The 138,962-nt window shown below is 30.7% G+C and overlaps 10 protein-coding genes across 15 annotated transcripts; 4 read left to right on the forward strand and 6 right to left on the reverse strand.

Annotated features, from left to right (window-relative positions):
* Positions 1–4,518: 4,518 nt before the first annotated feature.
* LOC126842795 (F-box/LRR-repeat protein 16) lies at positions 4,519–26,092 on the reverse strand. The gene is made up of 5 exons (XM_050579957.1): positions 25,393–26,092; positions 15,523–15,814; positions 8,854–9,049; positions 7,867–8,015; positions 4,519–7,072 (listed from the first exon to the last, which is right to left on the reverse strand). The coding sequence occupies exons 1-5, from the start codon at positions 26,062–26,064 to the stop codon at positions 6,924–6,926; spliced, it is 1,458 nt and encodes a 485-aa protein (XP_050435914.1). The 5' UTR covers positions 26,065–26,092; the 3' UTR covers positions 4,519–6,923.
* A 128-nt stretch (positions 26,093–26,220) lies between these two features.
* Positions 26,221–33,321, forward strand: LOC126843248 (uncharacterized). 2 transcript variants are annotated; one of them, XM_050580635.1, is made up of 5 exons: positions 26,221–26,284; positions 29,983–30,162; positions 31,781–32,293; positions 32,365–32,439; positions 32,916–33,321. In XM_050580635.1, the coding sequence occupies exons 1-5, from the start codon at positions 26,224–26,226 to the stop codon at positions 32,984–32,986; spliced, it is 900 nt and encodes a 299-aa protein (XP_050436592.1). In that variant the 5' UTR covers positions 26,221–26,223; the 3' UTR covers positions 32,987–33,321. The 2 variants fall into 2 exon arrangements, with proteins under 2 accessions (XP_050436592.1, XP_050436593.1); XM_050580636.1 differs by lacking the exon at positions 26,221–26,284 and adding an exon at positions 29,304–29,440.
* A 450-nt stretch (positions 33,322–33,771) lies between these two features.
* Positions 33,772–39,799, reverse strand: LOC126842764 (TATA element modulatory factor). 2 transcript variants are annotated; one of them, XM_050579902.1, is made up of 19 exons: positions 39,257–39,799; positions 37,997–38,336; positions 37,710–37,920; positions 37,439–37,646; positions 37,266–37,356; positions 37,065–37,183; positions 36,837–36,877; positions 36,667–36,770; positions 36,443–36,563; positions 36,204–36,376; positions 35,895–36,086; positions 35,609–35,797; positions 35,344–35,543; positions 35,071–35,263; positions 34,849–34,990; positions 34,668–34,775; positions 34,474–34,600; positions 34,173–34,408; positions 33,772–34,095 (listed from the first exon to the last, which is right to left on the reverse strand). In XM_050579902.1, exons 1-19 carry the CDS (start codon positions 39,516–39,518, stop codon positions 34,060–34,062), a joined length of 3,093 nt encoding a protein of 1,030 aa, XP_050435859.1. In that variant the 5' UTR covers positions 39,519–39,799; the 3' UTR covers positions 33,772–34,059. The 2 variants fall into 2 exon arrangements, with proteins under 2 accessions (XP_050435859.1, XP_050435858.1); XM_050579901.1 differs by having other exon boundaries at positions 33,773–34,095; positions 36,999–37,183.
* An 856-nt stretch (positions 39,800–40,655) lies between these two features.
* On the forward strand, positions 40,656–46,617 carry LOC126842867 (uncharacterized). Its single transcript, XM_050580068.1, has 13 exons — positions 40,656–41,114; positions 42,625–42,768; positions 43,042–43,266; positions 43,348–43,598; positions 43,695–43,949; positions 44,029–44,192; positions 44,277–44,512; positions 44,575–44,778; positions 44,868–45,095; positions 45,174–45,419; positions 45,496–45,767; positions 45,833–45,947; positions 46,147–46,617. The coding sequence occupies exons 1-13, from the start codon at positions 41,019–41,021 to the stop codon at positions 46,300–46,302; spliced, it is 2,592 nt and encodes an 863-aa protein (XP_050436025.1). The 5' UTR covers positions 40,656–41,018; the 3' UTR covers positions 46,303–46,617.
* Positions 46,618–48,175: 1,558 nt separating this feature from the next.
* LOC126842970 (uncharacterized) lies at positions 48,176–54,108 on the reverse strand. 2 transcript variants are annotated; one of them, XM_050580233.1, is made up of 13 exons: positions 53,757–54,108; positions 52,884–53,021; positions 52,279–52,503; positions 51,937–52,187; positions 51,620–51,865; positions 51,395–51,558; positions 50,671–50,906; positions 50,337–50,540; positions 49,403–49,630; positions 49,077–49,325; positions 48,723–49,000; positions 48,544–48,655; positions 48,176–48,464 (listed from the first exon to the last, which is right to left on the reverse strand). In XM_050580233.1, the coding sequence occupies exons 1-13, from the start codon at positions 53,850–53,852 to the stop codon at positions 48,312–48,314; spliced, it is 2,580 nt and encodes an 859-aa protein (XP_050436190.1). In that variant the 5' UTR covers positions 53,853–54,108; the 3' UTR covers positions 48,176–48,311. The 2 variants fall into 2 exon arrangements, with proteins under 2 accessions (XP_050436190.1, XP_050436191.1); XM_050580234.1 differs by lacking the exon at positions 50,337–50,540.
* A 261-nt stretch (positions 54,109–54,369) lies between these two features.
* LOC126843225 (leukocyte receptor cluster member 8 homolog) lies at positions 54,370–62,202 on the forward strand. The gene is made up of 16 exons (XM_050580602.1): positions 54,370–54,659; positions 55,697–55,796; positions 56,010–56,070; positions 56,148–56,211; positions 56,323–56,508; positions 56,608–56,971; positions 57,048–57,191; positions 57,279–57,446; positions 57,661–57,792; positions 57,873–58,134; positions 58,942–59,076; positions 59,188–59,401; positions 59,485–59,692; positions 60,289–61,376; positions 61,449–61,585; positions 61,898–62,202. Exons 2-14 carry the CDS (start codon positions 55,699–55,701, stop codon positions 60,443–60,445), a joined length of 2,193 nt encoding a protein of 730 aa, XP_050436559.1. The 5' UTR covers positions 54,370–54,659; positions 55,697–55,698; the 3' UTR covers positions 60,446–61,376; positions 61,449–61,585; positions 61,898–62,202.
* Positions 62,203–64,105: 1,903 nt separating this feature from the next.
* Positions 64,106–72,965, forward strand: LOC126843320 (E3 ubiquitin-protein ligase ZNRF2). The gene is made up of 4 exons (XM_050580757.1): positions 64,106–64,798; positions 69,171–69,266; positions 69,362–69,467; positions 71,299–72,965. Exons 1-4 carry the CDS (start codon positions 64,429–64,431, stop codon positions 71,354–71,356), a joined length of 630 nt encoding a protein of 209 aa, XP_050436714.1. The 5' UTR covers positions 64,106–64,428; the 3' UTR covers positions 71,357–72,965.
* Positions 72,966–80,588: 7,623 nt separating this feature from the next.
* On the reverse strand, positions 80,589–88,696 carry LOC126843343 (uncharacterized). The gene is made up of 2 exons (XM_050580786.1): positions 88,606–88,696; positions 80,589–81,657 (listed from the first exon to the last, which is right to left on the reverse strand). Exons 1-2 carry the CDS (start codon positions 88,627–88,629, stop codon positions 81,298–81,300), a joined length of 384 nt encoding a protein of 127 aa, XP_050436743.1. The 5' UTR covers positions 88,630–88,696; the 3' UTR covers positions 80,589–81,297.
* Positions 88,697–97,885: 9,189 nt separating this feature from the next.
* On the reverse strand, positions 97,886–115,147 carry LOC126843294 (allatotropins-like). 2 transcript variants are annotated; one of them, XM_050580714.1, is made up of 3 exons: positions 115,040–115,147; positions 100,941–101,236; positions 97,886–98,167 (listed from the first exon to the last, which is right to left on the reverse strand). In XM_050580714.1, exons 2-3 carry the CDS (start codon positions 101,183–101,185, stop codon positions 98,023–98,025), a joined length of 390 nt encoding a protein of 129 aa, XP_050436671.1. In that variant the 5' UTR covers positions 101,186–101,236; positions 115,040–115,147; the 3' UTR covers positions 97,886–98,022. The 2 variants fall into 2 exon arrangements, with proteins under 2 accessions (XP_050436671.1, XP_050436672.1); XM_050580715.1 differs by lacking the exon at positions 115,040–115,147 and adding an exon at positions 101,414–101,517.
* Positions 115,148–134,078: 18,931 nt separating this feature from the next.
* Positions 134,079–138,566, reverse strand: LOC126842851 (WW domain-binding protein 2). 2 transcript variants are annotated; one of them, XM_050580043.1, is made up of 7 exons: positions 138,240–138,566; positions 136,932–137,106; positions 136,700–136,859; positions 136,372–136,521; positions 136,162–136,290; positions 135,955–136,028; positions 134,079–135,113 (listed from the first exon to the last, which is right to left on the reverse strand). In XM_050580043.1, exons 1-7 carry the CDS (start codon positions 138,296–138,298, stop codon positions 135,066–135,068), a joined length of 795 nt encoding a protein of 264 aa, XP_050436000.1. In that variant the 5' UTR covers positions 138,299–138,566; the 3' UTR covers positions 134,079–135,065. The 2 variants fall into 2 exon arrangements, with proteins under 2 accessions (XP_050436000.1, XP_050435999.1); XM_050580042.1 differs by having other exon boundaries at positions 135,955–136,040; positions 138,240–138,565.
* Positions 138,567–138,962: the final 396 nt, after the last annotated feature.

Raw genomic sequence — 138,962 nt, forward strand, 5'->3', positions numbered from 1 at the left:
ACTCCGGGTTAAAATTGGATATAAGTAAAATGCTAATGCGAAATGATTTAAATTCGCGATAAGTTAATGCGCATTAATGTCGCTTGTAAACGTGTTAAATATCTATTAATTATAATTATGAATATTGTTATTAGCCATTAAAAATAACAATTGCCTCACATTGATCACGACCAACGATTAAAATACGACTTAGGGGTGCTTTTTGGTTTGTTGTGTGATTAATTAACATTTTTAATTGCATGGAAATTCATAACATAATATCGTTTTATTGTGGCAAAATCTGTTTAATCGATAAAGCTAAAGGCGGCACCGTAACAAACTATTCCGCTCTGGGGCACAGGCTGTTCGTTGTAGAACTCTTTGGGCACCTGAGTCGTGCCATCGGGCTGTTCGTACTGCACCGGTTCGAATACCCGCCTCTTGCGGCATTCGGTTTGCACTTTTTTGTACAGCCGCCTGTCGATGACGTCCCGGAGCGGCTTCAGCGGTTGCCTGGGCGGTGTCCGCGTGAACGGCGGCACCAGCTGGCCGTTCTGCATTAACATGTTGAGGCACGTCAGGTACATGGACCTCTCAGACAACTCGTCCTCGTCCAGTGTCATCTTCTCCAACGTGGCCAGCCACATCGTTATCTTTTTGCGTTCTTCCGGCGTGAAATACTGCATCAGCACCTTTGCCAGCTGACGGTCGCACGCGTAATGCTGTTCCGGTTTTATGCACCCGTTAGGTATACAGCTGGGCGGGTTGCACTGCATCGTGTCCCTCGCCTGTCTGTCGTCCGTCACGCTGCTGAAGTTGAACATCTTTTTTGGATCTTTGTTCGAGCCCATGTTAAAATTTTAAATACGTTAGGTGCGTGAAAATTTAAAAAAAATATTTGGTGTGCGCTAGTGAGAACAGTATTGTTAGTGTGTCGATTCGAAAAATAGAACCATGACGACGCACAGAGCGTACAATAAAGCCAATCAAATGTTTTATAACAGATTATATTGATTAACTTTTAAGTATGTATTTTGGTATGTAAAAATCTAGAAGTGCGGTATACAAATTATATTTATTGTATTATAACTGTTTGGTTAAAATTTCTATCATAAACCGTGTGTTAAATACGTATAAATTATGTTCTTCTTCACATTATCCCACACAGATGATATTGTCCAGCTAAATCTTATTACTTTACTCACTCCTTACACGAACTTTTCATTCGCTCCACATTTTTCTCCATTCTTTCAACGTGATCAAACCATCTCAAGCTATTTTTCTTAGGCACATTGGTACAACTACCAAACTACATTTTATGCACTCATTCCTAGTTTTATATACTCCAGTCACTTCGCATTTCAACTTCATCCAAATTTTTTCCATCACATTCCTTAAACGCCTAAAACTTCATTTTCTTCATCATAGACTGTTGGCCTCATTACGCAACATCTTTGTTAATACTTTTATTAACTTAATTGTCCACCGTACTCATTCCAAATACTTACTTAAATTATTCAACTCTATTTACCACTTGCCCTTTAAGCCTATCATATTGTTTTTATCTTTATTTCTCACTACTAATTGTAAGCTCATAATCTGAGTACAGGCTTACTTATTATCAATCAATTTACATCATTCGCATTGATCTAACACGTCCGACGTCTCGAAATAAATTATAAATACATAGGCAATTGTCAATAACGTTTCATTTTATATTATTGGCTAGTTATAAAACGGTTTTTATTTTTTTAATTTGTTTTATTGACAAGTGAATTTAAGTAGAATAAAGTGCTCGAGTACTGAAAAATCAAAATTCTAAGTGAATACCAACTCGAAAATGGAGGACAACCTTCGTCAACCACAGGAATTAGAAGGATCGTCTAGAGCCCGAGAAGAATCGATTGAGGTGCCACCTCAGGTGATGGCAGACGACGACGATGTACAGAGTGTACCGCCGGACGACCAACGCGACAACTCACCTCCGCCCGACCAACAAGACAAGTCACCGGCGGACGACGGTGACGACAACGGCGACGCTAAGGAGACGCTGGAAGAGGAAGGCGCGGAGGACGAGGAAGAACAAGCGGCGACTCATGAGTACGTGTGCGAGCGGCACACGGTGGAAACACTGAGCCACATGATCTCGGTCAGCGAAAGAGTCAAAACGAACGCGTGGCTAAGGAAAATCGATGAATGCCAAGACCGGTCCACGCGGTTGGCGTACATTAAGTTCTTGTCGCAGGTGGTGGCCGGCGGATACCTGGTGGAACCGTTCCGCCGGTTGCCGCCCGATGAGCCGCTCAAGCCGCTAGAAAGAATCGTCGACGTCAACCTACTGGTCGGGTTGACCCGGAACAGGGAAGCGGCCACCGCCGCCGAACTGTTCGAACCGCGAAAACCACATACGAAAATCAACGAAAAAACCTTTTACGACTATCAGCTTAAACCCAAAGACGGCACGTTGTGTTACGCGGCCGTGTTCAGTTTGCCTTAATAGCACAATAGTACTATTTTAATAAAAATTAATACATTTTTTAAAAACTTTTTTCATTTTCCAAAATCTAGTATTTGCATTGGTGTGGTTTTACAATTTCTGCTAGATTACGACCGGATCTTATGGTAAATTAATGCATATCAAATACATGTACGTCGAATTACATAGATGTTCATTTAGTGGCGCCACAAACACGTCCTATTTACCAACGAATATGTTTTGGCTATTCTTTTTCTATATTTGTTTCTAAATCTCACATCGCTGTTGTTTGGCGCTGAGAAAACGTAATTACGACAGTAACTGCCGAGAAATAAAGTAAAACCAAAAGTGGGTCAAAGTACTTAAGGGTTTTGCGAAGGCGTGTGTGTGATGTGAATGGACAGGTGGTAATGGACGGAGAAGAGTGGATGTTGGCAAATGAAAAAAAGTAGACGGGTGGTAGAATATTGTATTATGCGAAATCGTGAAGTATTTTGTAAAAGCTGAAATCGCGGCTCTTTTGTGCTTTTGAATTTTACTTATTACGTTTTCAAAGCGGCGAGCCGAGATAATTGAAATGTAATAAGCTTTGCAGGGTCGAACCGAATACGCTTTCAGATATTGCATAGATTAAATATAGGTAGGTATTTTTATGTCTGTATAGGTATTTCATTAATTTTAATCTATGGCTGTGTAGCGTCATTGATCTGTTCTGGTTTTTAAAATACATTTCGCCATTGGAATTATTATTACTATCAAACGTTACCTTTTCAATCCGCTTGTACACTTTTACATGACCGTCGACCGATATGAGCTGTGTTACGATGTCACATGCAAAGGCCTCTAGGAAAACTGTATCTGCGTCAATGTGTTCGGGTTTTTTTCCTTATTGACCTGTGCTATTTTGTTATCGTCCAATCTATATTATGATAATATAATATATTATATGTACAGTGAAGGTTACAAATATTTTAGCGCCAGTATGACGTATACCTACACTATACACCACTTCAAGAGTTTAAAAATAAAAAAAACCTAGGTCACCACTCACCATAATTTACACAGATATGGTTACCGGTATGGTATGGTTGTCGGTGTATAATTTAAAATGAGAATAAATCTGTTTAAAGCACCTGGTCACAACTCTCAAGTCAAATAGTAATGATAGGTTGGGAACACGGAAAAACAATTGATACACATGGCCACGTTTGCCTATGGTTTTCCTAACATAATATCAAAACTTTCATTAAGCCTTTCTTGAAGTTGTTACAGTTGGAAATTCTACTGTATTGTAATCCCTTTAGTGGATAGGTATAACAGATGCGTCACATACAAATAATAAATCAACCTTCTGATTGTCCTTTACTCGATATTTTTTAGCTGAACATTTAAAAAGGCAATAACTTCTTTTTAAATAGAAATAAGCAACTTCAAAATATGAAAATGTATCCATATTGTTAATATATTATTATATTTCATGCAGTTTCATTTTTATATTGCTATATTGAATGACTTGTACTAAAAATGTACTTGTAAAAACAATAAATGTGTATTTAACATTAGAAATTAAAATGCACACAATGATTGCTGTCAAGGGCGGTGTGACATTGTGCCAGTTGCCCAGTGGCATGGCCTGCTTGGTCTGTTAAAAATAAAAAAAACATTAGATATATTATGTGAATTTCAGTAAAAAACGATGTACTATGTATTTTCTACAATTATAATACCAGTTAAATAATATTTAAAGGCAACACTGGACTTGAATTTTCGAAAGCGGTTATGATTTTGGGTTTTTTAAATACACCAATAAGTTGTCCTAAATTCATTCAAATCGTCCCAACTTAATTTTAATTTTTCATAGTTTTATTATTTACTAATAGAAGAACACAAATAAATGCACAACATTATAAGTTTTCAATTCTTTATTTTTGTTTACAACCAACAGTTCCACTAAATCAATCAAACACAATATATTATTATATTATAATTATCTTCTTTTTTTTAATATAATAATACGTAATATATTTTCACATTTTACTCTTTCTATATACGTACTAATCACAAGTAATATTATATACCTCTAAAATCTAAATTTTTGAAAATATTTTTTATAAAATATAACATTTATTCGATACACGCAGATTATATTTTATGGTAATGAAACACATATTATTATTTAATATGTATTTTTTTTTACAATAATGGTTACCTAGCGTTAAAAAAGGCGCGTCAGTCTTAATTTATATGTTTATAGATATAACTGATCTGAAAGTTGGTATTATAGATGTAGCACAGTGTAAGAGTAAGTCTAAAAATATACTTCACAGAAAAAAATATAGTATTCATATTTTTGGTTTCAAAAAATAATACATGTCTCTAATGTAAGTAATTAAATATTTAGATTTCAACAATGAAAATTTACCTCGATACATTAAGTATCGGTGGTAATTTGTGGTAACACAAATTATTCGATTTTTTTTTTAACAGTCAGAAATATAGTATTATAATACGTTTTTAATAATAATTATTTGATTGTATTTAAATTGCGTATAAATATATTTTTGACATATGTGCGGCTTAGAGAAATAAGTAGAGACATACAAATCGTTTTCACAAATTATTTTTTTTTTCTGAGAAAAATTCTTTTAGTTCACATTTATATAATGTTATTTCTAAACCATTTTTGCTATGGAAACACACAGTTTATCGATAAATAAATATTTTTCACAAGCTATTAAATTGTTGAAGCATATCAGGTAGATATAGAATTTTGTCGATTTTCCTGTCTCTACTGTTTTCTTCTATACCGGACTAAGATGAAATAATATATTAAATTATTTTTATAACTATTATTATTATTACATGAAAAGATAACATTGTAGCGAACCGTGTATAGTAAGTAAAGTATAAAACATGTAGGTACTAGATGAGTAAACGCATTATTACATTTTTTTAATTGCATAAATTAAACGTTCATTGAAATATTGGTCTCATGTAATAACATTAAAACAATATAATACTTGGATGTTTAGTTTTAAGTAAATTATGATCAAACCCGGGGAAGTCAAGCATTTTGGTTTTATTTTTAAACTACTACTCAAAATAATGGTTGTACATTTTTTACCTTAATATATGACAAAGTATATTTTTTAAATATCGAAACACTAGTTACCGAAAAGTAATTAAATCATGATATTATCATTTAATTATCAACTAAATTAAAATCATTGCAACCCAAGACTATTTGTAATGAATACATAATAGTTATTATTTTTATTTAATTAATTATCTCTGCTTTTTTATCAATATATGTTTATTGAGTGCCTTACGAGCATTGTTTTTTTCTGAGTTAGTAAACACCCGGTCTTAGAGCGCGGTTTATTGAGTATACATAAACCTAAGAAAACCCATTTGTTTTTTTCAATTCTGATTTTACTATTTAACCTAATGTTAGCACTACAATTACTACCGAGAAAATTATTTTTTTGGTAATGCCTACAAGTGACGCCTTAACCTTATAATACACACAACTCCTCTACATTTTATATAATATTAGGACATATTATAACTGGTCGTAAAATATTTTTATAATTTAGACTTAAGACGATAACTATAATAATAATATCTAAATAGTACAAGGCTGATTACACTCATACATTTCATAAAATAATATATTTGATGACCGTTTAATTAAAAAAAAAAAACTTTTTACATTACCTAATATTGCACATCTTTTATATGTGTATAGAGACACAAATACATAAATAGGTAACACAATTAATAGTAACAAATAAATATATAATATATTATTATGTATAACACAATACAGTGTTTGCGGATTAAATGTGTAAAACTGAAAAACGAATTCGAGTTGTAAACATTTAAACATTTTTTTTATGCTTGCAAACGTTTTTTTATGAGTTATGTTTTTTTTAGAATTATATTACTACAGTAGGATGTAACTCGGATATAAATGTTAACTTTTTACCCGCGAACACCGTTTACACAATATTATATAAATATTCTCAATGCACAAATACCTAAACTTCCGAAGAAGTTATGTACATTTAAAATTAAAAAATATATTTGCAAACCACCGCCGAAATAAATAAAAAAAAGGTTGATGCAGTTGTATTGGGTATGCGCGGTAATACAAAATATTATTATAATTATAATACTGTTTGAATGACACACAACTTTGAAAGGAAAAACAAAGTATTTATAAGTAAAAACATGATATGTGTGCGGACATATAATAACAATTGTATTGCATTACACGAACACGAAACGTCTATAAAAAATCGAAAATGTCATCGCTTTATCAAATATTAAGTCTAAAAAGAAAAACAAAAGGGCAATATATAAATCATTGAAAAGTGATTCACAATTTAATAGTAATATTATCAACAACTCTTCGTTATTGTCGGGTTTACAAAACAAAACAAAAAAACATTAACGGCCAAAACGTTTATCTGACTATTAGACAAGACCGCAAGTGCTCCCGCAAGTATTCCAACAGTTCTGGTGATGCTCCAGCGCAGTTGGTCAGCTCTAGTTCTTCGAGATGTCGCATTTGTATCAGGCTGGACAGGCCGCTGGATGTCAACAAATGGCAACCTAAAAAAAAGACAAGCGATTTAGGATATTAAGTTGTAACTCGTAAGTATAAAAGGTGACAGATTGTATTTTTTCCTTAGATTAAACTTTTAATCAGAAAGAATATATTGCTAAAGCCAAAACGAGCTTAACAATTACAACAAAGGCAACTATGAAATAGATGGGTAATAGCCAATAGGTATGCTTAGAACTAATAACTCAATTTTTTTAAACAAATTTTATCGCGATAATCTATTAATCACCATTTTCGCGTTACACTTACACTTTCAGTTAGAAATAACATTATTTTTTATCTATTACATATTCGCGTTTTCTTATTGAGAGAGAACGATCATTAGTTTTTGGCCAACTCCGAAAATCATATTAATGATGATATTTCACGACCAAAAGAGGCATGATTCGATAGTTAATATCAAGTTAGGTGAGTAAGTAAGTAAAAGGTTTTTTAAAAGCGGTGTAGGCAATCGAACGACCGAGGCCACTTTCCTACTTCTCACTTATCTGTACTTAAACCGACGAGTGAAGAGCCCTAAAAAGCTTTTAAGTACTCCCGTTGGGTTATTTCAAAAAAACTCTGATGGATTTAACAACGCTCTGCCTTAATGATTTATACTTGACACAGTAGAGGAATCTTCCTAGATGATCTCTATGACGCTCGAATGCACTAACCTATATAATACATATAAAATGTATACCGTAGCAGCGAGTTTCATTAAAAAAAACATGCATGTATAATCTTCATCATGTATTTAATATGTAGTAATATAAGGTTTATTCTACCAATAAGCACTTACCGGCCAAAGAGAGTATCCTTAAATGTCGCATGCCGCACAAATGTTGTATGCTGAAATTTCTTAGCTGTGAACACCATCGCAGGAACAAGGCTTGCAAGCATATCATGGTCGATATGTACCCTATACCAATATCCGTTATGTGTATACATCTGCGAAAAAAACGTCCAATTTAGTGTCAAACAAATACATAAAAAATATTAATATGATTATATTAATTATACTACAATGACAATCGTCCCGTAACACCACTATAGAGGGTAATGAGTTGGGGTACGTAGGTTATAATATTAAGTTTAGGTCTAACCAACAGACAACCAACAGTGAACAGGCTGTTCAAGAACAGCTATTGAACCATTAGGTGTTTGAAGAGCGGAAAAATAAAATTTTTTTTGTTTTTTCAAAAATCGTTTATACTTTCATCTAAGTTTAATCGATAATTATTCTTGATTGATCTCGTATATTTATACGTAACATCCACCGGTATAATATTAGATACATCAAAATTACATTTTATACTATATCTATATTCGAAAATGATTTTACTATTAAGGAAAGCCTCAGTTAATTTTATTTTCGCACTGCTGACCATAGGCATAGCACGTGGAGCTCATTACTCAAAATATGTCATAACAAATAAAAAAAATAGGTAGGTAACTTGACAGTTTTTCTTTTTATAAAACATAATAACCGCTATCGCATACTGACTAGTCCAGGTTGGGTAGCTACCTATGTACGTTCTATACATTTCATACAGTGTGTATTATATAAAGGAATACCAAGAGGTTAGGAATGACGGTGAAGGTACTACAAAAGAAAAACGTTTTCCTTTTTTATAAAACTGTATTGATTAGAGTGTATCTATAGATACTACACAAACGTCGTGGACAGGACAAATATAATATGATTTTACCTGTTCTATTTTTTCTTCTAGAAAACAGGTAGGGTAAAATTAACGATCGAAGCATAGTGTAGTATATATGTGTTTACCTGTCTAAAACCAACTGTTCCAAGCCGACCAGATCACAAGCTATGTATTCCAGAGCCGCATCGGTAACGCGGGGACACCAAGATAAATCCAGGATTTGTAACTTGGGAAGATTTTCTGCGATCAGCTCGATCCCGTCGTCGGTGATTTTACTACAACCGGACAGACTCAGCACGGTCAGGTTGGGAAGCGAATGAACTGTAACAAGCAAAATATATCATATTGTAAAACATTGTAATATTAACTAAGACAACCACAGCCACTGTGTGGCTCAACGTCATGAAAAAGAAAACTGGCAAGTCAGTTCAAGAAATAGTAAGCAACGTTCTAACCAAAAAAAAAAAAAAATGAAAAGACAAATATTATATAACATATTTTAAATACCAAATCTATCCGATGCACATAACGAGTATACAACAAAATGAACCTTTGTCTACCTTTTGTTCATAAAATGGCATTTTGGCTTTGGCATTTGTTCAAATGTTCGGACAAGAGAAATTCGTTTGAAATGTACAATGTAAGACTTCGATCTTTTGTTAATGGCGAATACGGATTAACCACAAATTACAATTTATTAATGATTTGTTGACTAAAAGCCAACAAGTTATTTGAAATGAATCATTATGCTTTACAGCTAATGACGGTTTTACTTTTAAAAAGCATTTTGTTAAAGGTAGACCATGTGGTCAATAAGCAGTAAGCATCCTACCTTCAAGTTACTTTTAAAACATTGTAATAATATTTCATTGCAAAATGGTAATATATGAGTAAAATACAAGCGGTTAAGAGTTAAAGCGGAAATAAAACGAGACTATCGGCAATAGAACAATACAAACACACATGAACCTTAGATTTATCATAACTAAAGAAATAATCCAATATTATTTGATTAAGATTATAAAATATGAGTTATAAAATATATCTATGACTTGAATAATTAATTAGCGGCGGACAACGAATTTTTAAAAATAAAACTAACCTTGATTGGATATAAATAATTCATCTATATTAAGTTATTTATATCTATACTGTATCGGTTAAATAATTTATTTATTTTAGTCAAGGACAGCGACTTATACAAATTCATTTTAACTTATTATTTCCCATTATTATACTATGTCAAACTATTTGGTCAGATGAACTCATTTTTTAATTAGAAAATAACAGAAATGGTAATTTTTAATTTTTTTAAATTATTGTTGGTCTTAAATTAATGAGAAAATAAATGAAGGACACAAGTCTGCATAGGATTTCTTATGTCTTGCAATTTGATTCCAGTTGAATTGATGAATAATTAATAATTAATACTATATTTTTTAATTAATTTTATAAAACTTATTGACTCAATGAAATATTCGAATTATATTTAATTTGAAATCCAATAAATAATTTTTATTTTTACTAAATTTTAATCCACAGCTTATTTCATAATTATATTTTCTTTTCGAGTGTTTTTAAAATTTTACAAATTTTCTATAACTATATTATAATATTGCCATTTGATAGACTTTTCCAAAATAAGAACTACTTGATCATTAATAACGAGATCGAAGTATTAGGTACGGTTATTGTGAACCTATTTCAGATTTTTCATAACAACCCTCTCAAAAGCTTGAATTTAATATCATTTTTTTTTTGTTATTTATAATATTATATAATCCAAACATTGCGCAATCGTATTCTTTAAACGGAGTGATCTGCGCCGTTTTTTTTTTTTTTTTACAATGATTAAAAATGTGGACATAGTAATTTACTACGTTTTCGGTTGATTGAATAGCCTATAATAAGATAATAAATTACCACGTTTGGTGCTCATTGCGGAGAGCTGATAATACAAGTGCAGTTATAAAAATAAATCCGTAAGAGATAAAACAAAGTCTATTCCTATTCTGGATAGAATTTAAAAAAATATATTAAATTAAGCTTATAGTTAAGAGTTCTCTGCGTTATTGGACATAGACAAAGGAATCCGATTCGAGCGCTTGAAGTAAAATCTATAAAATAAATATATACTTCTAATGCACTTGCAATCTCCAAAGGCTTTTTGAGTGCCTTTGGAGATTGCACTGAACTGGCATACACACTCGTTTTCATATTCGGCATTATGTGCATGTATAGTGTATACAGAAAGTATTGTGCCAAATGTACTTGATTTAATGTCTTCCGCAGATCGATAAGGAACATTTTAATGCAAGCCAGAACCCCCCTCCCCCTTCGGAGACAGTAATAATTGTTGGGGTGGCGATTGCTTGCAGGCGCTGTACATATTATAATATAAAATACTGAACCACGTGCCTCCGTCAACGTACATGCATATACACAAACGGTCGATGAAAAGCGAGGGGATGAATTTGTGTATACAGTAAAACCACCACCCTTCTATTTCGGAAAAAAAGGGGGCCAGGTGGTTACTGTTGTATGATGTGTGCAGGATTCTACTGCAGCGTTCACAACACAAGTGGTCACGAAATGCGGATAAAAAAAATGCCAACACTGTGTATAGAGCACCGGCACGCGCCTGTCTGGGTAGGTAAATGATAAAATTACACATTAGATATGGCCAAATGGTGCTATACACAAAAAACTACATGTAATAATACAAAAAATTAAGAAAAAAATAACTGAGAATAATGCGCTGTGCAAAACGATTTTGCCATAGACATCAATAGCAATTTTTTTATCGAGGAAACCAAAAAACGTATTAACACGATTAAACCTTTAATACTTTTTACAATTTACGGATTTGGTATCGAAGCGTTTCATCGAGAGTGAATCACTTTTTGTAATAGGTAATAATTCTTAAGGGCCTGTGATCAACCTGACTCCATTATACTCTGTACCCACTATATCTCGACTCCACTACTGGACTTTTTTTTAAATTTCTTATAATAATATAGCTTAGTTGGCTAATAAAATGAGTTGAAACGTTAAAAAAGACATAGAACGAGCAGAAAAATAAAAAAATAATTGCAATAATTTATAGTTTATAGTTATAATATAGCCGACACCGTTTGAGTTCTGGCGTGTCGAATAGAGCCGAATGCGGCAAGAGAAAATTACATAAAGTGTTAAGTATTTTTTTCTCCTTAAATCTTAATGTAGGTACTACCTATCTTGTTCTTATAAATTGAATTGTACGTAGATGTTCATTTATGGAAATTGTCAGAAGGCAACGGTTTCTTCCTGAAAATCATAATCGACTTCCTTTAGGTATCCGTCGTTTTGTAAACGCAGTTGTTATGAATTCTCTCATTGATCAAATAGTAATAAATTGGTCTACAGCAAATTAATTTCCGTCCTCATTAACTAAAAAAACACATTTGCTACCGGTGCGGATTGTCGTGAGTTAGGTTAAAAACTCCAATTGAAATAATTAAATTGGTTGTGTTCCGCTCCCACTTTATTAACATTAATAAATTACATGTTTACAAAAAAGAAGATTTATTGCATAGCAATAAGATGAAAACAAAGGGTACTTATTATAAGTACCGCAGAGCCTTGTTTTAACAATTTAATCGGTCGATATTCTTGAAGCTATTATTTTCCATCGTGCGCTTGAAACATTAATATTTCGTAACGGTGGTTTTTTTATAAATGTAATTTTTTATTAAACTGTAAGTGCTTTTAAAATTGAACGCCATGTATGGTAATCTGAACCTGGAAAAAATATCCACCGAAATTCGATACCCGGAAAATTTATTTTCTCGAAAAAAATACATAAAAAAATGATCCAATATTATATTTTAATATAAAAGTTCTCATAAAAATTCAACTTTAACGTTCTGAATTATAAAAATTATTTTATTTTTAAATAAGTACTTAAAAACATATATATTTTATAATCCAAATTTAATCTCTGATTAATGTATTACAGTCTACTACCATCTTAACTCCTTTGAATAATTAATCGATTATAATACTATGGAACTGACTATATTGCATCTTAGGATTAATTTAAATTACCGTTAAATGGGGTCAAATGTGTACTAAATCCACTCGTATTTTATAAGTTATGGCTAAACGTACAAAGAAAATTCTGGGTGAGACATCTCAGAGTTTGTTGTTTATGAGTCTGTGAAGTGCTTGTTGACGAAAGCAAATACACATTAGTGTAAAACTAGAACACTGGATGGGAACATACTAGAGATAAAATATCTTGGAAGTAAGATAAATAGATTTAAAAAAGATAACTTTGAATTAAGTTCAGTAAAGAGAGGATGAGAGATGGAAGTAGACGATATGTTAGGTTTGAACGGCCATGAATAAAGATAGTTGGGTAATTTAGGTATTTTTGGATTAATTATCAAGGTAAAGTAGAACATCACAAGAATACAGTTTTGCAATCAAAGAGTTTGTAATGTGACAGTAAGTGAAGTTTATTTAGTAATAAAAGGTTTATTTTTGTGAAAATGTCGGGTAATAGAAGGGTGTAATAAACGTGACAGGTTAACAAAACGTATATTATCGGTTTACCAGGTTACTTTGAATTGGCAATTATTTTTAAAGAGTTTCCATTACGATTCCACAGCATTTGAATTTCAATGTGATTGTTCAAATTTGGTTATTTATCGAGAATCAAACATAAACGGAGAACCCATCAATAATAACTATGTATTACAACAACAATACAATATTGTATAGTTAGAACCACGAAATCCATAATACTAAACCGTTCAAATAACATACGAGTACATACCCCATTTGAACGCGAACGAAATACTGTTTATTTTGCTTGTAGACTTTTGTTAGAAGTTAAACACCGACGGAAAATCTTAAAGTAACCTTTCGGGACACTAGTGTACTCAAAATTTGTTCTATATTTGATTAATAACATATTATATAATCTTGGTGCTAAAACCTGCTTATCGATGTTTAGGGATAAGAATCATATATAACAAACATTTTATCTCTTTTTGTGTAGTAAGATCGATATTTTGTCATCTAAACAATATTTAAAGTAATTTCTCGAGTGGTCGGAAATCATTCTAAAAATATGCTGTCTAATTTGATAACGCCGAAGAACAAGTCAGATCAGAAAAGGACATATTATGCATTCTGTGTATAAAAAATCATACATAAATAATATAAATATATTATGTATGAATATAATATGTACGTTATTAAACATAAAAGATTTAACAAAAGTACATTGAGATGTTCTATAGGCTGATAGGCAGTCTACTTAGCTGTTCAAGCATGTATTATGTGATTTAACATCAGCTTATTTAAATCCAATCATTCGCTGGGAGATCTACTCAATAACGTAGGTTGCGTTTTTTTGTGTACAGGTAGTAGTTTAATTTTTTCACTAACTGCCTTTTCGAGTATTATGACGGTCAACATCCAAAATCCAGAATTTTATTGACCGTCAATCAAGAAAACGACGTTGATCGGCGGCTGTGTCAAGTTTAGGTAGTAGACGAATGTAGGTACGTATGTTATGTAATACACAATGCGAGTCTAAAGGTCTCATCCCGTTCAGTGTAAAGTGTCCGACCGTCGTCACTCGTCCGGTAATGTATTGGATTTATATTATGTATTTGGGTACTTCAACTCGTTTCGCCATCATTTCTTTTCTTACACCTGGTTACCGTGTGCAACAGGCGCGATTCAGCGGCACAGGTTATTTTGCCATTTGTTTTTCTTTAAATTAGACGAATTTGTCGACACCAGGACAGCACACACAAATATTCTCTAAGTCGGGAACGGATTTGTTTTCTGTTTTCATGATAATATATTAGGTGATTATATTGTAATACGTTGACGCATTGCCATGTAATCGGTTACAGTCACAGCAATGCAGTTAGACAGTGACCTGTCTTCCTAGATTCAGCCAACACGGATTTTCGGCCGCTAGCTAATATCCAACGGTGTAAGTTATTGTTACTTATTTAATTAAACATTTCATCTGTGATACCGTAGCATTTTGTGATTTGCCAAGCAGACATTAAATTTTTAATTTGAGTTGGAATCCACGGAACCGCTGTAATTGGCCATGATACATGAAAATTCGGTAATGAAATTGTTTGCTAATAACTTTTTTTTTTTTATAAGATTTACTATATATTAATCCATTTGACTATATATTTACCATATATTAATTTAAATATAGCCTAAATATTTAGAAACACTTGAATCCTGCGTTTTTTTAAACAAAGGTGCTGCGCAAATGCCATGTCTATTATATAACTCGTTATTGAATTTAACATGTAATATAAACTAAAGGGACATTTTTACATTATACATGCACACTAAGGATCAGATCGATGTGATCGCGGTGTACAAACTATGGTAATTTTCGAAGGGTAACCATCGTTTCGGTTGTTAATGGACACGAACTGAAATATCGATGGGTTTATTAAAAAAAATATGTACAAATTCACGATTTTACAGGAAATTAGTTTGAAGCTTGTCTTAACATTTTTTTTTTACATTGCTTAACGCATTCGTTTACGTTTTCTAGCGGTTGAAATAAAAGTTATTTTATTCATCCCGTTAAAAAAAAAACCAAATCTTTCTAATCTTTATCAGATTGTACAAATATTGGTTAATAATGTACTTGCAACATTTTATATATTAAGCCATCGATATGTTTGTGTTTTTTGCGATTATGGATGTACATTTTTTATAACGTTAAGTTAATTGTAGTAAACGTAACGCAAACGACTTACCTATATTTACAATACCGTGATTGGTCAGCTCCCAGCAGGACTGCAGCCTGAGCATGGACAGGCTGTTGGACTGCCTCGAAGAGAAGAACCCCAAGGCGGCGTCCGTGACGTGGTACGCTTGAAGTGTAAACTCGTTTAGGGCGGGCAACATTTGGGCCACTGCCCCGACGGCATCGTCGGCCACGTTTATGCAATCGCTTAGGGTCAGCGACACGATGCGGGGCGTCAGACAAGCCCACAGGCCGGCCTCAGTGATCTCGTTGCACCCGATCAGCTCCAGTTGCCAAACACCCTGTGGCCAAATGGTAAATCGGTTATAATAATAATATTGAGTTATTATAGATTCGACTTTCGAATCGATAAAATTCGAGTCGCTTTCGTTTGTAAGCTACAATGATCTACGGTTTGAAATATCATTTATTTTTTATACTATACCAATAGACCCACAGTTGATGGGCTTTGATACAGTTACAAGATGCGTGATATCGAGTATCAATATTGACTAAAATGACTTAATACGCTATTAAAGAATTCTAAATTTTAATTGTAATTTTATCAAAATAATATTAGTAAATAAAATTATTGAGTAACTAAATTAAATTTATTACTAACGTATACACCTGTGACCTGTTTAATTAATACACGATACTCAATGAAATTTGTTTTATCAAAGTATATTTGATATGTCAAATCTTTGTTAGAAGCCCACCTTTGCATACAACAAAATATAATAAATCGTTTTTTTGCAACATAAGAGCAAAATGTATAGGATTTTTTTGGTTGAATTCGTATATGACCTCAAAAAAACTCAGTAATGTAATATTTTTAAGATTTCATCGTCAGGGTCAAGTTGGATATTTGTAAGCAAAATTGGGAAAATAGAAATGCAAAAGACAAAGCTCGTAAAGTGTAAACATTTACACTTTGATGTCATACCAACTGTAAAAAGGTTGACAAGTCTTTTCCGCATAATGAAATTATTTTTTTTTTAAGTAAAAAAAAAATTTACTTTCCGTCAACTTCACATTGACAATAAATATCATCGTCAACTGACGAGTGACATTCATTTAAACGAAAATTTCTCAAGAAATAGCGTAGAACAATTTACCTATTTTTGATAACATCATTCATTTTTAAGTTATTTTGGTAAAAACCCACATTTTTGAGATGGAAAAAAATTCCAAGAATCTATTTTTATTTTCGATGCGAAGCCTGAGAAGATATGCTATATTGGTTTTAAATCTTATTCCGCCCTGATAACAATTATTTTCACATAATTTTTAAACACCTAATAATTCGACAGCAGTGCTTAAGTATAATTAAAAACAACCAAAGTAGTCACTAGAATCTGCTATAAAAAAAAAAATACATTTAATTAGAACAAAGAAGATGATTAGTCGGATGCTACAGTTACGCGCATGCTATATATTATTACTATTCTATAGAATACAACGTAGTATAATATAATTGTATTTACAGCTAATAGCATCTAATAACGTCAGGAGCCGAAAACGGTGGGATTTAAAACGGATCCAACGTTTGCCCGACGAACGTAGATTTACGGTAGCGGCTTTCAGTGGACAATCTAATTACCGTGTTTACAGTGAAAGGATGTAGACAAACGATTGGGCGTAGCGCAGCCCCTAGGCAGAAACGATACTTGCCTTAATATCGTCTTACGTTTTCTTATGTCCGGTGATGAAAACCGGCGCAACGTCTCGCGCGCGTTGCCTAGTAATTTTTCACAAAGGGATTTGCATATGTTTACATAAATTTAACGCTACCGACTGGGCTATTATTCGTCGCTGGCGCCCTTTTTGAGTGCCATTCGAACACGCCAAGACGCAGAATCGTGTTGTCTTCGAAATTAATAATTAAACCATCGATCGTGTCGGCGCGATACCGTCAAAATGCCGTATCGAAATATGTGCCAAAAATCGTGCACTAAACACTTAGATAGTGTCTAATTTAATTTGGCAGCGCCCAATCTATCGTTGTTACACGATATAATATTATATATATATATATATATACTGTAGTCTGTACAGAGTACCCGTGTTGTTCGTGCCAGCAGTTTACATATGTATGTGTATATATATATTGCATAATATAGAACAATGCTGCGTATTGTGTGCTATAACCAGCAGCCGTATAACGATGTGTAGTGTACTGCGTTTTGTAACTAATCACCAAACACTGCGGTGTATAAATTTTATATAGTATACGTATATACAGCTTGTCGTTCACACAACACCGTACGCTGTGTGTGTGGTGGCGGAAGCACCGGAAATACGAACGCCGACAAAGAGCAACCGCTACGGCAATGGTCGAGCTTAGGCCTAAAGCTGCCACGCGCAATTATGAGTATTTCGGGATTTTGTTTGCTGTCGAAAAGCGCCATCGGCTCGAACGTGGTCATTATAAGCGACTATGCGATCCCTTCTCGAACGACGACCTCGGGGCCATTCGACCCACGGTACAACACATATAGTAGGTACACGATTAATTATTTCTGAAGGGGAAACGGTTTTTTCCAATTCACTATGTTTCAGTTCACATGATCAATTATTACACGTTTAGACCACTGAAAACACTATAATTGGACTTGCGCAAGGACAACGAGAAATAGACTCACTACATTAGCGGTGCTTGTTGGGCAATTTATTTTACCGAGAAGAAGATTAGCAAGGGAGGTATTGCGATTTTGACTAGGCTTTAGGCATGGAGTAGACAAGGAATGTGGAGTGTGCAGGCGCTAAGCAGCTTAGCGAATGAATCTTTTGTTGTGTTTGTTCTAACATAGCATTAGCAAACATTGCGGCACTTCCATTGTTTGCACAGAGGACATTCTGCCCATAATCAAGTTAAGAGGCCCTCTGAAAGGGCGGACACATTTTCTTCAAACTTGATTATCAACTCAAACTAGATAACGACTTATATACCATGTATTTTTTAAATATATTGAGTTCACAAATGAATCATTTTCGTCTTCTGTTTTGTTTCATATTTGTATTTACTTTTAGTTGATAACCGAAATTTTAATATTTTTTTATATTATACCACTGTACTTTGGGCACTGTTCGTGATGTAATAATAAATAAACAAAATCAAGAAGAAAATCTTCCGACACTAAAATTCATGAAATCTTGATAATATTATTTAAAGCCTTTTGAACAAAATTAATTATCAAATTAACATATTGCCGTAGGTAAGTTCTTTTTCTATCTCATCTAGTGAATACAATTCGACTTTGAATTTTTTTTCTTAAGCATAATTTAACTTTAACCACTGAATAAAAGTCTCAAAATTTGATTTAAGAGGTATATAATGCTAACTATGTTTTGCCGTAAATTCCTCACAATTGATGCACTTTTAATAAATGATCTTATCAGTACGCAATAAAGCGAACCTCGAGACAATATAAATTATTGAAATGCCAATAATGGCTTTTCCAAAACCACCGTTGTTTTCTTTTAGTAACAATATTTTAGGTATAAGTAGGTATTATATCAGTACGTTTATTGAAAAAGACAATTAGTGGATATCGGAGCCAACATATAGGTGAGGTCCAAATTCTGTTTTAAAAACTGTGCCTCTGAAATAGACAAACGAAAGTACAAAAATATTTATAGGACAGCCTTAAACCCGAATTCCCCCAAACCGGCAAGGCAAGTTGTTTCTAACTTGTATTTTCTAGGCGCAGTCTTAGGACTTGAGAGCTGAGAATTGAATAGAAGGCAGGTCTAGTAGATAACTAGCGAACTTCTATTACTGTGCTGGATTCTTTCACTGTGCCGAAATTCTCATCGAAGCGTTTGACAGCGGTTGACCCCGATTCGGTAAATTCTTACTATGCTTTGTATTTAGCACTACCGTGCCGCTTTGACGCTCTATTGGATTTATAAGGCGATAGAGGGTGCGTACATCGGCCAGAGGTTTGGCTTCAACGGGCTTCGATGAAACTAATATGGCCTTTATGTAATCGAATCAATGCGGACCAAGTCGCAGACTGAACCGTTCAAGTGCATTTCGGAAGTTAACCGACACGGTGTAGTCAGTCATATATTGGTGCGGATCCATTGGTGCGCAAAGACACCGCACATAACAATCAACGTATCGCGTTATGTCCGTATGACGTGCCACGGTGCGTGCAGGATACGATGATAACGCTAACCTTGGACAATAATAATATAATATAGCAATTTACTGTCATTTACAATAATTTGTTGTGATATTATAAAGGCCTGTTGTGTACCCGAGTTGCTATCTATGCGGTACCTGTGCGCATGGTGGTTTCGTCGTCAACTCCTATGCATAACAATAGTATAATATTGATTCATGAAAATAGAAATAAAACATAATATTAATTCCAAGGCATTTTTTCCTCAGACAGGCACGCCACGCCACGGTGATAATATTAAAAGTGAGAAATGCCAGCAATCGATAAGACGGAAATACTTCCATATCGTGCTGTCTGTCAACTGCAGTTGAGTTTTTATGTTTTTTTACAAATGTAAATTCACAACAACCAAGCGTATTGTACTAGAAGTCATTACGATCTCTCTGTGTGCGCCATTGGCTTTTGCCTTTTAATCAAATCGCCTTGTTATTAAATACAATAATTAATGGGCTCGGTGAAATAACCATACATATCTTATAACAATATATCGTTCCGTCGAAAATTTACCGAGTATTACAAGTGGCATTTCTCGTTAATTAAATTCTTAAGAAATCCTGAATTTCACCGTAATATTATCTTTACTTCATAATTACAAGGCGAAAGTGATCATGTAATGTAAAACACTAATTTTCTATGAAAATAATTGCAATAGTGCAGTTTTTCTTGATTGAAAACTTTATAGTTAATAGTGTTTTATATATTATACACAAGATAGCTGCGCTAGTATTATATTATACTAGAATTTAACAACTCTGGAAAAATATATTTTGGTTATTCAAAATTGAGGTGTTACACAATTTTTTTCCCCTAACAATTATGGTATAAAGGATAAATAATTGTTCGTCCTGTGTAAAGTTTCTTTTAGTGTAATTTGTCCATGTTTTTCACTATTTTTTATCCGTTGTAGTTTTGAACTAATTTTGTCAGAAGTAAAATGAAAACATTCAAGTGCCAGTTTAGGCACCCGATTTTATGCGCGACATTAAGAATCTAGCTGCACTATAAATAGTTTAGACAAACAGCTGAAGTTGTGTTTAACTTCAATTAAAAAAATAACTAGGTACATCATTGTAAACTTAAAGTAGATAAATCCCTTCTACATAAAGTTATAATGGGCCAGCATTGCGTTTAAAGAAGTGACATTAAACATTTATTGTTCCTTTGTCGTATAATCGACTAGTATTAATATAATAGAATTATCTTTCACCTGAAACACCACCGACGAAATTTAATATAGAAATCCTTTTCAATTGGTTTAATTAGTGTAATTACATAGTTATCGTTTTCAGTTATTCGATTATTAGAGGTAATCGAAAGTTTTGTTCAAAGGACAAAACTAGCATATTATTAGGTATTAATGAATTTGATATAATTATTTTGAAAGCCACATCGACATAAACTTTTCATTTGTTATAATCATCGCTGTGTTCTAATCAATTAATATAAATTCGATTTTAATAATTATTTTACAACGCAGCGCGTAAAAACGTTTTCATTATGTCTGAATTAATATGTCTCAAAGGACAAAGGCTATGTATAGTGAGTATACATTTACATTTAATACACTGATCGAAATTAACCTGTATGTATACATTTTGAGTACACACGCCTAAAGAGTTTTATATAAATTGATGAAAAACAAACAGAGTGGTAGTTAAATTAAAATCGACGAGTGTTTAAAAAGTCTGGTAATAACGACTACTAATGAACTATAACGGATCAGTAATAAATGGTATCGTGTTGTTCAACAGCTTTAAATTTCATTTTAGGGACACATTCAATGTTTTAACTAGTATTCGAAACGAACGTTTTCGGAGCATATAACAAATTAGGTACGCAGTAAATAAAAAACAAAATGAATTGTCAATCAAGTTTAAATTTTAAAATCGCACATTTTGTAACGATTTGGTTAGGTTGACTGCAGAATGGTAAAAATTGTATTTTAAATGTTAATTATAATTACTATTTTCATTCAGGCTATATATTAAAGCGGTGCACAGCGGTCATATTATACAGTAATTTCAAACATTTCATAGTTGTTTATAGTTGATGCGTATTAAAACAAAGTAATAATAAAAGCCACCAGTTTTTTACGGGTTCGAAAATGTTTTAATTAAAAATCGCTTGGTGAAATTTACATCAAACTATTTTTAATTTCGCGAATTCCTGATTCGTATTTAAATTAAACAATATATATAATAGAATATAAATCGTCGATTATTGAATAAATAAAATCAATTTCCATTTTATTATTTAAATCAGCATTCCGCGCGCAATGCGTTTAATCGGTTCATTTGACTTTTTTTTCTTTATATATAATAATAATAATAATAATGATATACAACGTGGCAAAATAAACGAAGGCTTTTAAAATTCTAACAGCGTTTTGTACCGCGATCAGTGCCAAAATCAGTAAAGCGTGAAAGGTGTAATTGCGATTGAAAACGTTTCATCGAACGTTGACGTAAGTCGAAAATATTATGAATTCATCTTGCAGCTTACATCAAGATATACTACTACTCAATGTATGTAATATATAGTATATTATCCGGCTTAGACTAAAACCGACCTACTGAAAGGGTCGTTTTACAGCTGAAAATACCGCTTCTTCTTTAGATAAGCTCTTGCCTAGAGATTTTCTATCCGTTTCCTGACATTCTGGCCTTTTCATTTTATCCAATATAATTCCGACCAGTGACTAAAATTTGCCAAAAAAAGAAAAACGTGGCTTAAGCAGATACTAGGTCAAGTTGAATTATATCAGAGCGGCTCTTCGACAAAGTATGCAATTTTCTGAAGTAAGTTTTACCTATTATAAGGATCCCGAGCTCCAAAAGTTTTACAATTAAAATTTGCTGAAAGAATTTAGACTAGACATCTTGTTTATTCCAGTTGTATTTATTTTTAATGAACTAAACAACGACTGTAAGAAATTTGAAAAATAAAAGTTTGTGGCATTCGGACGACCAACGGCAATGATGCCGTTCAACGTTAAACTTTTCCCATAAAGCTCATTGTTCTTTTTTATTACACCAAAGATACCGTTGTTGTTTTATTAGACGATGATTTATTCGCAGCAGCATTTCGGAATGAATTTATGTTTTAACGTTAAGCATAACTTTGAACGAGGCTTCTGTACTGTCTGGCGAAATCGTGCGATTATTTGGTGTCTAATCTGGTGTGCATCGCTAGGGTTATTGCCTGACTAGTGGAATTTTCACTCAATCCGTCACTGGCAATCAGGTGCAGGTATATAACACACTGACTTAGAAAGACGGCCAAATTAACCTTGCCGTCGTGAAATCTACCGACCGGCAAACTGACGGGCGGCACCTAATTGATGTTTAACGTGTCCCGAAATCGATCGTTTAAGGGGCTACTATATATTTATTATATTGCCTAAGTTGGTTTATCCGTTACAAAGCCGAACCGTGACACGGGTCACAAATGTGTCTTTTCGTTGACAAAAAGAAAAACCGCATAGAATTAGGCGGTACCTACCTGAAAAAACGATTTTACCGGCAAAAATACCATTGAATTTATACGGTTTGAGCTCAGAATATGGTTTTCATAGGGGGCTTGTGTGTATGGAACTATACCGGATCAAGTTTTTTAAAAAACACGGGTTTCTGCAAACTGTACGATTCCAAAGCGGAGAGAAACCGCAAATTTTCTTCGATTTATGTACACTTTTTGAACGTGTTCACCTCCGTTGTGATAGCATTATGTGTGACATAAAATCATAATTTATAAATCGTATCTTATATTATGTTCTCCATATATTTTATTGTATCAAATTAATCAAATGCATTGTTATTTTAACCTATTCTTGGAACATTAGTTTTTGTTAGACTTACGACGTACACAAGAGGGATTTTTTCGGATCAAATATATTTGGTTTTTGCCGACCTGTCGGACTCGACCGTGAAAACTAACCTAGTTGTGCGAAGCAATGTACTTAAGAGGGTTGGTGTGGTCAAATAGCGTTACACGTTCCGACATTTCAAATCCCTAGGCGTTAGCGTTTCACAAGTTTATACATTTTTCGAAAGAGACACCTTGCTCTGTGACAATAACAATAAAGCGAGAGCGACACTATGTGTGTGTCTTGTGTGTGTATTTGCGATAAAGCTTATACCATCCTACCTACCTACAGACCCGTATTACTGTAAACAGTAACGTCTGACTGGACGTTATAATATGAGAATTGGTCACGCGCATCCTTCCCACAAATACTGTCTCGCTTTACTTTTACTATCCGATTTCCTACGCCACGTGTCCCCCGGGTAGTCCTGACTCCTGTTGGGTATAAAATAATAATAAGCAAGCGTCGCCAACTTGTTTTGAAATGCTCAATGCCATAAACAAAAATATAACACGCAATTATATACTATTATGATATCATACACAGATAATATGTAATCATAATTTTACGTTATTTTTAAGACTCAAATCTAATCGATGACATTGATTGAATTATTTTTCCTATGATTAAAATATACGACATAATTGAATGCCTTTCTGCATAACGCCATTCAATTGTCATTTATTATAACAATCATAATTAATCGTTAATCCGATCACAAATTCGTCTAACGATGAGTGTGTCTGACTCTATATAGTTTATGGTCACCGAATTTTGTTTTTTTTTACAGTATTGCATATATCAAAACCTAACGGCTAACCTAACGTTAGGTGAACCGTCATCAATAGTTTATTCATAATTTTAAACTATGGTTATAATTACTTTTACACTTCTCTTTATGGTAATTTTGGAAAATCACGACAACCGTTCCAAGTTGAATTTCTTTAGGTGACTCTTTAGACACTTTAGGTGCTAACATATTAAAATAGTGATTGATATAATAGAGCACCAACCGCCTTTAAACAGACGCACAGTTTCGCTTTATCTTCTTTTACGCTATATTCCACACAAGTGGAGAAGGCCACTATAATCCATACTATACTTTTCTAGCTTGTAACTGTATCGAATCGCTTAATGGACACACGTTGTAAATAATATACATTTAAATTCTGGGACAGCATCTAGTTTTGATAAAAACAACATAAGTTTATCGTTTGGCATTATAATTTTGTGAATAAAATACCCGCATTTGAAGAATTTCGCCATAGTGATAAAACTATCATGAAATTACAAAAAAAGGAAAGTTAAAACATTGTGAATTGTATATTTATTGATAATATAATCAAGCCTGGGGGAGGTCAACCTGTATAAACTAAGGAATATAATGGCGGATTAATTCGTAAACCTGAAAAAATGAAGTCACTATCAGTTTTTAAGTATTATTCTGTACTAGTGGAATTCATCCTTAAACCTTGATTACAATTTCGTAAATATTAGATCATCCAAGTGGGATGAATCGGTGGTCAATTTTTGGAAGTATGTTTTGCTAGGAATCTATAGCCACTCCTAATTTGAAAGACACTGTATTATAGGCATTATTTCCTAATTGGGTGTCATGCTTACAGTTAACCACGAAGGAGTACACATTCATAGCCGTGACAAGCGAAGGGCATCCGAATTCAATACCGACCTCAACATCCTTTCTGTCTATCACTCCTAGGCCCTTCTAGGATTAAAATAAGCGTTTTTCTTAGAGTACCAGAGATTTTTTATGTTTGTTAGACCTTAAGTAGTATTCGAATATTAATCGATGTGCATTTCTCACCTGCAGGTGGTCCAAGAAAGATTCCAACCCACGGTCCGTGACGCTGGAAGACTGCAAGCACAGCGACAGGATATTTTTGTTGGGAAATGGGTAGGTGTTGACGAACTCGACTGTGTCCTGGTCTTGTGCGCCATATACGGTGACGGCCGTCATTTCTCTGGCCACGAATGACTTGAATACGGCCGCCTTGTCCGCATAGTTGTACGCCCGGAGCTGCTTGCACCTGATCACCGGACGCACATTGTACCAGAACTTGGGTGACCGGTACAGCACGTCGCGCCACCGGGAACACACTCGAGCCATGGGTATGCGATCGGCTGGGGAGAAGTAGGCGAAAAAGCCGTTCAAGAACTGTTCGTCACGCATCATCTCGGACCACGTGACCGGCCGCTTGATGCGGTACGCAGCGGCGCGGTTCCGGACCGGCGTGCGGCCCCGGAACCGCGGGTACTGGACACCGGCACTGGTGCCGCACAGCACGTTGGTGACGCGCTCCATGACGCTGGTGCCGGTCCGGGCGGCTCGGGACGGCGAACAGGTCGCGGCCGCCGAGACTGCGGCGGCCGACGATGACGACGAGGAAGACGGTTTATTGGCCGCCCGCAACGTGAGCCCGTTGATACGCTTCGACAGTTCGGCGCTGGCACGTTCCACGACGCCCTGGCTGCTCATGGTCGGCACCCGTAGTGCTGCGCCGGACGTTCCGTCGACACTGAACACAGCTTTTGCCCGCGCCGCGCCGCGTTTGCCGCGGCTAAGCGTGCGGCCCCTCCGCGCCCCTCCCCACGACAGCCGCACGCGCCGCTTCCCTTGGCCCTGGACCGATCAATAATGTACACGCTAGGTGATTGTGCCCGCGTATTTACTGTGAACAACAATGATGGAAATAGAGGTAAATATAGAAATATATATATGTATATGATGATACTTATGTATATAATCTGTACTTACATCCTATATCACTATAGTACAGGTGCGCTGTGCGCGTATGTACGGTGCGGAACCGAAGTAATTGATTTACAGAATTACCAAATTATACTGTGATGAAAACGACAGCGTAAAAAAAAATAATAACTTACAAAAAAAAAAAACTAATTTGACAGCAAGTATCCATTAAAAAATAAAAATTTGAAACTTTCAAGTACATTTTTTTTTAACTGAAGGTGTACTTGGCGTCTGTTTTTAGAGGGGAGGACCTGAACTTAAAGAATTTGATTTATAAGCATTATATTTATAATTTAACGAAAAACTGTTTAACAGTCATGTTCTTTTAATATCCTATTTTATTGAAATTAAGTAAATCATATAAATTATCATTTAGATTCATAAGAAATTGTCACTGTATTTTTTCCCTCATTAATTTTTTTTGGTCATATATTTATTAATGATATATCAAATGACTTGAATCTATGAAAAATTAAAAAAAATGATTTTGTTAATTAAATACAAATGTATTATGAAACTTTTACAGTACTCAGTTAACACTCAGTACTCAGTACACAGTTAAGTATTCGTGAATTTTTGCCCATCACTAATTATGTTGTTATCTTAAAATTTTTTAAAATACTAAGCTTTTCTTTTAAATATTCGTTTTGTCGATGTTGTAGGAATATTTAGGTTATATTTCTCCGACAAAGTGAAACATGTCTTAATTGTTAAAATTTTTAATATAAAGTAAAATTAAAATATGTGTTAAAATTTAATAATAATGAATTTAAAACCGCATCGAAGCTAAAAAAATTGTTTAGTCTTTCCTATTTTATTTGTTTATTAGGTTTGTCACCAAGTTTCCACCTCCAAGGTACCGTTTGTTTTTAATAAACTTGCGTGCAGACTAGAGTAAATTCTCCGGGGGGGGGGGGGACGGATTGGGAACATCCTTTCAGATGAAAAAAAAATGTAGGGGATAAGCCCCGGTCCCTCGAGGATATTGTTCAACAAATATAATATAAAACGAATTGCAACAGTTAATGTTGAATCCAAATAGAATTGCAAACTGTACGGGGGAAAACCACATGAGTGTGAGTTTGTGTGTGTTTTATACAATTTCAAAAGCTAATAATATGCATAAATAACTATAATATTGTATATTTCGGCTACTTCGTTAAAAAAAAAAATACAAAATTAAAATGAATCCGTTCACTGAATCTGAGTAAGACAAATAACTAAACTTGATGTGTCCTCTGTGTCATAAGAAGGCAAATTATTTATTATCGATAGTAGTTGCATGAATCATGATTACCTATGTCAAAAGAACTTGTCAACTTAAAGACATAAAGCTCACGGTTTTCACAGTTAAATAGTGTCTTTTTTTAAAGAATAAAAAGAACTAGAAAACTCATTAACATTATTCGAACGGGCAATAACTCTTGTGGTGCAACGACGCGACGTTGTCAAATAATAAAAGCCGTTTAGTTTACTTTAGAGTTTTTTTAAAAAAAGTTCTCAGCATTCTTTTACTCAATTTTACTGTCTATTATTTTTATTTACATGTTAACGATAGAATAAGAATACTTTGCAGTACTACTTGCTTACTTTGTCTGATTCCTACGGTGTTTATTCAATTGTACCCATAGAAATACCTACAATAATTAGGTCCTAAAAAAAATGGTTTAAGACACTAATAAAGTTTTATGCGATCCAGCTTAAATGTAAAGACACGAAAAGTAAAACGTTGATTAATAATATATAAAGTTTTGGGTTTTGCCCAGGGCCCAGGGCGTCAATAACATGAGCTACTAAAACAACGAAACGACAGTTTAAAGACTCATGAAAATGTTTATTTTAACGATTTTAATAAATAAACAGTTCGTGTAATGGTTTTGTGTAGGCGACTAATGTAAAGAGAAGAAAATTGTATATTTTTAAAATAAAACAATTATTTTCAAAGAACCGCCACGTCGCTAAGGTATAGTTAATTTTACATTTAAAGAATTTTGGTATTTCGTTGTAAACATCTTTTTCCAAGGAGGGAATTGAACCTTTAATGTTTAATAAAAAACGAGGGGTTTGTTGAAAGCAGATAACTTGTTATTCGTGTATGTATAAGTGTTATACATACATATATAGTAGAGCATTGTATTGACTCCACTATAGTGTATGGGATAAGGCCAAGAAGAAAAATAATTAGATGTGGAGTCATAAAGAAAAAAGGATGAAGTTTTTTTAGCAAAATCCGTGGGTCCTGGTACAAAAACATAATAAAGTGTTAGTCGGGTCTCTTAAACTGATTTCGTTCTAAATTGTCAACTGTGCAAAATTTCTAGTATCTACTTATACGACGTGACAACAGTAGGCCAGAAGAACGCATCATGCATAATAATAAGCTTTTCTGTACATTAGGCAGTTAATATGTTATTATTATTACCATCTCCAAGTGAAATTTCAACAATTCGGCGTTTATTATCGCGTTCGTTGTATAGGGATAGGTAGCATTTAATTTAATGTTCATATTTATTTGTGTCATTCGTCCAATCTGGTTGCTAATGTCAAAGTAATAGCAATTCCTGTCATGTACAAACATTTAAATTATTTACTTGCTTGTCTTGGTAGACAATAATAAATCTGTACTTCGAGCTTTATAGTGTTAATTTGATGCAAGCACGGTCGCTTGTATAAGCGCTTTAATTCACAATATTTACTGATATACTACGAATAAACATAGCAATAACAAAATCGTTTAAAAAGAACAGAGTGGTTCCATCAACTTGCGACTAGCTTGATCCCTTTGATAGTCTTTTTAAGTTTTAAATTAGCAGACTGTTAACAAATCAATGTATACGTACGTAAAATAAGAAAAAAAAATTGCAACGAGATAACACATCAATGAAAATAGTCACTTTATTCAAACAACAAACAGTAAAATTGCTTTTTCAAGATGTACTGATAAAAATTCCAAAATGTATGATAAATATACATTTAGAGAAGAGAACACAACCGGTAAACACTAGACACACATTCTTAAAATAAATCATAACAATATCAGTTGAGGAACGCGCCAAATAGAATAAGATAGACCTTGACCCAGACTCCACCTCAATGCTAAGTAGTAAGTATATTTATGTATATCAATCATCTTCATTATTCAGAATTTACTATGCTTACTATGCTTTATTATTACTTTAATATCAACAACCACCTTTGATGGATAATACGCTTGTTAATTGGCTTGTAAGTTATAATTGATAACGCATGGTATAGGTATCCAAAAAATATGTTATAAATTATAAATACCAAACAGTGTAGTTATATACGTTGATCTCTTATTTTTTTTTTAACTGTAAAAGTAGTTTTGGATTCATGAATGGCACAAGTTCAGTTTATACTTGTTTTATGTTGTGTTTGTATGTATAAAAAAAAATCTAGCATTAGCTGACTAAAAACCTAGATGAAAATTTATAAAACAGAGTAGGTATAAAAAATCGTTTTCAAAAAATGATCATAACTTCGTAACTCATAAAATAATTATGATAAATGACTTCTGATTTGACCAATTACTTTCGAATTAAAAAAAAAATTGCTACTAAAAATTTTTTTCCAGGAGATTAAACTCATCGATGGATGTTGATGTTGCTTGTTTTTTTTTTCCAGTTGACATTATTTTACGTCTACTATTGTTCTGCCTAGCAAGTAGCAGCGCCGTTAATTTGTCATTTCTTTCGACGCCATCGGCCATTCTCGCACGCATTTTTCTTACAACAATGAACAAATTAAGGAAAAATGCTCGTATTTCTTTTTGTGCAGTTTTGTCACTTTTGTTAGTCAGTCTCGGTAAGTATAGAAATTTGTTTTGTCCCTGCTAACTTTCTTTTTGTAAAATTATACGTTAAAGTTGTTTTTTTTTTAACATGGCTAATCGAACTGCGACTAGTGACGTTTGTCATGACGTATCATTTCAAAACACAACGAAATCGTTTCTTAAGTAAAATTTGTTAGGTATAGTTTTGCTTTAGATAACATTTCAGTTTTCTTTTCATACACATTATCCCTTGTAAATGGGCCCGGGTAACCAAACTTATAGCTTGGCATCTTATAGTGTGTATTCATAATATCCTACTATTTTTTCTCTGTGTATACATATTAATAATTGTAGTAAAATTAAATATCCAAGTATATATTTTATAACCAGATACCTTATTAAAATATGTGTATGTTAACTCTATTTATTGAAATTTCTAAAATACTTAAAATAAATAATCGTTTCATATTCTCATAATTTCTGTATTTTTTAGAATTAAACATTTTAATAATATATAACTTACAGCTATAAAATGTATAAGTATAGAGAGTATTAGGGTATGTCTAGCTGTAGATTAATTGTCTATTGATAATTTGCCAAATAAAAAACTTAGACTTGCGTTTTTAGTTTAGGGTTTGTTTATTTATTTTTGTTCATTTATAGCCCCTACAGAAAAAAAATATTTATAAAAACTTTAATCCCAATAAAGAAAGAACATAGGTACTTAAGCTACAGGAGTATACAACCCCAAGCTTTGCTGAGTATTTTTTAGTATCCTTAATTAGTACACTATTTAATGTAAATAATAGTATTTATTAGTTTAATTAATTTTTTAAAGTGTTTTTTGAAATGGGATTTGGTTAAAAATTTAAATCCTTGGCCATATCAACCCACCTGGTGTTACAATAAGACAAATTGCTCTTAATATAAAAAAAAACTCATTAATTTTCCATTTGATGGACAATATATATTAGTAAAAAATAATATATTTTTTTATAAACAAAACTAAATTAGTTTTTGATTTGTTTTTTCATATCTTGCAGTCTCAGTTCATTAAAAAAAAAATCTCTTTAATTAGGTGCTCAGTTTCTTGCTTCCAAATGTTCTTTGCAAAAATAGGGAACATGACTTCTAGAGTAGTCGGGATCAGATTTTGTAAGATGGTGGATTCTAAAAATTTTAATTTTCGACACTAATATCCTTTTAAAAATAATAAAATAAGTGGTTTTAAGTTATCTTTTCTGAAAATAGCTATTATATTATAGAAAATCTGTAATCGTTATGGGCTGTAATATATAATCTATTTTAAAACAAAAAAATCATAAAAATCTAACCATTTTACAAGAAAGGTAAGTTATTTAATCAAACTTTTGCTGTATCTCGTAAAAAAATTAAAATTTAAAAGTAGATAATACAAAAAAAAATTAGTCGTACACCATTTAATTACGATAGTTGAAATACCTTCTAGAATAATATAAGTTAAATTTTACTTATATTTGCCCCTTGAAAATATATATAATCAGCGTCTTATTATTATTGAAGTAATGACAATTTGAAGAAATTTAAATGTGTATTAATAAATATTAATTAATTTAATAATACCAAAAGTTTTGTATAAATTATTATGTAAAGAACAATTTATGATTGCAGTGTTTTTGTTGTGGTATATCAATGGTGTATTTAATGACTTATCAAAGCAGTTAGATACTTCTAACTGCTTATCTAAACAGTTAGATACTTCTAACAAAAGCATTAAATTAGTAAGCAGAACTTATAAAATGGGGCCAGATTTTTTTCCACGTTTTTTCCCCTCGTCTCAATCGGAGGAATTTCCACATCATACATTGATCCTCTTAAACATTAAAAAAGAAAACAACTTGTCAAACCGGATTAGGAGAAACTCTCAAAATGCAACAACAATCAAGACAGATTCATTAAACTACACCATTCATAACAATTTTTCTTCATCAACCACTCCTTTGAGTCTTCTTGTGAATCAAACATCAAAGACAACAAAAAAAAATCATACATCAGAAAAATATGATAATAATATTATGAGCGTGACAACACCATCTATTATTGGAAAGAATATTGAAAATTTGGCCAACTTTACTACCTTGACCAATAATTCCTTATCAGGGATTGTCGAATTTAACAGTCTAGGTGAGTTTCTACTTTCCACTTTCTAAATATGCAACGCAATGAAAATTTTTATTTATTATTTTTTTATTTAGCTGAAAAAGAAGAAGAAAGGAAAGAAAATAGCAGAGGCATTGATGTTTGGACTATAGGTTCACTTTTGTTCTTTGGTAAGTTATTTATAATAAATAATGACATTTGTAAGTGGTAAGTGATAACTTAACACTTTATTTTAAAACTGAAATAACATGTAAACCAAATATTTCTTCAGCTTCAACGTGAAGCTATAAAGGTTTTTCAAATAATTATTATTAATTAAATATGATAATTCAACTGATAAAAAATTATATAACATTATAACTCTAGTATGATTTCTATTTTTAATCTAAAATTGGTGATGATAATATGAGAAATGTCATGTTTTATTTCTTTTCTATATAATATGTCTCATTGTAAAAAGTTGTAAGCCTCACTTTGAGTTAAAAATGTATACTTAATCGTTCTTAGTCGTAATTATAATAAGATTTTTTTTTATTAGAATACTTTTATCTACTATTTGTAAACTTATTTGTACAGGTTTTATCTATTGTGAATATAATATATTAACTATCACAAAATAACAGTTCTATCTTGTTTTTTTTTTCAGTTTTCTTTATGGTGGCTACTGCTTACTATTACATGAGTAACATTAGTTCACGACTCTGGTTGTTACGTTGATGTGGTGGTGATGGAGTTCGTTCAATGTTTCCCAACATCAATACAGAGTCTGCTGTCTGATTTTTCCAGTTAAAAAATGTTTGGAGTTAAGAGCTGGAAAAGATTTTCCAGTTAAAAAGAACTGTACTTTTCTAGCCTTAAACTCCAAAAACTTTTTATTATTAATTATATACTTAATTATTTTTTTAATCATAAGAATAATGTTCGAAACATAATGTTACCCCACAAAACAATTCTAAGACTTATGGAAAAGAAATTCTATAAATTAATTACTCTAAAGCACATAATTTTTAGAGATACTAAAAGTTTACGTTTATTCTAAATTTAACACTTGTCAAATATCAATGAACTCATTTAAAAAAAAAATTCTTTATAAATGCAATACATGTAACAATTTTTCATTACTCTTTAATATTATTGATGTGAAAATACAGTAAGAAATGTATTACCTATACTGTTTTCAAATGTAATAATAAAAATAGATTTATTTTATTTTGAGTATTATTTATTTTTATTTTTTCCTATTCTTCCATAAATTCTAGTACAATTGTAAAACAAATACAGACTTAATAAAACAAAATAATCCCTTATGTACCTTTTCTGTTAAGTTTCTGCTAGCTTTATTTAACAGAAATACTAAATTTAAACTATTGTGATTCGTCATACTTTACAATTTTAACAACAAAGCCCAATTTCACAAACAAAATAACTAGTGAAATAAAATTACATATTTTATTATCACAGATATATATTATAATACAATATAATACTATAAATAAGTTTTGTAACATACAGAATATTAATAGGAGTAAATTGCACTAAAAAAATGTGTACGCTTAAACAAACAAATAAATCTTAAAATATTTTTACAATAAAATAATAACCAACAGATAACAAAATAAACAATGACAAGGTGGTAAATATAATTTGGAATAATAATAATAGTAGTATTTTGAGTAAATTTGTCTTTTTTTTTTATAACTTGCAAATAAAGCCGAAATATAAATACTATAGTAGCCTTTTATAATATTAGCTCATAACGATGAACCATTTTATTGGTAATATGTAAAAGATTACCCGGTTTTATCTCTTTTGAGCAGTTCATCAATCTATAAAAACATTAAGAATTTTTTGATTAATTAAAAAATGCAATGAAACAGCAACTGAATCACTTAAATTTGTTCACCTGTGCTTTATACATGTCTTTCACATCTTGGAGATCTAATTTCAACTCGTCACATTCCTCAAGTTTTTCACCATATAACTGTAACAGTGCATCGTACCTCTTTTGCAAGTCTAACAATTCCGTCAGTGAAGCTGACTGTTCTTCTACTTTGACAGTTAAAGCAGCTAATTCCGTCGTCAACTGATCCCTTTCATGATCTCTTCTGGACAACTCCCATTGCAGCTGTTGTGCTTCTCCTGTTAAAAAAGTTTTATTAATATAACATGTTAATAAAATAAAATAATTAAACTACTGTTCTTACCTTCTTTTAGCTTTATCTGAGACTGTAAATTTTCTAAAATTGTCGTTGTATTGCTAAACGATGGTCTCATAGAATCGTAAACACTGCCTGCTCTTTCAGTTATTGAGCTCCTGTCGTCATCGGCAAACTAAATAAATTTAAATTATTATTTGCACGTAAATACTATACAGAACAAAATTAAATGTATTAGTTACAGATGGCCAAAAGGAAGATTCTTCCATAGATGGAACGCCGACACTAGTACTGGGAGACGACTGATGAGAAACATGAGATGTGACTAGTTGCTGAGCTTGAATTTCATTCTAAAAAATATATTTGTTTAAATACGTTATTGTCTGCTGTCGCTGTAATATATTTTACACAAAACATTGTTACTTGTAATTTTTTTCTTTTTTCAACTTCTAAGCTACTTTTTTCTTTTTCTAGTTTTAATTCATTTTCAAGAGTATGAATTCGTAATGCAGCATCAGCCAATTGTTTTCTGTTACTTGCAGCTTCACTTTCTAATTTGGAAAATCTAAAAAAAAAATATTATAAATATTATATAATAATATTATAAAATAATTTTTTTATAAAAGTATATTCTTTTTTACTAACCCGTCCAATTTAAAATTTAAAACTCTACTTTCTTCCTTGAGTTTATCAATTTCAGCCTTCAAAAAGTTTTCACTTCCTATTAGGTTTTCGATTCGTTCCTTGTACTTTTTAATAGAAACATTGGCTTCATTAATTTTAGCGTCCATCATTTTGAATTTATGTTCGGAGATTTCCAATGTCGCTTGCAAATCACCTAAAATAACAGTTAGAAATTATTTTTCATAATACTGAATAACCATACTTGGTAAGCTATCCAAGTAAAATAATGCATACCTATAGTTTTCAGCTGCAACTGTTCTCGTTTTTCGAAATCACTCTCTAATGCTTTTAAGACGTTTGACTTTTCCTCTAGTTCTTTTACAAGCGGTTGAGTAGTTCTAAAAGTCTCTTGTAATGAATTTTGTAACTTTCTTTCAGATTCTTCCAGTCTTCTTATTAACGAGAGATTTTCCTGTTTTAACTCTTTCATAACCCTAAAAATAATAATTGTTTATTAAATATAGCCAAACAAATTTCAAAGATTCCATTATCGTCTTACATGTGTTTATTTTCTTCAATCTTATACAAGTTTGATTTTAAATTACTTATTACAGTATCCATTTGTTCACATTGTATATTTTTTTCGGCTAACTTATCTTCTACATTTTGTTTATTGTCTTCCAAAAGTTTTAATTCTTTAGCACTTTTTTTTAATTCTATTATTATATTTTCTTTATCCTGAATATTTCTATAAAAAAGTTTTTAAAATAATGTAATTTATTATTTTAGACAATTAAAAAAAATATATAATGAATGTATGTAAATAAATTATGAATGTCACTTACTTTTGTAGTGATACAAGTGTTGAAGTCAAATTATCTACTTGACTTTGTAAACTTATATTTTCTTTTTCAACATTTTGGTTAGTCTTTGTCAATTGATGAATCGCTTCAATTTGACTTCTCTCCATTTCTTCTTTGGCTACCAATGATTTTTTTATCCTTTCTAATTCCTGAAATGATTTTTCTTGTTGTTCTCTAAAAACCAAAGTAATTTCAAAATTTTAATCATCGATTAAAACTGACAAAATAGAAAAAATATATATCATGTTATACTATTGATTATGCATAGTAGTAATTAATGGTATTACTAACTTGTACTTGTTTATAGATTTTTGCGATTCTTTTTCGGCTGCTCTAAGTTTTTTTATTATGTTGTTCAAATTTAGGTGTTGTATACTTAGTTTTTCACCTTCATCTCGTAGTTCTTTAATTAAAGTATCTTTGTCTTCGATCAAGTTTTTAAATTGAGCGGAATTTTTGTTTTGCTGTAAAATATTTTAATTGCATGTTAATCAGTATTCTGTATTGAATAAACTATATGGATTGCTTACATCTAGTTGTTTTTGTAACTGATCTTTCTCCCTAATCGCTTGTTGAAATTTCTTTTCCATTGTTGCTAATCTTTGTGTGTATTCTTCGTTTAAATGACTCGAATTTAAATAATCTATTTGGCTAAGAGAACAATAATAGATACAATTCTTTATTTTAAATTAAAATCCATTTTAACAAAAAAATATTAAAAACAAATTTATTTTGTTTTAAAAAAAGTACACACCTTTTCATATCAGAGTTGCTAGCAGCTAATTCAGCATTTTTTTTACTTAAATCAATTAATTTCGATTCTCTAGCTTTGACTATGGAATTGAGTTCAACGACTTTCTGTAAAGTAACAAAATATAATATATTAATATTGTATTATTCTTATACCTTTTTTTTTTTTTATACTTTTTGAAGATCTTCAAAATCTTTGGCCCCTTGTTGGTGTCCTGTAATTGGGAAATAAATATTTTGTTAATAATAATTTAAAAAAAGTTACAGTCTACTTAAAGACTAACGGCTAAAATGATAAAACATGTTCCATGCTAAAAAACAGGTAGTAATTTTAACCTGATACATAAGACGATAAATTATACGGTTGGTATTTAACAGGACTATGACGATGCGAGGCGTTACTTTCACTATCTTCGTTAGTCGCAGGACTTGATATGACTTCAATATCTGATGACGTCCATGTTTCGAGTTCATCACAAGAATTAGTTCCACTCGAACCAATTTTTACAAAATCCGAGTGGCTGCAAAAATAAAATATAATAATTTACACATTATTGGTGGTCTATTTACAATATTTGTATTATGGCTACAAAAGGATTTTACTTGTCAACAGAAACATGAGGAGATTGTTCACGTACATCATCCCCAGAGCCTGCTGTTTCCACTTCATCTAATGCACTACCAACCATAGTTTCTAATAAAATCAAACAAATCAATTAATGAGTTCCAATACTTGTATATTTATGCAATTATATTTGATCAAGCGATAATATTACCATCGTCGCAACTGCTACTTTCTAAAGTCGTATCCGATAATTTCAACAAATCAGTCGTTGAACTACTAAGATTCAAAGTATTTGAAGGGCTTTGAGTATTTGTTTTATCGTCTGTTGTTTTAACAGACGTGTCTTGAGGTTGTAGAGTGTTTTGATTGCTCATCGATTCTGTAGTTTCTTCTTCTAATACATTTAATGCGCCAGAATTCTAAAAACAGAAAAGATAATTAACAAAAATAGTCAAAATTTATAAAAAAAATTGTTATTTTACTTCATGAGGCGATGATAAATCAGTTAAGGAAATGTCTAATGACGATGTTGTTGATTTAAGCATTAGCATTTCTGCATGATGTGGTAAAATAGTCTCTTCGTTAGGCATACACGTTACGTTATCTGATATTGAACAAGTAAGGCTGTCTTCATCTTCAACTAGCTCTGGTATTGGTTCAATAGCATCGGGGGAATATTGTTTTTCATTTGTCCTAAATATATATATTTTTTATAGATTGATATATTATAAATTATTTAAAAAACATTTTTTTGAACCTAAATCATTACCTGTTTGGCTCGGATACAACAGCTAATACTTCTACTGAACTGGACGTAATGACTTCTACGGATGATTCTGGTGTGGTAGTGGAAGTAGATCCAAGTACTTCAACACTATCAGTAGAAATTGTAGACTTTCGATCACTATCACAACTTACTGCAGAGAGGCGATTAGCATTGCTACAACTTTCACGGCGAGTTCTGTGAACAACATCAACATTTGGCTCAGAATCGAGTTCGATGACATTAAATTGATCATCTCGTGTGGTCGATGTTGGTCCAGAAGAGGAGCGAGCTGGTTGGTTGGCGACGACTGAAGATAAATCCAATGACATGCTTGATCTCATTTCTAAAACATAAAAAATTACTATATAAATAATTCTGTATTAAGTACAGCAAGAGGAGGCTGTGTGGGTAAGATGTCAGTGTGTTTGGCGTTCACTGTCGCCGGTTCAACACTCAGTCACGGATGCTTCGTTGGTTGGCCAGGAGATTGTCTGATAAAAAAGAGCCGTCATCTCCCTCTCCGGTGACGGACTGACGACTCGTTCTAGACAGTAATTTCATTTAGAAAACCATCATCTCATGATGGCAGCGTTGGGCCTTTAAGGGGCATTAAGCTTCTATGATGATGATTAAGTACAGGAATAAAATATATTGAAGTTAAAATAAAAATATCTATAAGGTAATCTTATGCAGAGATAATACTGTAGATTTTGTACAACTACTTATGGCCTTACAAGCTGAATGTAAGTCTCCACACAGAAACATTTCTTTCCTAACTTTAGGCGTTCAAAAAAATGAGTATTATGTTTTATGTACTCGTTTTTAAATCTTAAAATCACAATATTTTTCAAAACAGAATTAACAACAATACAATTGATTTTATATATTCACTAGCTGTGTTATCTGGCTTCGCCCAGTCTTTATAGTAAACAATATTACTATCACAATTCTTATTATAGTAAATGCACAGAATTAAAAAAAATTAGACTACAAAATAACGTTTTCCATTGTTACCCCCTTAACAGTCGAATTTTGGAAAATCCTTTCATAATGGGTATCTACATCATAAAACGTAACTACTGACCAAATTTCATACACATAGCTTCAGTGGTTCCGGCTAGGCAAAGATATATTTTATACAATATATATCGATGTATAGATTGATCATTAGGTTGCTAATTTAGAAAGATAATACAAATTATCTACTCTAATTACAACATATTAATTATAAATTATAATATATATGACCATTAATTATCGTACCATTTTGTTTCTCTGCAGGATCATCTTCACTTTCGAATACCGAGTTTGTAAATGAACTCCACAGACTAGAACCTAGTTTGGATATTTTTTGTGAAGAATCATTATCGCCCACTTCTGATGGTGGATTGGTCGCAGACGCTTCATCACCATCATCTTCGTCTTTGATATCCAACGCTTTGTCGATGGTTTTTTGGGCTTCTTTCAACGCTGTTTTCGCTAAACTAGCGAATCCAGAGGTGTCGAACTGATTAAACCAGCTCATTGCGATTACAAAACTCGCCTCTTTATAAAATAGTTATAATTGAGGGCCACGAACTTTGATTAAATAATTTAACACGGTAAAAAAATACACTCGTCATGACAGAATGACTAGAAAAACACGAACATAAATAACTTGCACCAAAAACTTGCAAACGTTAAACTAATAACTATCAATATTTAGTATTTACATCACTACTTAACTTCGAGTATACGACTTCTTTAGCCGACATACTCGTCCAAGTATTTTGTAGTGATGTGTACATCGAATATCGTTATCACTGTAATTTTGTTATCAATTGATTGATAAATGATAATGATAATTTCAAGTAAATCTCTAAATGTATATATATATACAAATTACAAACAATCACTTTATATATATGGAGGATATATAAAATATATGACTTTATACCACTTATATATATATACCATTTTTGATTATACTATTAAGTTTATTTTACAGACATTATACATATTTTAACTCTATGGGCACCACTAACAAAATTCTTGATTTACTGCTACTGCAATTTACTCACTCAATAAGAATACGACATCAGTACATGACGTATATACCTTGCGAGATCCCCCCCCAAAAAAACATCACGGGCGAAAAATAATAAATTTCTGAGTAAGTATAGCTCGGCGAACAACATGCACATTAATATTTAAACGAATTGTCCCTTATTCGCTCCAATGAAATCCTGCCATGCTCCATATTCTCCCCGGCCTAGTACACATAACCACTGTCGACCTTCTATGCCATAATATACCTAAACTAAGCTCTGGTTTATATGCTCTTGTGTTATTCGATAACCCATAGACCCATACAAATAAATATATCTCTGTAGTCTATTACATATTCAAATATTGTAAATGATCTTAGGCGATAGATCTATAATCATTTATCTACATACTGCATACACATGTACATATAAAAAACCTAAACATAGATAAAGTAATAAAGACCTATTAATACTGCTCTCCTAAGTAAAAGTGCCGTAAAAAGGTTTTTACTTGGTTTAATAAGTTTTTAAGAATTTTTTTTCTTCAAATTACGATACTTCAGAGTTCTGCTTAGCACTTAGCAGGGTACTGGCCACTGGGTAGTATAAGTGCATAAGAAGTCAGCAGCAGCTGTTGTTGCTACAGCTGGCCTTATACCGGATACCGACTTAGCGGTATTGGTTACCTATACCTTGATGACTGATAAGGGAGTTTTGTCAATACAGAATACAAATCAAAGATTAGACAACAATAATTATTATTAAAGAAGGTATATTATACACGATTATTATTAGCGGGCACCGTTTAGTGTTTACGCTACCATGTGCATGTGGAAAATGCGTTTTTGAATATTGAATTTTGAAACTTGTTAATGTGATAATGTCCATATATCACTGGCGCTATTTATTATAATATATACATAATATATTAAACTATCTTTTTTCTTGAATATTAAATAACTTTTTCCGCCGTAATCATTATTCTGCCAACAATAAACATGACATCAAGCATCGAGTTGATGAAAATGCTCGAAAATTTCATTGAAAAACAAAATGCTAAACCAGCGCAGTGCAATGATGATAAATTTCTAAAAGTGAGTACACTATTTTTATTACATTTCATGTAGTAGACGAAGTGATACCTATTGACAATAGTATTATAATAAATATTACGTTGATCTGTACATGTTTATTTTCAATTTATGAACCCCCTAAATTAAATTTATTCGCAAAATTAAATCGTAGAACTGTTCAATATAAGTCCTGTAAACGTAGATAAAAACTATTAAAACTATGTAATATTTTGTTAATGAAACAGAATATTTATCATTGATAAAAAACAAATGGTATATCTCGCCTTTTCAAATTTGAGTATAAATGTACTTTACTGGACACCTTTTTTTATTACCACATGAGGTTTATTTACGCTGATTACGAATATAAAGTCAGAATTAGGCGGACTCCTCTAGTTCTAAAGTTACAGCTACTTGAACTTTGGAAGTTTCCTCATTTAACAGTAGGCGTCAGGCTCGGGAACAAATCGACTTACCACACTAGACCCGAAGTTCGATTTTTTTTTCAACCGATTGGTTTTTCAAAGCTGAAAACGATGGTGCAAAAAAAAAATTGCGGAACGCTTAGTTTTGAAGTTACAGGTATTTGAACTTGGAGAATTATCATTGCGCAAGGCGACCACGACGCGACGCCCGCGGTCCGCCGTGGATGCAGGCTCTGGAAACCATGTTACGTGCTTGGTAAAAAAAAAGGACCACAAAGGGCGGGGTCCTAGTTGCGTCGGCAGCTATTGAATTATTGGAGTCCGCCTAATTCTGACTTTGGATTCGTAATTAGCTTAAAAAACACTTTTATTTGGGAAATAAAAAATCTCAACAAAATCCCACTAACTATTGTGTTCTTCAATTGTGATTTATGTCGTCAAATGCTGCATGATGGTGGTGACGGCGCGGGTGCTTCGGGCGTCTCGCGCAACAATAATTTCCCCAAGTTCAAGTAGATGTAACTTCAAAACTAAGCGTTTCTGCAATTTTTTTTTGCACCATTGTGTTTTCAGCATTGAAAAACAAATCGATTAAAAAAAAATAATCGAAATTCGGGTCTGGGGGGAGTAAAATCGATTAAGCTCAGGTGCGGCGGCAACAGCTAGCGGCCGACGCAGCCCCTGCCCTTCTTGGTCCTTTTTTTCCTGGACATGTGACACGGCTTCCTGGGGGGGGGGGGGAAGGCCGCGTTAATTTCACGCAATAATATTTTTAAAGTTCCAAGTTGTAGTAACTTATCAACTAGAGGAGTCTGCCTAATTTTGACTTCAGATTCATAATCAGAATTAAAAACACTTATTATATGGCAAACAAAAAATCGTTAGGTGCTTATAACAACTATAAAAATTACTTTTTTTACAGTTTATATTGTTTTCAAAGGTAACTTTTAAGTGTTTTATCTGGAGTATCTTTAATAATAACACTACTGTAGAAATATATTATCCTAGGTTGCAAAATTAATAGCATTAAATAATTTATCTAATATGATTAACCATAAAATAATCCTATGATGATAATTTAGTAATAATCATTGAATTTTTTTCAGGCTTTAAGATCAATTAATGATGGTTTGATGAATTTTGAAATAAGCTTTTCTAATTATTTTAATACTGTTTCATCTACAGTCAAAATTTTGAAATATGCAATAGATATAATGATGTATTTTAAAAAATCAGATTTAATAGAACCCGTAAGTAAAACATTATTAAATAAGGTTTTTTAATTTTATAGTGATATATTAAAAAATATGTTTTTTCTGTAATTGTATTGTTGGGTTAGTTATCTTGTAGTTTTTGAAAACAAATTGCCTATTAACATTTCTGATTATATCATACATAAAATTAAGACGTTATCATCAAATTAAACCTTATTAATGGTTTAAGTTTAATTATTTATTAAAAAAAATTATTTTCTATTAATACTCGTATTATTGTGCATTATATAATTTTAAACTTTTTTCTAGTTAAATCATAAAGCCTTTCTTGCTTATATGGAATTGAGTTGTACAATATCGCATTTAAAATGTGTTATTTATTCGGAAGATATCAACGAAACTGGTGATGGTGATAAATCGATTCAGGATTATACAAACGAACAGTATATATGTGATACAATTAAATCAAAACTTGATTTTTTTAAAACTGGTGTAGATAACTATTCTGTCATTTGTAAAATTACACAAACTTTTGTAAGTATACCTTTCTTTTTCTAATTTCTGAAAACAAAAATATAAAATTAAACATAATACTATATTTTTACTTTGTTTCAGTGCGAGTTCTTATTGGACTATATAATATTTTTGTCAAATATAAATGAGAAAAAACTTCTTAAAAAAAATTTGAAGTTATTATTGGATGTTGGCGATTCTAAACTAATTTTGGATAACCTGCATGACTTCAACCATTTAATACCCGCTAAACTAAAAGTAGCTTATATGCAAAAATTGGCGAAGTATTGTAATGAATTTGGTTATAACTTGAATGAATGTAAATTCTTTATGACGATAACCGGAGATACCAAGTGAGAAAATAATCATTCCAAATTATGTGACTTGGATAGAGATGTAATTTATAACTCAAAGCTATTTTTCCTAATCATTGTTTTTTATGTTAATAGATTTGAAACATGTATCATGACATATTATACGTTAGAAAATGTCTTTAGTAATTTTCCACACAAAAATATGAAACATACGTTGGAAATTTTCGAAAAGTTTCCATTGGAATGCATAATTTCTCTATTTGAATCTGAAATTCCAGATTCGAGGACAATTCATTTTGACAATCTATGCAAGGAAGCTGTTGAATTATTCAGTTTTAAAAAGCACAAAAAAGTTATGACTCTGAACGATAGTTATTGTAAAATAACCACGTACGTAATTCAAATTTTCATAAATCAAATTTTTTTTTACGTACCTAATTGGGCTTTTTTTTTTTTTAATTATGTTTAGTTTTGTCGGTGTTCTGCAATCATTACATGATACGTACGGTGATCATGCTATAAGGAACTACAGATGTCCGTTTGCGTTAGTTTTGCTTTCTATGTTATATGATTTTGCCATTAATTCTGACTTGGAGTATTCGGTTCTAATTCGATTAACACTGCTTGTAATTGGTAAATTTATATCAATGTTTCTCTTATGTTACAAATATTGTTCTGGAGTTATAACTAAAACTGTGTGCGTGAATTTGTTTTTAGATTATTTAAAAACCTGTAAACTTCCGTCGAATTTCAAAGCAGCTTGTTATACGTTTGATATTTACCATAAAGTTAAGTCTGACAACGAGATGAACCAATTGGTAAAATCATTATGCAGAGTACTCTCACAATGTATAGAACCAAATACCGTTAAGGATCTTTTAAATGGCATTGGCGATGATGAAGAGTTGTCAGATAAGTTATTTATCGCTTCAAATTTCTTCTGTGACAGAACTGTAAGTTCATTGTGTCAACTATTAAATATATTTGACAAAAATACAATTAATTTTTATTTTAGGACGTGAGTTTGAAACATGACCCGATAATAAACACCTTACTTTACACTCTGAATGAAAAAACAATACACGTCACACAACAGTCAACTGCAAATAATCAATTGATATTACCATACAGTTTATCACTTCACTTCTCGATTTTAACCAATAACGAAGAATGTCTATACAATAATTTAGGTGTCCTAGACAATTATCTCTCTATTTTGGTAAACAACTTTATAATATTATAATATATTATTTGTTTTATTCTAATTTTAATAGTAATTTTTTTTATTTGGTTTTTATATATTTTTAGTTTGACAGCAATCAAGTCATCAGTATCGACGATAAAAAGTATTTTTTGACCAAATTGTTGTTGCATTATGACAAAATTTCTCATTTTTTGCCTAAAACGTTTTTATTAAATTGTTTGAAAAGTGTACTGACTCCTCAAAATTTAGGTATTAAAGTAGCCAAAGTACTTTTAAATTTGTTCTCCTATAAAATGTTGATGAAGTTCATAGAATCGTTAAAGGACGAAACCGTAGGTTTTTTTTTTATAATACTGTTAATGACATATTTTTTTTTTATCAGATGTAATGACAGTTAATATTTTATTTAGATAAGGATTATGGAAAAACAGGATTCTTCAATAGATGACAGTTATCTTCTGTTTATACTTGAACTCTGGTCCTGTTTGTTAAACATGCAATATTTTAATAAAAAAAGGAAAGTTCGCCGAGACTCCGTAAACCATTTTTGTTTAATCTTAAACAAAAAATATCTATTTAGTTTGAATAATGTACCGACACAAAAGCGGTTGATTTTTTTAATAAAACTACTTTCTTTAATGCTTAAAGTGTTTTGGGTAAGATTTATCACATAGTTTTATAAACATTCTTTCCAAATTAATTTTGTAAAGCATTATAATTTAATATTTATAGGTAAACAAAACTACAGTAATAAATTGCTCGTTGCGTGTAATTACTTTTGTCGAGAGAAGTTCGACAATTACAGAAAATATTTTGACAGAAACTGCTGAACTGTTAATCGTTTTGTACAAATGTCCCAACAATAGTATAAAACCCTCGTTGGGTCTTTATTTAGTCACTTTTGCTAACGTAGTAAAAAAATGCTGGTTTTTCATAACAGAAAAAGATATTACAGAAATCGCAAATGATAAAAAGTTACTCAGACCTTTTCACAAACTTGACAAGTATATTAAACTCTATTAATTAGTTGGCGTAATTAATAAAATTGTAATGTATTGACTGGATTTAGGTGTTCAAGTTTATTCAAAGCAAACAAACAAGATTTCGAAAATATTAGTCAGCACATAATCAGCAGTTTAATAGAACTCCTTACCATGCATGAGCATTTATCTCCAAGATTTTTGGTATTCAAATTTCAAATTAAATAGTATTAACCTTCCGTTAGTCGTGTGACTTTTGGTCACACTTAAATAAAGTATGACCTACGTACATTTCTTACCGAGTGACAGTGTGACTAAATGTCACTGTTTTGACCATAGTGTGGCTAACGGCAGGTTAAAAAATATATATATTACATATTTTCTATTCATTTTTATTTTACAGAGATATTACTTCAACATTATTTATAATATAATGGATGTATGTAGTCAACTTGAGATGGCACAACTATTAGCCACCGTCAAAGGGCCTTGTCTAATGGTTTTATCGAGAACTTATGAGGATTACAGATCAAACGTTAGATTCGCCGGAAGACTATAGGATGTACATATTTGAATGTTGAGAGATACAATTATTATTATTGTCGTTTGTTATTATAAATATATGTTCCTACAGTTACCCCCTTCTCCTTTTTTTGTGTGCGCATACAAACTTTGACTTATTGCAATAATTCGATGATGCAGATGTTCGTTAAAAAAACAAACTAAGTATTTTTATGATTTTATTTAAATTAAAAAATAATTATTATAACTTATACATATAGTGCATAATGCGTATTTATAAAAAAATGTATCTTTAATAACCTTACATTTATTAATGTCACGTAATATATGTAAAACTCGACTTAAAAATATGTTGTAAATAAACTATTTCCAAACCAATTTTATCTATATGTTCTTATTTTAAAAATTAAGAAATTAGTGTTGCATTCCTCAACGTCTGCCGTTATGCTTGTTGACGTGCTAAAATAATCCTCGACTTTCTAATTTCAGTGCTTGACCGCTAGTCAAGACGATTGATTTCATTTTAGCTTCAATACATAGCTGAGAAGCTATTGGTTGTACAATGATGTGAGCTTGTTTTTACCCACTGTAACTTTTTTTTTATAGTGGACAGATTTCTTTGAGTAACAACTCTATAAATCATAAATTTTATCTATTTGGTACCTTGAGGAGTTCACTCTTACCTTAACATTGGGGGAAAAAAACTATCGAGAAAAATAATGGGATTGAGATGAAATGTAGTATAATAATATTTGGTCGTCGTACAAGACTATATAAAATTCAGTGATTTCTTCAGAAATTTGTTTTTAATTAATTTTTGCTACGACTTTCCAAACAGATAACAGTGAACACATAATTTATAACGAACACATAACAGGTAAATTTATTTAAAACAACAAAAAAAGTTATAGCGTACCATGTTAGAAGTTGAATAATGCGTAGATATTTTGGGAGTTTTTCTGTATTTTATAGTGGAAAAGGTAAACTTATAAAAATTGCCTACAAACTTTACATTTGTTTATTTTTATAAAAAACTGAAAAAAATAATTTAAAAATCAATAGAAATGTAAGTTGGAAAACAATTCATAAAAATAAAATGTCATTCATTTTTTCGACCAACTGACAAAATTATATTAAAATCGATCGGATAATAGATTAGTTATGAATTAGTTTTTTAAAAAATTGTATAAGTTATTAATAATCTAACGAAATAGTTTAAAAATTATTCAGAAAGTAAATTTGAAAAATTGAGTGTAGTAAATTATTTAAAAAATATTTTTCGTTTGTGTTGTTTGATGTTTTTGTCCATCATTCTATTATAACCCTATGATCTTAATCTAATACTGATACTTACACCTAACCTAATCTGTCTGTTGACTGTCAACAGACTGAGTCTGTTGTATGCACTTATGATGGTAACATTGCTGCCGAAATACATATACTCTATTCAAGGTTATTAAAAATCTAATAGCCTTGTACTCTATAGAGAATTATTTTTGTGGTAAAGGGTTTATTTAAATATTTATTTATAATATTATATAAGCACATGTATTGCTTAAGTAATTTCTAGAATAATATTATTACTTGTTTGTAAATTTTATAATAAAATAAAACAATTATTTTTCGTGAATAAACACTGCTTATCCTAAATATGACGACTAGATAAAAAGAGAATAGAATAACAAGAATTTATTTTAGTAATTTATAATAAATAGGTACATTATAAGTAGTAATAGTATATAGTTATATATATTAAAGGACAATAGTTATAGATAACAGTTTAATAATAATAATAGTTGTTAATTCACTAAGTATTAATTATATTTCTTAAATTAATTTTATACATCAAACATCATTTATTAGTTTTCAAAATTGATTAGTTTAAATTGAATTAGTTCAAAAATGACACGCAGCGTTTAAAAATACAAACTATCTTACCAAACGCAAGAACTATATGACTGTATAATTAATATATATTAATACTGTTAAGAAATAGTTATGGAAATACAAAATGATTAATAGTAATTAAGGACGTGTTTCTAAATCTTACACTCCAATAAATCTGTTATTTTTGTAATTGTTGTAGACAGCTGTAAACCATACATGATGTTCAAGTTCATCTACACAGACTAACATTTCTTTAATTTTAGCATCAGAACATAGATCCATTAAATTATAAATAATGTTGTAGTAACATTCCTGTAAGAGAAATTAGTTAGAATTAAAAAACAAATAAGGAAAAAAACACAATTATGTAAAGTGTTTAAATATACATTACCTTAAATTTTTGAGGTAAATTAAAGTTTAACATGAAGTGCATCAAATGACAATCTAAATACTGACTTGCGTTTTCAAAATATTGTGCGTTATCTTTAAACAAACTCGAACATCTAATAAGAATTTAGCCAAATTTTTTTCATGAAAATTTATTTAATGAACAATTATTAAAAAGTTTACTTTTCAAGTTTATAGAACGGTTTTAGTAAATTATTGTCATCGTCATGAAGAATACCGAGCCTTTCTTTTTCCATTGCAAAAGCCCAACATTTTTTCAACATTTTAGAAAATGAGATCATAAAAATACCCAAATACATTTTTATTGCATTTACTGGACATTTGTACACGTTGATTAGTAGTTTAGTTGTTTCTGTTAAAACATTTTCTGTTATGTGTGAACCGTGTTCAACGTAAGTAATTACTTGCAACGAACAATTTATGACATCATCACTGTTCATCTACCACAAAAATATAATCTCAGCACATATTGATGCTTTAATAATTATGACGAAAAAAACATATACTAAATCTTACCCAAAGTATTTTCAGCATTAAACTAAGCAGTTTCATCAAAAATATCAACTCTACTGTTGGTAAATTTTTCTTCTTGAATTTATATTTACTGCGCAAGGCAAAAACAAAATTGTACGCAGAAGTTCTGAGAACACTTCTTTTGACATGGTTATGTGAACATGGCTTGTTCAACAAACAGTACCACAATTTAATTAAAATTAAATAATAATTGTTATCTGTCGAGCCGTCTTGTAGATCAATAACTCTCATCTAAAAAAGTAAAAACAGTTTTTAGATCAGATACAAAAATATAAATGATAGAATTCACGTAATATAGAAAAACTTACAGTTTCATGCTTTAACAACCGTAAGATCACTTTAAATTTTTTAGTAGGACACAACGATATAATCATTTTGGCCGCTTTGATGCCCAAATTTTTAGGTGTCAGAACATTTTTCCAGCAAATCAATAAAAAGTCATTAGGTATTAATCCAGTGATTTTGGTGTAATGCATAATCAATTTAATCAAAAAATAATTTTTATCATCTAGGTCAATGACTTGATTGCTATCGAGCTATAAAACAAAAAGAGTTGTTTTCGAAAAACACAAACACAAAACTACCATCAGATTTCAACATTATTTGAAAATTTGTTTACTCGTATGAAGCATTAAATAAAATAATTATCTTTTATTAAATCACATTTTGTCATTCGACATAACAAACTTATGACATAGTTATTTAATGTTCAATCAAAAAATTTAGATATTCAAACATTTTTCTATTTTGTTGTTAATTCTTTATTTGCCTGCATTAAAAAAATTGCTTGACCTTGAAACAGCAGCCTCAAGTCTTGGATTAAAGAAGTTGTTTTTTATTATTTAAGACAATATATCTTCTATAAATAATATATAATCAGATTATCTATTACTTATCAAGTTACGGTTAATAGCAGTGCTCAAATTTTAAAAATAAAAGTAGGAGCATTTTTGTTTAAAAAAAAAATGTATCTAGCTTTTTTTTTACCCTTAAAAAACCACCACTTAAAAAATACGCCAAAGTTTCTATGAAAATAGTTGGGGTACTTACTCCGTCTTCAATTTGAGCACTGATTAATAGTGTTAATCGTAAATAAGATTTGTCAAAATAAAAAATGTTTTGAAAAATTGTTTATTATTAAATTTTAATATTGCCCAACATCAATTACCATATAACGTAGGGTGCAAATGTTATAACAAATTAGTTGGGTTTTAAAAAATAAATAGTTTTAAAGCAATTTACTATAATAAAGAGATAACTGCCGAGGACCGCCAAATTATTATTCACACGATCTTCATCGCCCGTCAACAGTGAAATGTGAAGAGATATACTATATGGCAGAATCCACAGTTTATTTGCAAACCACTGATGGGTGAGGTATATTACTTTTTCGTTGAGCGTATAAAGAAAAGGCTGCAAATCTGCGTTTTTTATCATACTATTGCCCTAAAATGAAAAATGAACACAAAAAACATCCAAAGTGACTAATTGGTTATTAACATTCGCAAATCGGACTTAGTGATTTAAATCATTGGAGACAAATCTATAATATACTAGTTTTTAAAGAGTGACTTACCGATCGATCGTATAAGAAATTTGCTGTAATAATCAATCTGTCTGACATTCTGTTATCCACGTCAAGTACTTCTAAAAGATCCGGGACAGTGTGGGGCTCAAAACTTTTTGAAATGGCTCTGCACAACGGTTTCACCAACACCAGGAACTCATCCCTACATTTTGCTCTTTGGTAAACTTCAAATACAATAGTTGCTGCTTTTAAGTTAGGCGGGAGTTTGCAAGTTTTCAAATAGTCTAAAATCAAGTAAACAAGAGGTACAAAATATATTATAATACAGTAGACAGTTAGAAAATGTATTGTTAAAGGGATATCTTCATGTATAAAATAAAAGAATAGTAGAATCTAATTTACGGTCAATATTTCTGTACCTTTGATATGCTAGACCATCAAACTCTATAGGGGTTCTAGTTTAATTATGATTATAGAATTATTATTTTAGCTTTTATGTGCAAAGGAGAAGGTATTATTGTTACATTTTAACATTTTCTCCTATTTTTTTGTGTCTGGACTTGTAGCAAGGACTGGTACAAAAGAGCAAGTGTACTCTAAAGCATCACTTACTATTGTTATAACACGAAAATATATGATATTATTTAGGAATGTAGTCCTGAATAACATTATAATTAGTGAATCTGTGATTGATCTGGGTTTGATCCTTTCCTGACTAGCTAACTTGAATACAAATATTCACAACGCAACTAAGCAATTGATAAATATTTACCGATTATAAGCTGTATTAATGGAACAAAAGAGGAAAATGGTAAATCCGAATTAACTACAAAATCATACAACACCGACAGCAAAATCAATGCAAATGGACATCTGTAGTTGTGAAATTCATGATCGCCACTTGTACTTGCTAAAGATTTGAGAACATCAATATACCTATAATTAAAAATAATCTCGTAAATGGGAATTCTTTTAGAAGTTATTTCTAATAACACACTTGTTTATTTTTTGGTCAAACGTTTCCAAAGGCATAATATCTAAAGGCTTGTAATATTTTGGAAAAATAAATAATTCGACTGCTTCTCCGCATAAATTATCAATGGTCGATTCTGATTCAAGTACAGAAAGGATACTTTTAATGGGAAAATGATCAAAAATATTTGATGTTTGTCTCCAATTTTCGTGTGGGAATGACTTCAACATATGTTTTAAAGTGTAGTAGGTCAAACTACAAGCTTCTGATCTGTGTATAAAAAAAAATATTGATATTACAAAACATGCTAATTAAATAATAATTAAATTTTATATATTTACCTGGTATCTTTGTCGGGGGTCATGAAGAATTTACAAATATTAAAATCATAGCCGACTTCGTTCAAATTATATGCCAATTTTTGCATAAAATCTAATTGTAATTCCGGCGGAATTATAATGACATACTCATCTAGATTTTCAAAGAGTAGTTTAGAATCACCAACTTCCAATAACAGTTTAAAATTTTGTTTAAGAAGTTCATTCTCTTTTATTATTTCCAAATATAAAATATAGTTAATCAAGAACATACTCTAAAATAAAAGCACAATAACATGTTATATTATGGTTACTTAGTTACATGACAATATCATTAGGAATTCAAAAATAGATTATTATACTTACAAAAGCTTGTACGATGTCAGATATTTCTTTGTCATAGTTTATTGTTAAAATATATGCATTAAATTTTGATTGATAATTCCTTGCTATGTTTTGCTCAATAGAATAATTTTTAAGTGATATCCCAATAATCTCTACTCCTTGAGGATATTCTTTGAGAATCACAAATTTCAAGCGTGTTACGAGACAACTCAATTGCATATAATCGATGTATACTGTACGGTGTAACTAGAAGAATAGTTGAAAATAATATTAAATCAATTTGTTAACACGTTAAAAAAATTCTGAACAGTAAAACACCACTGGTGTTAAAGAGTCAATAAGCTATTTTAATGTGGAATTCATTGATAAATACTCTATATAATTGGGGTTTTTGCAACTATTTTATTTGCCAGACAAATAATTATAGGAGTACGTAATTTCTACATCATGACAACAAAAATCCAGTCGTGGGAACCTGGCTTAAGTTGTTAAATATTATTCCAAAAATTCCCAAAAATTGGATAATTCTATAATTAACCTATTAACTTATTGTTCATAAATAAAAACTATATTCCTTAAAAAATACCATAGTATAAGTTAATATATATGAGTTTAAATTGACTTACAGGATCCATAGAATCCGATATTTCTATATATTTTATTATATTCAATATAAGTTTTAACATCTTGAGCATTTTATAGTTCACATTATTCAAACAAGAAGAATGCAATTTTAAAAAGTTATTGTTAAGTGCTTTAAGCCCCTAAAAACAAAAATGGTTCAATTAATGGTTTTTGTACAATAAAATACAAATATTCATTCTTAATTCACTTAAACATATTTTATAATTATTTACAAGCAGCTTAATTAATAGTACTTAATACATAGTAAAAAAATAACTAAATTTCTACACATATCTTAGTCTTTAAATACTTATTAATTTCTTAGGTCTACTACTACCTCTAATTCGTTCTACAAATTAATGAGCAAAATTCAGTGGGTCAAGCACAATATTTTTGTTTGTGGTTAGCCATCGGCGCTTTGAATACCGTTAACATGAAGAAGAGATCCTACGGCGCGTTGAACAGCTCGTAGTGCATGGCATGGTATAAACTTGGGACAACTAAGGCATCGTGAAATCGGTAAGGGGCCGCGGCTCGTCTTGTACGTTTCTGGTAATTGTCAATGTTTTTTTCATGCGCCACGAACCATGGGATCCCGCTTTAACGCTCATCTTTGCCTATGATTAATTATCAAATACTTTGAAAACCAATTGAGTACAACTTTTTAAAATTTGGGCCATGAACTAGAATTGTTCCAAGTAAATGAAAATTATCGTACACATCCTATGTAAATATTTCTCTAATAATAATGTTTCTATCGTTACTTATAATTGTGACACGTTCACAAATTACGAATTATACAATATAATAATAATATACAAACATTAATATGAAGTAAAAACTTGTATAATTTTTTTTTTTTTAAATCGTCTTACGTTTCTGAATTGTACGGTGTTACACAGCTTTGGTTCTCTCATATTCTCTTCAATAAATTTATCCAGCTTCTCGATCATCTGTCCGCTCGAGACCATTTTGGAGGTTTGCCGGTTAAACAGGTGGTAAAAAAGTTGTGATCGCTTTTGACTGGGAATGAATTACTCTTGAACTCGAGTATGTCTACCGCCGTGTCCAACGAACACCTTCTTCCCAAGCATAGTAAGTCCAAAGCGACGGTGGTCTGTGTTAATGTAGAGTGTGGACGCATGGTCAGAGACTTTACCTCCAGATTACCCGGCGTCGGAAACAGCATCGAGGACTTTCAAAGTTGTACTTTCGAGTCCCGAAATTTCCGGCAGTAACGTACGTGATAGCATGCGTGATACCGACCGTGTTGTCATGGTAACGACGTTGTATCTAGAGTATCCCGGTAACCGGTTACCGCGATTATGTTGGGTACCCGTAGTCGAAAACCGCGGCAACGCTGTCGATCAATATATTGGTGATGTTTTTTTACTTTTGCCTACAACGTTGCCGTTTTCGTCCGACCTCGTCCCACGGCTGTGTTTTTACAGGCTGTAACGGGCTAACGGCCCCCCCACCATGTGCGCATTTACTGGAAAGTCATCATTGCTCGTTGTCACTTGACTATTTTTATTTCAATTTTATAATTTCTATTGTTGTTTTTCTGTGCGAATTAGGAATTTCTTCTCAAGTTTTCTCTCGACTCTGTCGGAATTCTTATATTTTGTTACTATTACACAATACACAACTGTGGAATGTTTTTATTTTGAACTGTACTCGCTCGATTTTTGATCCGTATAACGCGTTATAATAATATTATGTTTTAGTTCCAAGTGGTAATCATCGTGTGTTGTTTTTCATCGCCAAAAACACGTCAGGTTCGTATGTCGATCAAATAAGTCTTCATAAATTATGGCCACTGAATGTTATTTGTATTAGACCATCTCCTGGTCGGCTTAATATTCAATTTACTGTGGATAATGGTCCCTCTGCTACTTGACCCAGAATATGATATAGGTTGTACAATTATACAAAATAATTGTTTGTTAACCTTGTGTTTGATTTCAAGATTTTCCTATTAATTTATTTTTATTCTATTTTCATAATTCTTTTAATTCTGTAATGTCGTACTCCAAGAATAATGACAAATTGTTTGTTTTTTTCATATCAGCCAAGTTGATATTATAATTAGTATAAAAGAAATGTTCATCGCAGTCTGTTCAGTCTGACCTTATATAGTTTGGTCTGCGAAAAGTTGCAAAATATTTATTAATTAAATATATAATAAAAAATAACAGCTAAGTACATAAACTAGCGATGTAATAATTATTACAAACTAAAGCAAATTGTTTAATTTGTGTATTTATCCAAATTTGATGATTATTTTAACATTATACAATGTTGACAAAATGTCAATTGTTATTATTTAAATATTTTATTGTACCTATAAAATTGTTTGAAATGAATTAAACATATATTTGTTTATTAGTCATTAAAAGGCAATAATAATAATAATAATAGCGTAAACTGTAATAAAAATATAATCATATTTAACGAGAAGTATTTGACTTACACTTCATAATTTCATTATTTTAAAAATATTGCTTTACTATTTGAACAATATGAATAAATAATGTAAAAAAACAAATTATACTCCATACGCTTAAGAAGGTACCTGCGCGGTGAACCAAAACTCGTCAGTCGCCGCCTAGGTCGTATCTGTATGCACAATACGCAGTGCCGAACTATGACAATGTTGCGGGTTGGAAACAGGTCACCACCATTTGACAAAGAACTTTCTTAAAATGTCTAGGATATACAAAGGGCTTTTTTTGTGCATACATTTGGTTCCAAATAGGGAAATTATCTTTATATTAAACAATTATTATAATGCATTAATTTTTTTTTTTTTTAGAAATGAGTGAACAAGACAAAAATCAGACAAGTGGTATTTCCAGTAGCACTGAAACCACTTATCCAAATTGGCAGCAAATGAATTGGACAAATTATGGAAGGTAATAAAAATCTTGATCCGTAAAGTTAATTTATAATATTACAAATAATACAAAATATAATCTCGTTGTATAAATTGATTTTAATTTACACTTTACTAAAGAAGACTGAATATTACAATTGAGAAGAATTAATTTCAATGTATCTCTTCTTTTATTACATTATTTTTAATGTTTTAATGTCATGGTTTTAATCACATTTTTAATTTTTTTTAGCTTTAACTCTTCACAACAAATGTATAACATGAACGCATATTATTCACAATTATATAACCAGGTAAATTGTACACTTATTTAATATGTTGTTTTATTCTTATGAATAATAATGGTATGGTTTTTGTATTAACTTTTTAGCAAGGATATCAAAATTTTCCAAGTCAATCGTTAGGTTACAATTTCAAAGGTTTTGTCAGTGGAGGTAATAACACTATTATGGTTTCTTAATTTCTTATTTGCAAAGTATTAAATGTACATTAAAAAAAAAAAAAATGAATATTTTATTTTTAATAATATTCAATATATTTTTAAGGTACTTTGGAGGCTTCGAGTGTTGGAAAACAAAATAATACTACCGATAACCCACCACCGTTACCTAGCGAACCAGCGCCATCTCAGTCATCTGTATCTCAGTTTGATATGAATGACATCGATAAACTACCACCATTACCTCCGGGTTCTCCTCCTCCAGCTCCAAGAATTAGTGATGTGCCACTACGTACGTATAGTTTTTTCTTAATATATTGGCTTACACAAAAATAATACTATGTAAATAACACTTTGTAATGCTTTAATAATTGTATTGTGTCTGTTATAGCATCGCAACCAAATGTTGTACCAGCGTCAAATTTTAATATGACGCCGATGCCTCAATCTAAAAGTGGTCGAAAGAAGTGGAGAAAAAAACAACGCAGTATAATGGAACTTATGGCCGCCAACAATCAGTCTACGATTAATAATACTCCCATTTTTCACCCTATCTCTTATATTCCTCCTATTCCTAATAATCCACCTCCAGCTCCGAAACCTCCAGTAATAAAAAATTGTTCGTACCCATTCACTCCTATAGTACCTGTTAATCCACCACTTCCATCGTCTAAACCTCCTCCAGTTCCTGTAGCAATGCCCATTAAGAAACCAAACGGTTTCGATTTGCCTGACAATTGTCCTGACAGTCTGAAGTAATTTACACAAATGAAACGTTTATTTAAGTTTATTATATTGTATTAACTTAATCAAAACATTTATTGTTTTTAGAGAATTTATCCAAAAATGCCAAGACAAATGTGTCAACAAATTGGATCGAGATCGAATGGATATTATTTTAAAAGGAAAAATTACTAACTCCAATCATGATGGTTCATTATGGATCAAAGATTGGTCACAAGAACCAATGCCCATGTAAATATATATTTATTATTTGATTAATATTTTATATTATAAAATGCAAATAATATTATTGAATGTTAATAAATACATTGGATTTAGGTTGTTAAGTGAAAATATTATTGTAAATCAGAATCAGGAAAATGGTAAGAATAAAAGTTCTATAATTAAAATGCAGTTCAAAAAATCAGCAAACAATTTTGTAAACTGCTATTTTACATCAAAGTACAAATCGAGTTTAACAAATAACACGAATAATGTTAATAATGAGTAAGTAACTATTTTAATTTATCTATACAATCATACTTGTTAGATATATGTCGTTGGACATTAGTTTTATAATAAGTTTTGATACTGGTACATTAATATTGTTATTAAATTATTGGTCTGATTAATAATAATATTTAGAGACTTCTGCCAACGCACTTGACATTTTCATCTATTAAGTGATTAAAAATATTCAAATAAATTATTTTCATTTTAGGTCTAGTATCGAAACTATCAAAAATAGTAGTCCTTTACGAGAAAATAAGAGACAAAACAGTGATGATTTTATACCGTTAAGTATGAATAACAACGAAAACAATAATAAAAAGAAAAATAATAAAAAAAAAAAGTGAGTAATAGGTCAAATATATTGTATTGCGACACAAGTCAATGAGTTCTAAAAATGTAATTGTTTATCTTATGTTTAAGACTTTATAATGAAGACGCTCATATATATCAACAATACGGTTCTATTGATAACAAAATCAGTTGTGATAAAAATTTGCTTAACAAACGTGCAGCCAGATTTCAATCGCAAAACAGTCCGAAAAAGAAGCAACGTCATTTAGCCAAATCGGAATATAACACTCAAAAGACGTGGCCCATAGATGATGACGAATTTCGAATTGATTCTTGTCATATTGTTGGAACTTGCACAGATTTAGAAAAAATATACTTACGATTGACTGCGGTAATTTGTCTTTGATATTACATATTTACATTAATTTTATTCTTCTAAGTAATGAAAAAAATAAGCATCTATTTCTACGGTTTTTCTAAGCATCTACATTGAGATTCTATTGATAATTTACATTAACAAGTACATGAAAATACAGTAAATATTAGACATTACTTGATTAATGAATATTAATTTTAAATTAAAAAAAAAAAAATGAATGTTTAATTTTTGTCGTAATATAATGCTTTATTTTTTTAAGCTGGTTATATTGTAGAAAAAGATAAATTAATGTCGTTTTATGCAAAACAAACTTTTTGTCTAAATAAATATGTTTGTAGTAAAACACTTGCTATTTATAAAATATACATTTATTTAGGGATTTATTTAGTTCCACTTAAATAAATTCATTCAACCTTAATTATTATAATTAGAATTTTGTGCGTGTTATGAGAAACCTGGACAATATTTGAATTCAAATTTTAATTTTTTTTTTTAAATAATAATGTATTTTAAATAAGAATTCAAATAATAAATAAAATTGTATTTATATACTTTTATCTGAACAAACATTGAAGTTTAATTATTTTAATTAAAGTTTAGATAATTAAAAAACAAAATTGGTTATTTAAAATTACAGGTTATTTGACATAATAAGCACAAAGTTATTTTAAATATAAAATTATTTGATCTGCTAAATAAAGTGTATTGCAGTTAATTGTTTGTTATAAAAAAAAAATCCTAGGTTTGATGTAATGTAAAACGTAATATTTATATTTTGACATATACCTAAATTTCTGTAAATAACAATTTATTTTACAGGCACCAGATGCTGATGCTGTGAGACCTTTAAAAGTGTTAGTTAAATCATTACACCTTGTCAAATCAAAATGGTTGAATAATGCCGATTACCATTACACTTGTGATCAACTGAAATCTATACGACAAGATTTAACCGTAAGTTTGAAATTTTGGTTTCCAATTTAAATTATCAATTATTGTGTTGGAGCATTTGAGTTTCCAAATCTGTATTATCCAAGTCGATGTTTTAATCTTTTTTGTTTATAGGTTCAAGGTATAAGAGATCCTTTTACCGTTGACGTGTACGAGACTCATGCAAGGATAGCTCTAGAAAAAAGTGATATGGGAGAATTTAACCAATGTCAAACCCAATTGTGTGATTTGTACGAAGAGCTAAAAGACATTCAAGCAGCACAGAAGAATCGTAATGAATTTCTATGCTACAGTGTACTGTATTGCATTTATACACGTGCAATAAGTGGTAAAGCTTGATTAATTAGATTTATATAAAAATTTTCTTTTGGAATTTTCTTGATGGCCTAATTATTTTTGGGGTTCTTCCAGAATTGAATGATGTACTTTTAACAATTAAAGAATCTAAAATCAGCGATGAGTGCATAGATTTTGCGATAAAAACCAAAAAAGCATGGTGGCTGGGTAACCACGTTGAGCTGTTTTCTTTGTACAAAACAGCACCGAAAATGGCGTCTTACTTGATGGACATGTTCCTAACTCGGGAACGCAATAACTTCTATTTGGCTATTGCCAAATCGTATGTATATAAAACAATTTATCAATTAATTAACTAATCATTTTTCAGGACACACATTATTATAATTACACTATAACAGGTATTTAACTTAAGTAATATTTAAATGTGCAATCACAATTTTTTTTTTTATAAATTTTAAATTAACATTTTATTTCTCATTTAATTATAATTATAAAAATAAATTAATATTTAAAACCCTTAACCATTAAAAATTATATACTCTCCACATATACGACGTATTTCGGCAACAATGTTGTCATGTATAAGGGTTTTAAATGTTATTTTATTATATCTAAACATAAGTTGCTTAAGTTTTTTCTAAATTATAATTATATTTACGTCTTATAGGTTTTTTCTTTATCTAAATTTATAAAATGGTTATCAATAGTTAAAATTTTTTAATTTGAAGTAATAATATTTCAGTGGAAGTAAGCTGTTAATTTTTTTCATTATTTAATTTATAACTTATGAATCAACTTTATTGTATTTGATAGGCCAGATGAAAAATTTGATGTCATTAGTTAAATTTTGACTACTATTTTATATACCTATGTATTTATTGTTTTATAAACCACACATTTTGTTGTGATAAACAGTTACCGTCCAACTATACCAATTTCGACAGTTCAAGATCAAATGGCTTTCAATAAGCGCGAGGATTGCGTAGATTTTCTTAAGGCCGCAGGGGCTGTTTTCTGCACTGATAACGAGAACATCGACTGCAAAGCAAGCTGCGGTACGACCGAAGCTTGACTTTCAGAATAGTTTCGTTCATACCTACATAAGCACACATTATTTGTAAATAACAAGTCTTCGTTGATTTGTCTTCATAGAAAATAACCACAACGGGCCAAAATATTTGAAATTCTACTTCTATATACATATTCTGACTACATCTCTACAATAATTAGTTATATGGGCCAAAAATATTTAAGTATATCTGTTGAAAAGATATTGGCACTTGTGTATTTTTGAAACAATCCTTCACAATAACAGCTACATTGTCTGATGAGGTTTGCCGCCTTATTTTTGGACAACAATGTTTCGCTCCCCATAAAAACGTTTTATGCTGTATTTGGGTCAAATGCGGTTGAATATAAGTTCATCGTTTTTATTGGCCATACATTTCTTTTATCTCAAACATAATTGGCCGACTTGTATTGCCATTTTGGGTTCTATTGTAACACGGGTTAGTAGTGCTAACTGGCATCATCGCTCGGAAAACAAATGGATATCAAAAGTTGAATATAAAAAACTTGCGTCCAAGAAACAAACGTATTGTCCAAACCTAATGACATTTGGTTGTTCATACTGAAATTAACCAAGTGTTAGGTAAGTAAAGTTTTGCTGGGTTTGGTCTGCGGAGAATTACGAAAACTGTTGCTTGCGACGTGGAAGAAAAAAAATGACATCACTACAAAAATATTGGATCCTATCGACTATTGGGGGCGTGCTTGCGGCAATTGTTTTGTGTGTGATCTACACACGACTAATTGTTATTTTACTAAATTGTTTTCCTTAAAAAAATCCAATCTAAATAATCCATTGTAGTATGATCTTTTGCACTGGCATATGTGATATAATATAGAATACTCACATTTCTTCATTCAAGAAATCGAAATCGACCAAGGACAAACAAAACAACTCTGTGCTATTTTATCTGTGGAATTTCAGGTTAAGTCATGTAAGTTCATAATTGGTAACTTCTAAAGTTGTTTGCGTAATAATAATTAATTCATTAATTGTTTTATTTCAGTATTGGAGAATGGGTATTAACAACAATGAGAAATGGTTGGATCTTTTTAACACGTCTGTCAAAATCTAAGGAATGTCGCTAATTTTTTAATGTCAAAAACAGCAAATCATAAATGTGGTTAAGATTTTTTTTATTAGGTAAGATTATTTTTATTTTTTACATTATTTTTTCATACTATTTTTAAACATGAATAAAATAATTTTATCTAAAATGTGTGTGTGTAAGCAGTGGCTTAGCCTGTAATACTTTCAAGTACCAAAAAAAAAAACCAAGAAAATACATTTTTTATTTTTTTTGGTTTTTTTTATTTATAAAAAGAGTGATATTTTTAATACCTTAATTTTGGAAGAGGCTCTAACCCATAAATTATGCCTTCTGGATTTGCCACTGTTTGCAACAAATACTTCGTTATACTCATTACTTACTTTTTAAAACTTATTTGTTCACAGGAGCTTTACAAAAGAGGTAATTGTGTGATACTACAAACATATTTACAAAATATTCATTAGGACTATAATACTTAAAAATATAGATCTTGAACAAAACATATTTTAACGTTTACTGAAATTATTTTAGACTTGTGGTTTTTTTTTAGTCGCTTTAATTTTTATTTATTCATTTCTTCGAAGACTACATATTTTATTTAATAGTTAATTATATACCTACTTATTTTGGTATTTTGTAAATATAGTTTACAATATTGAAATAAACCTTAAACAAGTATAATAATGTCCATTATTATATATTATCATTATATTATTGTTTTTCAGTTATTTCATTGTTCTTTATCCTACAACCTTCCTAGTTCCTTGTTCCTTGTTATTTAATGATAACAAAAAAAGTACATTCGAGTTACAAGGTTTTAATATAGAGTACATATTTCAAGTTTCTTAAATATTTTGAATTATACGACTGCATTAATACTTAATTTGTTAATGAGTGCCCACCATAATTTTACGAATTATGATACGTATAATTATTCTGTAATGAACATTGTCTGAATTATTGTTATAACATAAACTGATATGAGCAATCATCAATAAATATGTACTTCTGAATAATAAATACTTATGTACATTTTCATGTGTATGAATTCCATACTAATGGAGTTGGATCGAATGACTGAAAAATAGTATAAAAAATATACAAAATCAGTTTTGCATTAATGCTACTAAAATATAGAGTGAAAAAACGGCTTGTAAGGTACAGAACAAAGATCAAACTTTTATCCTTGTAAATGACTAAAATTATTATATTTTATAAATTGTAATACTATTTTACACTTTGTAATAATTATTCTAAAATCAATGGTTTTGGTATTTGCCTACCTAAACCATTAAATTGGACAAAATTACATTTTTTAAATTTTAAATTTCTTAACCAAAAGGTGCTCTTAAAATAAGATATCTATTATAAATAATTTTATATTTTCAATATCTTAATTTAAAAAAAAGAAAAGTTATTACTTCTCAAGTGGTATGTAGGTTTTTGATAAATGCCATTGATTAATTGATTTTTGATGTAGCTTGTTTTTGTCGGTTGTAACAAACTATATTATGTATCTATTTAATTAGAGATAACTAATTATCTCTTGATGTCTCGTGTACCTTGTCCAGACACAGCGTTAGAATACTAAATAATATGGATTTAATGAACAAATTTAAATTAACTCTTCTAGTCGTGTAAAAAATTAAAATTGGAACAGTTAAGAAGAATTTTTTTAAAACAATTCCATATCGAGCCCCTTACGGGATATAAAAACTTTAAAGCGAAATAATTACGTACATTTACAAAAAGTTAGATATTAAGCTTTTTTAGGCCTAAAAATACATGTATAATAACATCTTTTTATTCGTTGCGTTTTTCACCAATTGTTTTTATTTTATTTCTATTTAATATACCTCTAAGTAATACCTAGTACCTACTCATAAAGTAAAAATAATATACCTAATACATAATCTTTTACTTTTTCCTGTTTAACGGCAGTATAATAATATAACATTGTCTACATTGTAACTAATGTATAAAATCTAGTATTTTGTATCCTAATTAGTTTTGAGTATCTTTTTTTGGTATGATAACAATATAATGGTTGGAATCAGTCCAACATCCAAAGCGTTTAGATGCACGTGTAGCGTGCCGATATATATTATTACAAGTCCATAATATATTGTAGTTTAGTAGGCGCTATAGAAATCTAATACAGTTTCGCAGAAGCATATTGATATGTTTTTGAATAGTGCAATTAGCAATATCAAATGTTTCGATTTCCACGAAACATACAATAACAATAAGTTATCACATGAGACAGAGCTTATCGATTACTGTGAAGGTAAAGAATGGTAAAATTTGGCACAATAAATGTGTAAAATTAAAACGTATCGACCGCCTCAACACGTCACGATGCATTTTTTTCCATAATATGTGCTTTTAAATAAATACACGAATTACATCAAAGGGTATCATCTCTACAAGACGTATCAAATTGTACATTTTTGTACATTATACATTTTTATTATTACATACAATATAATATTATTATTTTAAATGTGATAATATCATTACGTCAGGGAACAGCTGATCGGGAAATCCCTTCCCTCGCCGCCATTATATCTGCATTATTTTTCCTATACCAGTTGACCATGTTACGTTATCATTATTATCAGAACTACCAATTCGTAACTGCGACAATAACTAAAAAACCAGAACAAAAAGAGTCGTCGTATCGTCTGTCGTTAATAATTTATTTTTTTCTCATTAGAATTTCTTAGTACGAGACGACCGTGTGTCTTTTTTGAGTGTTATTTTAAGCGAACCGCAAGCGTTCTCCGCCGTTAGTTTTTCCATCGTCGAGTTTCGTTAATCAATGTCAAGACGTGTGATGGATGTCCGCGCTGAACATTCGGTTCTTTTATAGTACACAAATTGTTCTCTGCTTTTTAGTTTTAGACCAGTGCTAAATAAGTTTGTTGCATGCGAGATGGGAGCAAAGGCCAGCACGGCCAACGGCGATGACAGCGGTGGTAGTCATGCGGACCGGTCGTTCTCAACGGGCAGCGGTCCGGACTCCATGCAGACCGCCGGCAACGCTGGGTTTAGTATATTACGTTCATTGCCTAGTGTCGTGGCTAACGACAGGCAACGCGCCAGGTCGTTGTCCAGCGTGCCCGATGGCCACGATGACAATAGTAACTCGACAGGCTCGCGATTCGACATCACCGACGTGCTCGAAGCCGACAGTAGCTCAAACGACGATCAAAACATGGACAGTCCCACAGTTATGGCTAATATAAGTCTTGGACGAGTTTACTCAGCACATTCGTTACCTGCACATATTTGGTCTTTCAATGGTGAGACATTTTTGTGTTTATTATATTGGTCTTTCCCAACGGTTTAACTCAACTTTTAAGTACAGTTAAACCTAATTTTAGTGTCGTTAAACTTCATTTAATTATTAAGCTAAACTGCGAAGAAAGAGTGACAAAGATTTTAAACATATTTTGGTTTGTATTTTATGCACTGTTATTTGATAATCAAGTATAACCATGTGATTTATGAACCGCTATAGTAAATGTTTTGCCTCTCACTTAAACACATAGAAATTGCTCATTAAGACTCGGGAGAGAACATTTACAATAGTGGTCTCTTAAGTATGATTTGCTTAGATTAACAGCCATAAATGTCTTACCCTTAAGGTGTTCTGATAAATTGGGTAGATATTTGATTACGAGTTTATGTGAAACCCATATTAATAAAATATGGCAATTCGCATATTGAGTGGAACCAAATGTAAAATAATAGTTCTTTCAAACTATTTATTTATAAATCGTTAAATTGTAATTTTTTGTTTAACAATCATTGTTACCATTGAATAGTACAGTCTAAGTGTGTGTCATGCAGTGGTGTAAGGTGTGTGTCATGCAATGGTGTAGGGTGTATTATGGTACTAGAGGAGGGGGGGGGTGGAAAGAGAGGCGTTAGAAATTCAAACTATAAATCAAAATTAATGTATGAATTCATTAAAATAAGTAAAAAGTACCAATGGTCTAAGTTGTCCTAACTTGTGAGTTTAAAAAAAAAATTGTATTTTAAATACCCATTTTGAACTAGTAAACTTTCTTTAAAAGTTGGTATCACTAGTATATTATTCCTCTTCATTTTAGCATCTCAAATCTCTTTTGTCAGGAATGAAAGTTGTAAGATGTTCTTCTTCAGAAAAATGTAATTAATTTAGCGCTGTTAACTTCTGTAATAATAAAAAAAAAGAAGAATTTGAAGATTTGGTTTCAATTTCAAGAGCTATAATCTTCTACTGAAATGTCTGTATTTTTCATTCAAATAAATAATTAGGAAATGAACTTGCTCAGTAAACTTTTTAGTAAATTGGAATTTTGTTAGTTCTATCCCCACTGAAGATGTACAGCCATAAACTAAAAACATAATATAATCAACCCTTTCTTCGAAAATAGTGGAAAATCTCTTAACTCTTTATTTCACTTTTCTAACTGTGTTAAAAATGTAATTTGCCAGTAGATTTAATACGTGCCTATAAATGGAAAGAAAATTAAAAAAATTGTATTCATTTTTTTTTTAGGGGGGTGTAAAAAAAACCCGAAAGAACCTAATAACATTACATTACATAAACACATTTATTACTTATGAAGTGTTTATCTAATTAAAATAGATCACTATGTATCTTGAATAATCTGTATTCATCACCCCCCTAAAACTCCACTATTTTCTCGAAATAGAATTATTTCTAGTTTAACAACAAAAAAACCCGGAAAACCCGTTTTATTTTTGAAAACCGTAATAGTTTGCAGCGGTGGCCTATTTGGACATTTTAAAAAAAATTTGTTACGGCTTTCGCCCGTCTACGTGTAGGACATGATTTTTGGTCTATGTTGTCCTGTACTTACTGAAGAAACGCCAGCAACAGAATATGCTAATTGCTAAATAACGTGCTACAAATTACAATAACAGCTGTATTGTAATTATTATGATAATGTATCAGGGACGTTTGCAATGGAGCCGTGGGCGCCATCGACGACGTCACAAGTAGGTGGCAGTGCGCAAATGGTATTAACTTTTATTTATTTATCTCTTCACCGTCAACCGATGGCGAACTGAGGACAAAACTTATGGACGGCGATCTTTGCATAATAATAATGCAACAAAGAAAATAATAATAATAATTATTATTCGGTCTGGGCCACACAGACGCCGTCTAAACTAGACGTCCTTGCTTGCTCCAAAATGTGTTCCACAACGAACGCTGTACCTGTAGGTAATCATTCTTGAACACTTAATGGCATATTGATTGCTTTTTCAAGGACAAATGTACCGGAGAAATTAAACGAATATATATATATATATATATTTTTTTTTTAATACATTAAACAACGGATATTGGATATCATATTCGAGATAATATGCCATCGATTTAGGAATTGATCTAATCTTCGAACAGAGCGGATAGGCTGTCATCCAAAAGCTCATTGTTGGCAAAGTGGTGTGGGGGCGTTTTAAAATCTTCACTCGCGAAAATTTAATAATAAATACACCAAACGGCAAACCGAGATGTTTTTTTAATAATAATTAGCCATAACTATTCAATTGTGGTAATTCATGCACACCGCAAATCGATAATAACCGACAAGCATTGGATAAAGACGTTTTACACAAATGCAAATAATCAACACCTCGCTTGTACCTGTTTAAAAGAATTGTGATCGAAAATAAAATGGGAGAATAAGTTGGCAACGGGTATAGGCACGTTAGGTTAGGTCAATCCCCCTGTCCTTTCTCTAAATTCAATCATTGACCTTTACCTCTATTATGATTAACCTTATATTGTTTCCTTGCATTTGTTTTTTTTTATCATTTTTAAACAATTAATGCATTAAATAAAAAAACGAATATTTTTATTTTGTAAAGTTGCTTTTACCAAAAAAATCGTCCTAGCCCTAATGGTTCTCATCACTGCTTTTATAGTGCATACTTATAATATAATTTATATACTGTATACATATTGTAAAATATACTATTTAGCACAACGTTTGCTATACCTACTGTGTAAATGGCGTCTTGTATAGTATACATATTATGGCGATGACCTGAATATCAATTGTCGTACATATATATATGCGATTATATTTTAAATCGTGGTCATGATCTAGTGTACCCACATACTACTATCCATCACAGTATAAACTACGAGGTCGTTAACGTCGTTTAAGAATAATAATGCAGAGCAAACTTTTGAAATCATCTTTTAACGTCCCTTACTAGATTATCCATGAGTCCTAAATAGGTAATAATAATTTAATACAATAAAATCAAAACGGCAGTGAACAAAAAACTGACATGACTGCTAATTGTGTGTTTATTATGGCCGTTTATGCCTTAGTTTTAAAAGATAAACGCCAACTAAAGGTAGTGTTATTTAATTTTTTGCTCGAGATTATATTATAATCGTCTATTGTCTCAAATCATATGAGTAGTTTAAAAACATTTCGTTCATTTAATCTCACGGTACCATGTTCCATTGTTTAACGCATTTGCGTATATGGAAATTGCCGTTTTTTTCTTTTGTATGACCTTGAATTTTTTTAAAAAAAGTTTCTTTGACGTTGACATTAAATTATATTTTAACGTTCAACGACTTCGTGCAGATAATTAATTTACAATCGTGAAAAGTTTATCTTTTCATATTGTTTGGCGATAAAACTTCATGGCTAACTCGACTCCTCATTTCATATTATATCGCATGGTATTCTGATAGATAATAATAAAATACAGCATTTACTGCCCAAACAATGCTATCGTCGTTTGTATTTAATAGTAATAATATTTATCTATTAAAACGTGACCGTGCCACCGATGTGCTTTTGTTTTAAACTCGAGAGGATTAACGCTGTCGCCAAACATAATAATATTGTGTATGACAAAAAAAGAAATACAAATCCGAAATGATGTTTCACCAAATAAAATACTATAATATAATATTGCGGGGCAATTTGTAATACCTACCTACAAATATGATAATGCATATCGTGCTGCCATTTGCAATTTTTCTCACGGGTCACGCGGTGTAGTATATTTTAATGTTTACCGAGTATCTGATGCGAATAGATAATATGTTTTTCCAGGAATTGTATTGGGTTTTAAAATTATTATTTATCAAACGATTTAAAACGTTTGTTTTAAATCATAATATTAAATCCTACGTTTGATTTTGTATTTTCTCCTTTACCTACAAAAACTACTGCAGTGCTTACTGCCGCAGACCAACGCTCAATGTATGTTTTATATTATTATTCCTACTAATATTAATGTGTTTGTGAAAAATTAAAATATTATATATTTATATATATATATATATATATTATGTACACAAGTGATCCACTTACTGTGAGACAACCATAAAGTAATTACAATTTTGTAGTTTTGTCTATTTTGAAAATAATTACAAAATTGTAATTATTTTCCGAGAAAATGAGCTGTCTTATGTTAAACGGACCACCCGGTATAATAATACAACTTATTGGCACCGATAAGGGAATAACGCAATCGTATAGGTATACCTTCTCAAATGTATTATACTGTGTATTGTGTAATCGATAAAACAACAAATAACATTGTGTGTAAAATTATACAGAGATAACGATAATTTTGATTATGATTTTACACTACGTCCATTTAAAACAAATAATTTTTCAGGAATAAAGTGTCCAGTATGTTCAAAGTTTGTTTTGCCGGACGAGATCGAAGTACACCTCGTCATGTGCCTGACCAAACCCAGACTGATTTACAACGGTAACAAAATATTAAAACTACTATAGAATTTGTATTTTGTTTATTTTTAAAATAATTATTTATTATTATTTTTTTGTTATTCTTTTGTGATGCAGAAGACGTTTTAAAAGACGACAAAGGCGAGTGCGTTATATGCTTGGAAGAACTGACGCAAGGCGATACCATTGCCAGGCTGCCATGTCTCTGCATATACCACAAAACGTAATTATCCATCTATTTTAATTTCATATTTATAATTATACTACACTTTATATTTAATATAAAAAAAAAAACGGTTTTCATTAACTGTTCCAATTCTTGCAATTTTCACAATAGCTGCCGACTTGCTCTTCCATACGGTTATCTATCACGAGCTGCCGGCATAGATGTGGATGTTCTCTCCAAACCTCCTTTTGCTTTAAGTCCTAATACGTCTTCAGTACTGTCATCTGCATAAAACAGACACCAAAGTGCATCGCCCTATATGTCATGTTAGGTTAGGTTAGGCTAGGTTGGGTTTCTTTTGTATTACACGTTCAATTTAGAAATAGGTTAATTAACAGGCTTATAGTAAAACAGATGGTATAATCATGATCATAATAACATAACGTTAGGATTGGACCTAACATTTTGTTAAGCGAATTTTGTTGTCGGCGATTTGACCAGGGTATTAAGATGACAATCTTGATTTCCCACTGGACTTGATAATATCCAATTAGGCATTGTGTAAAACGGAAAACCACAGTGGTATAACGTGTTGTGTGTATAGAGAGATGCGCTTTAAGGCGTGTAGACTGTTTGTTTTCATAAATAAATACCGATTTGCTTGTAAAATATAAGTACACACATGTACTTATAAAATTTGTATTGTGCGCAAAGATGGCTCAATTATATTATTATTTTACCTATTCCCGTGACCTTATGGTAGCCATTTTTAGAACAATAGTGCGTGTTCGAAACAAAGTTTTTCCGGTAAATATTTTTAAAAATTAATTTCACAGTTTCTTTGTTATTTCTTGTGACATCGTATCGTCTCCAGTGCAATCGCCGACAATAACAACAAATTTTATGAAAACAAAAATAATTTAAATTGTTTTTTGTTTCAATACATTTTTATTCTCCGCGTTGGCTATTGTACATTATCATCATCAATTTATTATTATTATTTTCATTGTCATTGTCATCCACATTATCACTATAGAATTTCCGATCGATTATATTAATTATACAGCGTCATTAAGCTAAAATTATTTTCTATATTTATTACGAATAATTGAGGATACTTTATTGGTATAGTTAATTTATGAATTTTATTAATGGATCTAGCATAAAAAAAAACAATTTGACAAATAAAAAATATTTATTTTTTAATTTTTTTGAGGGTTCGGGGTAGGACGAATTTCTTCAGTAGTAGACAGTCAGATAGTTTGGTCATAGGTGGTTTTTCTTGTCAGAGTAGTATTTTTAATAGAAAGATTATTGACCTAGGAAGTGTACATGAGTCATTGCCGACTTCTATTACATAGACATTGCAAATCCACAATGTGTGGTAGGGGGAAAACCGTCGCAATGATATTATCTACGCAGTGTGTATTACAATTGTTTGTCAAGGATCTAATATAGTTGTGATGTCACCCGTCGACATAAGAAATCATACACTTTAAACATAAATAATATATCATAATTATACATTACACATTTAAATAATATTATTGTTAAATTAAAACCTAAAAAGTTCCTATTTTCACTTTGTTATTCGCCACTATTAAATATTTACCAAACGTTTATTAGTGTCTTTAGAAAAAAGTACAATTTCATTTTTTTCCAGATCCCTAAACCCGTACTAACTACTATTATCTATGGTCTTAACTGAACACCTATCGACACCCATCATTTAACTTTATTGACGTACCAATAATTAATAAACCATTAAGCTGCACACTTTTATATAATAATAAAAATAGTTGTGTAGTGTTAAATGTTGTTGACCAATATATTTTTTCTTTTTCAATTATAAAAATGTTTACTTAAATTAACTTTGTTTTGTTTTCAGTTGTATAGACCGGTGGTTTGAAGTGAACAGATCCTGTCCAGAGCACCCAGGCGATTAAATTTGTCAAATGGTTTCTTTGAAGAAAAAGTTGAAAAAAAATAAAAAGGAAAATAAAAGTTAAACATACCCATTGGCTATATAATAATTAATTTTTAACAACTACCACTTTTGAACATCTATCCTAATTGTTAATAAATAATAATTAATGTTAATAATAATGAAGAAAATAAAAAATATATTTATAAGAATTGCACAAATACTGTTGTCAAATATAGGTCTTGTACGCTTTCAGTGTTTTTTGCAATTCGGTTGTGTGCTAAGGCTGACGAAGTTAAATGTTTGTTATCTGATTATGCTCGATATCTATGAAAGTTATATTTATTGATCACATAACGCAGTCATACACATGTAGTTGCATAACAATATTATTCTCAGTTTTTATATTTTATATTATTTTACGTTTGAAATGATTTTTTAAATTTTAATTCTATAAACTTGAGCAATACGATGTAGGAGTTTAAGTACATTTTTTATGTAATTAAATTGTTATTCGTTTGATTTGTTCCAAAAAGTTATACAAACAGCTGTACATACATATCATTTCCTTCCTTTTTTTTATTTATGTATTATTTTTTATTTTTTTCTGATTAATATTTAATAGGTATTCTTGTAATGAATATAATTGGATTGAAATTAAAATAATTTCCGTCGAACCATATAGTAAAGAATGTTAGGCTTTTCTTTTTTATATTTTAACTAGTATATTTTAACAAGCTGATTATTGTATAGTTTTGTATGTATATTGGAAGCAAAAGCGATTAATATAAATTACCCAAAATATTAGTCGCTAGAGTTATTTAACATAACATGTTTTAGTTATTTCTGCTGTTATTGATCAAAAACATTTGATTTTCATTTATATTCAAAGTAAAAATAGACTTAAGCATTTTGTCGTTATTTTGAATTTATACGGTGCATTGTAACTTTGTTTTGTTTTGTTTTATAATTATAAATTTTTTTTAAATGTAAAATACAAATTTTATAAACGAAATCTAGTTGGGGATGCTATTTATACTGAAATTGTATTTCTTGTTTAATTTATACACACAAACACACATAATATATAATATGTGTAGTATATTTGTATATCATTTAAAAGAAAAATATGTAATTTTTTTTTTTGAAGACAATGTCTGCGGAGCCAATTTGCATTTGTCGGTTGCCATTTATGTTATTTTGTATCGCACGTACACACAGATTCATCGTAAAATATCTACTGCTGGTTTGTTTATTATTTAAGTAGTTACTGTATTAGGTATCTACTATAATTACATAATAACAATTAACTTGCGTTCCCTTTGTGCTCAATCAGTAGATTCAAAATATTTAAACGCTAAAAATAATAAACTATTTTACTCTTAAATGTATATGAAAGGTATTTTGAGGAATGTTGTTGTGTGTGTACAAATTTCGTACAGAGAATTTAAATGAAATTGACAAGAAGTATAGTTAAGTTTTTGTTTTTACTAGTTTTTATTTACTTGTAAAATGTGTTATTCAGATGAAAAATAATATTTGTTTTCTGTCTACAAAAATATTATTTTTAAACTTGTAAGACCCCTTTTAATCTGTTTTATTGTGATATGTATCTTAAACATGAATGTAATATAATATATTATATATAAATATAATATGATGATAATAATCCATCAAAGTATTATTTGTGACTATGTTCCTATTATTTTTCCTTGTAGTTTTGTTAGAATATACCTAAAACTTAATCATTTTTGCAATATCTTTAAAGAATTGTTTGTACATTTTTAAAGAAACATAAATCGAATAATTTGTAATACCATTGTATTTATATGTACACTAAAAATTTTTGCATTCAATGGAAACTTGTGACTCGTGCAAATTTTAGGTCCTATGCCTTTAGTCATTTTTGCCTTTTATTTTTCATAAAATTTGGTTTTAATATGGTGTAAATGTGTACATTATTTTATAATTTGATTATCTTTGTTTATTATTATTTATAATTTATTAATGTCGAATGTTGGTCATACTTTGATGTTTTACTTATTAAAGTGAAATATTATTGGGGAGTCATGTACCTAACATAATACGTGAAAACACATTACAAATTTTAACAATGCAGAAAAATGGTTGAAAGTTTATTCATTTCTTTTTAGAAGTAAGCAAATGCTCTATTAAGTAAACTTACTGGATTTCATGATTATAATATGGGACTTTAATAGAAAAATAATTTACTATAAGCAGTCTAACCGAAGTTAGGTTACTTATTTCAACTTTTGTTTAAATTTTGACCTACAATTTTATAAGCATTTATAATTTGTATGATCTTGGTTTAAACAAAATAGTAATATTACTCCCAGGACAATGGTAATAGTATCCTGTATCCAGTGTGTTAACAATTAGGTACATTAACCACTATCTTGATTCTTGAATCGTGCCCATATAATAAGTACTTTCAATTGATTAATTCATTTTAGAATTTAGTGGATTTGTGGAGTACATTCTACTTATTTGCGTCTTTAACTGTTTCAGACAATACAACAAACATTTTCATGACTTTTTTCTCCAGACGATCGCAACAATGTAAATTCAAGAAGGTATAAACAACTTTATACTTGTTATTATTATCATTATTCGTTTTACAGCTTCAACGCAAAACTGAGGAGGTAAATTGGTTTTTAAATGATGCAATATCTTTTTTTTTTGTTTGTAGGTATCTTAAAACTTTTTTCTTTGAAACAAATTTACACGAGGAGCACCTCTACGATTGCATGAGGTTAGACGTTAGTGTACTTTGTGAAGTGGTCTTAAGTAGAAAGTACTACTTTATCCCTTCCAAATAGGAAAACCCCTCAAACAAATAAAAAAACTTTTAATTTTGACACGTGCCTAGTAAGACAAATGGTATGATAAAGTTTATGGTTTTAAGAGGCATTTATTAGACGTTCCACTATCTTTCTAAAATCACTATTCACTAATAAATGTTTTCATCAGTTAGTCGGATTATAAAGCACTAGAAAATTATAATAGTTAAAATAAAATATAATATTCTTCTTAATTTTAGTGTTTTAAAAATAAAACCTTTTAATCGAAAATTTAAAAATAAAAACGTTATTAAAAATATATAAATTGTTTTTATTAAAATATATAGACATTGGTACAATTTATATGAAAGTTGGTGACTTACCTTAGATTGATGGTATGTTACATGGTTATGCTCCCAAATAAACTAACATTGAAATTTATAATTCGAAAAAAAATGTCAATTAGATACCCAAAATTAGTTAAAAAATAATATAAAACTAGTTGGTAATAGCTTGGGTAGGTATAGTGGCATAGTCTAAAACCCAATCCACACGTCGTAGATTAATTAATTAGCAAAAATGTGCACTATTCGACTTAGTACCAAACTTTAGATGTAAGACTACCATTTGTCAGTATTGTATTCAAAATTCGGCACCTATTTATTTAGCGATTTTTGTTTTCAAGTGTAGGGGTTATCAAGGAAGTTGATCAATGATTAAAGTTTATAAACACTCTTCAGGCCATAAGCCATTGTATAACCACACATTATTTGAGATTAGTCAAGTTTTGTTTTTACGTTAATGTTTTTCTGTCTTTTTATGTTAAACTTGTTATATTTTGTATTAATTCAACCGTTACCTATTATATTAGCTTTTTGAGTCCGACCGCCAGAATCATGATAAAAATTAAATATCAAGTTTTTATCGTGTAAGTGATGTCAGAAGTAACGATTTTATTTTGTTATACTTTATTCATTTTAATAATATAAATAATTCGGTTCTCGAACTCCTCAGTTTATCCAACATTATTGCTACCAAAGTATTTAACCATCTGATCTCATTGCCACACGTTTGAGAATTGAGTCTTAAAAAATTGAATGTATTGTTATTAATTTGTTTTTTGTATAATAATTGTACTTATGTTTTTGTGTTTAGGGAATCTATGTAAACTACGGGCAAGATCTAAACTCATGGCCTACCTGTCCCTTGAGCAGAGTTCCCCAATTAACATTAGTGATTATATATTTTGTGTTCATTTCGACAGTAAATGTAAATGTGTGCAGTTTGTAAAATAAGTGTACACATTTGAGTAGGTGAAAGCGTTTGGCGTTATTGCGCTTTAAGGCGATAAAAGTATAAAACGCCCTAAGCTTGATTAACCCGGAATAGTCTTTTGAGTTTCAATCTTCAAGCTTCTATTTTTGGGTACGCCAACGCTTTAAGATTTTTATTCTTTTGTGTGCAATAAAGACTTGGCCGAGTTGAAGCTCAAGCAGAAATACTACCGTAAGTAATATACATAATTATTCGAATAGTTTTCAATAATGTACTACCTACTTCGTAAAAACTCTTCTAGGAAAAAGTATTCCAAAAGTTGCCTTTTATCCACTTTCAGAGGTCTCTTTAACGAAGGAAATGCGATTAAGAGGAACTTAAACATTAAAACTGTCTTCAAGGCTCCCTTAGAAAATATATGAGGGTATAGTGATGTTTTCTATTTACAGCAAAATTTTACCCTATTCGAAAACTAAAATATTGTAATTTTGTATTTACAATGATGTGTTTTTATTTTTATATTTTTGTGCCTGTACCCACGATATATTTTAAGCCACTGAACTGATTTCTTTGTGTAGCAGCTAAGAAAAAATCAGCTGTTTTAAAAAATCAGCTGTTTTTAAAAAATCACCTACAAAGTGGTAAAAAACACTGTTTTTAGAGTGTTTGTTTCATTTTATCATTTCCTAAAAATGTATTTCAACTAGAATAAATCTTAAAAAAAAAAAAACTAATTAATACATGTTTTTCACCAAATTCAGAAATATTGTAGAATTCTGTTAAATGGATTTCAAAACAAATTTTTTTTTAAGCTTACAACTTTCTCTGGGGTTGGTTATTAGCTGGTTAAAAGCTGGTTTTTTATTTAGTTATTGGAAAATTAACTGTATTTATTAGGAAAAAGGTTAAAAAATATAATCATTTATAACAAGTCATGTTTAAAAATAAAAATGTTATCATTTGGTGTAAACCTCAGTAGTCAGTTGAGTACATACATTATACAATCATATATATATATTATATTTTCAATTGGACGTTTATGGTACCTACTTGATTTATGATACATAGGTATATTTGATTTACTGAACAAATTAATTTCGTATTTTACATTATGGGTATTTATGAAATGTATTGATGTATATTGTATTAATCCACGTTTGCTTTGTATGTGTTTGCTCAAAGCTATATAGTTATAAATTATAATAATTCGCAGAGATACACATATTGCTGATCCGTTTACAAAATGGAGTTCTACGATTGCCCAAAATTCGGTGGTTGGGCTTCTAGGAACCCCTCGTATTAATCACAAAAGCTACATTTAACATTCTTTACCACAAGCTCAGAGTTTCATCCGGTATATTAGTATTACACTATATTAATCTATATTTTATTATTACTTTTATATACCATCGGTACACCGTATACCGGCACATACACGAATTCTCATGTAATACGTTTTCGACAAAATGATAATTTTGTTGTACATTGATCACGTTCGTCTATAACAATTATTGTAGAATAACTTTTCAGTTTTTTAACTTGTAATAATTATTACTAGATGTTTAACAAATTTAATCGGTAAGAACATTCATTTCCCGTCTTCGTGTTTTCTAATTATTATAGCTTTGTGCAATTACTGTTCCTTATAATCTGTTTAATTTCAATGTTTACGACCAAGAGCCGTGGTTGTTATTTTGAGTTATTAACTATAATTCTCAGACAACAAATGAGAATTTCAGCATGTCTAGAATAGAGTATACTGTCAAAAAATAAAAATAAAGACTTGTAATCAATTTTTCATTTCGACTCGGCAATAATATCCTGAACTTTATCGTCTTCGCATTTTGTGGCATATGATTGTGAAAGTTCACAAAAGAAATATCCTTTATAAAAATTACACTGTTTAAGTATACACAAAAAAATTGACAAAATATATTTTATAAATATCCTTGTTTTTACTTTTAGGGAGTCATTCCATACGAAATTAGCGTACTAATTTTAGTTTAAACTTAGCATTATCCAAAATTTCAAATGTAACTTATTAAAACAATGTTAATATTGACTCTTCAAGTGCATTTTTGAATGCACTAGTTACGCATAAATTTAATACTTGTCGTAACTGATAAATTAGGTACAGGAAAACCAAATCGCCAATTTTGGTTAAACATTATTACTTTGGAACGTTATTTTTAATTTAATATAAGTTATAAATCGCCTTAATTACACATCTTTTACACCTAAAAATTCACATATATATCACCCTATACAAACTATTTAATTTCCATAGGATTTCCGTGATTCCTGAAAATTAAATCTTTTTTTTTTTCAATTCATCCTCAATTTACAGTTTTTACTCGGATCGACATCAGATAATATATTGGATTTCTGTTACACGATAGTATTGACTGAATTTAATTGACTACCTTTTCTGTTTTCTATTTTTCGATACGGCAATGCTTTTCTTTTATCCAGTCCTTTGTCATATTTTCAAGTTCCATAAATTCCACTCTCGACAAAAAAAATTTTCTCCTTTTATTAGGTAGCGTTTAAATTGTATTTATTTTCCCCGATTGTTGTCAATATTTTTTCTTTTTGTAATATTCATTCAAAAATTCTACTTTAGATATTATTGATATGCCTCGGTCTCGGGAGCACGATGTGATAATATATATTTTATAACTAATATCATTGAGTATATATAAACCCAATGCTAATATCAATGTACCTTTACAAATCTGCTTTGGTTTTTACTGCAAAGTGCACTACTCGCCTAACAATGTAAATTTCCTTATCTGCTCTGTCTCTCAGTCCTGTATTTTATACTTTAACATTTTTAGCTCTTGCGTCCAATCTTTTTCGTTTTAAGATACTTCCTGTCATTAGGTCTCTTTTTTCTTATATACATAAAACGATTAAATTAGAAAAAATTCATCGTTTTCCTAATGAAACCTCTAAAAGTGGCACTCTTACCAATTTGTCTACTCTTATTCGGAATACTCATTACTTTCTTATATTATATTATTTGGACATAATCTGCTCGTGTGCTTTTTTGTGTGTTAATTAAAATAATTCCTATAGACTATCAACTGCTCCGACAAGACTGTGCTGGGTTTTTTATAATAATAATAATAATAATAATAATAATAATAATGTAAGTAAGAAAAGCCCATTGACGATAGACATGTAGAATATAGCATAATGGAAGAGTTTCAAGTGGATCAAGTTTAGAGCAACTTAAATTGATTCATTATATAACTTAAATTAACTTTATGTTAAACTTGTGTGGTTATTTAAAGCCCATATTTTCGAGATCCCGTAAACGGAAATCGGACGAAGTTAAGATCAAAAGGTAAATTGGTAGTAAAATTAGTACCGAATATTAAATTATGTATTATTATCTAAAAAGCGTATCATGGGACTTTCAAACTTAAATGGAACACTAATATTTTTTGTTAGCAAATTATTTTAGCCAATTACGTTTCATGTAAAATATTTAATGAGAAACTCATTAAGTTTAATCAACACGATTTAAGTAATAAAACCTTGATTAAATCAAGGTTTTATTCGCTATCATATTATCTCTTAGAAGCTGTATTCGCCTTAATTATTCCTTTATTCTGTTACTTTTTTGTAACAATTTTGGTAGGTTATGCTTACAAAAAGATATTTTATGTAATTAATATAGTTTCATTTTACCTCTGCCGCTGCTTATAGTTTAAACTTTTAAAAATTAATAACTTCAAAATTCAAAATTCAAAACCTACTATAGACCAGTTATTACCCATTTATTACTTATTAATTTCTAGCACCGTGCCTAGAAATACATTTTAATGGTTTTGATATTACAAAAAAAAAACAGCTTAAGGTCGTGAAATATATTCAAATGTTTTCAGGACGTGTAAAGACTCTAGTTTGCATCGTTTAGCCGTTATGTTTTTCAAAAGGAGATACTCGAGAACGGTTTATTAATCTAACCGTGTCTGAAGTTTAAATTATAGTTTGTTCTACTCCGTTTGATGTGTAAATGAAAAATGGAAAAACTTACAAGCTTTAATATAGTGAACACTTATTTTGAAATGAGAAAAATAACACATTTACGTCAAAGAGTTGTTTATAAAGTGAAATATACTTGCTTAATTTTTAGATATACATACATAAATACTTGTAAGTATTTAATACAAACATACGTTGCCCAGAAGAATCTATATGGGCTTTTTGAAATAATTAAATGTATGAAATAGTGTTAGAATGTGCTTGAAGTAACAATCCGCTTAAAAATCCATTAGCGTTTTCAGTTTAAATGGAGTTATGAAAAAAAAGGTCCATGCTCTAGTTACTCTGTTGTTACGTTAAATTTATCGATTTTTTTTTAAAGTGAAAACGTATGCAAGCCAAAAAAATGTTTTTGATGCACCAGATTAAAGTCAAATAAAATGTAATTATATTAGGTATAATATAAATGTATAATACAGGCTCGGAAATCAAAATATGTAGGCGGTCGCTACAAATTGCCCATAAGTTGACTTTTTTAAAATTAAAATAATTTACTGCACATATATTATTATAAAAACCCACACAGTTGCTTTGTATTTACTTCGTCATGTGATCATTTATATTTTTTCTATTTTTAATGCAATTTCTAATTTGATTTGGACGCGACCAACTTCATAACAAATTATTTCTAAATTGAAAGAACCGAAATCATGTTTCAAACATTTTTGCTAGTTTTGTTCTCTATCGTCTTAACAGTTAAAACTTCCATTTTTGTCATAACATAAACATACATTTATATTGCCAACAAAAGCTACCTATCATACGAAATAACAACAAATCAGTCTCCCAAAAGTGTAGAAAATATTTTTTATGTTTTATATTAAAATGACAAAATATTAGACAAAGTTACAACAGCGAGATAAGTATCTAATGATACTGCCGCTATGATGTTATTCCTACTGCACTCATAATACAAATGGCCCGAATGCGTTCAAGTTCACAATTCTAGATAATACTTATGTGATATTGTTTAAATCTGATTAGCCTGCTTTATGATAAAGAAAAATATGATCAGTGTGCCATTGGTTTAGGTAAAATTCAACAAGACAATTTTAAATTTTAATAACATTTTTATATTATACAATTTTTTAGATAACAATATAACATTGATAGTTTGTCGTTAACAACAAGCGTACTTAGCAAGAAATTCTGGTTATTTCGATTTAATAGCTATACCCAGAAACTTTTAATTATAATTCCATAACCATAAACTGTGTATTTGTTGTAAAAATACGCGTCAATAGCTCCACGTATAATTTATTAAAACCCTTTTTTTCAAATAATAAAATTTGTCTATTTTCTATGAAAATTATATTAAAAGGAGCCCAATCCGACAACCAGATTAGGGTAAATTAAGAGTCATTATAAGGTGCACTATTCCGGGGTCGACATTTTTCAGCAACCCAGAAAATGTTTTAATTAATTTCAAACACTTGTCAGGATAGCGAGGATGTACATTCAGAATTCATACTGTTAAGATGATTCATATTATATATTAATAGTATTATTAAGTGTTTACAATATTTTAATACTTAACTAAGTGTTATCATAGAAATTTACATAAGGATTTAACACAGTAAGGTGTTAAAGTCTTTGCTTTTTTTTTAACATGGCTCCGAAATCGGCTGTAAAAGAAGAGCCACGAAGAGCATCGCGTGGAGAAGTTAGGAGAGGCGTCGTGGAAGTGGCAATGAACCTAAACAGCTTAGGATAAACAAAAAAAATATGTATAAAATAAATACAATATTAATCGTAATAATGTATAATGTACAACAAAGAGTTATTGATGAAAAAATAGTTTATCATCAGAAGGAACCGATGGACACGTCTTAATCTAGAATTCCTCGTCTTCGTAGTCCGGCAAATCCGAATTTACTTGGCCGACGTCGGAGACATCAAACGTCTCGTTAGGTTGGCTGACCCCAGGTTCTCTGGTAATGGTCTCTGGCACATCAGCCATCGTACATCCGTCGTATAGGTTAAAGTCATCGTGCTCTGTTCTCAGGTCCGGCAGTACCGTGACCGAAGGCATATCTTGGTTGTAAGGAGGACCGGGAATAGGCGTTTCCGTGCCCGGCCTTGGGATCCACATGTTGTAGTCGTTGGCTACCAACTGTTCGATGGGCACTGGCCGAATTGCGAACAAGCCCAACAGGTCCAAATGTACCACGCATGTGATCAACGCCAACAAGACCTGCGACAACAAATGCGGTGTTATCATAAACTTGTATCACAGTTGATCTATCGGGCTAGGGTCTAGGAAAATATGACACAGTACGTGTAAGGTAGTTTTGGGTGTGTTTCTCTAACTATGGAAAAATTGAAAGAAAATACAACTTGTATTCTTTATCATCTAAACCAAGTGGTGTGAGTATAATAGAATGATGATGTTGGGCAACGAAGTAGAAAAGGTGGTGAGATTAAGATGAATGCGAACGGAAAGTAGGAAAAACCCTGCAAAATAATATTTTACGGTTAATTTCAAAGGTATGAGGATAGCATGAATGGGCGAAGAGGTTGTGACCTAGGTGTAAGATGGGGACTAAGATGACAGATTCCAAATTTTTAATTTCAACAGGGAGTTCACATTGAGCTAGGTATGATAATAAAATAACTATAGTGCCTATGGTTCGTCACACGTTGTTGATAATTTTCTTCATTTATTAATCAACTAAGTATCTTGGTCCTAAATGCAAACTTTTTAAAAATTACCAAATATACGTCAATGACAAATGCATACATACTCAATTTAGTTTAATATCTAAAAGCTAAAATGGAGTTTTCTTCTCTGTCTTTTGCTGTAGTCGGTTGTGTTGGTGTAAAAATAAAATAAATTATTCCAGTATACTTCCTGAAACGTTCTCATGCGAAATGACGTGCCAGTCGAAACTAATTTTTAAAGAAAAAGAAAATAAATGTGCATATTGCGGAGACAACAGATTAGTACTTGGCGAGACTAGAAAGTTTCCACTAATAAATTGATAGCTTTTATAAAAAAAGAGATGACGCTGAGCCGAGTCATAGTCGTTTTGCATGAAAAACTTTGAAAACACTATTATATTTATTTTTACCCCGCTATTTGATAAAAATACATTTTTACCAACACAAATTTTGAAACTTAATAAAAACTTACAAAAATGATTTCCTCGGTCAAACAAAACATGAATAAGTGCACAGATCACATGTGACCTCATTATAAAGTCTGAATATGTATATATCATAATGATTACTGTAATAGTTAAGACTACTACAGTTAGTTAGAATTTAGGAATAACTAATTCACCTTTTCAAATTGAAAAGTAGGGATTTTGACGTGTAAAAAACGGGTTGTATAATCCAAAGTTCAATCTAAAGTGTGAGCATCTACTATTTAATGTAGACTGTAGTATGAGTATTGTATACTTGTATACGAGTTTTTGATCACATAATCGAGGTGAACTAGCTAAGTGTTTGTATACTATTGTAAATTATTAATAGACTTTTCGAAAGCTAAGTATTTTCCGGGCTATTACTTCTGGGATCGCGTGTACATTTTTATCACTTGTATATGTTTGATTGTATTGTTGTTAATTGACAAAACTTTTAAAACCGTCCTTATCGAGTTTCACGCGTCACAACTCATTTTTGCAAAAAGTAAAAAAAAAATCTAGATCTTTTGGAAACATTAAATGCAAAATAGAGTTTAGAATGTATTACGTTACGACGGCGAATGCGGATTAGAGCTGTTCACAAACTTGTGTCTGTCTGTTTTTAAACTTAGATTTTTGTTTTCGAATAGTGTTCATATTGTAAACATTCTCATGCAAATACAGGCGAGGAAACAAATCCAGCGGAAGTAATATAATTGTTTATCATAAAATATGTGTACGTTTTTTTTTTTAATTAACCGATATTTCATTGCTTAGTAAATTAGTTTGCTGTCTAGAAAAAAAATGTCAAATGAAATATTCAATTAAAAAACCTTATTAATATTTCAAATTTAAAACACTGTATACATCAATGCCTTATAGAAAAAATGAAAACTTGTCGTTTATTTTATTTAAAAAAAATAATCGCTTTTGCCATTGCTTCATTTATTTACAACTTAAACATATGCAATATAGGTATTAGCGATTGGATATTTATGGAAAAACTGAACCAAAACAAATGGAGTCACACTTGACGCTGTTTTGTGACACAAAAAAAAATAGGTGCAGGTGTTAATTCTACATATTAAAACAATACAGCTACAATTCCCATTACCACGAGGAGTTTCCTCATATAACGTGTGTGTTTTTTTGTGAAGGCTGTAATTGATAATTTCTAATTTGGCAAATTTCGGATTTTAAACTTCAAAAATATTGCTATTTGCTTGCACGTGGATTTGTGGGTAGGTATAGAAAATGCAGGTAAGATGACGCATACATACTCAATATGATAATATATTGTACATTTATTATTCCAAATTAAAACGGGTAAACTTGACGGTTATTTATTATTTGCATAATTAATACCGTTTATTCAGTTAACAAAAAAAAATCGTCCCTCGAGTATTAAAGAGTCTAGTCGCATATAATAGTCAGAAATAAAATTAATAATATAATATACTGGAAAATGGTACATTTCATAAAAAATGATAATAATAGTAAAAATCCCGAGCAACCCAAATCTAATATTGAAATCTATATTCAATAGTTGTATCTTCGAGCGATGGTACGCTCTTACTATATTAGATATTTATTTATGAACCCATATCGGTCGCATAATATGCTTATACTTAGGTTGGGCGCAATGAAAACACATTATTACAGCTTTACAAATCAAAACCCTAACAAAACGGGCATTCTGCATAATACTATAAACGTATGCAATGTACATTTTGTATTCTCTTGTACATAATATTGGGTACAATTTTATTTTACAGTGATATACGATTCGCTATATTTAGTGTACCCACTGAGTTGATTTTAAATATGAAATTTTGAAGTATACATTTGGCAGTTTTTATTTTTTGTGATGATGTAAAAATTCATGTTTTGGTGAGTATAAGGTAAGTGTTATACATGTCAGAAGTTGTGCTAGAATAATGTAGTTGGGGAGAAATAGCTAAGATTATGCTTGGCCTGCACATTTAATGAGTTTAAATAATGATAAACTCCTAATAGAATTTTACTGTTTTTATTATTGACATACAAATTATACTCGTTACGCTAGGTATTTGAATAATTTATTTATTCATAAAGTTGAGCTGTTAAATATTATCGTGGTCGTTTACCACGGTGCAATTTGGAAAATTAGCTATTTAGTCGTTTTTACATTGTATACAATTCGCGATGGTGGCCAATTGCGGTGTAGGATAATACATAGATTAGGAGAAGGGAAGAAGCGCATTCATGGTCTACCCTTTTAACCTAAAATATATTCTTCTCACATTTCATAGTGCAATATTGTGTCGTTAACGCGGGTTACATTCAACCTGTACCACACAACACTCGGCGATCATATCGCATGTCGCATACAACATTGTGGTTTCATAATAACATTTAGAGAAATATTGATATTACAAATAACAATATGATAAATGTAATAGTTTAAATTAACAAAAGTCGTACACAAAACGAGTAACGTCTACGAATCTATCTATGCCATACATTTCCACAGTTTAATGTTGATAGTAAACATATAAATGCTTGCTACATTATGAAAGTCATGAGTTCAAATAATGGTTCTTATATTGTATTATATCAACCAATACTAAAAGTGAATTGTTCTAAATGTATTCAAAAATCGTAACTTTAAAAAAATGATCTACCAGAGCTCATTGACAAACATTTTATCATTTTAAAAAGTTACTATTTTTGGGAAAAAATGTATTTTTGTAAATCCTAAGTAGACTAGAACATTTTTTTTTTTCAAAAGGACCTAATAATACTTCTCCCAAGCGTTTTTTGTATACTTGGACAACTGCACCTCGTGCTCCCCACAAGTAGGTACCACTAATGATTCACACCGTGTTAATAATAAAACTTCCAAGAAAGATGTAAACAATAAGGGTTTTAATTAAAAACTCAAACGCGATTACGTCTTCTTAAAAAGCGGTAAGGCTATATTTTTGTCATTATTCAAGGCTGAGATTGTATATATTACATTTTTAGAGATTAAAGCATATAGCATATAAATTTATAAAAAAATGCTTTGTAATTATTAAAACTGTTACTCTTCCCACTAACGTTTCTGATTTATGGACTTGGACTATACAAGCCAGGCTAGCCCACGCAAAAACATAGTATTGAGAAATGTCGTTACCCTCGTACCTTATCTAGAAGTCTACAAAAGAAAAATACTATTTTAGCATTCACTTATTTTCACTTCCTAGTATAATCAAGTGGAGTACTTAAATACACAATTGATCCGTATAGTATTTTAATGTTTTTTATCACATACTCCATATTATTTGTTTCTAAAATAATCCAAATTATTCAAGTTTAACATATGCATATCATGTTATAATACATTAAAAATCCGTTTTTTCCTTCACCTTCACCCCATCAAATTGAGATTGGACACCTTCGTCTTAAATCTACTCTCGACAAGATCTGCCCCATTCCTTATTAATCCATTGTTGTATCTGTTCCTGTGTACGAATCAACTCATCCTGACAGTTGCAGTTTTTATGTTGGTTGTTATAAACTTTTGGCGTTTATTTTAATATCAAATATCTGCTGTTTATTGTTTACTATTACGAGTATATTATACACGCGAATTAAGTTTTGCCTTCGCTATTCGTCGCTCTAAGTCTTGTATTTATTATTTTTTCTTATACTCTTCTCTGGCAGTTGAAGTTTTAAAGTCGTTTATTGTAAAATTGTTGTTTGTGCTCTCATAATGGACACGCTTATAAAAATGTACTCTGTATTCTCGCTTGGCCATAATAATCATTAGTAATGTTTATTGAACGAGTAGGTGAACCATACTCGGTGGATGGTTTTTGCGAATCAAAACCGTCTGATGGACTACACGTATAGAAACTATAATAATAGTTTAACTGGTATCTTGTCCAATTTCGAAATGTACTCGGTAAAATATATTCTGTTTTTCCCTATATATAATTAATTATAATTTGATATGATGGATTTTACCTAAAGGCAAAACGTGTTTACTTCCAGAAAGTAAATAAATTTGTATCATATTCTTAAATATATATCAACAAGAAAAAATATCTCTCATACTGTTGATTTATCTACATTTTATTCTGATATTTATTTATGGAAGGGGTTGAATACACAAATTATATAAACTATAAATGTTAATAATACAATTATTTCGATTTTTTTCTTAAATTTTGTTTTGTGACTTAGATACGTCTAAGAATTTATATAAGTATAGAAAGATTGTATAATGTTATAATTATATACTTTTTTACATTTTCTTACCCCTCACAAATAAACGATTCATATTGTAATTATTTTGTAAGCTTTTATAGTAATTTAACACAATAAACTTGGGTGTTTTTATTTTAAACGGATTTCATGTGTTTTTATAGATAATTTAATTAGTCTTCATTAGTTTAAGTTAAGGTTAATATAAAAAATAATTAAACTAATTAAAGCGTTAAGGCTCGCCTTTTATATTTTAAATATTTTATTATTAATTAGTTCGCTAATAGTCGACAGCAGAATAATAAAAATTGAAATAATTCTTTAACCCTTCGTTGCATAAGAGTATACATTTTTGAGTATTAGTATTTTAAGTCGTGTATTTTTTTAAAACTTTTTTGTTACAATAGAACATTTCGGATATAATCCTTGAAAATATATATTTTTTAGTTATGAGATGGGAGGCAATACCATCGAGCTCAATACATTTAAACTGTTGCATAAGTTAAAATAAAAAAATATTTATTCAACATTTATACTACAAACATATACACTATACTGAGAGACGATTAATCTCAATATGGCAATCAGCACAACGTTATTCTGTTATACTTTTCATGGCGAAATTTTACATAATATTTTTAAATTCTCAATACAACGCCACAAGTGCATTTTGATAGGGGGTCAATTTCTGTTGTCATAGCAAAAGCATATGGTATGAAATGCGTGGGACTCTTGTGTAAACATTAAACGCTATATACAGTTTTTTAATAACAAGTGAAATTACCAATTGTTGTTTGAACAACAATAGGTAAGGCTTATTTCTCACTCAGACCTAGAAACCTAGACCCCAATCAGTACACAAAACCCAAATTACACAATATTTTTTTTCCCAAACGCAAAGTGTTTTCATTTCAAAAACCACAACCAAATTGGAAACAAATCCACACCTGTTTTCGGTCATCACATATTATTATTTATTTCATTTGAAAATAACATAATATTCTACTTCTACTTTATGCGTGTCGGGCAGATAGGTGTTCAATTTTGCCATGTACACAAATCATATTAAACCAAACAAAAGAATAAATCCGTTCAATTACAATCGAGTATTCTTGGACAAATAAAAAATCTAGTTGAAAAATAATTCACCGGTATTCTAGACTCCAAAAAAAAATTCCACTAGGATAAAGTGCTTAGAGACTTTAGTGAAGCAATACACGAAACCCACAATAATCCGGTTTGATTTAAAAACAAGTCATAATATAATAATACCCATCATAACTACAACCATTTAAATATTTGTACCGAAGCCTTAGGTCTGTGTGCGTAATAAGTACATGTGCATAAAGTGTCGCGTGTCTGTAAACATGTAAATATTAAAAAGTTCCAACTTTTTTTTTTATCGGACAAAATAAAAATAAAATATGTGTTTTCGGGTAGAAACAAAATCGCAGTTATTTTTTTTATAAGCTACTGTTGTTTTGTCAAATAAAAAACGGTATCAAGAGACACGGCGGTGTACGCTTTGTCGATTTGAAAAATAGCAAAGGTGAGAATATTTTTATCTTGTTTTTTGATTTTATTTTATTATATAAAAATATAATATTGCGTTGCAACGTGGGAAGAATGAATTCCGATATTATCGTCAGAAAGACTGTGTACTGTGTCTGTCGAACGTTATTATGTTCACTTGCACACTATTTTACAAATAATCCGTTGCAGTTTATTATATGATATATATATATATATATGATAAATAAAATAATTTATACAATTTATATTACCGAAATCAATCCGACAGCTATCATTGTTGAGCGTGTGCAGTGTTTGGACTCTGCGATGCATTCCAGATCTTCTAACACAGTGATGTTTTTATTTTCAAAATTAAATCTATACCTATTCTGTTACAAAAGGTATTTGTTTAGGTGTTCGAACGCGTTAAAGTGTACCGCGATTGCGCGCGTGTTGTGGTTTGCGATTTCGAACATTCAGAGCGAGAAAAGAATATATAAACAACGATAATTTTTTTTTAATAAATAATAATACACGTAATAATTAAGAAAAGATTACTGTTATTATATATTGAACATGATCATTATGCAATTTAATATATTATTGAATTTTAAGCCGTTAATGTTAAGGAGTCAATAGTGTTTCTTTGTATTGTAAATTTAAAATCGTCTTATGTATTTGTGTGTTGAACAGTATGCTGTGTCTTTTTGTAACCAACATGGTGGGGGGACAGTTCGTTTTGAATAAAAGTCGTTTCTCTCTTACATTTATTTGTCAGAATAACAGTACTATAATATGCCTATTCTGTGATAAAAAAAACGGCAATTATTAATATACATATTTTAGTCAAATCGACATTACCTTGACATCGTTATCCAATATACAGTAGAAAATACTATATCATAGTCCAGGTTATAGTATGGCTGTTGATATTGCAAAATGCTTAAAACAAATCAAGTCCATATGGGTTCTTCTCTAGTCTTGTTCTATATTATAAAATAGGCTAAATAAAACAATTTCTAAGCAGAAAAATGAAAATGACTATGCAAGTTATTAAAAAATGAAATTAATTTAAAACAAATTAGAAATACAAATAAATAGATAGATGTTTTGTTTGCTATTTAAAATTAGTAATTATTAATGTACAGGTGGGAATGTTTGAATTTTTTTAAGGTTTCATATTTGTCTAATGTAAAATGCAAATTACTCATCTATCTTACCAAAAATATGTTATTTACCGCTACAGGCCATAACAAGTGGTATGTGTTGGAACTCGGCAAATAATTTTAATATCGATGATCCGGTATTAATTCCTAAACACATTTTCATCTGACTGACTTAAGTTTTCGTTCCCTGTGTTATAAATTTCCTCCTCATTTCCTCCTGGACGAAAAGATTTTATTGTTCGAATGAAATTCAAATAGGCATTAACTCCGGTCCCTGCTTTATAGACTCAATATCATGTAGACCGAAATGCAGACTTGTAAAAATGTTAATATTATAGAACCTTGCCTTTCATTTTATACTATTTTTATAGCTTCTATAAAGAAAAAAGCTTAGTATTTTCGCTAAGCTATTTTAAGTATTTTAGCTATTCACGTTTTTCAACCATTGTAATTCTGTATTTATTAATCAGAACTAAACACGTTTAAACGACATAATTTATTTTTAATGAGTTTCTGACATTAAAAATATTTGTCGATGAAATTCTTGTTCGCCCTTAAGTTGCATACGACAATTATTCACAAAAGCAGCTATCAGTTTACTTAGCATGTTAGTTTGTTTGAAGTAACTGAAAAACATAATGTTGTATTAAGATGTTCAGTCTTTAGTAATTACTCGGGTGTGTTATTAAAGGTTTCGGGGGATTTATAAGGATTATAAAGACAAAAGGATTAATGGCTCTTGGTCACCGACAAACAAATTACCGTAAAGAGTCAAAAACTTTACTAGCCAGAGTATATTAAATACCAGCTCAAAAAAGGCAATTAAATTTTTTTAGTAGCACATAATTTACGATAGACTTTCCCTTTTTTTAACTTAAATGGTTGCAGAGTAAATAAAGACATTTTAATTAAGTCAATAGAGTTAATATAAAAAATAAATCAATTCGCTTGTAAGAATATAATTTAATAATAATATGCATTAATTATTTTCCATTTTAACTGAAACTACATTATACCACTAAATATCTCGCTATATATTATGTAATGTATTTGTTTTTAGAAATCTGATGTATTATTTTTTTTTAATAAAGAATTAGCAGATATTCCATTAGCAAGTAAAATCACAAGTGGAAACCTATTTGAAATAAATAATAATTTTCATATTTTTTTTGTTTAATTTATAGAAATAAGGCGTGGAATCGAATAGAATTGCTTGATAAAAACATTTAGAACAAATATTGTGTTCTGTTATTGACTTTTAGGCGTATGAAGTGTTATGAACTTAACACACAAACTTAGTGTTTACAAATTAACCTACATAGAAAATATATATTTACTATTTTATCATTTTTTAAATATAATAACAACAAAGCTGAAAATATGAACACGCTGCTGAGCTACTGGATTTTTTTGGGTCAGAGTTAATCACAAAAGGTATTTTCTATTAGTTGATTTAACTAGGTAACTAACTAGTTAACTTTTTATTCAAAAATGTACATAGTTATTTTAAAATCAAACAAATTATGAGACTTGAAAGGTGGGGTAAAGCTAATTTCTACAAACGTTTACTTTAGTTGATTCGACAAGTTGATATTATCTTTTAACATCAGCATTCGTTCAATTGTTTTTATAAATATAATATATGGTCTGCCTTCAACTGAAATAATAGTTAAAATAAAGCAGCACGAATTTTACAACAAATTGTTGTTGTGTACATATTATGTATAGTTACCAGAGGTTATATCCACTAGATGTATGACTAACATTTCCTGGAACTTTTTTGAAGTATCAATTTGTTTTCCATGTTTACGTCATTTTTTTCACTATTCATGAGCACTTTTGTCTCGGATAATTTCCCCCTCTTGTCTGGTAAGTTTCTTTAGTTATGCAAGTTATTCTTAAACTCGACGAATTATCTTATGGCGTTCATACCATCTGTATTCCACCCATTCGCTTTAAGAATTTATATATTTTTTTATTAAGTAGATACCTTCCTATAAAAACATTTATAAACATTTTTGTTAAGATTGGATAATTTAAAAAAAGTATGAGCTGAAAAGTCATTGATGACAAATAGTTTTCGAATATCCCTTAAGGTTAGGGTTGGCCACTTAAAATAGCTCATCTTTGTTAGATTGTTGTTATTATACAACACTCAGCGATTCAATTGCGGTCATCGAAATTCTAATAATAAAAACTGATAATGTGATAATTGAATTACGGTTTATTTACTGATTCATTGACTTCGATTCTCTTCTTATTAAATTTGCTTGACAGCTATTATTATGAGCATTTAAAAATTACTTATATTATTTGCTTCCCTTTATTTTTAAAAGTTAATTTTACAAATTTCAAGAAATTTTCTGTCGTAGGGGTTTTTACTAAAATTTAAAATATACTTAAAGTTGTGCCACCCAGCATTATTCTAAAATTCATACTCCGATAAACTGGAAAGATTTTTCTTGTAGAAGTTTAGTAAAAATATAAAAGGAAAAAAATAACATCACTACAAAACTAATACCTTCTTAGCTATCGCATCCAAGCTAAAAATGTCGTATTATTGTTTTATTACTTTTGTTTCCCGTTGACTAACTTTTGTCACTTTCCATTTTTTCTTTTGATTTGACATAATTATATTGAATTAATTTTGTGGAATCACTATATTATTGGCATATGTGCCAACAGCTAAAAGTAACTTGTCGTTAGTGTAGAAATTAATTACCCCTGACACAGTCTGTTACTTTGTTGGGCGGTTTGCAGGTGTACACACTAAACTTAATCTATTTCTATTAATACCATAAACTAATGTGTTTCACGAGTGTTGGCCGTCAGGGCAAATAATCCTTTGCATAAAATAATTAATTGGCGAACGGGGAAAATTTTTAACTTCGCTGCCTAGCTGAAGAGATATTGATTTTATGATTTGTTTGTTTAATATTATGTAACTATTTAAGGCCTAGAAATTCTTGTCCAGTCGGTTTTGGGACTGTTCTTCTAAACTAATAATTATTAGTAAATATTTATACTTCTTTCAGTGCACTCCTAATGCACCGTTTGTCCGTTGTTCTTAATCTTACTTACTTTAAGAGGTACAGTTATTGTAATAACTAGCTGTACACCTAACTGGTAACGGTTGTCCATTGGGGCTTTTTTTTTTTTGCTACAAAAACAGCCTACGAAGAACCTCATTGAAAATTAATGCAGGTGAGACGTCTTCTTGATAGTTCACCACAAGACAGTCGGTGACGATTGTGGTGGAGATTTATGCGAAAAGAACGTGACGTTATTTTAAGTCCGGGGTTATGTAAAAAGATACCCGCAAACGACGTGGGCGAGCGTTGGGCATTTTGTTTGTATAAAGCCACATTAATTGCCCGTTAAAATTGTACAGGCGACCGACCGTGCCTAATGCAGAAGTATTAACAGCTGCATCAACGACGGTCTTATAATATAAAACAAAAGCCGTTTCCTGTACTCCAGCCCGCGACCGTTTCGGCTTTTGAGTAATAGCATTATTTTCCCAGAAGAAATCTCCACCAAACAATTGCAGCGTTACCATTTCCTTGGAAGTGTAAGCAGCACAACCCACTAATGTTGTCATACCGCTGTAGGGTATCTTCATGTATTCGAGTAAAAAAAAAATCAAACTCTGGTTAGGGTTAAATTGAAAATACCACTATAAACAGTATTTTTTTTGAAAATTCAGTAACTTTAAAAGAACAAACTCTATGTATGAAGAAAAAGTTAAAAACGTTCACGTGCACTAGATGCTGACACATGAAATCAGGACACTTCACAGATCTATGATAGACCAAAATAAAAAAAAAAACCTATATTTTGTCAATTTTTTTTTTATAATGACTCGAGACTGTCATTACTCACAGCTATGAGCCAGTGAACAATATCGTTATTACTAACAGTCATGTGAACAACAATATCGTTAGAGCATAAGATGGGTAGGCATTTGATATAAAATAACAGATTTGTATCATTATTATTTTTGGACATTCTGACTTAAGGCGACGTCAACATTTCCATCGTATTTACCATAGTAACATTTCCACTCCAAAACTGGTTGTAAAAATTATTTTATATTGACTGTTTGTTGGTATTTGCATTTTTCTAAACAATAAAAATCAAATCAATAAAATATCTAACCTATTTTACCCATACTGTTATTATTTTAATTATCGTATTAGTAGTAAACTAATACTAATACTTTATAATAAATGCCATACGAATTAAAAAATAAAAAGCGTTATAATTATTTTTTAATTTGTTTTTACCTACGTCGTATGGTTCTTAATTAAACTAATAATATGCACTATTAAAAAAAATCGGTCATTTTAGATAAGCCGAGTACGCCCCGACATCACTTAACGTAATTACTCAATTACAGTAGATTATATTATATAATATACTATTATTATACCATTAAAAAAATTATACTGTATATACGTATAATCTACATATAATGTTATAGTGAAATGTCCCTTACTATTCAAAGATGTGAATAATATCTACAACAAGCGCCTTATTTTTCAATTGTCGTGTGAAACAATTTTAAATCTCGATAAAGTACCACAACAATAATAACTTTAAGGCGTTTTTATTTTTATTATTGTGAAGCAATCTGTATAAATGAAAATTCAAAATTGCTTAGCTCATAAGTAGTAGTTATTACGTTTTGATGTCTATGCTGATGATTGAGATAGTTTTCAATTTCGTTGGTACAAAGTTTTTCACCAAAAACTATCTTTTAATAGTGAAACTAAGCAACTTAGTAAAAGTAACTTTTGCTAAACGATTCGGCGAATAAGCTGCCACACACACACACATAAACACACCACTATATTTCTATACCTAAACATTAACTTCTGTCATTAATATGTTTTTTTCTTTGCATTGAATAGCATTTTGTCGAAAAGTGTGAAGTTTTCTTAGACGTACTTCTTATAATATCATTCAACAGAGTACTAGTAATTTTTTTTAACTTTTAGTTAGTTCCAATTTTTTTTTTAAAATCACCCACCTAAGACCGATGGATAAATTCATACTACTATTGTCATGCATTATGTATAAAAAAAATATAATAACTGAGCTGTCGTTAATACTCAAAAAATATCGTGAAAATGTCTTAAACATTAGTTTTTTTGCTGTCCAGTTGAAAATATTTTGATTTTTAATCACAGTTTACGTTGAAAAATATAAAACAATATATTGTTTTATATTTAAATATTTGATAACATTTTATTGATGAAAATGGATCCTAATTTATGGGATTTGTAATGTTAATGTTTTTCCAATAAGTTGATACCAAGAAAAAACAGTGTATAACATTAGAAGCATATTTATATAGATCATAATTGGTAATTATTTTATGATTAATCGCTGGCCAATATTAATACCGGCTAACAATGGAAATAATGTATACATAAAATAAACGATTTATAACGTCGTTTCTGTGTTAGAACGATCAACGGTATTAGATTTATTTCAATAAGAACTGCTAAAAAATGGCTAGACACAGGGGAGCATCTAAACATAGAAAGCGAAGATGGGACGACCCTTTCTGTTTTCATCAGAAGCTTTTTAACGAAACCGTTTGTCAGCGAGACCGCTCACGACCGGTATGCTCACCAGACGGATTCTTATACTTTGGTCGTCTTATGAGGAAATCCGAACTGAATTCTTTAATGGATGGCGGCAAACCGAGAGACAAAGTCGTGGAGTACGCCACGAAACCACAGTAAGGTCATTAACATGGCTGTTATGTGTACAATATAATGTATAAATATTTCCTCCTTTCCCAAGATTTGCATTGTTGCCCATACGCGAACAGTGGACGGTGTTAGCTCTCTGCAGCTATCTCCTCGGTTACGAAAGGGACTTGAACGATCCGGAGTGGCGAAAAAAACACTTGTCGTATGTGATGCACATCGTGCTGGGAACGATCAGCTACAAAATAAGCAAAGCAAACATACACGAGGCGCTCAATTTCATTGTTGAACTTGTAGAGAACATAACCAGAAAGAAGCCCGTGGCGCGTTGCTACAACCGAGACGAATTCAAAAATATGTGTAAACAAATTGATTCCACATTGTTAAAAAAAACGGAAGAAACCAAAGATGCGGCCCGTGGAAAAACGTTTGGTGAAAAATACATAAAAAACGATGGAAATCCGAATGGCGGCAATGTTAAATTAACGCCGTCGAAAACTACCGCGTACAAGAAAATACATCAAACCGACATTGACGGCAACAGATCAAAGAGAGGCGCAGCCGGGGCCGGCGATAGGAGTATTAGACAAGGCGGTAAAAAAGCTGGCAAAAACGATGCGATAGGGTTACTCACCGAACGCGTAGTCGAATGTCTGAATAAATCATTTCCGAAGACTGAAAAGAAAACCGTGGAAGAAAACACTGAAACAACCGACACAGATGGAACGTCTGAAATACTTGGAAACCAGGATAGGTTTCCAGACGAGCCCCGTGGGCAGGAAGGCCCATTTCCTTTGAACCAAGACAAAGAGGAAATAGAATTTGTTGGGAATCGGTATTCCAAAACAACAGAACCGACACGCACCACTCATTCCGGCCAACGTACAGCGTGCAAAGACGACGGCACAAATGAATTTGAGACATTTTGCTACGGTAAGTAATAAAGTAACACGTAGAAGGTGCAAGTACACAGGGACGGCGCTAGGAAGTATTCCTGGAGAAAGGAGTCAAAAGAAAATGCAAACTTAAAAACTTAAATTAAGTTTTGAATATCCGGTTCTTTCTCCTTAATTTACTGCACTCAATATTATAATACGGAAAGCGTATTTAGATTGAAAAATGTCCCGACCTAGGAGGCAGCCATTTTGTGCACTAATTTCATACAAAGTAAAAATGCTACGTTACTTTTCCATGATAAATATTAAAAATGTTAGATTAGGTGATGGTAACACCTTCAAATCGCAGACTATTTTCATGTATTTGATAAATCATAGAAAAAAACAATAAATATCACAGACAAAAATAATAACTACACAAAATGGCAGGCTCCAAAAAGACAATACGCGTTCCATATATTGAGTTCAATGCCACACTCGTGTATGGTTAATAAAATTGATGGGTTATCGGTATTGAGTATGTGTAATTATTTCAAAACCAAAATGTGCCGTCTGAAACGACTGAATTTGCCGAGTGGAGACTGGAGATCTAATATATCCTCCCCACACACCCCTACCACTTCAAGTTCCTGCCCTGCTTGTACGATATTGGGTGTTGTAGTTGTTTTTATTTTTTTTTATATGTATTTAAACGAGACAGAACGCCAAGCTATAGAAGAGCGTGTACTTTGCGAAGAAGTGGCTGATATAGTGGAGAGATATAAACTGGTTGTCGAGAAAATGAAAACCAAAACGGCGTTCCCTCGGAGTAACCATTTTGTAAAAAATGTCAAACGTTAAAAAAAGAAAGTAGAACACTTACAGGTAAACAAATATCATAATTAAAACGTTCAATTCAACATCTTCTGCGACAGCTGTTGTCCCACTATTGACCACAACTGACTGATACGAGTATTGTTGTTTTTAGCGTAGCATGTAATGAATCTTCAAACGACGTTGATGACGGTTAGGTGACAAAGACAAAATGATCCATTGTGTATGGCAACAAGAAACGATAGAACATGCAAAACTAGGAACGCATTTGACTGTGTTTGTCTTTGTTACTGTGTTTTGAACCGAATTGATTTTAACCGTTTTGCTGTCCAACGGCCGTTTGAAATAATTGTTTAACAAGGAAAAAAGAAAAACACGATGTACCGTTAGAATAAATGGCGATTACATATTATATTTTAAACGACCACTTTAAAGTCACTTTAATATCAAATTGTTTCGCACTCAATGTGTTAGGTTGTCACGTTGGAGTGCGATGGTCATTCATCTCTACCAAGTTTAGCCTTTTTAGTAAAACGTCTTAGCCGCGACTAGACTAAGTTATGTTGGTCCTTTGAGCCAAAGGCGTGGGAGGGAATTGTTTCAATAGGATTCCATACACTTTTTCACTAAAGAGTATGGTTAAATATGTAGAAAATGTTCTGTGACGGTTGTAGCTTGTACCCGGTTTTGTTCGATTGTCCACCGGCCAGTTGTCCATTCAGTAACACAATTTCAAGAATCAACTCTGTCTAGAAAAAACTTTGAGCAACCCATCAACCAGATACTATGCAGTTGTGTACAATATATATATATATATATATATATAAATAAGTGTAAACGATAAATGACTTCAATTGCTTTATTAGTATTTATATCATTATTACATTTATTGTTATTTTCATCATAAAACTAAGCATATTATAATGTAATTATTTTCAAAACAAAATGAATGCCTATCAAGATAATTGTGTACATGTATTATTATTATTATTTTTTTTTTTGTAAACATTCTGAAGAAATATACAATTTTTATTAGTAGTTATGGATCTGACTTTAAAGTTTAAATAACATCAATAAATAAATAAATCATAATTTTACTGTTCACCGCCATTCAACGGCTGCAACAGTTCTTCCACAGATATATGACCGTCGTGGTTTGTGTCGACGAAATTTTCCATAAACACTCTCGCTAAATTCTGATCGTTTGACATTTTCTTTGAAATCCACTCAATCGGAATGCTGAAAAAAAACATAAGTTCTTACCAATTTTTTTTGCCAACTTCAAAAAGAAAATGCCGGTTTTAGGAGGAACTTAGCGTGGGATTATTATAGAGATGATTCGGTGAAAGTTTTTTTCACAGAAAGTTCCGAGGAAAGTTTTAAGGGTCCACATTGTCGACGCGGCTTTACATATGTTTAAGTGATTTAAAACTATAATACTTTCAGATTTTCAATATCTTATTTATGGAATAATTACAATACATATAACTTACAAGAGGGCAGAACAGCGGATACAACGGCGAGAAAATTGTATAGGTACACTATCTAATAGCATTTATCGCTTTTATTAAAAACATGTATTATTTGTTCAAATTCTATAATTAAAGCCGTATAGAAGTAAATTGCAAAAGGAAGTGAATTAAAAATTATCAGAATAATGATACTAAAAATAAATACATTTATTTGTCTTTTTATTAAAGCCTTTATTAATAAAAAATAAAATAAATACATTACACCGACCAAAAAATCACTCATCAGGATAAAATTATGTACAAACAAAATATAAGAAATTAACTCTTATAACTTGAGAAGTGTTCATTAAAAACTGTTAAAATCGACAAGTCATTGTTAAAATAAATAATATTTTAGTTAATATTTGGCTGTTAAAGCCTTGGTCCTTTATAACTACCATCAAAACAAAAGTTTTTTTAAACTTAAACACTTAAAACTATATAACATTGTCAATTCGGACTAGCTTGAACAATTATTTCATTGAATAAATTACTTGTCTATGAAATATTGAGAGCTTTGTGCTGGCGTGAATAGTACCTATACTAATAAGGAATTCATTGTGAGTGGTAGGCACTTGGTAAGAAATATATATATTTTTTTCATTCGTCTTAATCGCAAAATCCCTAACACTTAGTGGGTCCTTTTTTTTTTTGTAAAACTTTGAGGTTGAGCACTAAACAGCGAAAATCCTTCCCTTGTTAGTGGGTCGCCTAAGGGACAAAGTACATAAATAAAATATATATACTGGCTTTTGTTCTGGACCTAGTATGGATGCGTGGTATAGTCGCCATTATTTTCTTCTTTTATTAAATATTATTTCGTTGCTCACATATCAAAAATACTACTACATGTCATATAGGTATCATATATATATATATATATATATTTATCCCTACTCCTTGTAAATTCTCTGGCAAACTTTCGTTTGGCCCTTTCAAAACACACAAGATCCGATATCCGCATCCGACGACAAAAATAAATTTGTCAATAGAAAATGTTTTTTTTATTCAGTGCAAGAAATGCCGCTAAAGTATAAGAGTGTGACATTTTTCTTGGCCGAACAAATAGTTTTCAAAAAATCAAACAAATATTATAACTATAAAATATTTTCTACCAAACCTTAACAGGGTATTTCAAACGTCTTTAAATGTGAGGATGAGAATCAAAAGAGTACAAGTGGCTACTATTAAAGTTCAAATTCAACTGACTGCGTGTGTTTCAAGTCAATAACAACTTTATTTTTCTGAATGTTGATTCGAAATGTTAAGTTTTAAATTAGAACTGTTACAGTTTTCCGATTAAATACCGTTCCTACCAGTTTAGAATAAAATATTGGTTTTTTTTTAAGCGATTTTACAATACTAAGTTTTGATCAAACTTTCGATCATTCCAAGTGTTCTTTTTTGTCAAACTCAAGAATTCAAAATAATAATAAGACAACCGATTAAACCTTATAATGTCAATCACTGGACGTGCTGTGCATAAAATATAAGAGAAATCACAATAACGGTGGCGTTTTGAGTTAATACAATTTATGGGCTTCTTCGCTAGTGTTCCTGGAACTTAGGTCATACTAATGTTACAGCTGAACTTTGTAGAATATTATCAGGAAAATAACCGGAAGTCAAAATAATTAACCCTCCTCTGACTGTCGAAAATAATAAATTATAATTGTTGCAGCTGTTAAATCAAAGTTAGATAGCCATCTCAAAAGTTAAGCAACTAAAACGATCGAAGTCGACACGGACAAATGCAAATTAATTTTACAACACTTTGGACAACTCATTGACCTAAAGATAATTAACACAATCACAATTGAAATGTAGCAAAACTATAGTAACAGACCATAAGGCGAGTTAATAAAACATATTACATTAGTATGGACAACATGTTGTTGCCTACAATGTCGTTTTGTCAACGAAATGTTCAAGCATACTTGCCTATCAAACACATTTGCGACGATAAAGGTGCATGGTTGAACATTAATTTTCATTATCTATGAACCCACCTGCTTACCCTTTTCTATTAATCGCGGAACAGTTGTCCAAAATTAAAAACGTCAATAAAAAAGTGTCAATGTGTTGTAAAAATGTGCATATAAAAATCAAGTCCAACTCGAAAACAACTAATATTGTATTTTTATAATTTATTCTATGTATTGTTTAATTATATTATAATTAGTAAATGATTATTTTTTATAAGTTATAAACCTAAATGTTTTTTTTTAAACTATTATATGACATTATAACATTAAATGGAGCATTTCTTATCTGAACATTTTTTTAGCTATACATATTTCTCAACTAGAGATTTTTAATTTTGGACATTTCATCAAGAAATATAAACAATTATTTTTATTTTTTAAGTTAAAAATATAAATAAATATATAATCCCAAATACTTGGATATGTTTTATAAATGCGTCACGATTGTCCTCAACCTCTTACCTGGTATTATAATATTACCAGCACGATATAAGGCCTAATATTCAAAACACTCACTTCTGTTTGATGGTGTCTTCGTTGAAAATCCTTGGAAGGTCAGCGGGAGAAAAGTTTTCCAGTAAGTTGTCGTTCCGTTTGCCAAAACCTCTAGCCGTGGACAAGTCCCTGTTTAAGAAACCTCTGATGGCTCTTCCTTTGGCTTTGTTTTTGTGTTTGTATTCGTTTTCATTGGTGTCGAAAATCGAATATGATGCGACCACAGTCAACATCATTAATGTTATTGTCAGCAAGAACAGACGCATCGTTTCTGTTAAACGACTATACGATTTTCTCAAACGGTTTTGCGTGTTCACCTGTGAAAAAAAAACAATACACTTTGATTACGCCGGTTAAATGTTTTTTAATATTATTATTGACAATTTTCCTCGTTAAATGTTTTCTCTCAATTAGTGTGTAAAAACAAAATATGTTTTAAACAACTAATCCAACCCGAATAAGTTATTATCAAACCGAAATGTCAGACGACTCACGTTGTAGCTTGGCTTTTTACTTCACTACTTAACCAACTAAATCGTGTTATGCTTATACGGCTTCGATAAAAGCGCCGAGGAGCGACTAGTTCTCTTAATCCTAGTGATTTATCTGTAGAATAATTCACACACCAACCCAATGCGCCATTCATAAATCCTGTGTCCATTGTCTTTAAACATCTCTCTCTTATTGTCACTCGCTCGGCATCGCTCATACGTCAAATCCGTACTTAATGGCATTCTATTGTAGTATGTTTGACTTACTATATGACTTATTAACGGCCTAACCTATGGTGTATACGTATAGTGATATAAAACTAATATAACAGTTGTGCTCACTACTACTAGTTTTCAGTACGTATACAAGAACTGTCGTAGGGATAAATAATAGCATATCATTCTTTTAATATACCTAAAACAATTTTTTTTTTCTTGTTTGTATTTAAGATACCATTATAAAAATACAATGTGTAACACAAAGTACTAAAGAGGAATCGTTCAATTATTTGAATTGCAAGCTCGATATTAATAAACACTTTAGATAATTACCTACTAGAACATTTAATTGTATTAATTTTTCTTCCACACTGGTCAGCCCTTATTCAGAGACAGTTATAAGTGAAATGAGAACTCTTTAAGAGTCATTTGTCTCTCAGCTTAGACTCCTCTGGAGATACACAATTAGTTAAACCTCTTTATAAATTATTAAATCTTTACAGTGAACACTTTTTTCCCTAGTTTCTATCAAGGGCCTATGATTTTGTAATAGATTTTACAAATTTGGGATAATGGATATACATTTTTTTAACTTGCAGAGAAGCTAGAAAGAGGAGTTGTCCCCCTGCCCCACCTTGTGGGCACCCTTGGTTACTCATACCATATAATCATACATGTTGTTTTCATAATTTGTAAATAATGTATACATTCATATATTGTCTTAAAGCCAAAATATGCAATTATATCCAAACACAATTTTAGATTCGTGGCTTTATGATCAATATGGATTTGGGAGACATTTTGTACTACACTAATGATAATACTTCTTGTTACATATAAATACATTTTAATATTTCGAAATCTGCTGTTTAAAACTAAAAATAAAAAAATACTATCCGCTCTAACAGCTAAACAAAAACCGTGTCGCATGAACGTTAATTAAATCGTCTAATGAATCAGTTCGTTTACTAGTTCATTAAACATCGTTTAATGTCTCATGATTGGTCCATTAAATGTTAATAAACCATTAAATTTGGTCAAACCATTACATTTGTTTTTGTGCAACCGACCATTCAAATAAAAATCTCTTAAAAAATAGAAAGTTATAGCATAATATATATATATTTTCTCATCTAAAACTAACTTGCAGGGCTCGCACATAAATATACTCCAAAAACCTAAATTACCAGAATATACTAATTTAGATAGGGTTTTAATAATACTTGACTTAAGTCTTTATTAACATTAATCGTAAACAATAAATGTGTTCATTCAAATCGCCTTTATATCATGGTCAATGACATAAACTACTTGGTTATACATTTGCCGTGGGATTTTTTTTTAAATTTAATATATTTGTACTATCTTTTAGGAATGGCACTGAAATTTGGACTAATCAATTATCCAGATTTACATTAATTTTAAGCCATGTTAAATAATAACCCGTTATCTTAGTTAATACTATTTTTCCAACAATAATTTTGTTTATTAAAACTAATAAATGTATGTTTTACAAGTTATGGCATTTTATAATCGTTCAAACCACGTTCATGGATTTTTTTCCCAAAACACTGCCTATACCTACAATTTATATATATTTTTTTTTAAAGGTATTATTATACCCCTTTATCATCGTTTAAACGCTTGTTGTATAAAGTATATACATTTTACCGGGATTCATAAATCTATACACTGTTAGATGTAAGAGTAATAATGTTTTTTTTTGTTAGATACGAGATAAAATATATATTAATATTTATAACAAGGCCTAAATTGGTAGTAATCAAAATACAACAATATTAAAAAATAATTTAATTTGTTTAAATATTTTATTATATTATTATTGTTATTTTTTTTTCTAACTACTCCGAGGCATCTTTATTAAAACGTAGCCCATACGTCTTTTTATTAATACCTTATTATGTACGTAGCAATTTTTTAATATGTTATTATTGTAATGTTGATGTTCGGTATAAAATATTTTACATACATATTATATTACCATACTATATTTTATTGTATGTCTCGAAAACAATTTATGTTTTTAATAATTAAATTTTCAATGACTGGAAAATATACTAGTATTACTGGATTTCGCTCTATACCAAGCGAGCCCAAATATATTAAAATAATGACTTATAGCAAAAAATAAAACACAAACTTGAATATAAAAATTCCCAGTAAATTACTTTCGTCAAGCTTTAAGTCTAAAACAAAACAAATATCTATTACTAAAAAAAACGTTAGATATAATATACGTTTATAATTTATACCTAGGCGCTTTTATAAAATAACACTTAAAGTTCATGAACTGAAGGGTTGCCCGAGGGATTAAAATAACTGTTGGAGTAATAATGCTCTATTAACACTACATTTCAAAGAGTATCAAAACAATAATAATAACATATATCATTGAACTCTTCTTATATAAGGCAAAAAAAAAAAAAGAAGCCAATATTGTAACTGCGTACTGTTATTTCAGAACAGGAAAAAAACATGATAATATAAATTATACATACACGGTAGTCATATTAAGCTTTTGTAATATGATTTTTTCCCGTATTTAATATTTTTTATCCGCCGTAGATTCGCATCGAAGCGATTTTTTTTCAGAGTTTATTTATCACTCCACAGGCTTGACTTGGCTATAAGTTGCTGCCCAAACAGCAAAAAAAAAACGTTCTGGGGTGTCTTAACTTCCGAAGGTAAACAGATTGTCTTGGCCTGGAGCATCCAAAAAATGTGCTTTTTGGGGAATACAATTTAAAAGCTACTGGCCATAAGGCAGTGGTGAAAAAACAACAAATAAAAATACATTTATAATTCAACTAAGTAGTCGTTTATGATCGGTCCGAACACGCACTAAATCACAACCCCGTTAAGTATAATATAAAATAGCCAAAGTGCATGGCGTTATACCGAGTCGCAGCACAGGTGTTCCATTAACGGTATTAATTATTACCCAGTTAATTTTTTAGTATTCAACAACTTTGTTTTCATATACATATTAATTTATTGAAATATAAATATAAATTACACGAAAATAAAAGTAGAAACTATAGTCTATAAACATTAAAATTACTTTTATGTATAATAATATAACAGGGAATAGCTATTGTTCATCCTTTCAAAAAAAAAAAATTATGTAATGATTTTGCTTGAAACTCTTTTTAGCTAAGATAACGGCTATTACAAAAAAAAAAAATACTGTAACATGAAAAATGAATAATTCTGTAGGAATATAAATAATAAATTTTTAGACCCAAAAACTACATTTGAAGGATCCCTTAAAAGGTTTAAAGCCTCTAGACCTAAACCAAAAAACAAAAATATAACTGTCCAAGACCATAAAGTCTAAAAGCCGACAAAAAGCCACTTTCTCTATAAAAATTGAGACAACCTTTTTAACATTTACAGAATTCATAACAGTTAAAAAGTTATCATTGGTTAAACATTTTTTTTTTTAAATAATTGTAGAGCCAAACAGCTTTAAAGACAAAAAAATTACATTTATACGTTTAAATAATATGTACTATTATGGAATTTATTAGACATAGGCAAATAATAATTAAAATACTATTACTTAAATATTCGTGTGTCTAAAAGGGCCAGTTTCAATTTTTTGTTTTGTAAAAATTAGAACACTCAACTAAACAGATATCTGATATAGTGCCCTTTTATAGCGGGTAAATGTTACTCAGGACAAAAGTTGAAAAATTATATATACAGTTTATTAGAAAAAGAGAGATTGGCCATTTCATACCTTTTCAATAGGTGCAGGTTAACTGTCTAATTTTTAATATTTATAAATTATATATATTTTATACACAGCACACATTATTAATTATTGTTGGAGTTTTGAGCGAGTTGTTATCTCGATTATGTTTGTACCGTTCGCCGGTTTGGGTTGATTTCAAGACATTTTTTTGGAGTATTATATATGTATACATACTTTTGGTATTTAATACACAAGCAAAACCATTAGCTGCGATAGGACACAGTCCATTGTCATGCGACAGCGATCTCGACTTTCAAATAAATTGTCCGCCGACATAATATTCAGACAACATTATATTTTGTTTTGTGTTTCACTTTTATGCGTTAAGAAAATTTGTTTTTGCCTAAATGAATACACGCCATACAACGACTTAACTATTAATTGTACGGGTCGATAAGCTATTGGCAACGGAAAACCAATTACTTGTTTTAGATTTAATCCCAAGTGTCAAGATATGATAAAATGTTTGGCATTTTTAAGCGAAATGGTTTTTTTACCATACATCAGAAACCATTTTATGGACAGGAGTAGGAAGGGGAGTTGCTAAAAATAATTGTATATCTAAAATTTGCCTAGACTTGAACAAATTGTCCATTGGGTGTATGATGAGGAAGATTTGTGCTGGTTTCATGACCAAAAGTAAATTAGATAACGAATTTATTTTCCTGGGTTCGAAGAGTTTTTTTATTTGTAGGATTATTTTTTTTTCATACAAAAACTAAGACAAACAAATAAATAACAATAATAATAAAAAACAATAACACGGTTTTAAAACAACTACAATTTATATGAATCTATAACTTATCACAAAAAAAACCCCATCGACATCAAGAAGAGTTGAACACTTGAAATATAAAACCGCTCGCTAAGCTGTCTGTCATTAAAAAAACCCGAATCTAAAGCGCTTGGATCGTTTACACTATAAGACATGTATCTTAGGCGCAAAGAAAATTGCTCATTTATAAGATCTTACCATGTCCTTTTACGAAGCTTATCGTTGGATTTTAATTGTCATTTGGTATATAGACGTGTCATTTGGATAGCATAACATGCCTAACTATTTTTTTAGATCACTTAACTAGTTACATGTGATTGTGATGTCAAGATCTCGGGATATAGTTGTCATTACATTGTTGTACATATATATATTATGATACATGATTGATATATATATATATATTTACAGGGTGATCCATCTGATAAAAAACACTACTTTTCTAAGAAACTATGAATATTTTGAAAAAAATGTCCCATACCATAAGTACATACACATACTATATTTCCCAACACTTTAAACATTTTTATCTTCATCCCTTATATTTGAAACAAATATGGACTCGTTTTTCCAAATGGAGACATATGTTTTTAACTCCATAAATATTTAGATAAACATTTTTGAAAAATGTTAGCGTTTGAATTTTATTATTTTCATTAATATGTTTGTTTGCTATGACATTGCAAAGATACTACATTTCCTTTATTTCTTCGGTTGTCCAACTGTGTTAGATTTTGGATCATCATTGTTTATTGGGCAAATACCAGTTATGTTTCACCAATATGCAGCGATGGGGTGTGAAGGTTAAGTTAGTCTGACCCATCTCTATACCGAATACCACCGTGTAATTCAATGAAAACAAAAACAGTCTACTTTGGAAAATTATATTGCTGCGTTCTTTCGCGTTTCTGTTTATGTTGACGAGTGCATTTCACGTTTGTTTACCAAAGAGGCCAAGTGCTCACATTTCAAACTAAAATATTAGAGGTTCCAATATTTATTTGAAAAAATTGTTTTTCTTAAAATCTAATCTGTAATGTGTATTCGAGTCAATGTATAAATGTATATATTTATTTTGCAGTTACCTTAAATAATTGCGAAAATAAATCAGAAATGACTTTTTCAGTTTTTAAAATAGCTACTGAAATTACAGGTGTTGTATATATTTATTGTTGAGTGAGTATTATTTATCTGTCACCATAGATTTGGGTATATCTCGATGCCAATTATGCTTTAAAATAGGATTTATAAGTTAAAAAAAAAGTCGAGCTTTTCATTAAGCATTTCATTTAAAAGTTCTATCCTTAACTAACGTTGGCCCAGCCTGACTAATAACAGTAATAAGTGTTAATGCTTAGTGTATCTCCATTTAGTATTAACTTTTCTGTTAACTCATTGTTTAATATTAAAAAAAAATATATATTTTTTCATTAAATTTTGTCTATAAATTTAATTACGCCTATAACTACCATTGAACACTATAATCCTTTATCTCTACTCTTTGAGTATGTGTGTATTGAGTATTGGTCGGATAAAAAAACAAGTATGAGACTGAGGTAGGCGATGAACTGTTAAAAACGAATCACGTTTTGATTGATGGTAACTGTATACTATTATATTCAAATAATTTTTGCCGTTAAGCTATATTTTATATACAGTATATTATAACGTATGAATAACGTAAATGAAAAAACGCTTCAAAAACTGGTTGAGTATCATTTATTATTTAAATAGGAACATTTTTTTATATCACTGTCGCTCTATGCAGACAATATAATATAATTATACCATTTTTTTAATACAATAAAAACTAACTTGTCGGTGGATCAAAATATTGTACAATTTCATTGACAATACAAATTCACACCACAATGGCGTTTCTATAGAAAAAAAATACACTATAATTCTAATAATTTATTAATTTTACTTCAAATTTAATTGTGATTTCAGCAAACATGCCAGCCGGTAAACAGATGAAATGTAGATACTTAACTGTTATGGTCACACAGTCTATTTAAAAAGTCGAATTGTGGTTTTGAAAATCTTATATTGAACCAAATCGCTTTTAATTGAAATTAATTTACGGAACATACCGAAAACTGAGAAAGAAGCCATTGCATATATTTATCAAAACAAGAAAAATGTTACTAAGAAAAATATAAGTATGCTTCTTAGTGGCTATACAATGCCAAATCATTCCTCGGCATGTAAGTGTTCCCAAAGTATAACATATTATAAAATATTGTCAACAAAAACAAGCATCATAATGGTTTTGCCAGAGTTTTGCTAGAAAAAAAAATGCTTTGTAAATTCATTTGATTTTACAAACCAAAATTATTTCTATATTTTAGCAAAACGGGATGTATTGTTGTTACAAAACTTGTTCTTACAGTGTACCATAATTAATTAATTGAAACAAATTATAATTAGGCCTTACAAAGTATATTTTATTAAATACCGAAAGTTTATTGGTTTCGCCAAATCAAAAACCATTGAGACACGGCAGTTATATTTAAATAACTGTCATTTAACTGTAATATAATTATTATTGAACATTTATACTAACATAAATATACATATAGATTTGCTTTAAAAGTAAAAAGGTCTTTTACTTCACAACATTATTGAGTTCCTTAAAAAAGTGTGCAGTTATATTTATATTTTTCTGAGCTCAAATGCGAGGTGTAGCTTTATAAAATACAAAATCTCACTATTATGGAATGACTTAATTTTGTTTATTCACATAACGATTGCTGTTTTCTTGGAGTATAAAAAAGAAAATACTTTAGTACCCACAGGATATTATGCTAAAAGTTCTATATTTTCATATACTCAATGAATTATGAAATAATCCTCGTGGTCGGTGGCAAGTATTTGCATTGACATTTATTAACTAAACTTGGCGAATAATTCATTAAACTTACTATAAAATACCTTTGACGCACAGTCAACGATGCCCGACCAAGTAGTTTATACCTCGGTAAGAACATGGTTTTTTAAAATTATTATTATTATTTCTAAAGCCCGATGCACTCTTTTCCGAGCCCGAATTTTGGCTATTTTATCTCATTATTCCTATTTAAACTGCGTATGTTCTTAATGTTCGGCTTGTTGAAGTTTAACGATAATAAACAAATGGTATAAAAAGGTCAAACGATTTTTCAAAATGTGTATTCGACCTATCTTCGACCTATCTGTATACTATCTTACTTTAAACTACTTTTTATGTAACGGCACCTTAATTAGGTCGGTAAAAAGAAATTGTTTAGCTGTATAAAAAATCAGGTAATTGGGTAAATTTACTATACCGGGCACTTGTTTTTTGTCATCTTGTAGTAGTTTTTTCTACGCCAAATACGAATCTGAAGTCAGAAATCGACGGTCTCCTCTTGTAACGTCAGTGGGCGAATGCGGCGGCGGACTTAGCGCCCGGACAGTTACATAAGAGCCTATTATTTTATGTTATTTTGAAGGGTAAGTTAGGCTCGATCAATTATTATAGATATGACAACTTTAAACCGAGCTCGGCGAGATATTGATTTTGTTTCGAGAAAAAAACATTATCTCGTGTCGGGAATTTTATTTTTTGGCGAACGTTTTCTTTTGCTAATTTGAGTTGATCTTGTATTTGTTTAGAAAACCTTTTCTTTGCAGCAGACGGCGATGTCACGAGACGGACCGTTGAGCAAGACAAAATTATTTAGTGATTTTATAAATGGTCTCTGCGGTAGTACGCTTTAAGTGTCTTCGCCGGGACCGATAGACATATTAAGAAATGAACTGTACGTCTCACATAGCCAACGTACGGTTGACAGCTGTATGCACATTGTGTAAGAGAAGTGGGCAACAATTCGCCTCGGAGAAAATTTAAACATATTATAATACTGTTTTTCAGTTAAAACAAAATAATATCAAATGATACAAAATTTATCGGTGTTTCCACGAAGAAATAATCAAATACTTCGTCCGTGATTGAGATGAGTTGCTATTATTGTATGAGTAATATTATTTTCCTATCATACAATTATAATTATACTGTTCTCTCTTTACGTACAATTTATATTTTAGTATTACAACAATGACCGAAACAAAAATCCAACAAAAGATGTGTTATCTTTAGACGTCAGGCGTTAAAGAACCAATAAGAATAAGACTAATATAAATTTACAACCAATTAGCTAGGTTTAAAGACTAAAAAGCCACGTGAAGAAGCAACTTAAATTTTCAATTAGGTAAACGTGAGAGAATTTTTCAAAGAACTTCCAAGAGAAGCGTGGGAGAGTCCATTTGATTACACAACGAATATCCATAAAAAAAATGTTCGCTTGCCAATGGTGCCAGCGAGTAGTGCAGCAAGCTGTACAATTTGAAAACATAGTAACTACATTTTGAATAATTTTACAGCAGCTAATTTTCCTACAGCCAGAAAATTCACAAAGGAAAAATCCATTTGGTGTTTAAAAAATTTTACTTTCTGAAACCCAAGAAAGTAAATTTTGTTTAAAATGTTTATAAGTATGAGTATAATAAGATTAAGTAGTCAAATATAATATCGATTTAGAAAAAAAAAAACGAAGTACTTATTAACCAAAATGTATTAATTAAAATTTGATCAAAAGGCAATTAATTTAGCTACCTAAGGACAACATGGATAAATCCAAAAGTGATCATCAAACTAAAAGAAAATCAAACAAAATAAATAATGTAAAATTTTAAAAATGAAAATAATATCATAGTTTTGTAATTGTAAATAAATAAGAAACACCACCCGCCAAGTATAAAAGTAAATTATGATTGAACTTATTATGAAAAATATTTCAATCGTTTTATTGCAAACAAATTATTTTTAATAAGTATTATTATTTTTACGAGACAAAATAATGTTAGCGATCGACCAAAAAAATGTAAACACACTTAACATTTGTAATGCAAGTACAAACAGCAAAAAAAAACCCAGCAGTCGTGTACGATCAACAGGTCATTCGACTGAAATTGTCATAATTGCTTAAGCTATAAAACGCTTGTGTTGAAAACCGTTTTATCCGATGCAAATCTACGTAGTGTTTTAGAAGAAGATATCCTTGTAAAAGTAAAAACTGTTATTGCGGTTTATCAAACGTTTTATTCATTTTTTATTGCCCATAATCTTAAGGGATAAACCAAGCTAATAAAGTGCGCAACACATTTTTTTTTTACACAATCGCATTATTCACAGTTCTCGGGGTAACGTCCCAATGATTAATGTCAATAGATACGGCTATTATAATATAAAATTATCCTTGCGGATTGTCGAGGCTACACAACCGACCAAATTGAGTCTACTTAAGCGATAAATCAGCCAACGAAATTACTCCGAATAGGAGCAATAATTTCTTTCTTGTTTACATAATTTTTTTTTTTATGATTTTTTTAAAATTCATATAAATTCCATAGCGAACCAGTAAATTTAATTGCTCCCTCTATTATTAACAAAGTTTTTGTTAGAAATACAATTTTTTTTTTTTATGCATTATTAACTTATTCATTGAAATTTTCTTTGAACTTAACTCGCTAGTTTTGCTATTTTTTTTAAATGTTATATGTATATTACTGCATATGCAAAACTATTATTTATTAAACCTGTCATTTCAGTTATTTATTTTTTCATTTCACATTTTCGACAGTATGGTTTTACCTTTTTTTTTTTGTTGTTGAAAATTATACACTCTGATAATGTATTAAAGAAATGTAATACATTATCCGTATTATTCATGTTTTAAATATTTAAGTGTATTTGTTTTGTAAGTTTGGTAAACTGTATATTGTTAGAACGTAAGTTTTATTTTTTAAATATCGATAATTTTCCAAGAGCAAGCCAAAAAAGTTTAGATTTTCCCGAGGGTATTTGATTTGTGTTTTTAAGTACTTGAATTCTAGGTAAACGTGTATTATGATATTAATTTCTAACGTACACACGATTATATTATTTAAAATATTTCGACAAACGCTTGTTTTAGAAATTATATTTCCTCATTGTATTATATTTATTTTTAACAATAATTTTTCTTTTTTCTTTTATCGAGTGTTTAGTATAATTATGTTAAATAAGCATCTCAATGCGACACCGCCTGTCATGTCAATTAACGGAAACTCCATCTCACTGACAATGGAAGTAAAAACGTCACCGGTTTAATGACGTTATTATGTAAGTGCTGTTATAATCCAACTCGTAAGAAACTGCAAAAGGATGTTGTTAACTCGATTTTTAAGAATAATATCAATTCGGACATTTAGTTTTAACTTTGATGTTTTCTTTCCGGTTAATTGAACAAATTATAAAAAAAGTTATTATTTTTGGAATGTCAAAATTGTTTTAAAAATTTCTGCATACTGTTATGATGGTATTTTTGTACTATTGTGTTGTATTAATAAATATCGCTTAATCTTACGGTCATAGATTTTTTTATCAAAGTCCCGTGAGAGCTACCTAAGCACCCTGCCCCTCTCCCCATTGTGGCCTATAATCTATGAAGTACAGTCTCACGGTCGGTACGGATTAACTATGAAAAATAAAATAGTTTCAACGTTTCATAACAATATAATCAATGGTAATGACTAATGACTAATGTTTACTTGTGCGCAAATTTATCGGTTTAAACAACATACAAAAGGGTTACACGGTTTCCTCGTTGACAATGAGATTAAGTACATATATTATGGAATTTCAAACCAAAAATGTCGAACTCAAAATATTACATAATATCAAATCCTGTCGAATGAAAATCAGAAGCGCATCATCAAAAGTAAGCCCTTACAAAAAATGAATGTATAAAATTCGTTAATTCACTTAATTTTGTTAACCGAATATCGGTTGTAAAAAAACATTTCTTTCCCACCTTTAGGCAATATTGTTAAACCGTTTCTGTATGTTTTACTTGTAAAATATGCATTTAAATTTTTACTCAAGTTATGTGAATGAGAATTCGTTGCATTACAAAAAAAATAATAGTCTTAAGAATTGGCAAACAAAATTCAATTTTAATCTACACTATAACACACGCAGTACTGGTTATTATCGTATAAACCATGTATTCTTAGCGCAAAGTCAAGTTCCCGATTATTTCTTTGAAGTTGAGTTTTGCTGCATCTCAAAATGCCTCCAACTCGCTGGACTTAAATAAACCTGATTGAAATATTCTATCGAAAGCGCAAAGTTTTCGCATAGTTGTCAATTAATTAGGTGTACCTACATCTGAGGACGATACACTATCAACTGAAATGATGATAACTTTGTTAAGTGACGCTGTTTCTAGTCGGTTTTCCCCGTACTACTAGTTGAGGTGTATACAATCAAATAATATGGTACACAATATTATTATCTACAATACTATAACATCAAAGAAACGTCATCGATTTCTCTCTCTACAAGTGCTATATAATCTTCTTTGGGTAAAATATAAACACAACTTCATAATAGAATGCTAATACTGCATTGTTATTTAAAATTAATCGTATGTGTGCATCAAACAATTTTATGTAAAAATGTTACAATCGTTTTCGGTCTTTTTTTCCGGTACTCTTGTGCAGACTTCTTGCAAGTACAAAATGAAAATAATATTAAATACCTACTTGATTTATTCAATCTAGACTAGCTGTCTTATGCATTATATTTTACAATAATATTTCATAGCCAAAAATAGAGAAAATAAAATACAGGAGACCCCCGTATGCATAACAACAGTATACACTGAAACTGTATATTGTTTAATATTATATTATTATTATAATTGACATTTTTCAGCTGCATACTCCGGTAAAACAAGAATTATTAAGAAGTCAACGCTTGTAAACGAAACAGCTGTTTCTCCACTACATCCGTGTCTCTATATTTTTTAACATTCAGTTACTTCTTTATTGGTCTATAGTACCTTTACTTCTAAATCCCTCTGTACTAATCTGCCTTATCCGTTTTACGGTAGACCTTTTTTCAATTCACCCAAACTTTCTCTATCTATTTAGTCTATCTATTTATTTATACTATTGGTGAAATTTGCAAACTAATTTTTATATACTTATTCCTTAATTTATCCAACTCAGTCGGTTCACGATTCCATCTCGATATAAGTGGCTTGTTAACAACGGAATCAGTTATAGTGAGTAATTGCTTAAGTCGAATAGTATAAAAGTAAATGGAATTTTTCATGATTTATATACTTTTTTACAGTGTAAAATAAAAGTTATAAAACCTTAAATCGTCTATTTATGTAACAACTAACACAACACAATCTCATTCATGAGCTTTTATAAATTAAAATACAATTATAAATATTTGAATAATGTTGAGGGGAGAGGAAGTAAACAATTCAATTTTTATGTTAAAACGTTTCAATTTGTAAGTACTTATAAAATGGTTGTACCTTGTAAATGACAAGGTGCAAATTCAATAAATTATTGAATTTGCATATCCTGAGGACACTGTCGTGTACGCAATGTATTATTGACTTGTTTGTCAACGTAATTTTTTTAAATAAATTTAAAAAGGGCGATTACAATAATTCGCACAAGTCCCGCGCCGTACAAAAGGTGTTGTGGAGTTTTTTTTATCAACGTTTAAAACGTTTCCCGGTTTCCCGTGTAGAATACGATAAAGATTATATAGCCTATATTTTTCAATTGTACACATTTTTAAGAGCGGCCCAAATCAATGACATTCGACAGTTTTTTTTTGTATCAATTATAGTCATATTATGTATGTAAGAACACCTATGCAAATATTTTTCTCCCAATTATTCGCTAACTACCTACTAACACACTATTGTCAAAACGGCTTTTGGAGTTAAAAAAAAAAAAAAAAAAAATGCATATTCTCATGACTTACCAGTCCGGACGTGGGCCTCGAGTGCGTGTTCCACGTAGGTGACGGATAGCTACAAGCGGAATGAGACTAACGGCAAAGAAGCAACGCAATTTGTACCAGCGAGCTCGTCAAAGCGTACAACCCCGTCATATACGCCCCCTGACAACCCCTCGGCGGTCAACCGTGTATTTGCCGCGCAACCTGTTGGCGTTTGCCGTGTGAAAATATATTTTATTAACCAGCCGATAGCCCTTTCCAGCTCCCCCTGCACCCCCCCCCCCCAAACTATCCTAACGGAAAATTTTTTTTTTGAAAATTCCGCAATCGTTTTTTGTTCGGGCGACAAGCCCTGATTTTCGAGAAAGAATCGCATAAAAAACAAAAAATACTATCTGAAAATTAAACAAAAACAGAGCGAGCCGGCGGTCAGACGCAGTGCCATATGTACGGTCAAGATTTCTTCTTTTTTTTTTTTGGAAAAATTCATCACGGTGAAAAATCATCAGACTGACGATACGAATCGGTGTTATTGTAAAACTACAAGTAAAAAAAAAACGAATATTTTAATTCTGAAAATGTAAATACAACAAAATTGACCATCGATTAGAAATTAGAATTAGCCCACTCGGAATTCACAACAAAGTCGAGGAAATGGTCAACCACTCTGTGAGAGACTCAAATGGAAAAAGCTAAATCGTTACTTTTACTTAACCGACTTTCGCCCAAACGCCACATGACCGTATGATACACGTTTTGTTATTATAATTAGTACAAAATATTGTTATAAAAATAAAAAAAATTGAAAGTATTAATATTTTTAAATAACTGCGTGGGATAACACCCGACAACAGGTTAAATTTAAGGAGACCACACATAATAATTTTTAAGACAGTTTTTTTTTGCAAAATCTCAATATTTATATAGGTATGTATGGTGCTCTAATAGACATATAAAATTGCAACAAAAAAAACTAATTCAATTATGAATAATTATTTCTGCTCGCAAAATCATTGGAGCGTGTAGACTTCGAAAGTTAAAATATTATGTTTTGAGAACGTTTTTCTCGTCTTTTGTAAGGATGTGGTAAACTTTTAAATTCTCCAGTACTTCCTGTAGACCTGATAAAAAGTAACCGTCATACTTTACACAAACAAATTTTTTTTTTTAAACATCAACGTTTTGTACAACCCTTTACGAGCGAAAATAAAAATAATGACTTGTGGTATAATATGTACACGCATAAGTATATACAGTGTATAGTGAATTACCGACCGATCTCAAGCCAATCACTATTTATAATCTTAATATTTATTTACTTTCTTGTTTGTTCAGTTTTCGACATAAGAGTGATCTTGTAATTTTTCAATAAATTCTATAGAAAAATACCCCTGCCCAAAGTTATTATGATATTATACCTAAATTGTTATAAATTGTTTCATTGTGTTTTCGGCTGCAATGTACTATTATGACTTTTTCTTTTCATTTAGCTGAAATATGCGAGGTGAATGATTATGATTAATGAAATGATTTAAAATAATAATGTGCTTATAAGCTTTTTATGAATTTTATTAGTTGGCATGACCTCAGACATTACAACAAAAAAAAACCATGTATATTAATATTTTAATTTATAAAACTATACACAACGTGTAAAGAAATTTAAGAATACACTGCTGATTATACTTGACACTTTAAAACAAAAACAACAACTGGGAAGTCAAAAATTCCTCTCTTAGACCTTCTGGGTTCGAAAAAACCCGTTACTTTGTTTACACTAGCTCAGAAGTAGGCGAGTCTAAAAAAAAACAAAAAATTCCTTTTTCCCATTCACCAGGATAACGAGGGCACTTTTATTTTTTTAGCAAAACATTATGACTGGTATATTTGAAAAAAAATACGACTGCGGATAAGTGTAATATATAATAAATTATATCGAGGGAGGGGAGGGATAAATATCAATATCAGAGTCAACGTTTTTTGTTTTTTTTTGTTACAAGATGGTATAGTGTTTTACTATGAGACCGAAAATGTCAAATGTACAGAACAACGCCTAGAGTACTATAAAGTTAAATTTATGAAATTGTCCATGTTCAGCCACGTCCTTTGCAATAACGTACAAATAATATAGTATAATAAAGTGTGGTAAACATTAATATTTTCAAATTAAATTTTCTATACCACCTATTCGTGTACCTACGGATAAAATATTATCAGTTGGGCGTTTCTAAGAATGTATCTTGTGTAGGTTGTTAATATATATATATTTTTTTAATTAAACCGACTTGGGCGATATTTAGCGAATGTGGGTGATTTCCGCTTTGTTTGTCTCAATGAAAATTTTTACTTTTATCTGTATTTTGATTATTTCATGTGGATTAAACATTAAATAAAGTTTTTTTCCACAATATTAGCTCTCTAATAATCGCTCTTGCCAGTTACTATTTTTTTAAATTTAATATGTACCGACACTATTGATTTTTTATTTATTTCTAAAATTACCCTTTATCCTTAAAAAAATTTCGACAATTATCAATATTTTTTTAAATATTGTCTATTTGAACTCGAGAACCTCAAAATTATAGCACGACCAATACTTAAGTCGTATACAATATACACGAAGCCCTGAATATTTTTTGTGTCATTTTAATATTTAGATTAATTGTATTGTCATAATGCATACCAAATTAAAGGTTATGCCCCCAGGTTATATTTTGGTAGAAAAAAAAATAGTGTTTGCCAGCTTTTCAGAGTTTGGTTTTTTGTCATAGAATGAAAATGGTCAAGGTCCGAGTATTTTCTAAAACAACTTCCGCTAGTGTTGGATATTAATGCAACAAAAAAAAAGTACATTTTATTTGTATTATAACTATAATCGAATAGCAAATACAACACGAACAAATAACAACATGCAAAAGTTATCAGCCGTTGTAATAACATAAATTAACAGAATGGATAAAAAAAAAAAATTGAATTAATTTTAAATAATTTATTATATTCGAAGGGGATTAGACAACCGATAATTTTGCCACCCACTGCTTTTTCATACATCTGTCATATTCGACACCTTAATTGGTAATTACCTATTATTATCTATTAATGTGAGCTTGAATATTAAGATTGAAGATTTTACTTCAATCTTAATATTATCATTACTTAAGTTATGTTAGTTGATGTGTGTTGTATTCTTGTATTCGAATATTCATTTGATATTATTGTTTTGTTTACCTTATTTTATTTGAAATATGTATCCTTAAATTATAAAAAAACGTTTAGCTGTAAAAAAATCTACAACGATTAGGTATACAATTTTCATAAAAAAAAAAAAGTAAAAAATACCAAATAAAATATTTGTTTTAAATTTAATTATAAAATAATATATTTTATAAAAGTGGATACAAATCACAATATTATCATAACAGTGTAAAATTGTTTGTCGATAACATTTTGGCAGGAAATAAAGTGTTAATACACAAATAGGTATAATTTAATGACATTTTTTAATTAGTGTACATTTCATTATAATATATTTATTGCTCGCAATTTCTCAAGAAAATATTTGCTACATAAAAATCTGTATTTATCTAGAAAATACTGGTGGTTCAATTTGAAGGAAATCAGCATAGTTGTTCAAAAATAGGCGAATATTGTTTTGTGTTTGTTGACATTGTTAAAACATTTAGTTAGGCCTGACCTGATCTACCCTAAACTTTATTGTAACGTCACTGCTAGTTGACCAACAAAAAGCTCAAACGGCTGTCCACTGTACAGGTACTATGTATATGTCGATCAGAAAAATATAAAGGTAACACTGAGTATACACATGTATTATTTTAATTAAAAATATGGGATATTTCATTGAACGATTTTGACTAAGCCCCTTCGAAATTACTGATTTAATTAATGTCGTATAATTCCTCAGTATACAATTAATATTTTGCTTTGGCCGTGTTTATATTATTTACATATCATTTTTTTACATTACATTCTACTGTTATTTAATGTTTAAAATCGATTTTTTAATCGATCGTATCGGATCAGGCTTCAGCGCCATCAGGATGAAAACTCGAGTCAATGAATATTTTAATTGTTCACAATTTTATAACTTTAAAATTTCTGTCGGCCACATCATTGTTAAAATCCTAGGAATATATAAAACATAAGAAAAACTACCACAAACTATCTCCACTCGTGTGCAGCTGTCCATGGACCATGAACTATCTGAAATTTGTTTCAATTACTTTTAAAAGTGTTTTCCCGTTTTTGTTTAGATAATATTATATTATAAAACATAATTTCCGAAGAAAAAAAATGCTGCAATATCTCTAATGGCACTATCGGTGCAAAATTGTAATGTTATGTAACTAACTAACCAAGGACACAATTTTTTTTTTTATTATTGCATATTCAATTGTATTATGTGTAGCTGTAAAAAAAAGTTATCGTTTACTATGTTTTGTGACAATTTTACTATTTTTCGTTTTGTATAATTTTAACACTATAATTTTTTAAATCGTTACTCGACCACAATATAGCTGCCAAAAAAACCTAGACGTTCTGTTCAACAATGTCCGTTTATTTGTTAGTGGCTGAGAAAAACTGTAACGTTTCGGTTTGAATACGATTTACATAACTTAAAACTAACTGGATTCGACAATTACTTTGTCTGTTGTCAGGACCTAATATGATAATGGTAATTAATACAAGGAATTCTATTCTTGCGCATAATAAATTGAAAATTAATGTACCAATGTAATTTTTTTTTTTTGCGTTATCTTCAGTTTTTTAATTAGAGGCGAAAAGAAAATGCAAATTAAACCCCACAAACAAAATGCAGTCGACTATAGTATTATTTGTTTTTAATAATTGATAATATATATTCTACAGTTCCTGTTACTCTTGTACGTCGAATTATTGATATTTTGCATAATGCACTACGGAAGTACTCTTTATGCAAGTATCCAAGTCTGAATAAAATTTAAATTCTTATAGTTCTCTCGGTTGAAAAATCGGCATAGGTGTACTTACCGCAGTGACTTAATAATGACAATCAGTTCATGTAATAATATAATATTATTTGACCTCGAAACAAATACATGCATATTGATTGCATCGATTCAGTGTACCAACAGTGTGTGTTTAATATTTGGTCGAGTTTAATTTCTCAAGTATGTAACATAAAAAGTTGGCAACATTTCATAACTTTAAAACGTTTTTGTTTCAAAAAAACTCATTTTCCAAAAATAAATTCAAACCAATATAACTGAACTAATTTTCAAGATAGGAGAACACATTCTGGTGTCAAAATGTTCAGGTTTCAGTGTTTTGGAAGTGTCACTAATGAGTGGTTTCTTCCATCAAAATGTATTCAATTTATCTCTACTTTTATCATATATGCTTATTGTGCCCATTGTACAGATTGTATATTTCTGATGTAAAATAAAAAAAAAAAAAATGTTCAGGTTTCAGTGTAGTATTTGGAAAAAACGATATTTTTGCGACAAGCGGTTTTATCTTTTCGCCTCACATGATATGGCGATTTCAATTGATTTGCTGTTAATTATTAAAAGCGTGAACGGTCAACGACGTCATGTATGCAATTCGAAATAAATCCGTCGAACAATTGCTCGACATACATACATATATAAACGATTAAAGCGATTAATCACTTTAATGTCATCAATCTTGGCTGGTGAATCATCTGATTTTGTGTGGAAATTTCGCTACTATGGCGTAGGGGTTTTAAGAGGTAATAAAATATTCTATTCATTTTTTTTTTATCGCATCACTGTTATTTTGAGATTTTATCACTTTGTTTTTCGCGTAAGATGTGTATAAAAAAAAAAATAGTACAGAGCCCCCAACTTACTAATTTCAAGTTTCACTTGTAAAAATTTATAAATACACCATTAGAAAATCAAATTAAATGTTCGATTTACTTAACCAGTTAGTATTTAAATACAGGCGTGCCCAAGAAGCAATTCAGAGTTGGTAAAAATGTTAAATTTTTTTTTTTAATGAACAACGTTTTCAAACCCCCAAGAGATTGGTCTTCTTGAATACTAATCCGTTGCGATTATAAATGCAGTACTTCATGAAGTATTTTTGTTGGGCTAGCAATAATGATGGGTTTTAAAGTTATGTTAAAAACATATCATATTAAAACCTGTTCGGAGACCTAATCAATTCAGGTAGAAAACGTACGACAGTTGGATTATTATATTATTGAGTGAAATAAAAACAAAACAATTGAAAGCGTTGTTTTCCATACAGAAGTCGGTATGGCCACTCTGAATTTATATCATTTAAAAATATTTATTGAATATATTATTATTATAGTTCAATTTTTGGTTTTTTACATAAACAATTAGGTACACACAGGTAATACGGTTCAATCAAAACAACAGTAACGATTTGTTTGTTGTTGAATTGATAATTTAATGTTTTTTTACGCCCTTTTCGAGACCTGAAGTTGTGGAAATTTGGTGCATACATAAAACATAAGCTCGAATTAAACTTTGGAATTGTGAGTGTTTTTTTTTTCAGTGTTTACATCATGACGTACATTTTTAGTTATGTTATTTTGAAAATTATTCCAGTTCACAATTGATGGGATGATTTATGTGCGACAAAAGCGAAGTATTAATAGTCCATTTGAATTCACAAATGGGGATGAGGTGATACCACTGGCTCATGAAATCATATATTGACTATTCGATCAATCTATCCCACGCCAGAGGCTGATCGGCAAACAACTTTGACACACCCTACCTGTGGAAAGCTTACTAACTGCAAAGTGTATGGTCAATGCCAATAATATTATTATTATTTATGTATTTTCATAATCGAATAGAAATAAAAAATTGAAATCAATGTACCAATTCAAATCGTGTGAAGAAAGTATTCTCCATTTCGATTATTATTCGCTGTAATTAAATCAACAGAAATGTTCGAACACCGTTTATGACCTTATTTATTTAATTAAACAAACGTCAAGCCGAAGAATATAAATAAATTTCCGGATAAACCCTAGAGAAGTATTTCAACTAACAAATCATATTTTACGTTTTCCTTGTGCATATTAAGTAAGCGCATAATCTATTGTATTGCGAAAGTAATATATTATAAAAAATGACTTAGGTATAACTCGTGTTTCGAACTTACTCAGAAAAGTTTATTGAGTGATGTTTATTTTATTGTAATTTATTTTTACTTTTACACTTGATAATAATATAGCACAACAATGGACAACAATTTGAAGGGGTTGTTAAATATTTGTATACTAATAAGATTAAAAATGTATAATAATTAATAATAGTTACGATTACTACTTTTTTAAGGTGTATCATATTGTGTGATTGGGGCAAATATTTGGTTTAATAATTATTTTCGTGGCAATTTAATTGGCAAGATTATAGGATAAATGTGAACACATAACCTAAGTATATTGCAATTATTTCAAATCTCAGTATGCTATGATACAATTAAATAATCATTTCTACTCTCGACGAGCAGATCAAACAGGATCAGTTGAGGGGAAATGTAAGCGAATGACAGTTGGGATGAATGTAAATGCAGCTATTATTATTATTATATTTTTTTTTTACAATAATAATCTACAATTTTTTTAATTTTTTTTGCTGAGGAAGTATTGGTTTTTTGAAAAACTTTCAATTCTATGACCTTGTTGTATTACACCGAGTTTTCTGCATAACACAAATCGTTTATTGGTATTGCTTATACATTTTTTTTTTTTTTTTTTAATGCATATTTAAAATTTTTTCTATTTGTTTAGAATATCACTCTGGTCTTAATTCTGTCAAAGTTTTGAATACTAGAGTACCTATAGACGAAACGTGAATTTGTCAAACTCTGTGAATGTGTCAAAGGATATCTACCAATTTAATTTTCTTTAATTTGATTTGTACTTCATTTGTTACCGGAAACAATTTGGCATGTTTTCCGAGTGACGAATATTTATTCAAAACAATATATTTGCCACTATTGGAAAATGATTAAACAGAGTGTTGTTTCCGTTAAAACACAACTCAAATCCCAAAACTATATGTTTGAGCTTTGGCGTTTGGGTCGTTTGACGAATTCACTGTTCAAATAGTATTATTGTCTACAAATAAGAGTTATTAGAAATAATCTAGCTAAACTAATAAATTGAATTATTATGCATTTAAAAGTTTTAAATTTCCATTTGGACGTTCTCCGGGAAACTGTCTTTTTTTGATACTTTTCCAGTGTTTGTAAAAACCACTTAGCTATAAAATAAACAAACGAGACATTTCTTTTTGAATTGACCATTATTTATTTATGATTCTTAAACCTGATGCTCGAACGAAGTCAATTTTTAGATACTCCAAAAGCGACTACTTTAAAAGCAAAAACAAAAAAAACTTATCGAGAAACTTTTTTTGGTGGAAACACAGCTGTGAATTATCTAGTTCGATTTTAAACAATGTTCTTAGCTTGCTACAAGATGAAACCACAGTATAAAAGATAAACACTTAAACACTGGAGTGCTTTAAAAACTCTAAACGGGCTTTTCACTTACAAACAATACATAAACAAGAGAAATTTTAATTCTGTCGAAAAGTTACCTTGCCGGTAACTTTTCGGCTATTGAAAATTACCGCGTGGAAAAGTCCATCGGTACTTATCATACATTATCAGAATTGCTTGGATAACGTTGAAGTGTGTTAAACTTTTCTGATAATTTATTTTAAGTAGAATTTTTTATAACAAACCATATTTTTATCGTGTAATGTAATCCGATTGGCTACGCGGTTTGCTAAGTTTAAATATATAATTATAATTTTATCAAATAGCCACCTTAGTAAATATTCATTATGTCTATTTAATTGTATTGCCATCACCTCATGATGTCAGCGTTTATAAGCTACATGTACCTATATATAGCATGTAGCTATATACACCTAATTGTAAAAATACAATACTATTGAATGGACAAGCATTACCGACTTCCTATTATAATTCAATACTGACAACTCATTGTGATATAAAAAATAGTAGTAATTACCATTTTATCTCAAATGTTTAGTATCCTTAATATCGTTGCTTAATTTCTTCTAACATACGCTGATCTGGACAAAAATCTTAACCAAAACTTATATTACATCAATCTTTCAAATAGACATTTATTATTCCCATATTTGCATCAGTAGTTTTTACAGATAATTCTTGTGACTTGGTTCATCTTCCAACCGGCTCACGATAATCTCATTACAAACAAACCACGTTATCTCATCAGCTCATGTTTAGTTCAGTGATAGGCGTATAAACAAAATAATTGCAAGAGAAAATATTAAAAAGGAAAAAAGGTAGTTGCATCTACAAACATTTGATTGAATAAGTGACAACCAAATATTTTATGGTTGATCTCACCGAACAAGTTAAGTCAACTAAATTAATGTTGATCTAATTGAATTCTTAGTCAAAGATAAATCGAGGTAAAGCTGAGGGTATTTAGGCGTGAGTCGTGACAACGTCTTACCGCAATGCAACTCGAATTAGTAATGTTAAACCTACTAAGAACATTAAGGTGGACAAGCGTGAGGACTTTATCTAACATTGTTTATCAATTGATTATTTTTATTATTTACAATTAAACACTTATGCCGACTTCTTGTGCATATAGGCCTACGAAATAAGACGGTTTCGCGTCAAAATATGATTTATTCAGAGTTTTTTTCTGTGCATGTGAATAATGTGTTACGGCCAAAAGCGGAGCAAACTGACTAGAACGTATCACAAAACATAATAAAAAATATTTGTACTTAATAACTGTACTAACCGAGTGAACGTTTTACGTTAAAAACATATTCTATTGTCACATCTTCTTCGAATCGCAAACAAAAATTATCGGTTCGGAAACGGCCAAATGTACGCTGCCTTATTCGTATCACATAATATAATAATAGAAGAATACACCTACATTTTGCCAGGAAAAAATAATTTTGCATTCTTAATAATCGAGAAAATTCCGAGAAGTGTGTTATTAAATACAGACCGAGCAATCGCATTTCTTGTTTGTACGTCCCACCTATTTGGCACAACAACAATGTGTTCTCAACGGATATCATTTTTTAATCATAATGGCCCGTCTATTAACACACGAACAAAATCGTTTAAACTTATTATGATTTATGAATGTTCCCGTTGACTGCCTGGCGGTATTTTTTATTTAAAGCGCTTGCTTTCACGTTTGACTAGGGTTCGCGTTAAATTGGAAAATAAAACGCGATTTTCTCAACATAAAACATATGATATAATTTAATATAATTATTATTTTTGTATAATAATAATTTAAACGCATTAAAATTACACCGACGTCGGCAATTGAAGAAATTAGTCGTCATAAGTTTGCCGTGACAATTGATCAAAGGAAAATTCGTCAGGATAAATATCGTAGCTTTGTTAAAACACATACCTACTACTGAACCGTGTATAGACAACAATGTCTTACACAGATCACTTCGTCCATGTCGATTGGAATTCGATGAAATGCTTAGTTGTCCTATTAACCGTCTTCAAAGGGTTAAAAGAACGGCATTTTTTTCAAACCGATTTCTCGAGAAAAACGCCACTTATTGTTTCACAGAACTTTGAATACAAAACGAATATTACAGGTACCGGACAACGTTTCATGACATGAAATATAAATACCAATACTTGACCATCTTTATCCTTTACAGCTGTTCAGACGATTCGACGCAAGTAAACAAGAATGGCAGGCACGACTTTCACACTGCCTACGCATATGAAAAATAAAAAATAAAAATAATAAATACAGTCTACATATTATTATTATTATGTGAAACCAAGTAGACATCGCATAAATGTTTCTATATTATTGTGTACATGAAAAGGGTATTTTTTGTCCGCGTTATTAATAAAATAATATTGGGACAATTTTTCAGTAAAAAAAAATAAACCCCGTTCCACCCAATAAACAGCTTTATATTCGAATGTTTTTTAGGCGCCTACTCGCTATAGAGAGCTGTTGCGAATCGTACAAACCCAAAAACGAAAAAAAAATTGTCCACCCACGTTTGGAAAGCTAATAAAAAAAAAAATAAGTACAAATCACCACACACAGTTTGAGCGTTCTCTCGTTGCACATGTGTATTATCTCAGCTATACCTGCGTGGTGTACATTGAATTCCCATTTTTAGAAAATTCTGTTTATTCAAAGCGAGGGCGGGCGACTATTATGATAATAATATATTGCATATTATTCTTTCACACAGACTTCCGCAGAGAAACGACCGGATCCGGATGAAGTCCGTCGAGCCTTCGCTTTTTATACAATATTATTATTATTATTATTATTGCATTGTGCGTCCAATAACGATTACCAAACGCATACCTAAAACCTAGGTAATTATAACGCTCCTCTGATTTTTCTGCCCACGAATCGCTCACGGCCCGTTTAACACGTTGGACAGGCAAGTCAGTGTACGAGTGGACCGCAGATGATTCACGCACATGCAACCAGCTGGGGCGTAATAGGCCTATTTTTAAAAACTACCCATTGTGTACTTACCGGCCAGAGAGAGTCTCAAATTGCATAGTTCTCGATTTACTATATAATAACATATATATATATACACACACACATTTCTAATAGTTGCTGCCATGTAGCTCTAAGGTATTTTCTATTGTCGTACGACAAAGATAACATATTGGATAACGGCTGCTGGAGGAGAGAGACTAGAGGGAGGGCCGAAAGGGGGGGGGGTACATTTCGAATTTATCTGAAACTTTGGATGTTCATTGTAAAACACTAAAAACCCTTCTTTTTTTTTTTGTGCATCGCGCACAATTTATCTTTCTACTTGTAATATTCGTATAGCCCCAGAATTTTGAAACGATTTAAGATAGTACTTTATTTTTTTTTGTATCAAAATAAAAATCTTAAAACATCAATCTTAATTAATTCGGCATGGATTATGAAATGGTTATTGTTTGGACGACAACAATTTTACAGTCTTAAGTAGATAATATCGTTTTAATTGATTTAAATACAAATAAACGTTTCGAAGCAAATGCAATTTTGCCGCGTTTATTGAAAAATAAATGATTAAGAACAGAGATCATCTAAACAAAACTGTATTTTTTGACATCTATTCATTTCAAAAACTTGGCCCAGAAAAGTAAGATTGAGAAAATCCTCCACCACCTTTTCTATAATAAAGGATTAAAGGTAGCGTTTGTCAAGGGAGTTTCAAAGAAAACTAAAAAAGAATTTAAAATCATCTAGAAGGTATTTCGCAAACTTCTATAGTGTGTCAATGTTGAAAAGTAAAAATATGTAAATTTTTAGTGCGTTATTCTCGATTTCGATGGAGGCGGCCTGAACTTTTACAACTTTTAGCCAAACAACGTATCGTTGGTAAACAATTCTGTTTTATGGACTAGGAAGTGTGGGTCAAGAGGATTTCGATGCGTTTATACTCTACATTAACCATATATATAAAAAAAAAACCAAAAAAAAATATAGGAACACATCATTCTATCAGCTGAAAAATAAATAAAATAGTTATTTCGACATGAACGGCATAGGAATGGAAGTGCAATAAAAGCCATTGGATAAGAGAGATTGAAAAAATGAAAATAAGTGAAATGATAATAAGTTCTCACGCGGAGGGAAAAAGAAATAGCATTAGGACAGCCGACTTCACTTGTAGAAGAAATAAAAGGATATAGGGTAAACATTTTCAAAGGAAAAAATGTCCAGTACAAAAAATTCCAAAGGAACGAAACGTCGTTTTTTAACTACTATTTGACATAACAAACAAATACCACATCATTTTGACCTAATACAATTATTTAAAACGATTTTAAATATCCGACGAAGAAGACCATAATAATATAAGATTGTTTTTTTTTATAATAATTATTTTACATTGCACATGTCGAAAACCAGTTTTATGACCATTTGCGACGATGATAATCGAATGGCCGTTTTTATACGAGAGTGCGCATTAATAAACTCAAGACGGCAAGGCGCCGTTTACTACTGACTTTATACTATTATTAGCAGCACTAATGGTAGTTGGGTATTTAACCAGAACAACCTTAATGTAATAGTGTGTATGTTTTGCACATTATTTATGTATTTTTAGTTTTTACTGTCCCGTCGATGCACAGCTGCTTTTGTGAATCATTCCGGAAATTATTCTGTGCGGTTTGTCGTTATCGCCAAAGACACTTTACAGTAATCATGTAGCTCAGTAACCGGTCAAAATATTGTCATACCCTCTAAGGTATAGCAGTGCATAGAAATATAATGACCGCGATTTCGAAGCGTTAAAATAAATAAATGAAAAGTACTTGGCGACACCGAGTGTGGTGGTCGAATAGTAAAATAATATAGTACCTACCAAGTCCTGTTGGCGGATAGTGAAAAAAGCATCGCCAAACAATGAGCTGATAAGATTAACACAATAATGATAATACTATTCGTTTAGTTCCAGCCTAACACCCTCCTCGTGTAAGCGACCGGCGAAAAGTTAATACTCGCCAACAAGTGCAATACTATTGTAAATTATAATACCGTGTGTAGTGTTGCGTTGTGCCATCTACTAAAACGTGACATCCGACAAGTTTTATGCAACTATTTTACAACCACTCGTTTAATCGTTGGAATTTCATTGGACTCGGAACACACACGGTGGGTATAGCCGAGGTTCGTCGAGCGGAGACATTTTATACTATATGTTATTGTGATATTGAAAACGAGAGCTGGTTTTATTGCACGCCTTGGCCGGATTACCTTTTCCTTCGTCTCCAAACGGTTTAATTAACAAACACGCACATCGTCTCTCGAGTGATATAATATGCGTTTATAGCTCTGCTGGTATACATTGTACAACTCAGGACCGTACATACCTAATATACATTCTATCCTTCTCTCTCTCTCTAGCTCTGTCACTCGCCCGTTTACTCCTAGAATTATTTTCCAAAAACGACTTTCAAACGAGACAATACACAAAGCGAAAATTGTACGGCCCTAATAGGAAAGTTTTGCAATTATTATTCGTTTTCACCTTTGGAGCACACGCGTGGAATTCCATTGCAGCAGAATATTATCTTGCCCGAAAAGCGAGGCAACACCTATAACAGCACGATATCATGCGATACTTTAAAAGTATGCTGAATAGGTCCGCTATTTGACTCGGTCGAATATGATACACCCACGATTAAAAAGAAAGGCCAAATCTACGTCTTATTATGCGCAAATGTGAAACTTTCACACCGAGCCGAACACACATTAACGCTAATGGCCGTTGCTATACTAAAACGTTGCGATTGGAGAAGGTGGAAAAATTAAATATAAACCGTCCTAGGCACAACCTTGTGTAATTTAGAAAATATAACAGGTATACGCGCAACGCTAACGTTTATGAATATGAATTTATAGTGGTACTTGTGCAAGTAAGTTTATTCGACGGCCGAACAGTAAGCAAACGACTACAAGTACCGAAATTCGTATAAGCTCGTCCAGATAGCCGGCCGGCCCAGTAGAGCCACTTTGGCACACTAATATAATGGAGGTGTCGACGATAATATTAAATGTGTAATTATTAAACTATAGCGGAAGATGGGGTAGATTTGAATAAAAATCATATTATTATTTTTAATAATTTTATTTTATGGAAAATTTCAAGTTTGACAATAATTCCGACCCGTAGTTTAAAGGTTTGTGCACATAATACTATCCCGAACTCACCAATCAAGTAATTTTGAATCTATCAATTTTTAATTAAATCTTTATTTTTTTTTTGCAAATATACTCCAACTTTGGAGGTACATTTGAATCGAAACGGGGCAGATTTGAATATAACCTGTTAATATAATATCAAAATTCAAAATATGTGCAATACAATTCATTTATTTTATATACAACTAATTTTCTTTACTTGAAGTAAATAAAGAATATAAAAATATAATATACAATATTTCATAACGCGTATTTCTTTATCACATAATCAGTCAGAATCCGCTGATAACACAACACAACACATCAAATACTGTGTCCTGTGACCATTTAATTTTTTTCCTCGATATTTCCAGCACAGTGAAAACAATTCTATCAACATTATTCAAATGCATTCAAATCTACTCCATCTTCCCCTATACGATTATCGTTAAGGATCAACCTCATTTTGATTATAAGTTATTTTTCTTTATAGTATTGAAAATGTTAACATGAAATATATCATTTCTTTGTGACGTATAAGGAAGTATAAGTCCAGGCTCCTGTCGTACTCACATACAACCTAATTAAGTGTGAGAGCAACTAGTTTCTTGCTTATGTAGACACACAAGAATCAACAAAAAACAAATTTTTAACCAAAGGTCGCCGATGCATTTAATTTTTAATTTTAAAATAAAACAGTTTTCCCATTATTAACAACTAATAAAGGTACACGGATAGTGTTCAAACCCACCTGATGGTCAAATAGTGCCATCGATCCTCATTCCTCTTGTCGCCATCCCACACGTTTAATGACAAACGATGTACCGAGTATACAATTATAACGGCCACATGCATCTCGATGATTCTCATATTATTTTCATCTACGAATCACAGCCCATATTATGCCAGCCTGTAATACACCAACGCAAACAAAAAATGTACTTGTATTATAATACACCCAACAAATAATGCACAGTAGCCTGTATAATATGTATAGTGGATGACACTATATGGACAAAGTAATCAACGGTAGATGCCTGAAAAATAATTTTGATTTTATCATATTATAATTTTTATCTTGCCGCTTTGGAACGCTGCAAACATCCGCATGATACGTGCAGTGTTAATACAACTTTTACTTAACGGCGCAATGTGTATGCAAAACGAGTGCATATATGCACTCGACAGTTAAATAGCCTATTAGCAGCGTTGAACACAATACGCTTTGCAGCGAGACCCCCTGACAAAAGGGTATCAATCACATCCTCATCATAATAATTATACTTCCTTTCTTTTTTTGTGCATCAATTCAGACTATATTTAGCAATAACCTGTATATTACAGTTTAATCGTTATAACAATGACGTTGTTATACTCGTTTGTTCCACGACCTGACCTAATCGGATTTCGCAGACCCAGGCAACAAAACGCCATATCTTACATAACAATAATAAGTATCTAATAACAACAACAAACAGCCCAAAGACTGATCAAACAAAATGCTGTCGGCACGGTGGTTTCGGCTGTTTGCTCGATTATGCACGGTACATAATATATAGACAATATTAAAATATCCACTAACCCCGGGCGTCGCTTTATTGTTTTTGAGGCGAATCAATCAAACGTTACAAAGCACACTTCGGGGAATCGACTTACATGTGTACACTTACCCTATACTGTATACCACCGCCGCCGCCAACCTCCCTATTGTTGTACACGGTAAATGATTTCGGGCGGCATATATACTATTAACTATGTTATGTAGGTGTTGATCATCAGAGTAAAAGCATGTGAAAACGACCATGCCGGGGATCGTGTGTTCCCTGAACGTACAACGCCAAAGGTATGTACAAGGTAATGGATAGTTTCAAAGGTGCTGAGAGATAAAACAAACGGCGGGCGTTGTCCGACCTGTGTGCGCACATTTGCAAGCAAACTGTATAGACGAGAGAAATACCGTTGAAAACGAGACCAGTCCGGAGCCAATATTTAATAAATACACATCGCATGTTATTCAGCAAATACACGTTAGACTCGTTACTACGGCCAGCCGATTAGGTAATGATGATTACAATTATGTATGTTCAACAGACGAACAAATTGCAGACGTCCGACGCCATAAAAATTATCTCTGTACGCGGGACAAGCTGGCTAGAAAATAAATTCATCTCATTTATACTCGCACACGACCACGTAATATGGTTATTAGCCCGGCGTGATTTTCATCTGGTGGACCTTGCAAAAGACAGTACCTACTTACCTATCCGTCCTGTAATCGTTTAAAGAAACATTGTGGTCAGTTGACACGATGCGCCCAATAATGTTACAAGCACATAGACAATGTAACTGCCTGCTCGTGGTTTGTTTGCTAATGTCACCATCGGCTGCTCTCAGACAACAAACGCCTAAAACATGCATAGACAACAAATTATAGCGATAAGACAATTGAAGGGCTGTGTGGAAAAAAGATCAATGCCTTTTTTTTTCGAAAATGAGATTTTGGTATCAAATTATTTGTATTGATGTATTGTATCTTTTATGCGCTCGAACCAGGGGAAAAAATAGATTAGTCGAGAGTAACGACCGCCGGAAGTTTAGGCATACAGGCAAAATGTATTACGTTTTGAAATTAAAAACATGATTTTCTCAGAATGTTAAAAAATTGACATTGATCTTTTTTCCTCGCAGTCCTTCAATTTAAAGAGCGAGTGCGACCTAGTGAAATAATCGAGTTTTTTCTCATGAAATATTTGCCAATGAACTGCCAGTTTCTAACTGTGTATGTTTTGAAAATGTTCATCATTTTTAAATAAGATGTATTGAAAAAATCCAATCAACATATGGCTCACCGAAACACATTTAAATTAATATAATTTCCATTTTGCTCTCCTGTGAAACCGTATAAAAATCACTATACCTACCCTTTCCGGTTCTCACCACTTCAACCGTCATAATAATATTGAGTGTCAATAACGTTGCAATCAAGATGTTATGCTTGTAGCGGTGTACACTACAGCATCTTATATATTATTATCGAGTTTGCAATATTCTAGTTACACATTTTTGTGCCCACGGGGGCTACAGTACATTAAAAGTGAATTTATTTATACATTCTCCTTGCAGCGCACTGATGGTTATTGATTAAATACATCCGAAAATAGCAACAGTTAAACACTACATTCGTAACGGTTAAGTTTTACCGTTTTAGATAGTAAATCATAAAAAAAAGTCATTTTTAAACATAACAGATTAAAACATGTTTACTATAGGAACGTTTTCATAGCATAATTAACAAAAACTTTAGACAACAGAAACAAAAAATAACAATTACACAACCAATTGCCCGTTCTGAATTGCTATTAATTTGAATTCAGCTTTCTTTTTTTGTCATTTTTTTTTAAACGCTCATGATTGTTTGCAAATTGTAAGCGCTTCAAATTTGACAAAAATGTTTGTTTTATTTTGTGCGTTTTAAGACCGTTGAAACTAAAATGGTCTAGATAAATACTATATTTTGACGCCTAAAGTGTACACGTTTGTCTTTTTTGGCCTTCGATTAAAGCGAATTATACTAGTGCAATACCTTATGCGAGAATATATTATATCCTATTATTATGTTAAAATGGTCATTCGAGGTTAACTATGAAAAATTCGTCAACTAAATCCCACAAACCTACATTATTGCATTTTACTAATATACAAATTACTGTGTAAAACGTTCTTTTAGCGAATGTAATGATAAATTTCAGCGAGACATGTGTTAATACACATGCGAGTAAATGTGTGTCGATATGGATTTTTTCCAAATTATATTGTTGTTTATCGACACCATATTTTTATATTTGTCGAAAACAAAAATAATAATATGCCAAAACAAAATTACAAAGCAGCTGTTGTTGTTGATGATTAAAAAAAAAACAAAACACATCATTGTAACTCGATATCTCTTATGGAAATAACAAGCCTCGGATTTTTACCAGATTGTCAGAAAAAAGTTACTAGCAAAAGTGTAAGTTGTCTGTATAAAATGCTTTTGGCGAAAAAAAGGTTTGAAGAAATCACAAATTCTAGTTGACACATTATAGCCATAAAGCCGGTGTTCAATAAAGTATATACATTGTGTTATTCGAGAAGTCAGTTTATTTAATCCGATAAAGCAAACTCATTAACGACGTTAGACGGCTACTGAATTTCTGGATCGGTCCAATAAACACAAACATCTGTAAAACGTAGCAGTTGGCATATATTTTTTTCTTTCTGGAATTATCGTGACTATTCTATTAAATTCCTGATGAAAAAATTAAAATCGAAAAATAATGATAATAATAATTATAATAACACTTTATTGTGAAGAATATAATATATTAGTTTTTACATAATATTTCCTATAAGTAGATGATGAATTTTGTAACTAAATAAGCGTATAAAAATAGTATATTATTTAAATCAAGTATTTGTATAATAATTATATAATAATAGAAATCGCTCATAAACAAAACATTTTTTTAAATTGTAAAAAAAAAAAAATGTATAACCCATATAATTAATAATAATAATATAAAAATACTATAAATATATTATATACATACACGCCATGACAACATTTTAAAATTATCGTAATAAATCATAAGCTGTTTAAATTCTAAAAAGTAAAAAAATATACTAATAAATAACAATAATATTTCATCGGTGTTTATTGTTATCACAATAAAGAAACAAGTCGACGAAATAAACGTGAAAGATAACTATGAACGAATGAGAAAATGGTGACGTTACCGGCTACAATGTTATGTTATTAATATCTAAACCATTAAATGACTAAAAAAAAAACATATGTTTAATACAGGAATACTTAAAAGCAGTCAAAGAATACTTTTTTTTCAATCTTATTGTACTGTCTCTCCATTTGTAACCAACCTTGCACGAAACGATGTTATGAGCGATTTCTTGTTGTAATAGTTTTAATAAATCATATATATATATATAAATATAAATGTAATATAATAAAATAATATATAAATATTCATATAATATTAATATTAGTACAAATAAAATTAATATATATTTATATTTAAAATATAATTTATTATCAAATACATACATGTATATTATATATATATATAGATAAATGTGTTGGTAATTATTCCCATATTGACTAATATAAGTTCACATTGTTGAAATTATGCAAGGAAATCACAATATTTAAAAAGTACACTCGAAATACTTCAATAATAACATATTAATAAGAAAAACAATAAAATTTCACAGTAAAACCTTTGGAATGCGTTTTAGCCATATTAGAGTTTGTTTGAAAGATTAATCATTTTTCTTGTTTTCGGCTTCTTTGTACGGCGGAGGAAGTTCCTGAAATATAAAAACAAAATTGTATTAATAATAAGTACAAAGCGGTAAACACACAACAAATTATATTTTACATGCAATAACAATTATTAAAAATTCAAGTTGAAAAAATATAACATTTATACTTTCATAAAATATATAACATAATTTAAAAATATCCAAGACATAAATATTGAATACTTTCTTGTAATTTAAAAGTCTTTTATAGTCTCATCCGTTTTTTTCTTAAAACTCAAACACAAACATTTTAATATTAGATTTTTAAGAAGCTTGAATTTGAGGAAAATGGTTCCTCAATATTGTTACACATGTAACATTATTACAAAACTAAACGTTATATAGATATTACCTATCTGTATCTATAACCACACACCACTACAGTCTATAACTAAATATGTTATCAATGACTATAAGCACATAACATAATAAAATATATATAGCCTACTGGCTTTATGCAGCTATATAGGTTAAAAATGTGGAAAATGTATTAATCAGTGTTGAAAAAATATTATTTTCATATTAGAACTTATTTAGGAGATTAGAGATTACTCTCAGACCTGAGCATTTTCTTATTTATCAGGAATATTTTAGTTTATTACGTTTAAGTTATTAAAAAAAAACACACATAACTTTAAAACTACTTTGTTAAAAATTTAATTTCTTACAAACAAACTTCTGCAATGAATACAAAAGGAAAATATGAAAATTAATAGATAATCTGTGTTTTTTCTATTGCCAGATAATAATTCATCAGCGTTTGACGAAAATTAAAACCAGCTAGCTACTGCACCGTTCCATTAATTATAGTTCCTCTCTTAAGTGATTTGTACTAGTTCCTACTTACATAGTAAGATGGTGGAGGTACATAAGCCATCTGAGGTCTGTTAGGATCGAAATATGCGCTTTGGGCTGCTTCTGCTGCTTTAGCATCTGTAAATATTATGTATCTGTTACTTTAAAATACATACACGCGAAACATGATTAATATTGTTAGATAAAAAACACAACAATATAACTCGAGCGGTTTACTCATAAGATCACAAGTAAATACCTTGTCCGTTGAACTGTTGTGGCGGTGGGGCTGTTTGGGCCGGTGGAGCACTTGCATATCCTGGATTGTTAGAGAAACCAATTATACCTGGATAGGGCGGTGGCATATCGGTTCTGTACACGGATTGTGCTAATCAAAAAGAAAACCATTAATAGCTATAGAAACACAATTGATATTAATGAAAATAATTAATAACTAATATGTTATTACGTGGTGGGGCATCTGGGAAAGCCGCAGTAGAAGGCATCCATCCGTAATAACCTGGTGGAGGTACTCCGTATGGAACATCGGCTTGATAGTATGGACCTTGAGGAGGGGCGTACGGGGGAGGATTATCCATCGGAGGCACATTGCTGCTTGCTATATAATTATTAAATTAATATTTGAATAAATATATGCACAATAAACACACAGCAGTGTAGTCAATCGAAAACAGTGTACTCTATCCAAGAGTGTACAGTTTCGGTAAGACATGAGTACACACATCGTACACCCTGTGACTAGACCACTGTAAGTGTAGAATAGTAAGAACACATACCCATTGACGCTGCTCGAAGCATCGCTTGCCCAAAATCTATAGCGCCGCCTTTTTTGAAAATCAGCTTGAATTTCGCTTCACCAACCCAATTTCCGTTAGGCTGTGCACGTACTTTACCCTTAATGTAATTTGAACCGAAAACAGGTTGTTCTAATTCCACCTACAACAAATATATTTAACATTCAACTCAATGCAATAACCAAAAGAATGAACTATGCAAAACGATACTTACATCTTTGAGTGTAACGAAAGGCATGCTGAATGATAACAACTCATCTTTATCAGACTTGTTGATGAATATCAATCTGTGTGTAGTCAAATATAATTTGCCAACTTTAGAACCATGAAATGCTCGGCCGTCTTGACCATGAAAATCAATTGTTACCGCATCAGTGTATAAAATAATACTGAAAACAAAAATTATACTCATTAGCATTACCGATTCAAATACAAACCACCATTGCTGTATCTCAATTTTAAACGCTAATAATTACAAATTGTATCCTATCTATTTTTTTTTTAAACCGATTTTGTTTTTATATTAAATTGAACATCTTTATAATTAACTAATATCATGGAAAATTGTAAATTCGGCCCTGAATTAAGTTTTAAATAAGACTATTGTGAGCAAAAATAATTTTGTTAACCGTGTCATGTCAAATGAATAGGTAAGGTTAGGTTAGACTAAAAAATGTATGTAAATACGCATCTAATTTTAATAGTTAATGTCTTAAAACATTAAAAATCATTTCATAAATTTAATTACATTATTTAATAACTCTAAACCTAAACAAGTCGGTTGAACTTTCTAAAATACATAAATAACTAGTTTTGTAACAACTAAGTACCTAGTTACTTTTACATTATTCTAAGTTTTTGACAAAATGAAATAAACAGGTACAGTTAAAAAATAAAATGTCTAAAATATTTCACTTCTAAAAACATTTTTGACGTTCCTCAAACATCTAATACACAACGGACGTTGAGTATCAACTAAAATTGATTATTGAATATTTTCAAATTATGGCGTTGTGAAATTTTATGATCGAGTATGGATACATTTTAGATGTGTCAATATAAAAAATTAAATCGTACAAATGCCGTACTTAGGCGTTAAAACTTAAATGTTGGTCAAAACAATCGCAAAACACAAAAACTGATAACTTTTCACAACATAAGTTTCTGCTAAGTATTTAACTTAGCAGGAAGTAAACCGTGAATCGGTATGGTAGACATTGTTAGACGTGTTTGGAAATGCACACCGTTTACACGATTGAACGCATTTAATATTGAACGATTAATAGAAGCAATCTATGCAAACGACCGAAACACCAGGCAAATGTGACTAATCATAAATAAACTATAGAAATTTGGAAAAACAAAAAACTAATCACTAGAAATCGAATCGCAGGTTTGGTGCGCGTTTTGTCGTTTTAATCCACTTATGGCGGTTGTACAGTAATTAATTATTCATATCGGTGCGAGCATCCAGGCGACAGATGTACCTGGTGCAGTGCGATTCGATTAATTGTCGACTTACCATTCTCCGGCGTGAATCAAACAGCCTCCGCCTTGGACGTGTGCCGTGTTCAACGACATGTTGTTTTTGTTTTGTCGCTTTTGCTGCGTCGGCGTCGCACGACAATGGAAAATGTGTTAGGTATTTCGTCGGAGAACGTTCACTGGAAACACACGATACCGATAGTGTCAACAACAGACGCACGAACACACTAGAAAATTCTTCGTTAATATTTAATTGCGCAACAATTGGCAATTATACCAGTTTTGTTTTTTTTATTATTATTATCGAGAAACGCAATTCACCGCCGTTCGATAGTCGCTACTGCAGCAGCTGCTGCTGAATAACACGATCGTGATATTATTATAATATTTTTTTGGTTATTATCAGCACAGCACAGGCCGAGCGCGAGCGCCATCTGGCGGAGAACGGCCAATATTCGCCACACTTCACACCGCATAAACAGCTGATCAGTCGTTTTGGGCGCCCAATGGACATGACCTCAAGGTCATTCGCCGTCAACCCAATACCACCGTATCATCGACGACGACAAACTACATTAAGTATTTAGAGCACAATAATTAGATATTTCGGTTTCCAATTTACTGTTACGAATTTACCGTTACCGATACAATTTAGTCCCGACACCACTGGTGTGCGACAAAATTCGACCTTCTTTTGGAACGACAATTAAATAACATCGCCAATGTTTTATACCGCTTTTAAAGTTGTAAAAATTAATTA

The sequence above is a fragment of the Adelges cooleyi genome, unplaced genomic scaffold, assembly GCF_023614345.1.
Source record: "Adelges cooleyi isolate 19-005CV unplaced genomic scaffold, UGA_ACOO_1.1 ACOO_flye_CR_arks_rails_tigmint_CR_PRNA_574, whole genome shotgun sequence".
In the NCBI taxonomy this organism is placed as follows: domain Eukaryota; kingdom Metazoa; phylum Arthropoda; class Insecta; order Hemiptera; family Adelgidae; genus Adelges; species Adelges cooleyi.

What these genes read in the sequence shown, in the direction of transcription:
- LOC126842795 (XM_050579957.1), bottom strand. Translation starts at nt 26,064, where the DNA reads ATGAGCAGCCAGGGCGTCGTGGAACGTGCCAGCGCCGAACTGTCGAAG. An exon ending in TCACGGTATTGTAAATATAG is followed by an intron (nt 9,050 to 15,522) that starts GTAAGTCGTTTG and finishes TGCTTGTTACAG; the next exon opens with TTCATTCGCTTCCCAACCTG. An exon ending in GAACAGTTGGTTTTAGACAG is followed by an intron (nt 8,016 to 8,853) that starts GTAAACACATAT and finishes TTTTTTTCGCAG; the next exon opens with ATGTATACACATAACGGATA.
- LOC126843248 (XM_050580635.1), top strand. Translation starts at nt 26,224, where the DNA reads ATGTACACGCTAGGTGATTGTGCCCGCGTATTTACTGTGAACAACAAT. An exon ending in CAACAATGATGGAAATAGAG is followed by an intron (nt 26,285 to 29,982) that starts GTAAATATAGAA and finishes TTTTTTTTCCAG; the next exon opens with TTGACATTATTTTACGTCTA. An exon ending in ACTTTTGTTAGTCAGTCTCG is followed by an intron (nt 30,163 to 31,780) that starts GTAAGTATAGAA and finishes TTATGATTGCAG; the next exon opens with TGTTTTTGTTGTGGTATATC.
- LOC126842764 (XM_050579901.1), bottom strand. Translation starts at nt 39,518, where the DNA reads ATGAGCTGGTTTAATCAGTTCGACACCTCTGGATTCGCTAGTTTAGCG. An exon ending in ACACTTGTATCACTACAAAA is followed by an intron (nt 35,798 to 35,894) that starts GTAAGTGACATT and finishes ACTTTTTTATAG; the next exon opens with AAATATTCAGGATAAAGAAA. An exon ending in ATTGAAGAAAATAAACACAT is followed by an intron (nt 35,544 to 35,608) that starts GTAAGACGATAA and finishes TATTATTTTTAG; the next exon opens with GGTTATGAAAGAGTTAAAAC.
- LOC126842867 (XM_050580068.1), top strand. Translation starts at nt 41,019, where the DNA reads ATGACATCAAGCATCGAGTTGATGAAAATGCTCGAAAATTTCATTGAA. An exon ending in ATGATGATAAATTTCTAAAA is followed by an intron (nt 41,115 to 42,624) that starts GTGAGTACACTA and finishes AATTTTTTTCAG; the next exon opens with GCTTTAAGATCAATTAATGA. An exon ending in ATTAACACTGCTTGTAATTG is followed by an intron (nt 44,193 to 44,276) that starts GTAAATTTATAT and finishes ATTTGTTTTTAG; the next exon opens with ATTATTTAAAAACCTGTAAA.
- LOC126842970 (XM_050580233.1), bottom strand. Translation starts at nt 53,852, where the DNA reads ATGGTCTCGAGCGGACAGATGATCGAGAAGCTGGATAAATTTATTGAA. An exon ending in ACACCGTACAATTCAGAAAC is followed by an intron (nt 53,022 to 53,756) that starts GTAAGACGATTT and finishes TTTTGTTTTTAG; the next exon opens with GGGCTTAAAGCACTTAACAA. An exon ending in TATCGGATTCTATGGATCCT is followed by an intron (nt 52,504 to 52,883) that starts GTAAGTCAATTT and finishes CTATTCTTCTAG; the next exon opens with TTACACCGTACAGTATACAT.
- LOC126843225 (XM_050580602.1), top strand. Translation starts at nt 55,699, where the DNA reads ATGAGTGAACAAGACAAAAATCAGACAAGTGGTATTTCCAGTAGCACT. An exon ending in AAAAATAATAAAAAAAAAAA is followed by an intron (nt 57,793 to 57,872) that starts GTGAGTAATAGG and finishes CTTATGTTTAAG; the next exon opens with ACTTTATAATGAAGACGCTC. An exon ending in TATTTGGCTATTGCCAAATC is followed by an intron (nt 59,693 to 60,288) that starts GTATGTATATAA and finishes TGTGATAAACAG; the next exon opens with TTACCGTCCAACTATACCAA.
- LOC126843320 (XM_050580757.1), top strand. Translation starts at nt 64,429, where the DNA reads ATGGGAGCAAAGGCCAGCACGGCCAACGGCGATGACAGCGGTGGTAGT. An exon ending in ACATATTTGGTCTTTCAATG is followed by an intron (nt 64,799 to 69,170) that starts GTGAGACATTTT and finishes ATAATTTTTCAG; the next exon opens with GAATAAAGTGTCCAGTATGT. An exon ending in ACCCAGACTGATTTACAACG is followed by an intron (nt 69,267 to 69,361) that starts GTAACAAAATAT and finishes TTTGTGATGCAG; the next exon opens with AAGACGTTTTAAAAGACGAC.
- LOC126843343 (XM_050580786.1), bottom strand. Translation starts at nt 88,629, where the DNA reads ATGATAGCTGTCGGATTGATTTCG. An exon ending in TAGCTGTCGGATTGATTTCG is followed by an intron (nt 81,658 to 88,605) that starts GTAATATAAATT and finishes TTGTTGTCGCAG; the next exon opens with GTCTTGTTGGCGTTGATCAC.
- LOC126843294 (XM_050580714.1), bottom strand. Translation starts at nt 101,185, where the DNA reads ATGCGTCTGTTCTTGCTGACAATAACATTAATGATGTTGACTGTGGTC. An exon ending in GAAGACACCATCAAACAGAA is followed by an intron (nt 98,168 to 100,940) that starts GTGAGTGTTTTG and finishes GTTTTTTTTCAG; the next exon opens with CATTCCGATTGAGTGGATTT.
- LOC126842851 (XM_050580042.1), bottom strand. Translation starts at nt 138,298, where the DNA reads ATGTCGTTGAACACGGCACACGTCCAAGGCGGAGGCTGTTTGATTCAC. An exon ending in GCTTCGAGCAGCGTCAATGG is followed by an intron (nt 136,522 to 136,699) that starts GTATGTGTTCTT and finishes ATAATTATATAG; the next exon opens with CAAGCAGCAATGTGCCTCCG. An exon ending in TACCTCCACCATCTTACTAT is followed by an intron (nt 135,114 to 135,954) that starts GTAAGTAGGAAC and finishes TTTATATTTCAG; the next exon opens with GAACTTCCTCCGCCGTACAA.